At 58.2% G+C, this 110462-nt stretch overlaps 7 protein-coding genes and 1 long non-coding RNA gene across 12 annotated transcripts; 5 read left to right on the forward strand and 3 right to left on the reverse strand.

The window, feature by feature from the left end:
• The first annotated feature begins 2268 nt into the window (after positions 1 to 2268).
• HID1 (HID1 domain containing) lies at positions 2269 to 20623 on the forward strand. Its single transcript, XM_004748973.3, has 19 exons — positions 2269 to 2491; positions 8129 to 8278; positions 8760 to 8930; positions 9457 to 9570; positions 10158 to 10264; positions 10545 to 10661; positions 12306 to 12528; positions 12729 to 12785; positions 13586 to 13726; positions 13893 to 13983; positions 14184 to 14335; positions 14442 to 14520; positions 15941 to 16105; positions 17236 to 17463; positions 17771 to 17877; positions 18387 to 18467; positions 19056 to 19147; positions 19324 to 19482; positions 19731 to 20623. Exons 1-19 carry the CDS (start codon positions 2426 to 2428, stop codon positions 19792 to 19794), a joined length of 2364 nt encoding a protein of 787 aa, XP_004749030.1. The 5' UTR covers positions 2269 to 2425; the 3' UTR covers positions 19795 to 20623.
• A 787-nt stretch (positions 20624 to 21410) lies between these two features.
• Positions 21411 to 32162, reverse strand: OTOP3 (otopetrin 3). 2 transcript variants are annotated; one of them, XM_013054448.2, is made up of 8 exons: positions 30615 to 32162; positions 30286 to 30454; positions 25446 to 25862; positions 25220 to 25356; positions 24523 to 24581; positions 24131 to 24249; positions 23163 to 23977; positions 21411 to 22081 (listed from the first exon to the last, which is right to left on the reverse strand). In XM_013054448.2, the coding sequence occupies exons 3-8, from the start codon at positions 25840 to 25842 to the stop codon at positions 21911 to 21913; spliced, it is 1698 nt and encodes a 565-aa protein (XP_012909902.1). In that variant the 5' UTR covers positions 25843 to 25862; positions 30286 to 30454; positions 30615 to 32162; the 3' UTR covers positions 21411 to 21910. The 2 variants fall into 2 exon arrangements, with proteins under 2 accessions (XP_012909902.1, XP_012909901.1); XM_013054447.2 differs by lacking the exon at positions 30615 to 32162 and having other exon boundaries at positions 30286 to 30492.
• A 147-nt stretch (positions 32163 to 32309) lies between these two features.
• On the reverse strand, positions 32310 to 41388 carry OTOP2 (otopetrin 2). The gene is made up of 6 exons (XM_013054449.2): positions 40842 to 41388; positions 40107 to 40243; positions 38898 to 38956; positions 38311 to 38444; positions 35444 to 36321; positions 32310 to 33329 (listed from the first exon to the last, which is right to left on the reverse strand). Exons 1-6 carry the CDS (start codon positions 41155 to 41157, stop codon positions 33159 to 33161), a joined length of 1695 nt encoding a protein of 564 aa, XP_012909903.1. The 5' UTR covers positions 41158 to 41388; the 3' UTR covers positions 32310 to 33158.
• A 1134-nt stretch (positions 41389 to 42522) lies between these two features.
• USH1G (USH1 protein network component sans) lies at positions 42523 to 49046 on the forward strand. Of its 2 annotated transcripts, XM_004748980.3 has the most exons (3): positions 42523 to 42855; positions 45043 to 46260; positions 47213 to 49046. In XM_004748980.3, exons 1-3 carry the CDS (start codon positions 42692 to 42694, stop codon positions 47214 to 47216), a joined length of 1386 nt encoding a protein of 461 aa, XP_004749037.1. In that variant the 5' UTR covers positions 42523 to 42691; the 3' UTR covers positions 47217 to 49046. The 2 variants fall into 2 exon arrangements, with proteins under 2 accessions (XP_004749037.1, XP_044941876.1); XM_045085941.1 differs by lacking the exon at positions 47213 to 49046 and having other exon boundaries at positions 45043 to 46264.
• Positions 49047 to 64291: 15245 nt separating this feature from the next.
• Positions 64292 to 78717, forward strand: FADS6 (fatty acid desaturase 6). The gene is made up of 6 exons (XM_004748983.3): positions 64292 to 64568; positions 65059 to 65225; positions 74124 to 74304; positions 74804 to 74991; positions 76014 to 76193; positions 76777 to 78717. Exons 1-6 carry the CDS (start codon positions 64406 to 64408, stop codon positions 76924 to 76926), a joined length of 1029 nt encoding a protein of 342 aa, XP_004749040.1. The 5' UTR covers positions 64292 to 64405; the 3' UTR covers positions 76927 to 78717.
• On the reverse strand, positions 71977 to 74128 carry LOC123393536. 2 transcript variants are annotated; one of them, XR_006608359.1, is made up of 4 exons: positions 73701 to 74128; positions 73498 to 73622; positions 72855 to 73306; positions 71977 to 72241 (listed from the first exon to the last, which is right to left on the reverse strand). It is a non-coding gene; the product is annotated as an uncharacterized LOC123393536 (long non-coding RNA). The 2 variants fall into 2 exon arrangements; XR_006608358.1 differs by having other exon boundaries at positions 72855 to 73622.
• Positions 78718 to 81257: 2540 nt separating the features above from the next.
• FDXR (ferredoxin reductase) lies at positions 81258 to 91944 on the forward strand. 2 transcript variants are annotated; one of them, XM_004748984.3, is made up of 13 exons: positions 81258 to 81459; positions 82030 to 82148; positions 82226 to 82297; positions 87595 to 87690; positions 87898 to 88020; positions 88169 to 88282; positions 88665 to 88766; positions 89544 to 89651; positions 89900 to 89984; positions 90121 to 90320; positions 90402 to 90573; positions 91207 to 91377; positions 91511 to 91944. In XM_004748984.3, exons 1-13 carry the CDS (start codon positions 81381 to 81383, stop codon positions 91639 to 91641), a joined length of 1572 nt encoding a protein of 523 aa, XP_004749041.1. In that variant the 5' UTR covers positions 81258 to 81380; the 3' UTR covers positions 91642 to 91944. The 2 variants fall into 2 exon arrangements, with proteins under 2 accessions (XP_004749041.1, XP_004749042.1); XM_004748985.3 differs by lacking the exon at positions 82030 to 82148 and having other exon boundaries at positions 81260 to 81459; positions 82200 to 82297.
• Positions 91945 to 93251: 1307 nt separating this feature from the next.
• On the forward strand, positions 93252 to 109362 carry GRIN2C (glutamate ionotropic receptor NMDA type subunit 2C). Its single transcript, XM_045085942.1, has 12 exons — positions 93252 to 98056; positions 100086 to 100684; positions 101013 to 101127; positions 102043 to 102254; positions 102413 to 102575; positions 102933 to 103086; positions 104361 to 104486; positions 104757 to 104986; positions 105357 to 105517; positions 106049 to 106236; positions 107187 to 107419; positions 107844 to 109362. The coding sequence occupies exons 1-12, from the start codon at positions 97658 to 97660 to the stop codon at positions 108942 to 108944; spliced, it is 3681 nt and encodes a 1226-aa protein (XP_044941877.1). The 5' UTR covers positions 93252 to 97657; the 3' UTR covers positions 108945 to 109362.
• The last annotated feature ends 1100 nt before the right edge of the window (positions 109363 to 110462 follow it).

Below are 110462 nucleotides of genomic sequence, written 5' to 3' on the forward strand. Positions count from 1 at the left end.
CCCAAGAAAGCTGATGGGAAGAGCAAGGTCGGTGAATGATCAGAAATATTTCGGTGCCACTTGGAGTTGCTGGTTGCAAATTCCTGAAATGGCTCTGAGTGCAGCGCAGGCCAAAGGGCTCTCAATTACTCCCTCGAACCAGCCGGTTAGCACCTGCTCTTGGTTTTTGTCTTTTTTAATGTCAAAATTATTGAGGTATAGTTTGCATACCGTAAAATTCACCCCTCTTAAGGTGTATAGTTATAGGAACGTCAATGAACACGATACAGTCAAGAAACTACCATTGCAATCATAGCAGAGATGGGTTTTGTTGACGCCAAAAGTTCCCTCATACCTTTTCATGGTCAATTTCTCATCCTACTCCCAGCCCAAGGCCACTATTCACTTGCTTTCTGTCCCATTGTTTTGTCTCTCCCAGAATGTTGCATAAGTGATATAATACAGTACGCTGCCTTCTGTGTCTGGCACAGTGCTTTGCGATTCATCCACATTGTTGCTGCTTGTATCAGTAGTTTGTTTCTTTTTGTTGCTAAATACTAGTCCCATTGTATGAGTGAACCCCACTCTGTTTATTCACCAGATGATGGACATTTGGGTAGTTTCCACTCTTTGGGGATTATAAATGAAATTGCTATGAGCATTACACAGGCTTTTTGTATGAATAGATGCCTTCATTTTTCCTGGATAGATAGCACGAGTGGGATTACTAATTGTGATAATTGTATATTTAAGTTTATAAGAAAGTATAAGTTCCCCTTATGCTCACCAGTATTTGGTATTGTTGTGTGTGTGTGTGTGTGTGTGTGTGTGTGTGTTTAACCCATCCTAATGGGTATGTAATAATGATCACAGTAAGGTTTCAATTTGCAATACCCTGGTGACTAAGATTCCAAATTTTTCATGTCTCTCTGGCCTGGACTGAGGTTGGGTGATTTGTAGAGTGGACTGGATTTTATTATTTTTTTAATGCCAAATAAAGACATTATTCATTTGTTATCTTGCAGCAACTAGAAAAGCCATGAAGCCTTCCCAGGATTTCATCCAGAGCAGGGGAAACCCACCTCTGGAGCAAGAACAGAGCTGTCTTGTGCAGTCTGCTCATTCAGTGACAAAGCAACATCCCCATCTCCCCTCCTCCCTGTCTCCATGCCTGTCCTACCCTGCCTTTGTACCAACCTTCCACTGGATAGATGGCGCACCCCCTCGCTTTTCACCTGTGGAATTCCTATTTAAGCTAAATGCCACCTTCTTTCTAAGTGTCTAGGATTTCCAGAAGCTTCCAGATACAGCATGCAAGATGATATTGTGAAAGAGCAGCCTCTTTTGGAACCAGAGTTGGACTTGCTTTTTTGGTTTTGTTCTTTAGTTCTTTAGTACTTGGGCAAATAATGTAACTGCCTTGAACTTCAATTTCCCCTGCTGTGAAACGGGGTGAATCTACCTCAGAGGTAGATTTTTGTTGGGTTAGAGATACTGTTAGGTTACTGTTGGGTTAGAGATACTGTCCTCATATCATCATCATTATCAATAATATCATTTATTTGCCTCTATAAAGGCTCACTCGGCTGAGAAACGGTTAATTCTTTCCTTGTTTCTTTCCCAAGCTAATTGCTTGTAAGAGACAGGCCTGTGACTTAAGACCCCTATGTCCCCATCTTTGACGCAGTGTTAGTGAATACCAGTTCCGCAACACATTTGTTGAAATAGATGGACTTAACAGGACTCTCAGGGAATACAGCTGGCCAGAAAGAAGTTGTGGGACTCCGAGGGACCTCCCACTCTCATCCGACCAGGGAGCTGCTCTCCTGGAGCCTGGGGCTTGTGGCTGGGAAAAAACAAAAACAAAAACAGCGAGGCTGTCTGGTGATGTGGGTTTGACAGGTCAGTGAAAGGGAACCAAGAAAGCAGATGCTCCAGGAAAAAAAAAAAAAAGGAGGTGGGGGAGGCGTGGGGGGATGGGGAGGACAGGGGTTGACAAGAAAGAAGCTCTGAGAGGGCTGGCTGAGAAAGTATGGGCCCAGGGTGGCCTGGGGACCAGTGGTGGGGATAGGGGCGGGGAACGCGAGGTTGGGAGGGTTGCGGGCCCCTGAGTGGAAATGGGAGAGATGTAACCGGGACGACGCTCCGAGGGGAGGGCGCGGAGGCACCCGGCGCAGCTGAGAAGGACGCCCGGTGGGCGGCCCTAGTGGATCCCGGGAGCTGACTCCCGGCGCCTGGAGTGGGCGGTGCGGGGCGCGGCAGGTGCGGGGGCGGAGCCACGTGAGGGCGGAGCCCAGCGGGGGCGGGGCCGACGCCGAGCCGGCAGGCGGGGTGCGCCGCTCCTCTTCTGCGAGAGCAGCGGGGGCCGTGGAGCTGGAACCGGAGCCGGAGCCGGGGCCGGGGCGGGAGTCGGGGCCGGGGCCGGGCCGGAGCGGGCTCCAGCGCTATGGGGTCGGCCGACTCTAAGCTGAATTTCCGAAAGGCGGTGATCCAGCTCACCACCAAGACGCAGGTGCGACCGGGGCCCTGGCCTCCCCATCCACCTGCGGGGCTGGGGGGCTGGGCAGGGCCGGGGTAGGGGGGGCGCTGTGCGAACTTGGCTGGTGAGGAGATGGGGGACCGACTGGCCTGCAGGGTGACGCTGAAGCCAGGGCCGGAGCGGGACCCGTTGGCCTGTACCCTAGGGCTTCATCCCCTAACCCTAGCTCCTCACCCTCAGCCTCCTCTCCCGGGAATATCTCTCTGCCCGAAGCCGCTGCTGCCACCTTAGGCTGACGTGTGCCTACTCCCTGAGCCTGCATCGCCGCTGTCCGTCACCTGTCCCGCCGCCTCCCCCCACCTCTCCCCCGCTCTCTCCCCTCCAGCTCCGCATCTTCAGCCTCACCCCCCACTCCCGCCCCCACCCACCCACCCACCCCGCTCCCTGCTCCCCTCCCGGGCCCTCAGTGCCCGCGATTCCTGGACGCACAGACCCGGCTGATTCAATGCAAACAAAGCCGGGCCGGCGCCTACCGGGTCGGGGAAACAGCTGGTGCGCGGAGGCAGCGGCCTCGCTGGGCCCAGGTCGATGGCCACAGCCAGGGAAGGCCGAGGTCTTCCTGAGAACATGCAAAGAGTGGCAAGCGGCGCTGCAGCCTAGCAAAGGGAACTGTTCCCCCGGCTGGCCGGAGGAGTCCAGTTTCCCAGCCGGGGACCACCCTCCAGGGGGCTCCTCCTCTGAGGCCCAGCAGTAGGGATGGCTGTGTTTTCTGGTACCCTCTGTTCTCTGGGTCAGGGCTGAGAACCCTCCAGGTTGTCTTTGACTGACTGGTGTGGGGTCTGGGGGTGTCTTTCAGCCCATACGCTCCCCTGAGTTCAGGAGTGGCACAGAGGCCACCTCTTTGCCCCCAACACACAGCGCCCATCTCCTTCCCTGCCTACCCCTCTGTCCTTAGCCCTTGAACTACACTGCTCTGGCCTCAGACTCGCCCAGCCCTGACTCTCCAGGTCCCCCACTTTCAAGGGAGTCAGGACCTGCTGCCCTCTGGGACTTTCCTCTTACCCTTACCCCCAGGGCTCTCTCTTGCTCTTGGCAGTTAGAGTGGGATGGAGGGGTCCGTCTTCTCACAGCCGGCTGATCGCAGCTCCAGAGGCCAGATCTCTGGTTCTCCTCTCTCTTGTTCCCACGAGAGAAAGGTCAGGCGCCTGGCATTGCCCAGGCCTCTGGAAAGTCCATTCCCCAGTAAGAGGTGTTTGACAGAAACCAGACTTTGCTTCTCGCCACTTTCTTAATGGCTCCTGGTTAGTTCTAGCACTTGGCTCTTTTGGGATGGGGCTTCTAGGTCTGTGGGTGGCAGGTGGGCCAGCCCCTCCATGTGAGGCCACAGGGAGAGGCAGGAGGGAGGCTCCCATGTTTACTTACCTGGGGAAGGAAACATGTTGGAGGCATGAACTACGGGCTGTTGGCTCAGCGGGCAGGGTCCTTTTGGCCAGCCCAGCAGGACTAGCTCAGCCGGGTCCCAAAGGATCTGGGTGGACTAGATTCCTACCTGCACTGGCCTTCTCCCCAAAATGCAGTGTGCCTCCGGCTTCCCTGGCTGCAGGCCTGTTATGGAGGTGACTGAGCTGGTGCTGTCCTGCTTCCCAGCTGAGGACAGGAACCAGATACCAGGCTGGATCTCCCTCCAGAGACCACAGGAGCCCTGCAGGTGGGAAGAGAACCGGGCTGGCTGCAGGGAGAGACCCTCGAGCCTCTGTCCTGTGTAGTGACCTGGCTTGAACCACAGAGGAAGAACAGATCCCAGACGGTCTTTCCAGATCTTGCCACTCAGTGTCTCCAAGGGGATTCAGGCCAGCTGTCCACAGGGTGTCTTCCAGTCTTAGACCCTTAGGGGCTCTGCCATGAATACAGATGTTCTGGGCAGCAGACAAGCAGACCCAGAGCCTTTTCCTGTGGCCTGGGCATGAGCTGCTGCTGCTGGGCCTGCCCTGCCTTCCTGCACTGCATCCTGTTTTCTTCCTGCCTTGGGCTAGACGTGATCCTGGTCCTGAGGCTGAGCTGTTTGGGCTGTTTCCCGGACCTTCCCTGGGGTGGGTGGGACCCTCTCTTAGATCCTGCCTTTTCTGGAGACTCTCTGCTGTAGGCGGGGTGAGACCTGGTGGGTCTGTGTTACATGTGTGCACGTGTGTGTGTGTGTGGGGGGGAATGCTGTGGTGACACGGCCCTCCTGAACGGTTCACCCTCAGCAGGCAAGAGCACTATGGTCCCTTGCTCCCCCTCACCCCCCAGAAAGTTCAAAAGATACAGCTGCACTCCCAAGCTGGTGTGGCTTGAGCAGGTGCTGGCAAAGCTTGGGTAAGAATATCTGTTTTCCCACCTGAGTAGCTCAGTCCCTGTGCCCTGGTTGCCTGGGCCGTCGCATCTGCAGCAGAAATACTCTTTTCAAACAAACTGGCTTGGATTTTAAAAGCTTCTTTGGGTTGTATGGGGTCCAGCACGGGTACCTGGGACAGGAGCTGAGCCATGTTTCTCCCCTCAGAAGCCCAAGGGGCTCTAGTGACCCTGGCCAACACCTGCAGCATCAGGCCAGCCTAGGACAGCCAGGTGACGGGCACCAGGCTGAAGCGTCTGGGCCGTAGTGGGAGCTGGAGAGCTGAGACTGTCCTCTGGCTTCTCAGCTGGGCTAGCCTGGGGCCTCCTAAGTCTCCTTTTAAGTCTCTCTCCTCGTTTGGAATTCGGTCCCTAGGTGACACTTGCCTAATGAACTAGGCCAGAGGTCAAGTCCACTGGTGCTCAGATGAGTTTCTGCCCATTTAAGGGGTAGGGGCTACCAGGAAGGGGGGGGGGATTGTCAGAGATGGGGAGTTTCCCAGAGATGACCCCAGGTTTTCTAGGATGTCCTTCTCCACCCCAGCCCTGGCCCCCCACACTAGGGGATGGTACCCCTTGACCCCAGGGACTGTTAGAGGGCTGCCTTGGCTGAGGCCAGCAAACCCTAGCCCTAGGCCCCTCCTTTGGCCTTTGTTCTTCTCCCCAGCTAACTTGCTCTACCAGTTCTGGGACCCAGCAGGCCATGGTACTAGGTCTGTCCTGCGGGGCCATGGCCACTTGCTATCCTGTAGCTTGAAGTGGGGGCATTGCTTGGAGAGTGGGCGAGGTTACACCTGGACCTTGGTGAAGCTTTCAGAGCCAGTCCTGAGTTTGGACAGCCCCACTGGTGCTCAGGTCTGCCCAGTGACTGGGTTGAAGGCATCTCTGGGACTAAGGACAGCCTTTCCCTGAACAAATATTGGCTGTGCATCTGCCATCGGCCCCAGCTGCAGGGTCAGGGAAGAAGGGCCGGTGGGGGTACTGGGGCCTCAAGGCAAGTGCGTCGAGACCCCTGGAGTCAGGGCCTTGAATGAGTGATGGAGGTTGGGGAGGGGAGCAGGGTTCCAGGGTGGGAACAAGCCTGTCAGTCCAGAGATCGGGGAGAATTCTGGGAAGAAGGGGCTTCAGAGAACATTTATTATTATTATTATTTTTAAGGATTTTATTTATTTCTTTGATAGAGAGAGCACAAGCAGGGGGAGCAGCAGGCAGAGGGAGAGGGAGAAGCAGGCTCCCCACTGAGCAAGGAGCCCAGGATTCTGGGATCATGACCTGAGACGAAGGCAGACACTTAGCCGACAGAGCCACCCAGGCGCCCCAGGACAGAGTTTTTCTTAAACACTATATATATGTATATGTTTTTATGATAGAGTATCCTGTGTGTGGATTTGTGGGAAGCAGTGCCTGTATGACCTTTCCAGAGAAGGGAGGTGGCCAGGTTGATGGAGACCAGGGGTCTTCTGCAGGACTGCTGTTTGGAAGAGTGCCCTGGACACCCTGGCCTCTTAGCAGGTGAACATTCAAAAGGAAAAAATAGTTAATAGGGGCACCTGGGTGGCTTAGGTCGTGATCCCAGGGTCCTGGGATGGAGCCCCGAATCGGGCTCTCTACTCAGCGGGGAGCCTGCTTCCTCCTCTCTCTCTCTGCCTGCTTCTCTGCCTACTTGTGATCTCTGTCAAATAAATGAATAAAATCTTAAAAAAATAGTAATATATGTGTTTGCAGAAAAATACAAGTAAAAAAATAAAACCCACCCAGAGAGATAATCGCTGTGAGCATTCTGTCGTTTTCATTCAGACTTTTATGACTATATAATTTAGCAAAGATCGTGACCATCGTGTAGTTCGTGTTACAGCTCATCTTTTCCACCCAGGGTTGTACCGTGATCGTTCTTCATTCATCAGGAGTCTTTGGCAACATGGCGCTGGTGTTTGCATAATATTCCAGTCTATGAAAGGGCCCTAACTTTTTTTTTTCCAAAGATTTTATTTATTTATTTGACAGACAGAGATCACAAGTAGGCAGAGAGGCAGGCAGAGAGAGAGAGAGGAGGAAGCAGGCTCCCTGCCGAGCAGAGAGCCCGATGCGGGGCTCCATCCCAGGACCCTGGGATCGTGACCTGAGCCGAAGGCAGAGGCTTTTACCAACTGAGCCACTCAGGCGCCCCGGGCCCTAACTTTTTGAGTGTTCCCTGCTTTCTGGTTATTTGGGTTCCTTCCAGCTTCTTGCTCTTATCGACAACAACACATCAGCGAGCCTCCTTCTATGTGCACCTCTCTGGTCATTTCCTTAGGAAGGATGTCTTCAAGTGGGGCTTATGATTCAAACTGGCTCCCTATGCGACTATCCGTATGATTCAAAAGGCACAAGTGTGCATACGGCGTATGGTCTCCATAAACCGGTGGGACTTGGGGATGCATTAGAAGGATGAGCCTGCGGGGAAGAGGGGACAGTCCAAGCAAAGGCAAAGAGAAGTGGCGACAGCGTTGTGTTGCGGGGATAGCAAATATAGCTGTGCGTGTTCACACGTGCAGGGTGTATGTGTGCATATGTGTGTGCATGTGTGCGTGCGTGTAAGCATGTTAGATAAGATCTTGGCCGCCAGTCGGGCCCAATCCTGCAGGCAGCAGGGAGTCCCGAAGGTCTTTGTAAAGGGAACGGTGCCTTTGGTGTGGTGTGGACGCAGGTTTGAGGTAAATTTGGAGGTGGGGCCTTGGCAAGAGTGGCCTGAACAGCAGCACTGGCAGTGGGCTCCGGGGGGAGCAGGTGCAGTCAGAGAGCCACAGGGGTTGGCTCCTTTAGCTCGGGCATCTGTTGGGTGTGCAAGGAGAGGGTGGAAGCTGGGGCGTGGGGGGATGGTGAGGGTGGTCTTAGGTGAAATGAGCACATATCTCCTCGTCTTCTTCCTTTGGGGAGGGGCAAAACCTGGGTCTGGCCCCCAGGCACTTGACCTAGCGGCATGGCCTGTGGGGGGGGGGTCCCCGGGTGGGGAGGCGCGGCCAGAGGAGGATGCTGACTTACCCCATCCCTTGGGGACTGAGTTAGGCTTTGGCTGCCAAACTCAGTGGTTGGCCGACCTCTGACATCTGTGCCAAGTGTCTCCTGCCTGCCTCTACCAGCAGAGGCTCACAAAGGTTGAAGACTGTTGAAGACTGTCCCCTCTCTCCCCGCCATAGGAGGGCCCCTGTGCGCCAGCAGGGATGGAATAGGGGGGCTCCTTCCTCTACAAACTGGGCAAACTGTGGGCCTGTTGGAGAGGGATTATATAACAACTCTGGACACACGGCTCCCCTCCCCCAGCCTGTGGAAGCCACCGATGATGCCTTTTGGGACCAGTTCTGGGCAGACACGGCCACCTCAGTGCAGGACGTCTTCGCGCTGGTGCCGGCGGCAGAGATCCGGGCCGTGCGGGAGGAGTCACCCTCCAATCTGGCCACTCTGTGCTACAAGGTGAGCGCAAGGCACTTGGCCGGGGGCTGCTCCCTGCGGAGCCATTTTCCACCCTCCCCATGACGCTGGCTCAGCCCTGCGGACCCAGAGAGCAGGCTCCCATGACAGCCCACCTGTCCAGGTCTGGGCAGTGCCCTGGCTGTACCCACTTGTCCCCACTGGCTGGGCTCTGCGGGGGAGGAGATCCTGGCAGCCACCCTCTGCGAGGGCTTCCGCACATCAGCTCTTTCGGCTCACCCTGTGCAGTGAGCCAGAGTTCATGCCAGAGACAAGGAACCAGACTCTGACAGGTGGCCACTTAGCGAGGTCGCAGCCAGTGAGCGGCGGGCTGGGCTCTCGGGGGGATGCGCTAGGCCGCTCTCTGACTCACTTCCCGTCCCCCTGGGCTGGCTGACCCTGTCTGCCTCTCCCCCTCTGAAGCCTGGGGCGCCCATCCTGGTTGACAAGCGCAATGTCCCCGCTCCCCACCCTGTCCCCACAGGCCGTGGAGAAGCTGGTGCAGGGAGCCGAGAGCGGCTGCCATTCGGAGAAGGAGAAGCAGATTGTCCTGAACTGCAGCCGGCTTCTCACCCGAGTGCTGCCCTACATCTTCGAGGACCCTGACTGGAGGGGCTTCTTCTGGTCCACAGTGCCCGGGGCAGGACGAGCAGGGGTCTGTGGGCCTGGCTGTGGGGCTCATGGGAAGCATGTGGCGAGACGGAGGGAACCCGTTCAGGGCCCGTCACATTCCTCCAAATCTCTTGTGGGGTTTGGGAAGTACAGGGGAAGGGGAATGCGGGTTGTGGCCGAGGCGTCTCCCACATGGGTGTCTACCCCTTCAGCTGGGCAGACACGGGGGCAGGGCAGCTGGGCACTCTCCCTCTGTTTATCTCCAGGCAACTGGGTGAGGGTAGGACCCCAGTGATTCCCAGCAGGCTCGAGGCTCTAGAGTTTTCAGGACCTGGCCTGGCTCCTTCCAGCCCGTGGGGAGGTTTCTTCCTGGGCCCCAGCCCTCTTCTGCTTTAGGAGGTTTGGGGTGATTGGGAATCTACTTCCTTTTCCTTCTGTGTCTTCCTTCATCCCTCTGCCCATGACTGCCTGCCTGGGCCCAGATCCAACCCCCTTCCAACTCCCAAGTCCTGGGGCCACTTCTCCTTGGCCTGTGACCACTGAGGCGGCCTGTGCTATATCCTGAGCAGGGAGACGATGATGGTGAGAATGCCCGGCCCCTGGCTGAGTCCCTGCTCCTGGCCATCGCCGACCTCCTCTTCTGTCCAGATTTCACTGTCCAGAGCCACCGCAGGAGCACTGTGGTGAGAGCCCCCGATCTCCCACCTTTAGGCTGGGAGGGCTTTGGTCCTGGGTTAGTGGTTGAAGTTCCATTAGGCAGGACCCCATGGGGGCAGGGGCTGCCCCCTAAGAGCAGATCTGGGAAGGGGCGGGTGAATGGCACAGCTGGAGAGGAGCCAGCTGGTGCCTGGCCCTGCCCCCTCTATCCGGGAGTCTGAGCACAAACACCCATTGTCTTTGCCTGGGCAGTGGGGGGGGTGGGGGTGGGGCTTGGACCCAGCAGGTCTGGCCTGCTCACTTCCTATGGGCCCATAGACTTGACCTTCAGTGTTCTCTGCCCTCCCACCCCCACATACCACCAGGTGCACCCGATTCCATTCCTCTCCCTCTCTATCTCTCCCTGCCCAAGCTGGACTGAGCAAATAAAAGAACCAGAGAAGAAAAATTAGCTTTCAAGAGGTTGAGAACATTCATTTCTTCCCTCGTGCATTATCACCAGGGACATTTTGAGGGGCTGTCTGTAGGGGAATATGAGGGTCTCTGCCCCCAGGGATGATGGTGGGGGGACTGGGACACCCCCAGCCTGATCGCCCCCGAACTGTGTCCCCAGGACTCAGCGGAGGACGTCCACTCCCTGGACAGCTGTGAATACATCTGGGAGGCTGGTGTGGGCTTTGCTCACTCACCCCAGCCCAACTACATCCATGACCTGAACCGGTGAGTTTTGCTTGGATCCAGAGCCCACAGTGTAGCTGGACTCCAGGCCTGCCCGCCCCCCCCCCCGCCCCCGCAACTCCCTGGCTCAGAGAGGGAACCATGCGTGGGGTCTTTCGAGGAGACCCAATCCACTCGTGACCCCGCAGCAGCCTGACAGGGAGAAAATGGGGTCATTCTGTTTCATGGACTTGTGCTGGAGCTAGGCAGGGTGGGCACGCCCTCCTAGAGAAGAACGGAGATCTTCAGGTACTGAACCCCCTGCCATACCCTCCCCCCCAAGGATGGAGCTGTTGAAACTGCTGCTGACATGCTTCTCTGAGGCCATGTACCTGCCCCCAGCTCCGGACAGTGGCAGCACCAACCCGTGGGTGCAGTTCTTTTGTTCCACGGAGAACAGGTGAGGGGCCCCTGGCTTTTCTTTCTATTCTTCTCCTTCTCCAGGCAGCCCCAGAGGTCGCTCACCATCCTGGAGTCTTAGTGGAGGGGGAGGTGGTGCCCCCTGGTGGTGATGGCTTGTAACTTAACAGCCCTCCTTATGCCGGCGGGTCCAGTGTCCCCCAGGAGGAAGCCCTAGGTGACCCGCCAGTACCTGGGTCCTCCATCCAGAGCTGTGCTGTCCAGCAGAAATAGAATGGAAACCACATATGCTGGTGTCAACAGAAGTTGAACATTTCTAGCGGTGACATGAGAAAAGTAAAAAAGAAACGAGTGAAATTCATTTTAACATTTCACTTAACCCAATATACAGCAAATACTAGTATTTAACATATACTCGAGATGCAAGATTACAGGGAGGTTTTACATTCCCTTTTCATGCGAAGTTTTCAGAATCCGTTGTGTAGTTTTACAATCACAACCCATCTCGGTTCAGACCAGCCTCCTTGCGAGCTCTCAGGAGCTCCCTGAGGCTTGTCTGGGGCAGGGCTGCGTAGAGAGTGGGTGGGGAGAGGGTGGAAGGACCACCCTGGAGGGTGGGGAAGCCTGGGCCACACGGGGGCGCTCCTGGGCTCTGGGGATGTCACAGGGCGGGACTGAGTGTGTAAAGCACCTACGGGTGCTCCAGCCCCACAACAGCAGCTGTGCCCAAGGTCCTGCGGCAGGCATGGGAATTAGTGCGCACCCCCCCACCCCCGCCCTGCCACAGTCATGGCTCAGCTTCTTCCTGCATGGCATACCATGCCCTTCAGGTTTCGATGGCCCTCTGCCCAACTCCCGTCTCCCCACGCCAAAGAAGAGAAGGGAAGCGCGGAGACTCCCTCCTCCAGCCACAATCCAAATCTGGCCAGGGTTTTGGGTTTTTGTATTTTTTTTTTCCTCTTACCAGTGTTATCAGGCAAACAGCCACGCTTTGCCACTCACTTAACCTCTCCGGGTCTCAGTTTCCTTGCCTGTAAGATAAGGAGCTTGAACCCTGACATCTTACAGATCTCAGAATGATGTCAGTCTCTGGCCTGGGGACTGGGGGATCCAGCACATGCTCCGCTCCCCGAGGGGAAGCCCCCCTCCCTGGGGGACTCCAGCCCCCTGCTTTGAAGCGCCGGGGGAGGGTACCCCTGCCCCTCAGAGACCACAGTGGACTCTAATGTAAATTATGGGTCCGAGTAGGTCCATTGATTATAACACGAGCCACTCCACTGTGGGATGTCAGTAGTGGGGGCGACTGTGCGTGGGAGGGGGTGGGGGGCACAGGGCAGTCTCTGTTCCTTCCTCATGATATTTGCTGTGAACCTAAAACTGCTCTAAACATAGTCTTATAATTTGTTTTTAAGAGGCTTTAGCCCTTGGGGGAAAATCTAAGGGGTGTGCGCATGCTTTCCCCCATAACTGGCTGCCCGGCTCTTGGTATAAATTCCTCTGCCCCTGGCCTAGCCTGGCCTGGGACCCGGAGGCAGGCCAGGATAAGGAGAGGTCTCTTTTCCTCTGGGAGGGATGAGCCTGGTTCTGCTCTGGCCCCCAGCCTGGGGCTAGCACTGAACCCTTTTCGAGGGAGGGGCGGCCCCCTGGGGGGTGGCCTCCAGAGCCTCTTCCTCTTCTACGGCAGACACGCCCTCCCCCTGTTTACCTCCCTCCTCAACACCGTGTGTGCCTATGACCCTGTGGGCTACGGGATCCCCTACAACCACCTACTCTTCTCCGACTACCGGGAACCCCTGGTGGAGGAGGCGGCCCAGGTGCTCATCGTCACCTTGGACCACGACAGTGCCACCAGCGCCAGCCCCACCGTGGACGGCACCACGACAGGCACGGCCATGGATGACGCGGATGTAAGGATGGGAGCGGCGGGGAGGGCAGCTCGCCCCGCCGGGCTCTGGGCGCTCTCCTTAGCAGAGCTGGGCAAGGGCTACCCAGCGGGCACCTCGTGGTAGCCTGGGGATGTCCGAGGGGGCACTGCTGCCACCACCTAGGCCCAAGGTAGGGGCAAGGGGTGAAGCCACCTGCTTATCCCAGGCTCCACCCTCGGCAGCCTCCAGGACCCGAAAACCTGTTTGTAAACTACCTGTCCCGCATCCATCGGGAGGAGGTGAGTGGCACCCCGCTTTTGCCCCAGTGGGTTCTCAGTGCCCACCTGCTACAGTGGGTATGGCCTTGCAGGGGAGCGAGGGGGTGGAGATGAGATGGGGTTGGGGGAGTCTTGGCCCCTATAGGAAGCAACCATGGTCCCCATGGACTTGACCACCCCAAGTGAAATAGTGATGGCAGAATTTTGAAGGTTTTGAGATGCAGAAGAGGGCTAATGGCCTCAATTGGGTGGGGACAACTGGGCAGGCTTCCAGGAGGAGGCGGTGCTGATGTCAGGTTTTGGTGGGGGGAAGGATAGTGCACTTATAGGCCAGGCAGAGCTGAGATTGTGTCTTGTGGCCTTGGGGGAGGTTCTTGGGCTCCCGAACTCTGGCTTCTGCTGCTGTAACATGGGAACACAACTGCTTCCTCGTCTTGTTGTAGGAGGTGCTTAGTAAGTGAAAAGCTCTTTGAGAGTCATAGAGTGTGCCTCTGGTGTGACAGGGGGATGGGGAGGGTGGGGGATGGCATCTGTCCACACACAGTCCGGGTGGGCAGGGGCCGGTTCAGGGTGTGGGTGTGGGGGCGTCCCTAGGAGCAGCCTTGCTAAAGCATGGCGGGGCCTGTGGTCTGGGGAAGGGGCGGGGGTTCCCTCCAGACCTGCCCTGGTCTCAGCTTCCTGAGGGGGCTTCTCAGGACAGCTACCGATGACCGAAGCTGGGCCTTTCAGGCTCTAGAGGTGAGACCAGCCTTGGGGGGGCGGGGTGAGGAGGCGTTTGTGAGGGAGCCAGACCGGACAGATCCCTGCTGTACCCCCCTCAGGACTTCCAGTTCATCCTCAAGGGCATAGCCCGGCTGCTCTCCAACCCCCTGCTCCAGACCTACCTGCCCAACTCCACCAAGAAGATCCAGTTCCACCAGGAGCTGCTAGTCCTCTTTTGGAAGCTCTGCGACTTCAATAAGGTGGGCTGCCAGCCTGGTGGGCTGTGGTGTGCCCTGCGGTGGGGAGCGGCTACTCTGGCTAGCCCGGGAGGGGGACAGCCTCTGGGAAGGCTCCCGGGATGGGGAGAGGGTGGAGCAGAGGGGTCTCCCCTCTGACTCTGCCCACCCGTTCACTCCCTCCCTCCAGAAATTCCTCTTCTTTGTGCTCAAGAGCAGTGATGTGCTGGACATCCTGGTCCCCATCCTCTACTTCCTCAATGATGCCCGAGCGGATCATTGTAAGGCTGGGGTGGGCGTAAGATCCAGGGGGCTTCCCTGTAGAGGGGCGGGTCTGGCCAGTCTGCGCTGCCTCCCAGGAGCTGAGGCTCGGGGCGGGGCTTCTTCCGGTGCTGCTGAGTTGGGTCCCTGCCCCGAAGTCCTTCCTACGGAGCACCCCCCCTCCCCCGCCGTGTGTTGACTTCTGTACCCCATGCTGCAGCCCGGGTAGGCCTGATGCACATCGGAGTCTTCATCCTGTTGCTTCTGAGCGGGGAGCGGAACTTCGGGGTGCGGCTGAACAAGCCCTACTCGGTGCGCGTGCCCATGGACATCCCGGTCTTCACCGGTACCCATGCGGACCTGCTCATTGTGGTGAGGGGGCTCCCTCCGCCAGGACCTGGGGGCATGGGGGGCATCCTTTTGGCTGAGTCTGGAGGTAGAGGGGACCCCACGGCCACCCTTCTGCCTCCTGGCGCAGGTGTTCCACAAGATCATCACCAGCGGTCACCAGCGGCTGCAGCCCCTGTTCGACTGCCTGCTCACCATCGTGGTCAACGGTAGGGGTGCTGGGAGCCCGCCTTCCCCGCGATCACCACCAGGTGGCGCCAGGCCACAGGCCTGCCTGCCGCGGTGCCAACAGCCCAGTCCGGTAGCCAGACCCATAGCGGAGGGATGGCGGCCACGTTGTACTGGTCAATTTTCTAGGAGCCGTATTGGAAGGAAGGAAGGGAGGGAGGAGGGAAGAAAGGGAGAGAAGGAGGAAGGAAGGAGTGACAATAATTTTATAATCTATTTTATGTATTCCACACCATCCAAAATACCTTCATATCAACCTATAACCCCGTAAAAATTACTGGGATATCTCATATTCTTTTGACACCCAGTCTTCAAAATGTTGTGTGTCTCACGTGCGCGGCACATCTCAGTTAGCACTAGCTATGTTTCAAGCGTTGAGTGGCCTCCAGTGGCTCGCGGCTACTGTGTTGGACGTCGCAGGTTTGGACAGCGTGGTCTCTGGGCAGCAGGGGGCACCCTACCCTCCAGCGAGGACCGGGGACAGCTGCCTCCGAGGGGAGGGGCTCAGGCTGGCTGACCTGCTGGGCTCAGCCTGGTGGGGGGCCGTGAGCTGAGGCAGGATGGCTTCCAAGGCGGTCTGTGGTGGGGATGGTTCTGGATAGGAGTGCTTTGGACTCCCGAGTTGGTGGGACAGAGCTCTAGCTGCGCTGTGAGCTCCGGGGCCAGAGCCCTGCCTTCCCTTCCTGCTTCGCTCGCCGGGCCGGTCTCACGCATTCTAACTGAGCACTGGTTGAGTGTACCTGGCACTGAGAACGCATTTGTGAACCAGAAAACCCGAGAAGATGCTTTTTTCTCCCTGTCCCAGCCTGGTGAGGGAGAGAGAGTGAGACAGGAAGCGCCCCGATCTGATGTGACTTCAGGCCGTCGTCCCCACACGTCTCATCTCTCGGATTCCCCCTCCCAGGCTCTGCCAAAAAAATACATTTCTGATGATGCGTGGAGCATTGCAATTCCAGTTTGTTATTCCAGAAAGACTTAAAGATCTGGAGTTTGTCATCCTGCCTGGTCCATTTTATAACTGGGATCTCTGGGCGAGTTTACAAACCCGAGTCTCAGTTTCCTCGTCTATGAAATGGGGCTGGTTCCCCCTGCTCCGGCGCCCCCTTTCAGAAGCATGGGGTGGGGGGAGTGGGCGAGATGCCATGTGTGAGTGTCTCAGGGAACAGTGCGGCTCTCCACATGGTGCAGGGATGCGGGGTGGGGGGTCCACACAGCCTCCTGGAGCTCTGCAGAGTGTGGCCCGTGTGGCCTCAGCCTCCGAGGGCTGGGTTTTCTGGGCTTTGTGGGGGATTTTCTAGGCAAGGGACAGGGAGGGCTTGGCAGCGGGAGCTCTGAGTCGTGCTCAGGCCAAGGGCATGTGGGGATGGCTGGGTCCAGGAGTGAGCTGGCTCGTCCCCGCAGTGTCCCCCTACCTCAAGAGCCTGTCCATGGTGGCCGCCAACAAGCTGTTGCACCTGCTGGAGGCCTTCTCCACCACCTGGTTCCTCTTCTCCGCTGCCCAGAACCACCACCTGGTGTTCTTCCTCCTGGAGGCCTTCAACAACATCATTCAGTACCAGTTCGACGGTGAGGCGGTAGCCCGGGCCCCAGCGGGGCCTCAGCGGCGGGACTTGGGATGAGCCGTGCGCGAGGACACCTTCCCGGTCCATCTGAGGGGAGAACCCTCTGCCTTCCCCTGCCCCTATCGGCCCCTATTCATTCAACATGCGTTTATTGAGCACCAGCCGCATACCAAGCCAGTGCTGGGGGCAGGGGCTACAGGGGAGAGCAAAACGGAGTGCTCCCTGCCCTGTGCAGCTCACGGCTGGGGATGGAGGCCCGGAGGGAGGCTTTAAACAGAGGGTCACCCAGAGAGGTCACCTTACATCAGATGAAAGGGAAGCTCGGGGCAGCGGGACCCCGCTGGGTGTTGTCCGTGTCACACAGCCTGGTGTCACGAGGGCCTTGCCACTCATCACTTTTGCGACTGTGGGCACATAGCCTTTCCAGGCTTTAATGTCTTCGGCTGGAAGATAGTTCTAACAGTTGTCCTGGAGTCCTTATGCCCGAGGTGTTGGGAGGGTAAGGAATCAGCCACAAGAAGCGTTTAGCACATTATCTGGTGACTTAGCAGTTACTATTATTTCCAAAATAATGTTTCCACTGATCTGTGAGGGCTGAATGGAGGTATGGTGGGGTAGAAAAAGCACCGTGGGGTGCGGCTGGGGGCAACCTATGCAAGGGCCCTGGGGTGAGATGGAAGAAGACAGTGTGGTGAGAGGCAGGACCCGATTGCTGGGTGGGGCCTTGGAGGCCCAGAGTCGAGGGAATTCAGGGTGGGTCATGGAGCGCGGGCCCTGTCGTATTTCCTCTCTGATGACCTGGCTCAGGGACACAGACAAAGTACAGGACAGCTGGCCCGGTGGACTCTGACGTGCTGGGCCTGCCCCACTTTCCCGGGGTTACCCCTTAGAGTGCCAGGTTGCGAGGGGTTCTGGAAGGTACTGGGGAGCGGCATGGGGGGAGCTCTGCCCAGAAGCTCTTCTCCAACGAGGTAGTGCAGTGTAGCCACAGCGGCACACACCGCCACGTGCCAGCCCTCCTCCAGCCTGGAGTTAGACACCCTCCTGTCCTCCGCACTCCCCCTTCCCAGAAACCTGGCAGGCGGAGGGAGAGGCAAGGGGCCCCCCCGAATGCGGCGTGCTCCCTCCTTACAGGCAACTCCAACCTGGTCTACGCCATCATCCGAAAGCGCAGCGTCTTCCACCAGCTGGCCAACCTGCCCGCCGACCCCCCTGCCATCCACAAGGCCTTGCAGCGGCGCCGACGGCCACCCGAGTCCTTGTCCCGAAGTGGCTCACAGGAGGGCGCCTCCATGGAGGGCTCCCGCCCTGCGGCCCCCGCTGAGCCTGGCACTCTCAAGACGAGCCTGGTGGCCACCCCAGGTCTGGCCTGGCAGGTGGCAGGAGCGCGTGTGTGTGTGTGTATGTGGATGCCAGCCTGGTTGGCATCCTGGCAGGGTCTCTGGGATGCCCTCCCATCTCTGGTAAAGGGGATGGGGAGGGGATATTGGGAGGCCCAGGAAGGCTAGTTTGGTGCTGGGTATGGGGGGGGGGTTGGGGCCTCAGAACTGCATGGGGGGGGATCAGGCATGGCTAAAGTGCGTGGGGGAAAGAGGGGGCGCTCATGGGGCCCAATGCAGGTGCTTTCTCAGAAGGGCCCTGTGGCAGGTGTCTTCACCCACCCCCCCAGGCATTGACAAGCTGACTGAGAAGTCCCAGGTGTCAGAGGACGGCACCTTGCGATCCCTGGAGCCCATGTCCCAGCAGAGCTCGGCAGAGGGCAGCCCGGCCGCGGAGGTGGGCGACGGGGACTCCTGCAGTGGGGTGACACTGGGACTTCCCTTTTTCCCTGGCCTCTGCCATTGGGCTGGGCCAGGGCATTCCGGGGTCCCCTGCAGCAGAGGGCAGGAACCCTGTGCCCAGGACATGCGTGGGGCTGCTTTCACGGACTTCTCCCTTGTTTACCGGTCCCAGGCTTCCTTGGCCTTCAGACTCCTCATCCATCAGCCTTATCTCCGCGGAGCTGGCCTTTACCCGACCAGCCCAGTCAGCCCCTGGCCCTAAACCTGTCATCGGGCTGGGCTGGGTCGGGCAGGGCTTGGGGCCCAGGGCAAAGGGTGCTGGGCTGGGCTGTCCCCTCTGCTGGGAGCGAGCCCCCCACCGGCAGGAGCCAGTAGGGAGGCTTCGTTGCCTCCTGGATTCCAGGCTGTGGGAGGGACTGGGAAGCAGGGCTGCCCCTCCCGCCTCTGTCCCCACTCTGCACCCGTTCCTTCCACCCCTCACTCCCATCCCTTCCCTGGGACCAGGAGCCCGAGCAGGCGTGGCGGGAGCAGCGGCGGCTATCCAGCGCCTCAGCCAGTGGGCAGTGGAACCCAACATCGGAATGGGTGAGGGTTCGGGCGGATGGCTCTGAGATGGGGCGGACAGGGGCTTCTGGCGCCAGGAACAGCTCCATCCAGGCTCAGATGGGAATGTGTGCAAATTAAAACACCGGCCTGGGAGCCAGGCTCTGGGTTACTCCAGCTGGGTGACCTTGGCCTCTCTGGCCTGGTTGCTCCCCACCCCCACCCCCGGTCTACACTGTCCCAGACTTCTGCTACAGGGGTGAGCTTCAGCGGCCCACGGTGCTCAACTTTTCTTTCCAGCTTCTTTCCCCAAGACACTTGTCCACTTCCTCATGTGTGTCCGTGGTCACTACTGATTGCCCTTCCATGGGCCAGAGGTCCTATTTGGTCACGCCATTGTGAGGCTCCATGGGGACAGTTTTTGGCACAGAGTGTATGCCTCGTGAGAAGCCACAGCTCTTAGTGTGAATAACTTAAGTCACTGTTCGTGGGCACTGCCCTGTGCCAGGCCCTTGCTGCGGGGACACTTGCTGCCGTGGGGAGACTGTGGTTCTGGGTCAGGGGTCAGGCCTCTCCCGCTGTCCCTGGGGGCTGCTTTCCCAGCCCCAGGAGGCCCACTCGCTCCCTCAGGTTCTCTCTTGGAAGTCAAAGCTGCCGCTGCAGACCATCATGAGGCTGCTCCAAGTGCTGGTTCCCCAGGTGGAAAAGATCTGCATCGACAAGTGAGCCCAGGGCGGGGGCTGGGGGTGGCAGACAGGAGCCCCAGGTGGGCTCTGCGGGCGGGGCAAGCCCCGGCTTGGGCAGGGTGGGGCTGGGCGCACGGGGCCCCCCGTGCTTCCCCTTGACTTTCAGCGTGGGTTTTCCCACATCACGGGCAACCGCCTCCTCTTGCCGGCAGGGGCCTGACAGATGAGTCAGAGATCCTGAGGTTCCTGCAGCACGGCACCCTGGTGGGGCTGCTCCCTGTGCCGCACCCCATCCTCATCCGCAAGTACCAGGCCAACTCAGGCACGGCCATGTGGTTCCGCACCTACATGTGGGGTGTCATCTATCTGAGGTGGGTCCGGCGTTCCCCCGAGGGTCTGCTCGGGGGGGCCCTCAGCTCTGGGTCCCTCCATGATAGTGGGGTTCGTGTCAAGAGGATCAGCCAGGGTGGTCTTGTCTAGTTGAGGGTGGGCACCCACTGCCGGGGGGCGGGGGACATCAGGATGGAAGGGGTTTGGGCCGGACAACCCCTACGTCGTCCTTCTCAGTCTTTTCTGCAAGGTCTCCCGGCAGCTCTGTGACAGCCCGCTCCCTCCGCAGGAATGTGGACCCGCCTGTCTGGTACGACACGGATGTGAAGCTGTTTGAGATCCAGCGGGTGTGAGGACGGAAGCCCAGCAGGGGCCGGGACCAGAGGAGTGGGGGGCCCCGGGCCCCTGATGCTCCCCGACCCACTCTTCTAGGCTTTAGGTTGCCACAGTAGGAGCTGGGGCTGGCGGACGGGCTGAGTCCCGGGTGGCAGGCCCTAAAGGCCCCTGGTGGCTGGGTTGGTGGGGACAGGTTCTGATCACCCCACCCCTACCCCCGAGGGCTGGACTCCCAGGAGCCTCCCATCTCCAGGGCTGCAGGCCCTGGCCAGAGCCCCCACCTCCCTCTGGCTCCCCGCTCAAGACCCGTCTCTGTGCTGCCCATCGTCCCCAGAGGCCACCAGGTCACTGAGCCCTCATGGGTCACCCAGCAGGGAGCTGTGGGCTGTCCCTTGAGGCACCCGGGCAGGGGCGCCCTCCCATGCCTCCTACCCTGAAACAACCTCGTCCAGGCCCAGTTTGCTGCCGGGGCCTGGAGGAGGAGAGGAAGAAGGGTGGCCAGGCTGCTTGAGGAAACGGAGGGCTCGGAGACTGCAGAAGCCAGTCTAGGGGACCTCATGCATTTTAGGGGTTTGGAGCAGGGTGTTGAGGGTCTCCTGCTGTGTTCTCCCTGGTCATTGGATATAGCCCGACTCCCTGTTACCCAGTGAGGGGGTAGAGGGTGCGGAGGGAGCCGTTCGATCCTCCCCGCCCCTGCCCCTGCCCGGGTGACTGGGGGCCAGAGGGAACAGGGTACCACCCCTCCATCCCCCAGCTCTGGCCTCTGGGGATCCCTCACCCTACCTGTGTCAGTACAATCTTTGCTCTGTACAATCGGCCTCTTCACACAATAAACCACCCCCTCCACGTCCTGGCTCTCTGTGCTTGTGGGGGAGGGGCTGGCCCTGGCTTTGATCTTCAGGCGAGCTGGGGCTTCTGCTTCCCAGAATCAGACCCCAGAGGGCCCTCCACATCAGCCCAGAAACCAACATTTGTCATTTTCTTGGGTGGAAAAATGGAGGATTGTTCTCTCTTACCCAGCACGTGGCCCCCGGGGCTATGGCCACCCAGAGAAAGAGCCCATGGAGGAGAGGAGAGAGGCTGGCCTCTCAGCCTTCTGAAGGCCCCCACGGGGCTCTGCTGGCCCCAGGAAGGCACGGAAACAGTGCTCAGGGTCCCTGGGGCTGCAGCCGTGTGCTTCCCAGTGCTCAGCTTCATGGGGAGGGGCCCATGCAAAGCCTGGGCTGCCCTGCCTGAGCCTCGCCCTGGGCCCCACCTGGGGCACAGCCCACTGTTTGCCCTGGACTCAGGGAGATGCATGGCCTGTCAGTCCCTGCCCTCTCTACCCGATGGCCCAGAGGATACAGCAGGCACGGGGACCAGACAGCCAGAAGCTGCAGTCCCTGTGGTAAGCCAGTCGCAGTCACCTGGGGCTCTGTGCCAGAGAGAAACCTGCTAGCGAGAGGTGGGGGTGTGTGAGAGCCCCAGCCCCTCTCCTTACCTCCTACCATGAGTCAGACAAGGGAAGGACTGGTTTAAACCCCTCCTGGCTCAGAAACAGACTGTTCCAGTACCGACCAGGAGGACCGTCCCTTTCCACCATATTTGGAGTGGCAGCTCTGTCCCCGGGAACAAATGTCACGAAGCCCGAATGTAATCGATCAAACAAACAGGGTTTATGGCAGCAGGAGAGAGCTGTTGAACCCTGCCTGGTAGCTAATTAATGAGCTCATTAGGAGACAGAGTACATGGGGAAGGAGGGCCAGGGGCGCCTTCGGGGCTGCCAACTTCTGGGATGTCCTGGGCTCAGCTCGGACCTAGTGCCTGTCCCACAGAAGGAGGCCGACCCCAGAGCCCGGCTGGGGCCACACCCCTCCTTGACTCAGGTTGCCCACGGAGCACCCTGGCCTGTACTGGCTGTGGGAGTGAGCAGGGGCAGGCATGTCCCAGGCATGGACATCAGAAGCTCAGGGTCCAGGTCCTGCCCTTGGTCTCGGGCTGCAGACAGTGCCCTCCATCTCAGGGAGGATCTGGGGAGGGGGAGGCTTTGGGGAATCCAGTCTGGTCTGGGTATCCCTTCTCAGAGGCTCTGGGCTACCTTCTCTCCAACATTGGCACTTTGGAGTTCTGCCAGGGGTTGGTCGGTGGGCAGCCTCAGGCCTCCAAGTAGACCTCCACCAGCCCCCCGACAGAGTGCATTCGGTAGAAGACCCCCAGAGGCAGGCCAAAATTGACGATGGTGAACCAGGTCCGATAGCCATAGAATTCTTGTTCGAGCCCGTTCTCGAACTCCGGGTGTATGCCAAACGCGGGCATCATCCACAGCTGGAGGAGAAGAGGGGGTGAGATGGGGAGTGGGCTCTCCGTGCCCCAGGACATTCCACTTGGGGCGGGGGGAAGCAGGCCCCCACCCTAACATCTCCTCAGCCCTGGGCTTTCAAAGCCAGCCTTCCCCACACTACCCCCCACCCCATACCACAGCCACCTCCCTGACTTGCCAGTCTGAACTCCAGGGGGCCCATGAGGCCACACACTGCCACCAGCCATGGCCCCACCTTCTGAGCCAAGCTGGGTTCCCCTGTGCCCCGACCTCAACCCCCTTCTTCCAGTGTTAACTTTCTCTGCTTCCTCCACCCGACCTTGGCTTCTGTCCAAATTCTGCCCCTTTCTCAAGGCCCAGACTCAACCTTCATGAGGCCTTCCTTGGCCCCTCGGGCCTGCACTTCCTGCTCTGAGCTCCTACTGCACTTTCGGGCCAGGTTATGGCATGTGGCGGTGGCTTCACCACCTGAAGAGTTTCCAGCACGACCCACCTGGGACGTGATGTTCGACATGCCCTCAGACCACCCTGGTTGTCTCGGCATTGCCGGGACCACCTAAGCCTCAGTTTCCCCATCTGCCAAACAGGCGCCGGGATGGTGCCTAACGGGGCCTGCTGCTTGGGGTTAGCGAGTGGCATCAGTGAGATGCCCAGCGCAGCATGGAGAGGTGGACAAGGGACCTCAGCGGTTATCCAAGCATTTATCCTTAACTCCTTCCGCTGGAGAGTTTTTAGAAAACCAGGCACTTGATGATCTCTTCCGCTGACCAAATTCAGCGGGTTCCCAGGTGTCTCTCCAACTAGAGAGTAAACTTGCGGAGGATGGAAATCTTACGTTTCTTGGTAAAGAGCACTTAGCGTCATGCCTCGCACGTTCACTCATGCCAGGCACCTTGCAGGACGCTGGGGGGACCCTGCTCTCAAGCAGCACGGGGCTAGGTGGAAAGAGGCAGGTGTCCTCGACAATACAAGGGACAGGCCAATCGCCCTTGCCATAGTCAACGAGCCCTGGAATGCCCCCGGCCAGCTTCGTCCCCACGCGGCACGCCCCGCCCCCAGCCCCGCCCCCAGCCCCTTCCCACTCACTGTGATGTTGCAGAGGATGAGGAAGAGCGAGATCTCCTTGAGCGCCCGCCGCTTCCAGTTGAGGTGGCTGTAGGAGTGGATGTAGGCCAGCGAGGCCCGCCGCAGGTCCTGGCCCAGCTCTAGCAGGGACCCCCGGCGGGGAGGCTCAGCCTCTCGCTTCCCTGCCGGGTCCTCGGATGCCGTCTCCCAGAGCGGGCGCCGGTGCAGGCCCTCGATGATGAAGAGGTTCTGCGCGATGTGCTGCAGAATAAGCAGCAGCGAGTAGGCCAGGATGAGGCGGTTGAGCAGCTCATGGGGGCGAGTGGCCACGATGGCCACGATGGAAAAGTAGGCGATGCCCATCTGGCCCAGCGCCGCGCCCATGAGCAGCACCACGTCCAGGCTGCGGGTGGGGTTCTTGAGCGTGTCCAGCTCGCGCTCCTCCAGCCCGTGGATGGCCGTGCCCGCCAGGCATGCCAGGCTCATGGCGGGCAGCACGGCTATGTAGAAGGCATAGTAGAGGGTGAAGTACTGGCGCGCAATGGCGGGGCCACTGGCTTCGATCTGGAAGAGCACGAAGACGCACACGCCCGCCACCAGGGCCAGCAGGCCCAGCAGCGGCCCAAAGATGGCCCCGCGCAGGCGGAAGGGAGGGGTGCCGGGGTGAGCGCCTGTGTGGGGCGCCAGGCGGCGGCCGACGTTCTTCCACATGACAAAGAGCACAGCGCAGCAGATGAGGCAGTACTCGGTGCTGAAGGGGTAGAGCATCAGGTAGCCCTTCTGGAAGACCTCACACACGGTGGCATTGAGACAGAGGCAGGTGCTGGTGTCGTTGCCTGGGAGGGGGCAGGGTGCGAAGGTATGACAGTTACTCTGATGGGCCTTGCTCCAAGGAAACCAGCTGCACCGGGAGGGAGTGTAGCGTGTGTGTGTGTGTGTGTGTGTGTGTGTGTTTGCGTTTGAGGCTGGGAATCACATCTCCTCCGTACCAAAGAAGTTTTCCATGAGGGCGTTGAGCTCAGCCTCGATCTCACGGTGCATAGAGTCGTTGGTGACAGCCAGAACCCACAGCAGCAGGTCTGTGGCCAGGGTCAGCATTAGGCCACACCTGGAGGAGGTGCCACACTCTGGCCACACAGCCTGGCCAGCTCCCCAGGTGCCCCGCCCTCATCGCCACTGCCTTTGGGGTGACCTCTCTTTCCCAAAGCCAGATCCCATTTGACATAAGGACTACAGGGGAGGCAACCCTAGGAGTCGCTTGGGACCCCTTCGACTAACCCACGGCCCCAGGGACACCATGTCCAAGGACGTTGTAGGAGAAGGTGCTAGCAGGGGGCTGGGGGAACCCAGGATTGGAGGGAGAGAAAGGATCCCATCTTACCTAGTGAAATTGGTCTGGACCTGAACACAGTCCTTACAGTGTTTCCAAAGCACCCAGGTCTGAAAGAGATGGGGCCTTGAGCCCAGAGCTGGTGGTAGTGGTGGTGGGACTGTGGGGCACGTGTCCCAATTCCTTGTGTGTATTTACAATGGAAGTGACAGTGAGGAAGTCTGGATTGGAATCCTGGCTCTGCTATTTCCTTGCTGTGTCATCTTGGGCCAGCGGCAAAGTATTTCAGAACCTTGGTCTCCTTAGCTCTAAAATGAGGCTACATAAAATGCCTACCTCTCCAGGGAATGCCTACTCACTGGGGAGATGGAAAGGATGATGCAAAGCAATGCCTAGCACAATGGCCGGCCCGGGACAGGGACTCAGGAGCGCGAGTAGTACTAGTAAGTACCCCTCGCTAAGAGTAGCTCTGTGTACCTGGTTGGGGGTGTGGGGGGTGTAGATTTCATTATATGCAAATATGCACGGGCAGGTGTATTTGTAGGGGTCTGCATTTCAGTGACACGTTGGGTGTGCAGGTACACGTAGGTGTGCGTGGTTGTGGGTACGTGGAGGCAGACATTCATGGGGGGCTGTGGTATGTGTGTACCCCAACCCCCGGGCCATGTATATATTTGCCTGTGTAGCGATTTCTAGGTACAGGTGGGGCCTGTGGGCACGAGGTGCGGGGACGGGAGCGGAATGTCACCTGGACGCCGATGAAGATCATCTCGATGACAGGGAAGATGAGCTCCAGCTGCGACTTGCAATGGATGTGGCTCACGTCGTAGCCCACCCGGAAGATGTTGAGGCAGATGCTACAGCTGCCAAAGAGCACCAGGGAGCCTGGCCGGGCCAGGGGGCTGTTGAAATCTCCCCGAGACCTGGCTCTCCCACCCCACCCCTCCCCACCCACCCAGTGGCCCCACACTCACCCCGCACCCAGATGGGTCCCGCGTGAGGGTCATGGTAGAGCACGGCGCACGGGTGGCGGGTGGTCCGGGCGGCAAAGTAGAGGAGCCAGAGGAGGGACAGGGCCTTCAGCGCGGCCAGCAGGATCCACACATCACCCAGCGTGATGGCCACGTTGTTGAAGATCATACTGCAGATGAAGGCTCCACCCAGGAACACCACATTGAGGGCCAGGAGCCCTGAGAAGAGCTGCCCCGCCTTCTGGGCCTGCCTGTCCCTCCGCAGCAGCAGCGAGAAATGCCGCACCAGCCAGGACTGCTGGTGGGGCGAGGCGGGAGCTCCGGTTTTCTCAGCCCCCGTGTCCACTTGGCTCCCCTCGGCCGGGGCTGCTCCGGTCTCCTGTGCTTCCGGGGAGGCCATGGATGGAGCCTGAGAAGTGGCTGGGGAGAAAGGGTCCTGGTGGGCTGCCAGGCTGTCCTGGCTTCATGGAGGGGACTGCTGTGTGACCTAGGGCAAGATACGCAACCTCCCTGGTCGGACAGGGAAAAGGACAGCAGCTGCCCTGTTTACTTTACAGGACCCGAGGAGGTTCAAACAGACCCGGGCATCTGGAAATTCTTTGTGCTCTAAAGAAACATGGGGGTTATTTTGATTGGCTTGAGGAACACCTCTCTCCCAACGCCCTGCAGGGCTGTCCCACTCTCTGCCTCAGTGCCCGATCTTGAGATGGAAAATAACGTCTGTTATGGGAGCCACGGGGACGTCGGCATCATGTCTGGAAACTGGCCATTTTCCAGGGTTGTGACTTTGCGTCACGAGAAGGCAGCTTGTGTTCCGCTGACGTCTGGGAGGAATCTCCCTTCTTTTTTTAAAATATTTGGGAGATTTTATTTATTTATTTGAAAGAGAGAGCATGAGGGCGGGGAGTGTCTGAAGGAGAAGCAGACTCCCCGCTGAGCAGGGAGCCGGATGCGGGACTCCATCCTGAGACTCCAGGATCATGACCTGAGCTGAAGGCTCTGAGCCACCCAGGCGCCCCAATCCTTCTGAAGGCAGGGAGCGCAAGTAGGTGTCCTCTCTTGTTCTGACTCTGGTTAGTTGGGTAGTGGTTGCCTAGCATGCTGTGTTGAGAAGGATCCTGAGGCTGAGTGTGGCTGTCATTTGATACCCTATTATGGTTACATATGGGTATAGATAAAATTACTCCTTTTATTTATTTTTTTAAGTTTTTTTTTTTTTTAAAGATTTTATTTATTTGACAGAGAGAGATCACAAGTCGGCAGAGAGGCAGGCAGAGAGAGAGAGGGGAGGAACAGGCTGCCCACGGAGCAGAGAGTCAGACGCGGAACTTGATCCCAGGACCCGGAGATCATGACCTGAGCCGAAGGCAGAGGCTTAAACCCACTGAGCCACCCAGGTGCCCTAAAATTACTCCTTTTAAAAGGTCTAGAAAGGGGCACCAGGGTGGCTCAGTGGGTTAAAGCCTCTGCCTTCGGCTCAGGTCATGATCTCAGGGTCCTGGGATTGAGCCCCACATCAGGCTCCCTGCTTGGCGGGGAGCCTGCTTCCCCCCACCCCTGCCCGCCTCTCTGCCTATTTGTGATCTCTGTCTGTCAAATAAATAAATAAAATATTAAAAAAAAAAAAAAAGGTCTAGAAGACACCCACCAGATTGACAATAGGAATTTCTTCTGGGAAAGGGAGGAGGGTATTAGGTTTGGGGACGGTTTAATGTTCTAGTTTTTAAAAGCATGTTATTCATCTAATTAAAATTAATTTTAAAGCACATTAAGGTTTAGGGGGAAAAGTTCTGGGATAGATTTGCAATGTCTGCCATGAACAAGGGACTTGGAAACAGCATGCATGCTATGCCCCAGACTTGGACAGAATTGACTTCTGTATGCACCATCCCCCCCACCCTGACTCCCAGACAACCTACGAATGCTCAGCACAACATGGGGAACACCACTCTTGACTCTTCTCTTTCCCTGGATGTCTCCTGCTACTTCCTCACCTTCCTCATGCTTCCACTCAGGCCAACTCTTTGCCAGGCCTTTCTTGAACCCAAATATCAGGTCGCAGCATTCCTGCAGTTCAGGGCCCCAGCCTGGAGCCCAGCACCCTCCCCTGTGGGCCCTTCAGGTGCCCATTCCTTGTGGGACTGAAGCCACACTAGAGAGTGGGGATGTCCTGGGTGCTGTCCTTGTGGGAGGCTTCTCCTCAGCTGACCTGGGAGGCTCTCTCAATATCCCCAGCCACCTCTGGTGCTTTCCTTGGGGGCTGCCACTGCCCTTGGTGCTCTGGGCCCATGGATCCAAGTGCTCTCTGTCCCTATCCTCCAGGCTATAGGAGGCCTACACTATCTCAGCGAGTGGCGTCTTTGTCCCCACCTTTCCTAGAGTAGCTGGGCACCCTCCTTACCTCTCCCCTTGCCCCTCCACCTCTAAGGTCCAAACCTGTTCATTCTAGCCCACAAGTCTCCCTTGGATTTTTCTTTTCTTTTCTTTTCTTTTTAAGATTTTATTTATTTATTAGATAGTGAGAGAGGGAACACAAGTAGAGGGAGTGGGAAAGGAATAAGCAGGCTCCCCGCTGAGCACGGAGCCCAATGGGGTTGGATCCCACGATCCCTGGGATTGTGACCTGAGCCAAAGGCAGACACTTAATAATGACTGAGTCACCCAGGTGTCCCTCCCTTAGATTTTTCTTGACCTCAACCTCTACCCTAGTCCAGGGCCCCCTCCTCTCTCTCCTGGACTGGGTCTCCTTATCCACTGTGCCTCTCCCCTACTTCAAGCCCAACAAAGGCAACCAATTGCTGTGACTTATTCCAATAAGTCACGCAGAGAAAGACAAATACCGCAAGAATTCACTCATATATGAAATTTAAGAAACAAAACAAATGGACAAAGAGAAAACAGGAGACATGAGAAATCAGACTCTTAGAGAGCAAACTGGTGGTTATGGAGGGGAGGTGGGTGGGTTAAGTAGGTGATGGGAATTAAGAGCACACTTACCGTGTTGAGCACTGACGAATGTATAGAGTTGTTGAATCACTATAGGGGACTATAGGGGACTGTATGTTAATTATACTTGGGTTAAAATAATAAATTTTTTAAAAGGCAAACAACTGCCCTCAGGATAAAGTCCAAACTACCTTGCATGGCCTGCACAGCCTTTCATAAGGACACCAGGCAGTGCATGTTTTGTCTGGGCTTGGAGGCTAGCTTCTGTTGGTTGCTTCCTGGTCTTGCCTTGACTTACCTCTCTAGCACTGTCCTCGGACCCCACTCCCTGCTGTGGGCTGTGTCATCTTGCTGCAGCTCCCACAATGTGCTGGCTTTGGCTCACCTCCCTGTCCACGCTCACTCCACCCTTTGCCCATGATGCCCGCCCCCTTGCCCTCTGGCTGACTGCAACTTAGAGCAGAATCCCACCTCCTCTAAGCGGCCTTCCCTGAACCCCATGCCGAGGCTGCACTAGGAACCCCCACTGCACCCCGAACTTGTGGCTGCAGCATCACTTATCATGCTTGCTCCTTTTAACTCACTGTGTTTTGCTCTGTCTTTGCCTATGGACTCTGAGCTTCAGAAGCATTAGCCTTCTCCTCTCTGTAACCACCAAAAGACCCTCACCACATCTATCTTTAAAATACAGCCTCTCTAGCCCCCACACTCCCACATGAACTTGCTCAATATTTATACCTTCTTTGGTTCTCTAATGGCAAATAGAATAAGAACACTCGGCCCTTTCTTTAAGTTTCTACAGGTGATTTTGTCCCCCTTTCCCAGGTGTCTCTGTCATCTTTGCTACAGTTTCCCCCTCCCTGTCCAAACTCTCTGTCACACTTGAGAACCGGCCCCCATATTAATCCAGCCCCAGCCAGAGGGCTTCAGGGCTCCACACTTCTTGTGCCTTCCTGATTCACTCCTGGAGCCTGCTGTTCCTCTGCCTTGTCTGCCACCCTCCACCAATGGCTCTCACCCATCCTCATCACCTACCTTAAGTACCTCTCCCGGGAAGCATTCTCTCCCTGTTCAAGCATCTGCTGAGAGTGGGTGTGCACTGTCTGGGGAGGGGCTGTGATCATGGCTGGCTCCCCTCAAGGCCAGGAGCTCCTCCGGGTAGAAACCAGGTCCTGCTTAACTTGAACCCTCCAAACCTAGCACAGGCAAGACGCTCTCGCTGACAGACTCTGCCATATTCTGGGGGAGATTTCAGCACCCAAGACATGGACAGAGACCCTTCTCGTTCTGTGCTTTCCATCCCTGCCCAGCCCGGGAGACTTTAGAGATGATCTTCATCTTTCCTCCCAGGCTCCCCCGCCTAAATTGAGCAAGCGTAAGGCTCCTAAGGACACCTCCCTGCCCCGTTTCTCCCAACTCTGACTGCTCGTTTTCAGCCTTCCCCAGAATCTCTCTCGTCTTCCCAGGGCAGTGTCTCCTAATGATTAGGAGCCCAGTCTCGGGGGGCTCCTGAGTGGCTCAGCCAGTTAAACATCTGCTTTTGGCTCCGGTAACTAGCACAGGATCGTGGGATCTAGCCTCAGGTTGGGCTGCCTTCTTGGCAGGGAGTCTGCTTCTCCCTCTCTCTCTGCCCCTTGACTCCCCCCTCCCCTCACTCGTGGGCTCTCTTTCTGCTTTCTCTATCAAATAAATAAGTAAGTCGTCTTTTTAAAAAAAGAGTCCAGATTCTGTCGCTTACTACCTCTGTGATCGTGGATAAACTACTTAGACTCTCCGTACCTCGGTTTCCCCATATATAAAATGGATGTACAACTATGGAATAGTATCTGGTACATAGAAGTTGCTCAGTAAAGATTTCTTGAATGAATAAACGAGGGACTTAAGACATAATACTTACCTCATAGGGGTTTTCTCAAAATTAAGTGATTTAATGCATGTAAATGCACTTAGAGCCTCTTATACATTTCCTTCCAGTTTTGCCGAGGTCCTGGAGACGCTGGTAGGGTCGGGATTACTGGTGAATTTTAGGGGCGGTTTTTGCTTGGACTGCAGGCCTAGAGGGGACACTGGAGAACAAGATTCCGGGTCCTCTCTCTCCAGGGTCCTCGCCCTATCTTCCCTGTCCCCCCCCCCCCCCCCATCCAACCCTCCGACAGTCGCTAGAGGGAGTCCTGAAAGGGGCGAATTCCTTCCGCGGCGGGGAGTGTGTCAGGGTAGGGCACGTACGGGTCTCGGGGAAGAGCGGGAGGGCACCCAGGACTGACAAGGAGGAATCCGCCGCCCTCTGGCACTTCCCTCGGCGCGACGCCAGTCCAAGGGAGGGCCGGAACACCAAACTGGTTTGTGGGTCTTGATTAGAGACAGGTGATGAAAGCGGCGCAGCCGTCGGGGCGCGGCGCCTGGCTAGGAGCGCAGGGCCAGCTCCGGAGGAGGAGGCTGAGCGCGGACTGGGAGCTTGGGTCTTTCTCTACGAGCCACTCGAGGGACTGCGGGGCCTGGGGCAGCCGCTACGCCTATGCCTCAGACTGGGCGTCCAGGCAGTCCCAACTCCACACCCCTTTACCCAGCCGTCCCGGTTTTTGCTTCTTTCTGGCCTCGGCACCCACCTTTGGCTGTGCGCGCGCAGACCCGCTGGGGTGGGGCGCGCCCTGCTGACTTTTGTGTGCGCCCCATCCGCGGAAAGGAGGTGGGGCGCGGAGCTAGAGTTGGGGTAGGGGGCAGAAAAGGGCGGGTTCCGTGGTCGCCAGGGGTTAGTCTCCGCCCACTCATCTCGCCCTCCGTCTCCTATCCCTGTAGCCCCTAGTCTTTGAACCTGGTACTGGGGGCGGAATAGGTGTCACTGCCAAGGTGGGCTCCCCGGGAATGTCCCGCCAGCAGTCCAAGGGCGCTCCCTGTGCCTAGCCGGGCCGCCGGGAGCCTTACCTGAGGCCTGGCCGGGCATCGCGGCCGGCTGACCACCGACTGCGAGCACAGCGCGGATCTTCAGTCCTGGTGAGGCCCCCGCGCCCGCACCGATACCCCCGACGCCCTCCCCTCGCGGGACTGCGCAGCCGCTGCTCGGGCTCCTTGCCCCATCGATTTTTCTGTTGACTTAGGGGATCTCATTAATCCTTCGTTAATTACCCCGCCAGGGGCTCCAGCCCGGACCGTGCAGCCAATAGCGAGGCGGCTAGACGGGAGGGCGGGGCAGGAGGCGGGGCAGGCTCGCGGCGTCTGGGTCAGAGGACCGGCGACCGCCCGCCTCCCGGGTGGGGTGGGGTGCAACGTCCTTAAACCGCAGCAAAGGGGTTCCGGCCGCACTTTCCTTTGGTGGCCAAGCAGGGAGCAGCCCGAGCCCCTCTTCCCCCAGGTCTGGCGTCGTCTTTTTTTCTACCCCACCCAGTACTCGGGAGGGGTGCGGTCTCGCAGCAATCCACTCTCTCTCCCTAAATCGAACGTGAACTTGGGGCGGAAAATAACCTCATTCTGACGAGCCAGGAGGCGGGTGGGGGAGGGAAGTCGCCCCCTCTGGCCCTCCTCACTCTTCCCGCAGCCTCGGAGACCTGCCCACCTCATTCTGCAGGCCGGGTCCAGGTGCGTTCGTCCTCTCAAGGCCCCAGTGCTCGAGGTGCCGCTGCTCCCATCTCCCCCGCCCCCATCCCAGTCCCCACTCTGGCCTGCTTCCCTTCACCTGACTGTGGCTGGGCACCAATTCTTCCTCCTCTTCTAGTTGGCAAGTCTCCTCTTCAGTCTCTGCCTGGCCTTCTCAGGTTCTCTCCCTGCTAAGTTCATCTCGTGCCTTTCCTGGATTAGAAGCCCCAGGTCTTTGCCTCGGGGCCCCCCAGGGAGTAGGGGTGGTAGGTAAGAGGAAGCCCCATGTAGTGAGGTTCTGTGCCCCCCCAACACCTCTTCAACTAGAACAGCTCTATTTGTGTTACAAACTTGGGTTCCTGAAATATTTTATTTAAAGAAAAAGAAGTTCTGCTGTTTGAAAATTATTATTCTTAGTAGAAAGGCTCTGGCTCTCTTTAGCTCTGTGACCTTGGGCAAGTCACTTTACCTCTCTGGGCCTCAGTTTCCTTTGTAAAAAGAGAGGTAACGTGACCTAGTTGGGCTAGGTCAGTCTTTCCTAAGCTTTCTTGCTTCATGGAACACATAAACAAATGTATCTGGCCTTTGAGGATCAGGGGAAGAGGAAGATGGCCGCCTGCGTACTCTGTCCGGCCCCTCCCAGCCACCCAGGTACTTACTAGTCTGTAACCACCTGTAACTCTGATTTGCCTCACTGAAAAGCTTGAGACCTAAAAATCTCCAGGGTTCCTTCCAGCTCTGAGCCCCAAGATCCTCTCCTGCAATTGTCTCAGACGGGGAGGCTGAAACAAGAAGTGGGGGGTAGGGGGCGAGCTGGAGGCGGTTCCAGTTCCAGACAGCAGTCCTGGCCAAGCCACGTGGCTGGCATCAGGGGTGGGGCCAGAACCGCAGACACTTGCTGATCTTGCCTGGTCCTGGCTGCTCTAGGGAGAGATCTCTCCTCCCCACCCACTCCATGCTGCAGAATCTGCTGGGGTGGGTGGGTATGTCTGATTGTGATGTAAAAACTCATCCTGGAAAAATAACTTTGGTGCAAATTCTACCCTGGGTCCCCTGGGGCAGGGTTGGGGGGGGTAAGGGGGCTGGGGGTGGTAATGTGGCACAGTGACTGCCAGCCTGGGGTTCTTTCCTGTGGGGCGGGGGGGTGTCTCTGAGTGGGCACATGAACTGAGCCCCACCCCTACGTGTCTCTCAGGGGCTTCAGGATAACACGTAGACCTCCAGCAGGCTGGAGACAGCGTGCATACGGTAGAAGATGCCGAAGGGCAGACAGATGTTGACGATGGCCGCCCAAAGGGAGTAGCCATAGAAGTCGACCTCCACGGTGTTGCTGAAGTGAGGGCGGGCTCCGAAGGCAGGCATGATCCACAGCTGTGGTGAGAGAGGGGGGCGTCAGGACCTGGCCTGGACCGGCCACTTGCAGGTCATTGCTGTGGACTTAGCTGGGGGAGGGGGTGACAGGATGGGGGTCCCAGCCGTCTAGTTTGTTGGACAGCAAGGGCTGGGGGCTGGTGAATGGGGAACCTCAGGATCTTGGGCAGGGTTTGGCACTCACTAAGGAGCTCAGAAAATGGGCCCAACTGAACTTGTCCACCCCCAGCCAGGCTTGGGGCTCCCTCTGTGATCCCTTCTCTACCCTGTTATTAGTGGCTCATTTGTCAGATGGGGAGGAGGAGAAGATAGATGATGTGAGAATTGGGCACAGATGCCCAAATCAGCGACTCGCTCCTGGACAGATGTGTGCAGGGCGGTGGGAGAATCAGACCGGCCCAGGGCAGGGGTGTCAGGGTCCAGCCGGAAGTGAACTCCACCCCCACCCTCCATAAGCTCCGTTCTGCAGCTCCGCAACTTTCCCAGGTCTGGTTGGAGGTTAACGAAGGAAGCCTGCTTCATCTTTCGCTGGAGCTCAGACGGTCCAGGTGTGGGGTATGAGGCAAGCAACAATGGCTTCTAGGGCAGCCCCACGCTCCCCAACCCCAGCTGACGGTCCTTGAACACGTGCGGCTCCTTTCGGGGACTGTTTCTGTCCTCTGAAATGGAGTCAGAGATGATGCTCCTAGATTGACCCCAGAGCAGATACCCTGAGCAAAACATCCAGAAGGTGGCTCCCAGCCTGCTGGAGAGGGCCCTGCATGGGGGTGGGGGAGGTGAGGGCGGGGCCAGGCGGGGGGTGGGGAGATGGGGGGAGCTGGGTGGGGGGGCAGGGATGGCTCCCAGGCTGGCCCAAGATTTAAGGAGGTTTTGAGCTTTACTGCTTCTACTGGAGGGTCAGAGACTGGTGATCACCTTTTTAATTTTTTTTTTTTTTCTTTTTAAAACCGATTACCTGCAGGCTGGGCAATATTCGCAGTGGGAACACACTAAACACACACCCAGGTCAGGGTCATTTGTGTAGTTTATACCCTGGCTGGAATCCTTCTGCAGACATGCTCTTTGACCCACATTAAGGGTGTTTGTTTGGGGGAGCCTGGGTGGCTCAGTAGGTTAAAGCCTCTGCCTTCGGCTCAGGTCATGATCCTGGGGTCCTGAGATAGAGCTCCACATCGGGCTCTCTGCTCAGTGGGGAGCCTGCTTACCTTCCCCTCTCTCTCTGCCTGCCTCTCTACCTACTTGTGATCTCTGTCTGTCAAATAAATAAATAAAATCTCTAAAAAAAGGGGGGGGTGTTTGTTTGTATATTGGGGATTTTTCTGTTGGACATTGTAGCTGAAAGGGCCATTTTTATACTGAGTGAAACTTCAGTAGAGCTGCTCTTTATTTGGGATGTACTCACAAACATGGGTACATGTTTGCATATTAGAAATTTCTCCCCTGAGGACTTTATCCACACTGGACTGTTTCTCTATTGGGCTGTAGCCGCAGGAGGGGTATTCTTTTACTGGGGTGTGTGTCTTCATGGGGGGTGTTTCTGCCCTGGGGTGAAGTCTGTTCCTAACACACTGGGTTTCTCTTAGGAAGCGGTTCTGCTGAATTAGCCGGGAGGGGCCGCTGTCGCGAATGCCCCCTTTCCAGGCCAGCCCTCTGCCGCCCTCCAAGAGAGCACTCACACTTAGGCTGGTCTCTGCTACTTCCTGCTGCTGCTCCAATTATTCTGAGAAGTGGGCTGGTCACAAGTTCCCAGGAGCAGTCACACCTTCCACCTAGGGGTGAGGGCACCCTCCCTCTACATCACTTCACAGCTCCCTCTCACTTCCGCCCAGCCCCCATGTCAGCATTTCCTGGGACCCCTCCACTTCCATCTGCAACCTAGAAGCCAGAAGGCTGGGATTTCATTCTCTCTCTGTGCCCTGGGATGCTGTTTGCCCAGGGACTTCATCTGACCCTCTCCGAACCTGCTTCTCTCCTAGCTGTAGGCTTCTCTAGTGGGCTGGGGGCAAGACAGAAAAAGGCACGTGAATGAGCCTGAAAGAGAACCCTTCCTTGGCCTTCTCTTCCCCCCCAGCCCCATCCCATCTCCCCCTGCCCCACGACCGCCAGTTACTCACGATGACATTGCAGAGCAGGAGAAACAGAGAAATGTCCTTCAGGCACCGGCGTCTCCAGTGGCCCCTGGGGGCCAAGATGATGGCCACTGCTTCATGAGGGCCCACTGGGTTGGTGCCGACCAGCCTAGGAGTGGGTGGGCAGCCAGGCAAGGTGTGGAGGGCATCCAGGTTGGCAAAGGTAAGACCATGGCAGGGTTCCTTGGGGGTGGTATCATGGGGCTCAGCCCCGGGCGGTCCCCGGTGGAGGCTTTCGATGATGAACACATTCTGGAAGGTGTGCTGGGCAATCATGAGTAGAGCATGGGCTAGGTTGAGCGCCCCCAGCAGGTCCCTGGGTGTGCCCACCACCACGGCTACGATAGAGTAGTAGGAGATCGCGTACTGGCCCAGGGCCGCGCCCATCAGCAATGCCACATCCAGGGTCCGAGTGGGGTTCTTATGGTGATCCATGGCCCGGCGATCAAAGCGGTAGATGACTGAGCCGCTCAGGCTGACCAAGGTCATGAGCCCCAGACAGATGATGTTGAAGCTGTAGTAGATGACCAGGGCCTGCTGGAGGCGGCCCCCCTCCGCACTCACTTGGACCTCGTAGATGATGAAGACGGCTAGCCCCACCACGAAGAGCATCAGGCCCAGGATCGGGCCAGCGAAAAGGGTCTCCCGGAAGAGGCTGACCCGGGAAGGGGTGTGGCCGTGGCCGTGGGTGGAGGAGGCCAGCAGCCTGCCTACATTCTTCCACATGACGTACAGCATGGTGGACGCAAACAGGCTGTACTCAATGTTGAAGGGATACAGGTAGAAGTAGCCCTGCTGGAAGATCTGGCAGATGGCCGTGTTGCAGGAACAGTCTCCTCCCACCGAGCTGCCTGCACGCTCCGCTGTGGGGAGAGAGGCACGGAGTTGGACTGCCCTCCCACCTTCCTGGGGGAGCGCTGCTCCTCTCCACGGTGACCTTCGTCCCTGGGGGATCACCATCTGCCCTGTTCACCTCCATATCCCGAAATGCCTGCACAGGGCCTGGCACGTGCATTCATTCCATGAACATTTACTAAGCAACTACTATGCGCCAGAGACTGGGACGCATCAGTAAACAGTCGGTGCTCAATTAACAAAAATCGGAACTGCAGATTCTGCCTGCTGCATCCCATTCTCTTCCTGCAGGTAGACATTTCCAATCTTTCCCAACCAGTAATCACCCCTGGCTCTCCACGATAGGCGAGGTTCTGTTCCTGATAGATGGTGGCCCTCTTGGGAACCCCAAGCGTTCAGTCTTCCTCGCAGCTCTCCCCGGCATCTGACTCAGCCCAGAGTGTGAGCTGCTTTGGGCAGGTGTCTCCCGTGACCTCCCATCATTTTGATTTGTAGCACACGCACAGGAATCTTGTCCTGTGCCCAGAGTGTGCTCGATAGAATGCCTTGGATCTTGGCAAACATCCCTTTGGATTCTGAGAACTATTCCCACTGGTTTTGCCGAGGCAGAAACTGAGGCTTACCGAGGTAAGGTGGCTTGTAATGGCAGAGTTATCGACCCGACTCCTAACGCCGGGGCAGCTACCTTCCTAGGAGGCCTCTTGGCAGCCCAGGGCCCCAGCATGTTAAGTTGGCCACCTCTCTGGGTTATTTTTTTTGTTTTGCTTTGTTTTAGAAAGAGAGAGAGAGGGAGTATGCACGTGTGCAGGGAGAGGAGCAGAGGGAGAGGGTGAGGGAGAATCTTAAGCCGACTCCACACCTACCCAACTCAGAGCCCCATGCGGGGCTCAGTCTCATGACCCTGAGATCATGACCTGAGCCAAAATCAAGAGTCTGACACTTAACCAACTGAGCCACCCAGGCACCCCCTCTGGGTTGGTTTTAACCATCCTTAGGAACCCTCTGTATGTGCAAGGTGATCCTTTATCAGCCCCGCTGGGCTGGGGTCTTCTGCTCTATGCTTTCTGTGCCTGGACCCTTCCATACCGGGAGTGTGTGTGTATTCAGGCAAAATCCAGATGGATTTAGACATCTGGTCTGGTTGGTGGGGGCAGGGGGCCCTACAGAAGTCCAGAGATTAGGACTGGGGGGCCTGTGGGTCCTATTCTTTCTCAGTATATCATATTGGTTCAAAGCAAAGATGGATCTCTACACTAGTTCTCCCATTTTCAAGCTCTATTTAACATTTTATGCCTTAGTTTCTGTATCTATAAAATGGAAATACTAACAGTACTTATCTCAAGGCTCAGTTGGTTAAGCCTCTGACTCTTGATCTTAGCTCAGGTCATGATCTCAGGGTTGTGAGACTGAGCCCTGCACCAAGCTCTGGGCTCAGTGCAGAGTCTGCTTACGATTCTCTTCCTCCCTCTGCCCCCTTCCCCCACCCCCTCCTGCTCTCTATCTCTTTCTCTTAAAAACAAAACAAAACAAAACAAAAAAACACAAACCTAGTACCCATCTCATGGGGAAGTTGTGAGGGTTAAGTACGGTAGAGTGTTTAGGACACTTAGCACAGCACCTGACATATCAGTAAAGTGTCACTGTTGTCATTGTGATTATTATTTCTACCTCCTCCTTGACACACTCTGTCCCATGCGTCCACTATCAAGCTCTTCTGCCTCCCCCCCCCCATTTTGATACCCTCATCCTTTTATTCTGGAGCCAAATCCGTTCTTCGGTAGGATGGAGACCTGAACAGTGGGGCCAAGGCTGCATCCTCCAGAAAGAGAAGATGTCCCTTGACACCCTCCCTCCGGTGTCACCTACACCTACCCTTCTTCAGAGGTGGAGCTTGGAGCAGGGGGAGGCTCTCCTCTCTCGTGGGGGCAAGGGAGTCGAGCACCCAGCCAAAAGCCTGGAAGTCCCTGGACCGGGTTTAATCTGGGATGGATACTCACGGTCAAGGGCGAGGCGAAGGTGGCTGGTGTTGCTGTGGGAACTATCATAGGAGTGGGTCTGGTGCACGGACTCGTCCACCACAGCTGCCATCCAGATGGCCAGGTTTGTGGTGAGGGTGAACATGAGACCGCACCTGTTTGGGAAGGGGGAGCAGAGAGGCCAGTGAGAGGCTGGCCCGGCTGCCCCAGGGAGATGGAAAGCTGGGGAGCTATACTGGAAGCTGACGTTGGGAAGCAAGAAAGCAGGGTGAACAGAGAGGCTGAGTTTGGAAGGAACACTTAGTCTGGCCAGGATGCCACCCAGGAGAGGGCCAGGAGATGTCCAGGGGCTCAGGCCACTGCCGCTCCCTCTCCTAGAGGAAAGCACATACAGTGCACTGTATAACCCATGTCACCAAAACACACAGGTGTGAGTGTGTAGGCACACACCCATACACACAACACAGCACAGCCTGGTGAAATCGGCTGATAGAGCAAGGGGGCCTTGGCTGAAACCCCACCCGGGGTGCAGAAAGAGGACCCGGGCCCCAGGTTGGAAAGCTCATCCCCAGGTGAGCACGATGTTGAGCTGTGGGGCCAGCACTCACCGGGTCAGATCCAGATGGACGTGAATACAGTCTTTCGAGGAGACCCAGAGAAAGTAAGTCTGTGTTGAGAGAGAGTGGGGGAGGTCATTGACTCTGGAGTGCCCGTGTCCAAACCCAACAGTATGTTCCCTCTTCCTCAAGAGCCCCCATACTAACCTACCAAGTTTATCTTAGCTTTACAAAACGAATAAGGAACTTTCTCTCTTTCTATGGAACAATTTGTATAAAATAGTTGTGTTCTTTCAGAATTTGCAAAATGTTACCTGTAAACTCTTGGTGTTTGTTTGTTGTTACTGTTGTTTTCAGGTAGAGTTTGACCATCTAGTTACTTATTCCTGGGAGCGAGGCCAGTCTGAGGCTGGGTCTTGTCCAAGGTAGAGAGAGTCTCTGGTGGCTTCTCACCTCCCCTTGGCAACATCCCCTGCCCCATTCCCATCCTTTGTTGTCCTGCAACACTCCCCTAGTTACCAATAAATCCTTGTCATGGTATGTGTTGATGTGGGAGCATCTGTATTTTCGCTTTACCTGAGTATTCTCAAACCCATGAACTGAAAAAGTATAACACTAGTGTAAGTACCAAAGTCATAAACGTGTTGAATTGTGGAAATCGGCACAGCAGGGCTGATGTTTCAGGAGAGGGAACCCTACATGTGGTATTCTGGTCGTGGTGCAGGGATGAGATCCGTTCTGGTCCCATGTAAGACCAGTCCTGCCTCAGCTCCATCAGGAGATCTTTCAGGATGTTGTGTGTGCAACAAATAAAAATATATATTCTTGAACTTGTTTGAAAAATCCCAGGTACAGGGTACCCTATTTCCTGAACAGATATAGAACATATGGGCCGTAGCTGAGGCCAAACCGGCCATGCCCACCCCAGGACCCTGGGCTGAGACGGATGCCCTCTACAGGCACCCAGGGAGGACGAGCCAGGTTCGAGGAGATATGGCAGCTACCCCAGCTCAGACATCCTAGATGTTAATACCGGCACTGCTTGGGTTGAAATGAAAATCACAGGGCCCCTAAGTAGGAGCTCACATCTGGATATGACTTCATTACCAAGTGCTTCCAGATTTATGGACTCATGTGATCCACTCTACAGTCCTACCCCCACCTTACTTGATTGCTCAGGGTAGAAGAGTAGAGATCTCCAGACCTCATGCCAGATGTTGGTTCCTTTCCACCACACTCAAGAACACTGCTCCCACCCACCTGGACGATGACAAACACAGCCTGGGTGAGAGGGTGCAGGATCTTGATGGCCGACTGGCACTCAAAGAAACTGGAGTAGTAGCCAGTCTTGAAGACATCCATGACAAGAGTGCAGATCCCAAACAGCACCAGCCCACCTGGGAATGAGGGGTGGGGTGGGGGGTCAGAGAGGGTGGTTTGTAGACCTGAGGATGAATGACTAGATGGGCAGCTGATGGCTGGGTGGGTGGAGGGATGGACGGAGAGGTGGAGAGTTGGATGATGAATGGACAGTTCGGTGGGTGGTGAATGGATGTACTGGAAGTGAATGGATGGGTGGAGAATGAGTACAGGACTAAGTGGGTGGGTGGGTGGATGCACGGATGGATGGAAGCCCTGTCTCTTTGGGGCTGCTTGGGTTGGGGGCAGAACGGCCCTCAGTGGGCTCTTCAGTTGCAACGTCACCTGTCCTCAGCTCTCCCTCTAAGGCTGTCCCATGACCACCCCTTTTCAGTCTTAGGAAGAGCAAAGAAGTCCCCTCCATCCCTCACGTCATTCTTCTTCCAAGGCTGTTTCCCTTCCTCTTCTCCTTGAGCCACAGCTTTTCTCATCTTCAGCCACCCCTGGCCCCCTGGGAATTTCTCAGCCCCCTACCTTGACGCGCGCTCCACAGTTCCTCTGAGAGTCCCAGCCTCTGGCTCCTCTCCTGACCCCCCCCCCCACCTCCCTCCGCCCCCGCCCCACCTCCCCTGGCACCTCGGAGCCAGATGGGGCCGGCGTGCGCGTCCCGGTAGGGGACGGCGTTGGGGCAGCGCACGGTCCGCAGGAGGTAGAAGAGGATCCAGAGGGAGGCGAGCAGCATCATGGTGGTGAGCAGCGCGAACACGTCGGTGTCATACACCGCCACCTTGTTGAAGGCGCCGCCACTGATGAGCGTGCAGGCGAGCAGCAGCACGTTCACGGCCAGCAGCACCGACAGGAGGCGGCCGCCCTTCTTCCACACCTCGCGGGAGCCTGCCCGTGGCTGGGCCGGCGGGCTCTCCTTGGGGCCCGGGGTCGACTCCTCGGACATGGCAGGGGCGACTGAGGGAGGCTGGACGGGTCACTGTGGAGGAAGAGCGGACAGGACCCCAGGTCAACCCTGAGGGCTCTCCTTCCCCCACCTTATCCCTAGATTTAGGAACCGAGAAGTTCCTCACCCGGAGGGTGGGGGTTGCGGGTGGTGGAGGAAGCGCTGGGGAAAGGGAAGAGAAAAGCCGACCCCTCGGGTCTCTCGCTCGACGACGGAGGGAAGGAGAAGCGGCGGCAGCCCCGTCGGACCCCGACCAACGTCCCCACTCCCCCGTCCGTCCACCGTCTTGTCCGGCCACCCACCTGGCTGGGCCGGGAGACGGCGCTGAGCTGGGGGTCAGGGGGCAGCGAGCGTCTCCTCTCTCCCACACCGGCCTGGACGGGCGCTTTATACCGGGGAGGGCAGGGTGATTTACAGCGGCGGGAGCTCAGCTCCATAAATCTCTCAGTCCCGCTCACATGATCCATCTTTTCTCCGAGCTGAATTTAGGGAACAGAGAGCGGGAGCAAGATAAGGTAAGATTTATATTTACCCGTTAACGGGCGCCCCCACCCGCGCCGTCCCGTCACCTTGGCGCGGCCAGGCTGGGGCGCAGCCCTGCACTGCGGCACCCAGAGGGCACCCCGCCCCCGGCGCCCACCGCGCCCTCGCGCCCTGCAGTCCCCGCCGTCTAGAGCCCCGAGGGCTGCTGCTCGATAGACTCTCTAGGGGCCCGCGGGCACCCCGACACCCTCCCAGACCCGGCGCACCCTATACCTTCGTGCTCCTCTGTTGCTGCCCCAAGATCGGGACCCCAGTGCCCCTTTCCCCGACACCCTGACAGAGACCGAAGTTCCTTCTCCCTCTATCCGTCCCCGCAGCCTTCTGCTCCGCTGGAAGCTGCGAAGTCGGGCTTGGGTAGAAGTTCTCCGGCCGCGCGCCGAGTCCGCGTCCAGTCTTCGAGCGCCACCTCCTGGGCCGCGGCTTGCCAACCCCGTGCGCGCGAGGGGCAGCCGGGACTGCGGGGGGGTGGGGGGAGCTACTCGCTGTCTGGGCGTCAGTCCTCCTACCCGTCCCAAGCCTCTGTCCTAGGGATCCTGACTGCCCGCAGACACCCCTCCTCAGCCCTGGGCCCCTTCCTTCGACGGTGAAGACATCGGGAGCCGCAGGGACAGACCCCCCCCCCCAACTGTCCCCAGACCGGGCCTCATGGAGCGGGGCGCTGGGGTCACCACTTTTGGAGCGAGGGCAGGGCCTCGCGTGGGTCACCCCTGTGCGCTCGGGAGCAGGTGTTTAGGACCCAGGGGCAACCCGGGGGCGGCTCCCTGGGCAGCGGGAGTTCCTTCCCCCCTCCCACCCGGGGCGAGCGGCTCAGATGTCGGAGTAGCGGCGGCTCTGGCGCTCCGCAACCTCCGTCTGCGGCAGCGGGGGCTGGCGGCCCCGGCCCCTGCTCGGCCCCCTCCCCCAACCCCATGCCTCAGCCCTAACCCCGCCGCCCTCCCCCGCGGGGGGCATTTCCCCGCGCCCCCTGCCCACCCTGTCCAAGCCAGGCGCCATGAACGACCAGTACCACCGGGCGGCCCGGGACGGCTACCTGGAGCTCCTCAAAGAGGCCACCAGGAAGGAGCTGAACGCCCCCGATGAGGATGGCATGACTCCCACTCTCTGGGCTGCCTACCATGGCAACCTGGAGTCGCTGCGTGTCATCGTGAGCCGAGGGTGAGTACCCACCCTGCCCCTGCCTAAGCCCCCCAGTGGAGGGGGAAGAGAGCCTTCAGGTCCCTCCGGTCCCCTGAGACACACTTCCCAAGACTCTAATGTGTCTTCCCCCTCCCTCCTCTGACCTACCCTCTTCTCTACCCCGCTGACCCTCAGGTGGGACCCTGGAGCCTGGCACTGGTGGGAGGGGGCACAACTTGAGGTATGCGACACTTGTGACCCGGATGTGGGGCTAGGACGGCAGAGACTGGGTTGGGGGGGGGCATGATTATGGGAGGGGCTGAAGAGTGAGGGGAAGGTGGAAGAGGTCTCCTGGGTGGGTAGCGCTTGGAAGCAAGGTGGGGGTGGAGAGAAGGGGCACAGGCGGTGCGAGGAGAGGCTCTTTAGTGTCCACTCCCCAGCCTGCGGTCCAAGGGGCTCTCCGACCCAGAGCTGCACCGCCCGGAAGGCTGGGGCTCACACAGCTCTCTCCCAGCTCATTCTTGGGATTTATGGGCGCTGACCGCAGCACCAAATGTCAGTGGGTACAGCCGCCCCATTAACTCCCTCTATGCCCCTCCCTTGATAGCAGGCTCCCTCTCCCTCCTTCAGGAGTTGTCTAGGAGGAACAGTGGTCCTAGAGTCCAGGGGTCAGGGCCAGGAAAGGGGTTTGAAGGTAGCAATGAAAGAATTCAGGGTCCAGGGCCACTGACGTGGGCTCCTGGGTCTGAATGAAACTTCGCCAGCCTCCGCAGTTTCACCTGGTTGAACCGGACACCTGGGCAGCCTGGGCAGGGAAAAGGAGTGGAAGACATTCCCCAAGAAGACATGCCCCAGGAGGGTTCACAGGAACATCTTAGGCCCTGGGAAATCACGGTGGAGGGAAAGGGGTCCAGCTGATCTCAGTGCCGGATGCTGGCCTGTGGCCTGAGCATGTGGTGGGTGGGGAACTCCTTCACCCTCCCTCTGCTGCCACTTCCCAGTCCAGCAGCAGGTGGGAGCAGCCCTTAAGACCAGGCTGCTGGCTTTGAGAAGCCCAGACTAGCCAGACTAGCCTCTTCCCACACCAAGAGAGCACACAGCGGTCCTCCCATACCGCCCCCCATCAGAGAGGTCCACGGGAGGGGGGAAAGAGTGCCTTCCTGGTGCACTAAGTCCCCCAGCTCCTACAGAGAGCAAAGGCTGGTACTGGATGGGGTGTGGGCCAAATGCCAAGCAGCTCCTTGCCACATTGTCCTGTAGGACTTGGCGACCAGTAGGGGAAGTGAGGAGGGGTTTGTGGGGGAGCTGTTGAGACAAGGGGGTGATTCTTCCTCCAGCTCTGCGGGGGTGGGCTCGTGGCCTCATTAGTGAGCAGAGGTGCTGAGCCAGGCCTCTGTGGGAGGGGAGAGCTTGGAGGAGCCCGCTGGAGCATGCCCAAGGGGCACAATCTGGTGTGGAGGGTGTTGGAGGATGCTGGGTGGGTCCCCTGGGCAGGCACAAGCCAGGCTGCCTGACAAGGCTCCCAAAGATGGGGCTGCTCCGGGGAAGGAAAGGCCCCTGGGCCTGGGTTGCAGACTTGCCTCCTCCTCCCCTTTGGTCCTGGCTGCCCCCAGGCTCTCCTCCCAGCCCAGGCCAAGACCCGACACCTGCTCTCACACGCAGCCTTGCCAGGCCTGGCCCTGCTCCCTGCAGACATGGCCGTGCCCGCCGACACGCAGGCACACACCCTTACACACACTCACCCAGGGCTCAGGCTCTGCACCCACCACTCTCTTGTGCCCTCTCTTAGGGTCACCCCTACACCCGCAGCCACACTGACCACCACGCCTGCCTAGAGACCCAGACTCGGCCCTGGCCCACCACCTCTCTGGGACAGCTCCCCGCTGGGCTCCATGAATAATTCACTCCTTTCTCTCTGGGCATCAAATATTTATCCCCTGAGATTCCCAGCCATCAGTTCTCTTGGGGAAGGCCCCGCCCTGGCCCCGCCTTTTCTGTCGCCCCGCCCCCTGCAGGTCTGGGGCCATTTCCGCCTTCATCGCCCGCCACCCCCGGCCCCGCTCCCAGGTCCGTCCGACGTCTCCTGGAGTCCGAGGAGGCATCTCAGGCCCTGGGGGTCCCGCTGGGGTGCCCATGGGGCGGCTCAGGCCGGGAGCTCCCCGCTCCTGCTGCCAGAGCCCGAAACTGTGTTGGCTCATCACCCCTCCCTGCGTGTCCCCTCTGCAGGGGTGACCCAGACAAGTGCGACATCTGGGGCAACACGCCCCTGCACCTGGCAGCTTCCAACGGCCACCTGCACTGCCTCTCCTTCCTGGTGTCCTTCGGGGCCAACATCTGGTGCCTGGACAACGACTACCACACGCCGCTGGACATGGCCGCCATGAAGGGCCACATGGAGTGCGTGCGCTACCTGGACTCCATCGCGGCCAAGCAGAGCAGCCTCAACCCCAAGCTGGTGGGCAAGCTGAAGGACAAGGCCTTCCGCGAGGCCGAGCGGCGCATCCGCGAGTGCGCCAAGATGCAGCGCAAGCACCACGAGCGCATGGAGCGGCGCTACCGGCGCGAGCTGGCCGAGCGCTCGGACGCGCTCAGCTTCTCCAGCCTCACGTCCAGCACCCTGAGCCGCCGGCTGCAGCACCTGGCGCTGGGCAGCCAGCTGCCCTACTCGCAGGCCACGCTGCACGGCACGGCCAGGGGCAAGGCCAAGATCCAGCGGAAGCTGGAGCGGCGCAAGCAGGGCGGCGAGGGCACCTTCAAGATCTCCGAGGACGGCCGCAAGAGCGTGCGCTCGCTCTCGGGCCTGCAGCTGGGCAGCGACGTGATGTTCGTGCGCCAGGGCACCTACGCCAACCCCAAGGAGTGGGGCCGCGCCCCGCTCCGGGACATGTTCCTCTCCGACGAGGACAGCGTCTCCCGTGCCACGCTGGCGGCCGAGCCGGCCCACTCGGAGGTCAGCACCGACTCAGGCCACGACTCCCTGTTTACCCGGCCCGGCCTGGGCACCATGGTGTTCCGCAGGAACTACTTGAGCAGCGGGCTGCACGGGCTGGGCCGCGAGGACGCGGCGCCGGACGGCGGGGGCGCCCCGCGAGGGCGGCTGCAGAGCTCCCCCAGCCTGGACGACGACAGCCTGGGCAGTGCCAACAGCCTGCAGGACCGCAGCTGCGGGGAGGAGCTGCCCTGGGACGAGCTGGACTTGGGCCTGGATGAGGACCTGGAGCCCGAGACGAGCCCGCTGGAGACCTTCTTGGCTTCCCTGCACATGGAGGACTTCGCCTCCCTCCTGCGGCAGGAGAAGATTGACCTTGAGGCCTTGATGCTCTGCTCCGACCTTGACCTCCGCAGCATCAGCGTCCCCCTGGGGCCCCGCAAGAAGATTCTGGGGGCCGTGAGGAGGAGGAGGCAGGCGCTGGAACGCCCGCCGGCCCTGGAGGACACGGAGTTGTGAGTGCCCCAGCCTGGGGGACCTGGGGAGATAGGCCCCCGAAGGCCTGAGGGAGTTGTGGGGCAGGGTGGGGTAGGGGTGGGGAGGATCTGCCTTTTCAGGAGTGTGAGTGTGTGTAATACCCTATTTCCTAAAATCTAAGCCCTCATCAAAGACAAGAGGTTCCACTTAATTTGTTTGCCCCTAATTCTGAAAAAGAAGCTGCCAGTTTAATGAGCACTGGAGGCCTTCTTATCCCAGCTAATGTAAAAGGCTCCTTGATTTGGGGGATATCAGAATGCCCCCAACATGGATGTCTTTGTGGATGCCAAACAGTAAGTAGTCAGAGTAATCACAGCCAGGACGCTTTGAGCCCTCCCATCCACCGGGTGCTAGAGATGGCCCTCCACATGCCTCTCACTGAGTCCTCCCCAGACCCCTGTGCGGGGGCTGCATCACCCCATTTTCCAGGAGAGCAGGTGGAGGCTCAGAGGGTTCCAGCAGCTCACCCCAAGGTCCTGCTGCTGCCTGGTGCAGAGCCTGGGCTTGATCCCTGGTCTGTGCGGCTCCAGAGCCTGGTGACTCCCACGGGAGGAGAGCCGTCACGTCAAAAGCAATCGGGGAGCTCAGGTCTGCTACCGCACTGGTGGTCTGCTTCTCCCCTAGCCCCTTTCTCGTGGCATCCCACAAGCCCAGCAAATGTGCCACCTCCTTTTGGTGTCTTTGGCCTTTACCCTGCACAGCTGGGTGAGCTGCACAGCTGCAGTGAGCTGCGGTATTAGGGCAGGGGTGGGTGTGGGGAGGTAGGCTGGTTTAGAGTTTGGGGGATGGGGAAGACACCCCCTGGCCAAGGGCCCCATCCCAGACCATTAGCCTGTCCGGAGAGGACTGCTTGACCAAAAAGGCTGGTGTTGGTTTAAACTGGTCTTGAAGGCCCTTACCTGAAGTCTGTTTCTGTATCTTTCTCTGCAGGTAACAGGAGGCTCCTCTCCAGACCAAAATGAATTAATTGCAAGTTGCCACAACCCATCGTGGGGCCATGAGGGCCTCACAGTCGCCAGCCCTGAAGCCATCCCCTCCTTTCAGGAGCAAAGACCATGTGGTCTTCTCCTTTGAAAGCCTGTCCACACTCCACAGCAGAGGCATAGCCTGGAGGTACCAGCAAGGGGTCCCAGAGCCCTTGAGCCTCCCCCATCTGAATGGCCCCAAGGGTGTGTGGATTAGTGGGAGGCCTGCCCCAGAGGAAGAGGGGTGCTGGAGCCCCAGGGAATAGATGACAGGCTCAATGGAGCTGAATGGGAGTGTGAGGGGGTGGGCATGGCCTGTCCCACGGGGCCGGGCTGTTGTCTCTCCCCACCCCTCCTCCAAAGGTCCTGTTGCTGTGTTCAGGCTGGAGACTTGCTCACTTCCTCTGTTTTTGTGAAGGGAAGAGTTTGGGCTGCCTCCCCCTCTCCCCACCCTAGAGGGGAGGTTCCTGGCTAGACTCTTCAGCCAAATGCCCTGACTTTAGTCCCCACCCCTGTCCCAATCACAGCCAGCCCCCTTCTCCTTCTCCTGCTGGCCATGCTGGGGAGCTGGAGTGCCAGGCGGGGGTGGGGGGGCGGGGCTGCCTAGCATCCTTACCAGCTCACCTTGTGGCGGGGCCCAGCCTGACTCTGCCCTCCTCACACTGCCCTCCTCCCCCCGCCTCCAGCCTAGTCCCTCCAGAGACCCCAGAGGATCAGGGCAGTAGATACAAGGTGCTAGAGCAGTGAGCTGCGGTATTAGGGCCCGTAGGCCTGGTGGGCGAGCTCTGGGTTGGAGGGAGGCAGCTGCCAACTGCTTCCAAATCTCCCAGGCCAGAGACAGGCGGAGACTGGGCACGTCTGGGTGTCTGGCCTCTTGGGGGCCAGTCGCACGATATGGACAGTGTAAGAGCCTGAGGATGTGGCTGATCTAAGCTGCTGGCTGTCCCTGGGTCCCCAGGACTCTGTGCATGTGTGACTGTGTTGAGGGCTGGTTGGTCGATTTGCCTCCCGGTGGGGAGGCAGCCAGGCGGCTGCGAGTTCTGCATGGGCAGTGTGTCAGTGGGAGCTCAGCATGTGTCCCTCCTCTGCGACAGCAGTGAGACCAGGGGAAAAGGCCAGCCCCAGGGGGTCCTCAGACAGGTGTCCTTGGTTTTCCAATCAGACTGAGGTCATGGCTATGGGAGAGGTACTCGGGGGACCCCCGGTGTGCCCCTCATCCTTTCAGCAGCGGACCCCTGTTCCTGACCCTCAGCTTAGGAAGCAGCTCCCACTGGGAGCACTGCCACAGTCCCCATCTCTTTCCTGGGCCCCCTTGGCTGGGCCAGGGGACTAGAGAACCACAAAATGCCACAGGCCTCCCTCTGGTGGGTCTGGTCTGCCCAGAGCGGGGGCCATGGTGGAAGTGGTTTCAGTTCCCACGCTGCAGGCTTGGCCGCCTGCCACTGCCACCCCGAGCCCACCCCAGTCCTTTTCCCTGTTCTCTTGGCCTGGGCCTGGGGCCACCCCCAAGTGCCGACTCGACTTCCCCAGAGCCCCAGGTGCTGCCCTTTCTCTCCTGTCCCCTGTCTGTGTCCTGGCCTCAGCCTCCTCCCGGTTCTCCCAGTGCTGGGGTGGGGCAGGCTCAGCGATTCCCACTGCCCTACAAAGTACGCCTCCCGCAAGCTCATTACAACTTTTGTAGAAAATGTTCTGTGTCATTGTCACGCCTATGTCTTATTCTTTAATCACTTGGGGGTGGGAGCGGGAGAAGGTCTTTTTGTACCTGAGAAGATTTGGTCCTCGTGGCCCCCCGGGAGAGGGGAGTCTAGGGATGGGTGGTTGGGCGTACTCCCCTCACGCACCCCTGCAGGGCCTTCCCTCATCCCTGGATCCTTCATCCTGCTCTCTCTGGCCCGGAGTTTGGAGCTTTGCTAGAGAGAGTGTTCAGAAGAACCAGTCCTGCTCCCAGATCTTGCAGCTGCCGAAGGCCAGAGGACCCCTTCTCCCTCCCCGCTGGAGTCTGCGTGGCCTTCTCCGGACATGGGCAGAGGCCGTACCCAAGGAGGCCGCCACCCACCTCCCAAGCCCCATAAGGCCTCACCTCAAGGCCCCTGCCCAGCGTGGGAGGCCACAACTGTGGTCCCCATTTCCCTCACCAGCGCCAGACACGTCTTGGGGCAGCCCTGTTTAGAACCCTCCTTTCTCCCCAGGGAGTAAGGCTTCCCCCTTAAGCTGGAGGCCAGTGGCCTCTGTTTGCTCAATCAGGTCTGGGAAAGGGGTCCCTGAGTCATTTTATTTCATTCCCTAAGGCTGCTGGGTCAAGTGCTTCTGCCAAAGGGAGTTCAAGATACCTCCCTCCCTCCAGCATCAATCAGAAAGGTCCAGACGATGTCCCAGCAGAAAGGTTGCTTAGCAACCAACCCTCTGGGATTCTAGGGTTCCACTAGACTGGGGTTCCACTTTACAGATGGGAAAACTGAGGCCTACTGAGGGGAAGATTCGGACCCAGAACACGGGCCTCCTGCCTTTGGGTACACTTTCCTCACCCCCAGGCTAAGAAGGGGGCAGAATTCTGTCCTCCGAGGCTCCACAGGGTCGCCCCTGCGACCCCTACCGGCCATTCTGGTCACTGCACCTACCTCAGGAGAGACCCACCAGTCCTGGCGCCGGGTTTCCTGGGGAAGGACATGGGGGTGAGAACCGAGTAACAAGACCGCGGATAGGAGCTTCAGCGTGGAGACAGAGGCTAATCCGAAGCACAGGGGGCTGGGTCTCCAGGGGTCAGTGTGGCCGGAGGGTGGAGTCCGGGGCACAGGAGCAGGTGCAGGTGCAGGTGACTTTAAACACAGGGAGGGGAAAGAAAGAATTTTACATGGTAGGGATTCAGCCTTCTCAACCCATTCCCCTTAAAATTGACATCGAGGTTAGGGCAATTCTAAAAGTGGAGAGTGATCAGTGGCTTTTCGCCTATAGGGATGAGAATCTGGTCATAATATGGACACTTCCCCTGGAAAAATACACGATCAGACACACACAGGCTTTTGCAATTCTGCTCGTCATTCTAGGCGGCTTCTGGAGCTCCGAGGGGTCCAGGGACCCCAAGCTAAGAAGTTCAACTGCTTAGTTCAACTGCTCTGAAGTTTCATCATAAGCGGGATCACTAATTTGAAGGAGATGGGGGTGTCCGAACGAATCAGAGGCGAGAAGGGCCTCTGGGTATGTGGGGCAACCTCAGTTTGCAGATGAGGTGACTAAGGCCCAGAGGACGAGGGGCTGGCTGGAGTGACGGAGCAGCCAAGTGGGCAAAGTGGCCCTGGGGTCTCCTGATGCCTTCCATGGTGCCATCTGCCTCCTGTCCCTGTGTTGACCAGTCCCGGTACAGTGTGACAGCCCGGTGCTCCCAGGGCTTGCTTGCGTCACCTTCTCTGAGATAAGCCTGGGTTGTACAGGCCGTGGCAGGACTCAGGAGACAGCCAACCAGATCTGGGCAGCAAAACTGGCTCTGGCCCTTTCCAGCTGGGTGGCCTTGGGTAAGATGCCCAGCCTCTCTGAGTCCATTTCCTCAAATAAAATAGGTGATTATAACTCCTTATAATAAGAGTGTTAACCCTGTGGATCATCAGGAGGTGAAACGATCATGGCATGATAACAAAGATAAGGCTCTTAGCAAACGGCCCGATACTCAGTACACATCAGTGAGTAACGATCACGCTTGTCGGTGGCCTCAGGCCCATGAGCTACTCACTGCTTTGTGTCCCCCCTGCTGCCCAGCAGGTGAATCCTACGTCCCTCCAGGGAGCACTTCTGCTTTTCTGACCCCCCTATGTCAACCCCACCAATCACACTAGCTCCTGGAGACAGCACTGAAAGCGTCCTCATCCCGGCAGCTGGCTAAGGAATGCTAGCCAAGGATGGGCCACTGTCCAGTGAGGGGGGCAGTCTCCCTGAGGAATCCTGGGGTACCCCGGGAGCTGGGCATCTTTCCTGGAGGGGCAATCGCAGGCCCACTGGCCTGCTACTGTCGGCACAGGGGAGTTTATCAAAAACTTTCCCCTAATCCTGTAAGGTAAGTAGGTGAGGAGTTTTAGCCCCATTCCACAGATGAACAGACTGGCCACCAGAGAGGTTTTGGGACATTTCTTAGGTCCCAATAAATTCAGGAAAGTTCAGCCTCCCTGACCTGGGTCCCTTCAGCACCCCCATCCCCAGAGGGAAGCTTTCATGTTTTTACTATTAATGTTGAGAGATTATAAGGTGTCAGCGCGTCATAGGTATATTTAACCCTTACACTAAAGCCACAACACTGTAAGGCACGGACTGTGTTACGATGATTATCTCTATGTCACGGGTGGGAGAACAGAGGATCAGAGCAACAGTGCAAATTGCACAAGGTCAGGAGGACAAAGCAGTCCTCAGAGACAAATTTCTGTGCCTACCCATGGCATATTGGCTTCCCAAGAAATGGAGCCCTTTGGTGGGGGCAGTCTTTGGTCTTGGGTCCCCTTGTCTTGGGCATGCGTGGTCCTGGGCAGATGGACTCAGCCGTGCTGGCAACTTCAGTGGCTCCAGCAGCTGGGCTGACCCACCTGCCCAGAGGGGCTGGGCTGAGAGAGGACAGGTTGGTTTATGGGGCCACTGGGAAAGATACTGGGGGGTTGTTTGGGAAGGCAAAAGCCAACTGAGATGGGGGAACAAGACTGAGAAACATTTCATCGTGACCAGAGAGTCTGCCTGCCTCTCTGTCTCTCGGTGTCTCTGCCCCATCTCTCCCTGTAACACTGGGGTCCCGCTCACTCTCTCCTCCCCTCTCTCCCCTTTCCATTGCCTCGTCTCTCTAGACCTCAGACTCCTTTGCTGTTGGTCCCATAATAAGAAATATATATTTGGTCATGGCTCCTGGTTCCTGACCCAGAGCTCCCGAGTCCCTTGGAAGTTCCTGGGTAAGAGGAGCATCTTTTGCTCAAAAGAGGGGACTCTGTATGGGCTCCCGGACAGCTTCAGGTGGGGACTGGTCACCGGGGCTAGAAGTTTGGAGCTTTCAGCCCCCATCTCTTAGGAAGGTGGAGGGGCTGGAGATTGGGTTAATGATAGATCATGCCTTCACAATGAAGCTTCCAGAAGCACCCTGCTCTATGGGGTTCAGAGAGCTGAGTCAGATTTGATGGATACATCCATGTTCTGAGAGGGTGGTGTCCCCGACTCCATGGGACAGAAGTTCCTGCACACGGGACCCTTCCTGACCCCACGCATCTCCTCATCTGGCTGTTTAAAAGGACCCATTGTAATATGCTTTACAATAAACCGGTAAATGTAAGAAAGTGCTTTTCTCAGCTCTGTGAAAAGCTGAGGCAGCGGGTTCAGGGAGCCCCCCCATTTTTAGCCAAGTTGGACAGAAGTGCGGGTAGCCTGGGGACCTGGAATGTCAGAAGTGAGGGTGTGTTTGTGGGACTGAGCCCTGGGACCTTTGGAGCCTCACACTCACCCCTGTTGTCAGCTTCAGAACTGAATGCAATGACAGGACAGTTGATGTCCAGACTTAGAGACTTGGTTGTTGGCGTGGGAAGAACCCCCATATGGAGTCAGAAGTGTTGTGAGGAGAGGAACAACTTTCCTTTGCTGTCTTTCGATCTGTCTCCCCATGAGTCCAGGCTCCCTGTCCCTGTCCCCAATGTAGTCCAGTCCATGTCTTAGGTTGAACCAGAACCCTGTAGACCCTCCTCTCCGCACCCTACACCTGGGGGTGGTTACTGTGTGAGATAACTCTGGCACCCAGCAGACATGTAGCACAAGTCCCACCTCCACAGGTCTCACCTCCCATCCATAGTCCCTACAGCAACACTTGGTGTGGCCCAAACCTGTCCAGTCTCGGACACTTTGTTATTCCTGGTTTTCAAAAGAGGAAACCAAGGCACAGAGATGTTTGTAAAACGTGCCCAAGCTCACACTGCTGGAGGTGGTGGAGCCAGGACTCCAACCCAGACAGGCTGGCTCCCAGCTGTGGGCATGTCTCATCATGATGCTGAGCATTTATTGAGCACCTGCTGTATGTCAGCAATTTACATCTGTGATTTCTGTGCGTTCGCATGACGGCCTCATTTAATAATTACAGGGGGTCAATGAACCCATTTGACAGAGGAGAAAACTGAGACTCGAGAAAACACTGGGTTGTTGCTTAGGTCACACAGCCTGTAAGAGCTCACATGGGCCCTGACTCCTTGTCCGTCTGGCCTGGATCAGCTGCTCCCTGGGTTTCTATAGCCGAATGACTGAGTCTGATGGGCTTGAAGCCTGAGGTGGGGAAACTTCTGGCAAGTCCATTCAGTGCCATCAATCTGGTCTTGAGAGAAAAGCCCTTGGGGCTTGCCACTGTGGTGAGCCCTGGAAATCCTTTAAGGCTATAAATCCCATTTTATACTCTCTTTCTCAGGCTTTCTTATTCCGTGGGCTTGTAGGCTGGGGAGGGGGGCTCCTACATGGGCAAGCCTTCTGTGGGACCCTTTCCCCGCTCTGGATATACACACTCCTGGGAAGTTGCTCCACGGGACCCTGGACTGAAGTGGGTGGGGCCCTAATGGATGGAGGAAGGGGCTTTCTCTGGGAGAAGAGGGGGCGGGGCCAACACCAGCTGGGCCCTGACCCCCACCATCTCTGCCCCTGGGGGCTTTCCCTTTCCCACAAAGTCACAGCACATGGCAGCCTCGCGGCATTGTCTCTTCAAGTGGCAAGGGCGGGAAGGGATTCTGGACTAGCCCCATTTCACAGATGGGGCAACTGAGGTTCATTTAGGACAAATGACCTGCTAGGAAGTGCCTAAACCAGGGTGGATTCTGGCGTATTTGCTCTGCTGCTCACTGCCAGCCGCCTGCTCAGAGCATAAATCTAGCACTTTCACGCACTGGGCACAGCAAAGTCTTGAGAACGGTATCACCGCCGGCCTCACAGGGAAGGAAACTGGGTCTCGGGTGAGACTTAGGTCACTTCTCCAGGCGGGTGAGGGTACAAGTGTCAGGGCCGTGGGCTTCGAACCCCGATCTCTGGCTCTTTCTATCCCACTCACTGAGCCACCTCCTCAGGTTCTCACCTGGCACAGGGGCGGCTCAGGGGCTCCCCAGGTCAGAACAGGGGCTCCGCGGGCAGAACACGGGGAGTAGGATGTGACACAGGCAGGACTTGCTGCCTCCGCCTTGTGCTTCACTCCTGTTTACTCCCTGCTCCGCTCTGTCTCTAAATCTGCTGCCGACTGCTCTCCTTTGTGCGCACCTCTGTGTGTGTGTGTGCGTGTGTGTGTGTGTGCGTGTGTGTAATGCGGGTGACGTCACTGGTGTGGACCTCTGCCCGGACACGGTAAGTGTCATGGACCAAAGCGCTCCTGGAAGGTTGTGTTTATCTGTGAGCTGAGCTGAGTGTACTTGTGTGTCTCCGTGGTTTTGTTCATTTTTCTTTGCTTCAGGACCTCCAAGTTTCCCAGAAGGGAGGATACACACGTGTGTGCGCGTGTGCGTGTGTGTGCATACACACTCACAGAGGGCTCCACGATATCGTGTACTGTCTATCTTTGGACTCCTTCTCCCATCTATTATTTTTAAGGCCTCAGCTCCTTTAGACTGGAAGGTTGAAGCTCTAGCCACCCACGTCACCGCCCCTCACCCCATCCCTTGCCCTGAATTTGGGGTTCCCACAATGCTTTCTCCAAACTCTCTTTGGGTGACTGGTTTGGTGGGGTCAGAACTCCAGGGGATGAGCGGTAGGGGGAGAAGGACCAATGGCCCAGAAGGAAGGCGAGCAGGTAGAGGCAAATCTACATTTTGGAGCCGCCAGGTTACCAAGGAGCCTGGGTGGGCAACTTCCTCCAGGCCAGTGTGTCTGACTGGGGTGCACGGCTCTGCCGCCTGCTGGGAAGGCTAGCTTGCTTTCCCAAGCCTCTGAGTTTCCACCTGTGAGTGGAGATAATTAAACCCCACATAGTAGGCCAGTTGGGGGATAAACTATGATAAGCGCTTAGCTCTGGTCTTGACCCCCAGTAGGTGGAGCTCCAGCGAGGGGCCTGACAGACAGGAATCTGGGGGTGAGGAGGGCCCAGTGGGCTTGAGCCAGGCCTGGGCATCCCTGAGCTGGAGGCCCCAAGAACCAACATGTTGGATTGTCCCAAACTCCCATTTCCATGTTCCCACACTTCCTGCACAGCCTGTTCGGTATTTGCAGAGCAGAAGTGGGAAGAGCCATCATGACCCTGAACCCCAGCCTTCCTCTGTGCGTGTGTGCAAGCCTGTGCACATATACACACACGCATGTGCACACACACACACACACAAAAACAAGGCAAGGAGGAGAGTGAAACAGAGGGAGTGACCATGTTTCGGCCCTTTGCTCGCTAGAAATGGAAACCATTTTTAGTATCATTATTGATACCAATACATATTTGATTTAAATCATATCGATATTCAGCATAACGATAATGCTATCGTTATAGTAGCCCAAGGAATGGCTTAGTACAGAAATGATCTTATTACTCTCTCCAGCAACCCAGTAAGGTAGGGAGTATCACCCTCATCCACTCCAAGTCACCTTGTCAGAAACCTGAGGCTCAGAGAGGTCAAGCAACTAACCTAAGGTCACACAGCAAGAATGGGACCGTGGGTGTGTCTGAGTCTGGAGCCCTGCTCTATGTACTGTTCTCAGTTGCCTCCCCACCATGCAAGAATCGTGGCCCTCACTCCCCTTCCAGCCATGGCACTGGGCCTACCAGGTCCAACACACACCCTTCAAGCTAATGTATATCCCAGAGCTACTTGAACACACTGGACTGTGGTGCTGGACTGATGCGGTGGGAGGGGGACCAAGTGTCCCTTGGAAAACCTCACTGGTCAGGAGTCTGGGTTGCTGACAGTTCCAGCCTTGGGTCTGCAAGGACCTTCCTTGCTCTATAACTTGGAAAGGTGGCCTGGGCCTCAGTGTCCTTTTTGCCAGGTGGAGATGGGCTGACAGCAGCATCCCCACCAGCTCAAAGCCGGTCCCTTTTCCCTTCCCTGTCTCTCTCCCTGACCTGTCCCTCGGGGCCATCACCAACCTGGCTTCGTCCCTGCAGATCAGCTGGCGGCCTAGAAGGTGGGAGGCGCACGGCAGGTCGCTGTGGCGGGCCAGGGTCCTTGAAGGTGAGGCGGACGCTCGGACGGCCCGAAGATGCGGTCCTGCCCTGCTGGAGCCCGGGGAGCTTGGGATGCCGGTCCCACTCTCAGCTGATCAAGATCTGAGCCACGGGGCCGGCCACTTTTCCCCAGAGCGCTCAGCCCCACCCCTGTGAATAATGCTGCTTGCCTCCTCGAGAAGGCCCTCACCCGGCTTTGATGATCTGGGGGGTAGCACGAATGGGTGAAAGACAAGGAAGTCTTACAGACCCGGCCACTTGGGCGTGGAGCCTAAAAATGGTTAACCTGCTGGTGGGAGGGACCTTTCTAACCTACCCCATGTCCCCCAACCTCCCAGGACCCTCCTTCCAGATCTCCAAACTTAGCCCTGACTCTCATGATCCTTCCAGGGCCTGGGGCTGGGGCAAGGCTCCTTCCTACCCCACCCCAACCACAATGATAATTAACCCCAATGAACCCCAGCAAACAAAGACGGGGATTGCAGAAGGGAGAATCACCGCTGCCCCGGGGTGGGGGGGGTACTCCAGAGGTCCCAGGAAGGCCAAACCCAGCATCAGCTAACATCGCCCCTTCACACACACAACACATTTTTGCCTAAGTAGGTCCACGGGTTCCCCGTCCACTGGGGCTTGGGAGGAGCTCACCTGTCTCAAGTTTGGACCAGAGTCGTCTTCATCATCTAATGTCTTAAAAGAAAAAAAAAAAACAAACTTTAATCTCCTTTGTCCATTCTCCTGAGTGTGTTTTCCTAATCTTCCCATTCATACACCTATTCATTCATTCAACGAATGTTTACTGAACACCTACTACGTGCCACACATAGTGTGAGGCCCCAGGGACTGGATGTTGCCCGAAGAACAGGAAGGACCCGTGTGCCTGCCAAGCCCTGTCCCCTTCTCCTTCAGGCAGCCTGGTTTGACTCACGCGGTCTGTGGTCTGTCCGTCATCTGGTAAACAAGGTGCTGTGCTGGGCAGGAGGGGGTGTGAGTGTGTGTTGGGTGGCAGGCTGGAGATTTCGGAGGTAGCTCAGGAAAACATAAGGAAGGTGTGTGTGTGATGCGCGCCCTCATTGGCTGTGGTCAGAGCTGCTATACTCTCTCTCCCCGGGCACAGGAAGGCAGGGACCCCGAGTCGGCCTGTGCTGAGGTTGGGGCTGCATGTCCCAATTCTGGCCAGTGGGACGTGGACGGAAGTGATGTGTACCACCCCCAGACTTGGAGCTAAAACGGTCTTCTCATGTTTTCTCTTCCACCGTTCCCCCACCCCTCACCACCCCCAGACATCATTATGGTCCGTGTTGGAGGCAGGGGCATCACCAGATGGAAGGAACCTGAACCCCTGAGTCACCCCTTGGAACAGGGCCAGCTGACCTGGACCGGACGGACGGTGATGTGAGCAGGGAATGAAGCTGCATCGTAGTTACCGCTGAGATGTTTGGGGCAGTTTGTTACAACAGCTGCTGCTGCTTATCTTGACTAATGCAGGCGGGTAACCCGGGAACATGCGGAATCCTATGATTAGGTCACGGGGCATGAGAGGGATCACCGTCAGGCAGTGCGGGACAACCAGTGTCTAGCGCTAGCTGGCAGGTGATGAAGTCAGAGCAGGGGACAGACACCGTGAGTGGGAGCACCTGGCAAAAAGTAGGGGCTCAGGAAAACTGGGGGCAACAGTGAAATACACGGCAACACTGGGAAGGCTTTGTAGGGGTGGCGGAAGTCACCAGCACCCTGGAGGATGGGTGGGTTTAGATAGTTCCCCTGGGAATGAAGATGGTGGTGAGAAGGAGCAACAGCTTCTCAGGCTTTCGGAGCTCAGTGACAGCCAGTCTGGCCGGAAGCAGAAGAGTTGTCAGAGAAGGAGCTAGAACTTGGAGGCTCTCAAAGGCCAAGCTGAGCAATTTGGACCTCAGGCTGTGGGTCAGTGGTCTCCAAAGCGGGGTGTGCACAACTACTGGGGCACAGGAAAAAATATTAAAATGCTCATTGATATTTATCTCACTCTTTTACATGCCTGTGTTTTATATATGAAGCTACTAAGCTCAGAGAGGTTGAGTAACTCACCCAAAGCCACACAGCTGGCAAGCGTGTCTGACTCCAGAGCCATGCTCTTCACATATGCTAAGTCTTATGTGGAAAGGTGAGAGGCTGGACAGGGCTGGAGGCAGGTCTAGGGGAGGCTGGCTGGGAGGAGTAGACAGGCCCCAGCCCTGGCTGTCTCTGCTTTGGCAGCAGGACAGCAGTCCACTGTGGGCTGAGGTGAAGGAGCCTGCCCGAGCCTGCTCACTGGGGCACCAGGGGCCTGTTGTGAGAAGCCTTTCAGGGAGCCTCAAAGCTGCGGACTTGGCTGGCCCATCACCCAGAGTGTTTTCTCATAATTCATTCTCACTCCCGTGAGCAGGATCCTGGGAGCCGGGAGAGGCAGGACGCTGGGCTGAGAGGTCAGGCCAGGCTGACAGAGAGGAGTGGGGGAGAGTCGGGCAGACCAGTGCTCCTCCCACCCCTACATGCTCAGCTGCCAAACCCTGAGGCCAAGGAAATAGAGACTCCAGCCCTAATCTGGTTTCCCACACTTAAGTCTTTTTTTTTTTTTTAACCTTTTTATTATTATTATTTTTTAAAGTTTTTTTTTTTTTTTTTTGACAAAGAGAGAAAGATCACAAGTACAGAGAGAAGGAGGCAGGGTGGGGGCGGGGGAGCAGGCCCCTTTCTGAGCAGAGAGCCTGATGTGGGACTCGATCCCAGGACTCTGGAATCATGACCTGAGCAAAGGCAGAGGCTTAACTCACTCAGCCACCCAGGCACCCCTCCCACGCTTAACTCTTGCTGGGTTTCTGGGTGACATCTACCTTCCAATTTTTACTTCTTAAACAAACCAACAAGCAAGCAAGCAAGCAAGCAAAACTCTTACCAATTAGAAAAATAAAGCAAATGTTTTATTTTAAGTTTTTATTTTTTTTTAAGATTTTATTTATTTGTGAGAGAGAGAGCACAAGCAGGCAGAGTGTCAGGCAGAGGCAAGGAGAGAGAAGCAGGCTCCCTGCTGGACCAGGAGCCCGATGCGGGACTCAATCCCAGGACTCTGGGATCATGACCTGAGCTGAAGGCAGCAGCTTAAGTGACTGAGCCACCCAGGCCCCCCATTATTTTATTTTTTAAGATTTTAATTTTTTAAAAAATTTTATTTATTTGATAGAGATCACAAGTAGACAGAGTGGCATGCAGAGAGAGACGGTTGGGGGAAGCAGGCTCCCTGCTGAGCAGAGAGCCTGATGTGGGGCTTGATCCCAGAACCCTGGGATCACGACCTAAGCCGAAGACAGAGGCTTTAATCCACTGAGCTACCCAGGTGCCAGCTATTTTTTAAAGATTTTATTCAATTATTTGACAGAGAGAGAGAGAAAGAGGGATCACAAGCAGGCAGAACAACAGGCAGAGAGAGAGGGAGAAGCAGGCTCCTTGCTGAGCAGAGAGCCTGGTGCAGGGCTCCATCCCAGGACTTTGAGATCATGACCTGAGCCAAAGGCTTAACCCACTGAGCCACCCAGGCGCCCCACCAAAGCAAATGTTTAAATTAAAATGAAATCTACGTATAGAAAACAGCAGTATAGCATCATGAATCTTTACAAATCATGCACAATCTTTACATCATGATCTGGGTGTTAGTTACCACCCAGGTCAAGAAACAAAACATTTGCCAGCCCCCAGAAACCCTTATAGGACCCCTTGTGGGGTCAAGAGCCATCCTAAGGGCGCCTGGGTGGCTCAGTGGGTTAGGCTGCTGCCTTCGGCTCGGGTCATGATCTCAGGGTCCTGGGATCGAGTCCCGCATCGGGCTCTCTGCTCAGCAGGGAGCCTGCTTCCTCCTCTCTCTCTCTGCCTGCCTCTCTGCCTACTTGTAATCTCTCTCTGTCAAATAAATAAATAAAATCTTTAAAAAAAAAAAAAAGAGCCATCCTAAGCCTGGTTGTGAATTTTATATGAATGGAATTCAGTGGGGTCTGTGCTCTGCTGTGTCTGGCTCAGTTCAGCGTTCGGTCTGGACTGTGTGATACACCCCGGCTTGCATACAGTCCACATTTTATTTACCACCATACTGGTGGGGGATATTTGACTTGTCCCAGGGGCTTGCCTATTTGGAGTTCTGTGGCTCTGAATGTTCCTGCATGTTTCTTTGCATTTCTGTTGAGGGTATACTTAGGACATGCCTGTGTTGAGAGCTCTAATAGCGCTCTTTCCATTTAAAAAGAGAATCTGCCTTCCTGTTTTGTTTTGCTTTTTTTTTTTAAAGGTGTCATTTAAAAAAATATATTTTATTTATTTATTTGACAGACAGAGATCACAAGTAGGCACGGAGGCAGGCAGAGAGAGAGAGAGGGGGAAGCAGGCTCCCCACTGAGCAGAGAGCCCGATGCGGGGCTCGATTCCAGGACCCTGAGATCATGACCTGAGCCGTTTTTGTTTTGTCAACTCTACTGAAGTATAGTGAACTCTAATAAAACACACTCATTTTTAGGGTCCAGGTGGATGACTTTAGAGCAACATATGCACCCAAGTGAACACGACCACGATCAAGATACAGAACATTTCCATCCTCCCCGAAAGTTTCCTCACGTCCCTTTGCAATTACTGTTCCCCACACCATTCCCCACCCACCCCTCCCTGGGCAACTGCTGATTTAACTTCTATCGCCATGTCCTGCTGTTCTTGAACTTCCTAGAAAGGCGATCACACAGTCAGTACTGTCTTGTCTGGCTTCCCTCCCTTGGCATTCGTTCTGTGGGATTCGTGTCAGTCCATCCACACTTTCGTTTCCGGGGTTTGCCTGTTTCAGGTGCTCCTTTGTATCCAGTGTGTTGTTTCAATGTATCCATTTGTTAACCCTCCTGTGGATGGAGGTTCCAGCTGTTTCCAGTTCGGCTAGAATGAACAAACGCGGCTAGGATCATTGGGATACACGTTTTTATGCGGATACCTGTTTTTATTTCTGTTGGTTTAGTAGCTGGGAGCTGCATTGTTGGGCCATAGTGCAAGTGTGTATTCAACCTTACAGGAAACTGCCAAATTATTATCCAAAGGGTTGTACCACCTTGACCTCTCATCAACACGAATGAGAGGTCAGCTGCTCCGCATCTCCTTGCCCACATGTAGTGGCCATACAGTAAGTCTGAAGGGTTACCTCATTGGGAGTTTTAATCTGCATTTCCCTAAAGACTAATGATGTTGAACATCTCTTCTCGTGCTCATTAGCCACTTGTACATTTCCCTTGGCGAACTATTTCAGTCCTCCTGATTTTGTGGGGTTTTTAAAAAAGATTTTATTTATTTGATGGAGAGAGAGTGTGAGAGGGCACATGCAGGGGGAGTGGCAGAGGGAGAGGGAGAAGCAGGCTCCCCGCTGAGCAGAGAGCCCGATGCAGCACCCTGATATCATGACCTAAGCTGAAGGTAGAGACTTCACCGACTAAACCACCCAGGTCCCCTCAGTCTTCCTGATTTTGATTTCCCTCTCTCCCTTCCTACAGCGCCCCTCCCCTGCCATCCACATTCTCAGTACCCTCTTATTTCAGGGTACAGAAGCGGTCTCCAAATTAGTCTCTTGCACTTCAGTGGGCTACTCCACGGTGCCCAGTGACCCTTCCCAAACACACTACACAAGTCACTCCCTTGCTCTAAAGGCTGCTATGGCTCCCCAGTCCTGCAGGAACCAGCCCCCATCTCTCAGTCTGCCATTCTCTGTGCCTCCAGCACCTGGTCCCAGCCTTTCTCTCCTGCCTTCCCTAACACTCTCCCAACCCTCTCTATGTCTTGAAGACCCAGAATGCTTTGCGCTCTTCCTTCTCGGGCAGGTGCGAGTCTGTTCCAAACGAAGTCTGCCTCTCTCCTGGGAGGCCGCCAGCCAGCCCTACCTATGGGGATTCCTGGCTCCTGGAGCTCTTCTAACACACGTTGGCCTCTGTTCCTGTTTGACACTCAGCATCACTTAGATGGCCAGAAAGAAGCGGGGGGCTTCTTGGTACTTTCTTCCTACCTTGGTAGGAAGTTTCCTAGTTTATATGATAAAAGCCATGGAATTCCATCTTTACAAAATAGTATTGTCATACTGCATATTAATGTCAAATAAGCTTTTAAAAACTGTACATGTCTTTTTCCTGAAAATTCTAATATCTGGGAGGGAGGAACTTGGAGATAGGGTAAGGTGGGGGAGAGACACCTCCTCCTTCTCTGTCTTAAGAATCTGATATAAAGGGACTCCTGGCTGGCTCAGTCAGTTAAGCATCTGACCTCAGTTCATGTCATGATCCCAGGGTCCTGGGATGGAGCCCCGTGTCGGGCTTCCTGCTCAGTGGAGAGCCTGCTTCCCCCTCTTCCTCTGCCCCTCCCCTCCTCCCCCGCTCCCCTACTCATGCATGTGCTCTCTCTCCCTCTCTCACTCTCCCTCTATCTTAAATAAACAATAAATAAATCTTAAAAAATAATCTGATATAAACAAAAGATAATTGAATTTGGAGGAGACACCCTGGATTTGAGTTCTAGGTCTGCCATTTAGCGACTTTGGGGTGGATACTGGGCAGATCAGTTCATCTCTCGGGGCCTCCATGGATTAGGCGGGGATGATGTCATCCTTGCGGAGTTGTGGGAAAACATAAAACTTAATAAGGACGTGGAGGCCAATGGTGAAACACACACATGTGTGTGTCTGTGTGTGCGCACCTGAAAATTGGTCTATTAGATGCTAGGCCCTTGGAACACTGACCTGGTCAAGAAATCTTACCCTTTTACGCAGAATTGGAGGGAGAAACTCATAGGAATTCGTGAAAGGAGATGTCACCGTAGACATTAGGAGTCGGTCATCAGGGTCCCTACCCTCCGCCCAGCTCTCTCCTCCACTTCTCTCCTCCTCCTGCTCTTCTTTCTCCTTCCCAAAGATCGCCTCTGAAATGCTGCTGCCCTTGCCATGCCAGACCTCATTTTGAAAGGGACCCAGTATGAAACCAGGGGGAACGTAAACCCAAAAAAGAGAAAGGCAAACAGAGCTCCCCAGATGCTGGGAAGGGAGTCTGCAGAGCACAGAGGCTTGTGCCCACAGGACCTCCAGCACCTCTGGGTGGGGCTGCCGGGATGCCAAGGGGCTAGGACAGGTGCTGCTCCCAAGGCAGGGGTGTGGGTGCTGTTTGCATGACCCTGAGCGCGCCTGAGCTAGTGGAATTGCAGAGGGATCCACCTGGAATGATGACCTCTGAGTGTCTTTTGTCTAGAGTTATGCCTTCCTCTGTGGTTATTCCTTTTAGAGTGTCTCACTCCGCTAGACCGGAGAGCCAGTTCTCCAGGGGTCACATTTGCTAAAGTCAAGGACCAGAGGGACCCCACACCCCATCTGTTTGGAAAGAGTGAGTCCTCGAACTTTCTGCCCCACAAATTCAAGAACGTTTCTGTGCCAAGAACCGCTTTAGTTACTAAAGACCCAGCCCGAGCGAGAGCGGCAGAAGTAAGGGTCGGCAGACAGCAGCCGGCTGGTGGGGACAGGCCCGGATCATATGTGGGAATCCGCTAAGCGCTGCTAAGAAAATACACGGCTGGGGGATAAAAATGCTACAGCGGACTCGAGAGGGTGCAGGTACGGGGACCGGAGAAGCGAGGAAGGTGTCTGAAGTCAGGCGGTCAGAGAAGGCCCTGGGGGGGGGGGCTTTCCATGGGGGTCTCCGCGCCAGCCTCCTCCGCGGGGGTCGCCGCGTTGCCTCCAGCCCCGGCTGCTTCTCGCTCCTCGCCAGCGCGCATCCGCCCGCTCCTCCTGCGGCGTTTCTGGTCTCTCCAGCGGGGAAGGCGACCCTGGGTCGGGCCGGGTGGCCGCCGCGCGCCGCAGGAGGCGCTCGGGTGCCCAGCACGCACCGTGACACCGAGGGCGGGTGTCCCCAGCTGGCGCGTGACTCCGCCCCGGCCCGCCCTTGCTGGCGCCGTGCGCTTCGCGGGGCGCCGCAGACGGTCCCCGAGTCCTCCTGGGTCGCTCTGGTGGCCGCCGGCCGCTCGGAGCCTATGGAGGCGGCTCGGGACGCCCCCCTGGGGAACGGCGGGGGCGAGGCGCTGCTGGGTGAGCTGGAGGCGCTGGTCCGGGACGTGGAGAGGGCGAGCTCGTGGTGGGAGCGCCACGGCGTGGACTGCGCCATCCTCGCGCTCAGCCTTCTCGCCTTGCCGGCCGGTGAGGAACACGGGACAGGGTGACAGCGGGCCGGGCTGCGGCCGCGGAGCGGGGTGGTGGAGAGGCTGGGGATTGGGGCATGGAGGAGATGGTGCGTGCCGGGAACCCCAGGAAGGAGGGGTCCACCCCAAATCTGAAAATCTGGTGGCAGTGTCCTGCCCTGGTCCCCAGAGGAAGGGGACACTGGAGAAGGGAGGAGGCCGGAGGGCCTGAAGGGCGGTTGGGTTTGAGGGGAGGAGGAGTTGGGAGGGATGAGAGGGACTGGGGGAGGGGAGGATGTTCCATGGGGACACCAGGGATGGGGTTTCCCCTGGAACTTTCCTGGTTGGGACCTGGCTCACTCTGCCTCTGGCAGCCCCCAAGCCCCTGGCCCACTTTGGCCTGGGTTGTAGGGGTGGGGGCCAGGATATTTGGTCCCAGATCTCCAAGAGCTGAAGGAAAACCCTGCCTACCCCCATGCCCCCATCCCCATTCTCCATCTTCCCTACAGGGTTCTTATGCCTGCGGTCTGAGAATGTCCTGGCCCTGGGGCTGGGCATTACCATCCTGGGGATGAGCCACTACACACTCACAGTCAAGGGCAGCCACCTGGCCACGCACGGGGCGCTCACAGAGTCCAAAGGCTGGAGCAAGATCTGGGAGCTGTTCTTTGTGGAGGTGAGCCTAGCTAAGAGGGCAGAGGGCGTCCACGCTTGGGGGCAGAGAGCTGCATGAGGAACGGGTGCACGTCCCCCTACGGCAGGGGACCTGGCCTGAGCACCCCTGTTTCTCCAGGGGGCATCTCCTTGCCTCTCTGTGGCACAGGACCCAGTGGACCCGGCTACAACCTTTGAGGTTTCCTGGTTCCACAGTCAGGGAGTAAATTGTGAACCCCTGACAGAGAGGGAGGGGTAACAGGGGCCTGACGGTGTCCCAGCTCTGGACCGTGCACCCCTCTGACGCCTGGCAATGCAGAGCCAGCCTGAGGAGGGAGCCTCCTGTTCTCCTGACCTTTGCTTCCCCTGAGCTGTACCCTCCACTTTCTGCTTCACCTTTTTCCCCTCCGGACATAGCCAGAGGCTTCTGGCCAGGCTGTCCTTTTCTCTGGACTCGAGTCAGGACTTTCTGGTTCCTTTGTGCAACTTGCCTCCTCCCCGCCCCTCCCAGGTACATCTTCACCTGGCCGCCCAGGTCCCTTAGGAGCAAACATGAGAGCGGGCACCAGAAGCAGTCCTTTCCTGCCGTGGCTTACTGTGACCAACGAACTCAAAGAGTAACTTGACACAATTTTTAAAAAGATTTGATTTATTTGTTTGTCAGAGAGATAGAGAAAGAGCGAGCACAAGCAGGGTGAGCAGCAGAGGCAGAGGGAGAAGCAGACTCCCTGCAGAGCAGGGAACCCGATGTGGGGCTTGATCCCAAGACCCCGGGTGAGATCATGACCTGAGCTGAAAGCAAACGCTTAATAGACGGAGACACCCAGGCTCCCCAGACTTTATATAACTTTATTAAGGCCTCTACGTGCACGTGCAGACCCACAGATGACATTTCATAAAGCTACACATTTCCTACCTAGGCTTCTCCATTCCCCCTTTCTCCCCTCCCCTCCTCTTCCACAGGCACACATTTCTAGCTGCCAACAACAAGAGAAGCCCAACAGGTTCCCTGTCTTCAGGGTCTATTTCAAGTGGTTTCCCTTCCCAGGGAAGCCCTGGGCGCTGATGCTCCCTAGTCTCTGAGGTCTGGAGCTGGGGTCAGATGTCCCGTAGCTTGTAGTCAGGGGCAGGGGAGAAGCTGGGGACACAATGGGTAGAATGAGCTCTCTGTGGCCCTTTCAAAGCTGTCCTGTGTGCCAGGAGCCCTGGCGGCAGCGATGGTGAGTAGGTGTTGTGGATTTTGGACTAAGTTACGACAGGGGATTTGGCGGTACAGAGAGATGACTGTGTCCTCCAAGTTCCCAGCGCAGCTGAATGCCCTGGAGGCCCGGGCTTGTTGGAGGAGAGTGCCTCCCCCCACCCCCCCCGCACTGCCCAGGCTCCCCAGCAGAAGAGCTGGTGTGTAGTCAGTGTCTGACCCAAGCAGCTTGGTGGCTGTAGGCTCTCTTGTCCCTACGAGCCCCAGGGCGGTGACCTCATCTTTACCTCTTTGTAGGTTCAGCTCTTGGCATGGAGCTGAGCTCTCAGTGGGCATTTCATCAGTATTGGTTGATGATGACTCTGCAGGGGAAGTGGGGGCAAGGGAAAGCCGGATGATGAAGGGTCACCATCTAGAGGCCTAGGAGTCTTTTGTGGTGGGGGAGGCTTGGTTCTTACCTCCTGTGGAGACTGAAGCAGAATGTGTTGTTCTGTCCCACACTGTGTGGTTCGGGCTACGTCCCTGGGGAGGGTCTACTTTCCATTGTGGGGCGCGGGACTCCCCCTACCGCTGGCATTAGTGGGGCAAATGGGGTTCTCAGGCAGGGTGCTGGGCTTGGCAGCCAGGCAGGGGCTGGCTTTAGGGCACGGCTGCAGGGGAAGCCACATGTGCAGCCCTACCGGCCACCTGACCGGGGGCAAGTTACTTAATTCACGGTTGGCTTCCTCATCTGATAAACAGGAATCATGATATCCCTGGCTGGCGGAGCCCGTGCGAGGCTTAAATGGGACCACGGAGATCTGGATTTAAGGCCTGGGCCTGACTCTTGGATTCTCACCAAATGTTGGGGTTGCTCTTTTTTTAATGGAGGGAGCGTGAGGTCCGCTGCAAGGAGAGGGTTAGCAGTTTTGTTGTTCCTGTGCATTAGTGCTGTTTGTGTTGAACAGAAAGCTTCATGCATTATGCAAAGCTGGACAGACCAAGTGTGTGAGTGTGTGAGTATGTGGGCCTGTATGTGTGTGTGTGTGTGTGTGCGCGCTGAGGGCACTGTTTGCTGAGGCTCTGGCCCACCCCCTGTTCTCTGCATGGCACAAAGGTCAAGTTCTCGCTCTCCGGGACCCTCCCCCTGACTCCCCACTTCTGCCGCGGTTATCTTCACACTTTGGTCTTTCTCTCATTGGCTGCCGGCACTCTGCCCAAACCTTGACCCTCAGGAGCCATCATCACTACAGAATGATCTAGTTCTCTAGTCTGGAGCCCCAGGAGTCAGCGAGTGTTACTGGTGTCCCTGGGCACCCAGCTTTGAGCAGGTTTCTCGAAGGGTCTGCTGGCTTGAGCCAGGGGTGGGACAAGGGCCAGGCCCTTTCTGACCGCTTGGATCTGGGGGGAGGGGCAGGCAGGATGGACAGGGCGGTGACATTCTAGTTGCTGTTTCGTTGAGGTAACCTCGGTCATACACAGCTGCCCACACTGGAGTGAACTTCCCTCCGAAGACCCACTTCTGGTCTGCAGGAGAAAGTTCTATTTCTCTTGCTAGTGAGCCTCTGAACCTCTCCCCTGTCCACTGATGGCCATGGCCTACCCTGCAGAAGCACCTGCCCCTCTTTGTTCTAAGTTTCCCAGGAAGGCGGGGGCAGGGTGAAGGTGGGCAGGGCCATCCTTGGTTTAAATCCCGCAGCTTGGGAAGGATTGACGCCCCCAAATCAGAGGTTTTAAGAACTTCCCTGTATTTCACTCGCAATCAAGATGCTTCCTGAGTGGGGAGGAACAGGTCAAGCCAGTCACTAAATTCTTTAGTGTGTCTCAACCTCAAACCCTCCTTCTAAAGTCGCCTTTGTGCTGCAGGGCTGGAGTCACAGCGTCCAGGGGAAGCCCAGGGAGCCCAGTTCTGCCCTGGGGGAGGGGGTATCACACAGGGGACTTCATTGGGGTCCCGTGTAGTGGTGGAAACAGAGCTCAGAAACCCCAGCCTGGTCCTGATTCTTGAATGTTCTCAAGTTCAGTGTGGCCATTTTCTTCTGGGCTCCCTAACCTTTCCTCTGTCTGCACCTGAACCCTGAGGGGTGTTCGTCTGAGTATGCCCGGCTATGAATTTTTAATTTTTTTAATTAAAAAATTTATGTGGAGGGCAAAACTAGATCTGTAGTACAAAATATACTTTTGTGAAAAAAACCCCCACAAACTTTACTTTCTAAATAATTATAGATTCATAGGACTTTGCAAGAATAGGACAGAGAGGTCCAGGGCACCCTTCATCCAGCATCCCCCATTAGCTACATTTATAATCTTTTTTTAAAAAAAAAATTATCTATCTATTTATTTATTTAAGGATTTTCTTTATTTAGTTGGCAGAGGGAGGCAGTGAGAGAGAGAGCACAAGCAGAAGAAGGAGAAGCAGGCTTCCTGCTGCTGAACAGGGAGACTGATGTGGGGCTCGATCCCAGGACTCTGGAATCGTAACCTGAGCCGGCCGCTTAACGACTGAGCCACCCAGGTGCCCCCCACTTTTTTTTTTTAAAGATTTTATGTATTTCTTTTTTTGTTGTTTATTTTAGAGCGAGGTCAAGCAAGTGGGGGGTGGAGCAGAGGGAGAGGAACAAGCAGATTCCACGCTGAGCATGGAGCCCGACTGGGGACTCGATCCCATGACCGTCACATTGTGACCTGAGCCCAAATCAAGAGTTGGATGCTTAACCCACTGAGCCACCCAGGCACCCCTTTTTATATAACATTTATATTTATATAAGTGACACTAGTGTAAGTGTCTTTCAATAGCCAAACAGGAAATTGACATTCGTACCGTGTGTGTGTGTATGTGTGTGTGTGTGTGTCTGTCTGTCTCCGCCATTTTATCATGTGTAGATCTGCCAAATGGAGTTTCAAGAAGCCCCCCACCCCATTGACCCCAGCTTTGGTGTGGCTTCCTCAAGGATGAGCCCGAGGTCTCTAAGAAGGGGGTTCTCATGGCAATTCCAACTCTTGTGGGTCTGTAAAGCCCGGCTCCTGGTGGTGGGGACCGCGGTGGGCTCCCATATGGCCCCTCAGAGGCAGAGGACCCTGGAGCAGGTCCAGGCGAGTGTGGATGGCAGCCCGAGGGGGAGGACCGCAGCCTTGAGGGAAGGGCTCAGGGAGAGGAAGGCCCGGCAGCGGCTGCCCAGCTGTGAGGATGCCGGTTTGAGGAGGGACTTCGGGCTGGGACAGCGTCTGTCCAGGCTGAGTGCCAGTGGCCGATCAGTGCTCCCCACGTCACTGAGCTTCTCCTCCCTGCCAAGCCCTCCACTGGGTGCTGGGGACACAACGGTGACCCAGACCTGCTTCTCATTCCCCAGGGGCTCTGAGTCAGGTGGGGAAACAGATACACATGAATGACACGGAAGTAATAAAAATCCTGATTCTATCAGCGGACACCTACTGGGCGCCTCCTGGGAACTTCACACGGATTACTGCATGCAGTGGGCACGCCTCCCTGTACGGTGGAAGCTGTTATTACCTCCACTTCGTAGATGCGGAAACACGGGTCTGGGAGGATCAGCCGCTTGGCCAAGGCTGCTCAGCTCGTGGTTCGCGGTGCAGCCCGGGACGGGGCAGGTGGGACATGACCGGGAGCAGGTGGTGGGAGCCCGTGAGCACAGAGAGAGCGTGACAGGGACACGACATCTTTGCTGTTGTGACTGGTGTGTGTGTGTGTGTGTGTGTGTGTGTGCCGGGCACCTCATGCGTAGAGGTCAGGGGTGCATTTGGGATGTGCCTCTACAAGAAAAGAACTGGTTGTTTCTCTGAAATTTGAATTTATCTGAGTGTCCTGTACATGACCTGACACTCTATTGCCGAGCCGCGGGGAGCCCCAGAGGCCCTCCTCCACTGAAGCCAACATGAAAGGGCTCCTCAGCTCCTGGGAAGCAGTGAGAGAGGTGCCAGAGGTCCTGGGGCCTGTCCTCCCTGAGAGCAGCTGGCCCAGGGACAGCCAGGTGCCTTTCTTTCCCATCTGGTCCATGCTTGTTGCCCCCTTGTCCCTGTGTCCCTCTCTGGAGTGATGCCACCAGCCGCCACACCCTAGCTGTCTGCCCCCGCCCCCCCCCCACCCGACCTGGTCATAGTCCTTGATCCCTCCTGCTCCTCCCGCCCCTCCTCCTTCCCAGATCCTGTCCGTCATGCCCCGCCTGTCCTGTTCCCTTTCCAGCAGCCGGCAGCCCATCCCCTGTCTTGTCCTGCCCCTCCCTTCCAAACCAGACCTATTTATAACCCAACTTTGACTGCACCATAATTTTATCAGGATGCATTTTAATCCTGCAGAGTATTGTCTGTTTAAAAAAAATTAATTAAAATATTCAAGGACACATAAGAGATCACGGGCTTCCCTTGGGTTCCGGGAGGCAAATGGGGAGCTGGGGGTGAGGTAGGAGGGAGACCTGTCCCTGTGGGCTTTTTGAATTCCGAATTATGTAAGCATATTACCTATCCAGAAAATAGGTTTTCTCGAACTGCTACCTTAGCTATTCATTATCTCTGGGCACCGGCAGAGGTCTGAGGAGGCTTCAGTGCACAGACCAGTAAATGAAGGAAGTCACTGATGAGAGACTTGGAGTCCCTGATGTTTAGCAAGAGGATTTACAATGGCCCTTGCCCCACGCACACTCTGGCCACTTGCCTCACCTGAGTGCTGCTAAGAGCTTGGGGCCCGTAAGTCTTCCTGAGGGGCACAGAGTACGGCCACCTCAAGAAGCAACACCAGCCTTGAGGCCCCTGGCTGGTCCCGTCGGTGGAGTGTGTGCCTCTTGATCTCAGGTTGGGTAGAGAGATTACTTTATTTATTTTTTTAAAAGATTTTATTTATTTATTTGACAGAGAGAGAGAGATCACAAGCCAGCAGAGAGGCAGGCAGAGAGAGAAGGAGGGGAAGCAGGCTCCCTGCTGAGCAGAGAGCCCGATTCCGGTCTTGATCCCAGGACTCTGAGACCATGACCGGAGCCAAAGGCAGAGGCTTAACCCACTGAGCCACCCAGGTGCCCTGAGAGATCACTTTAAAAAAAAAAAAAAAGAAAAGAAAAAGGAAGAAAGAAAGAAAGAAGCAGCACCAGACTTGTGGCTTCTGGAACCTTCCCCGGGTGTCCGTATGGAATCCTCTCGGGCAAGACCTCTGCCTAACCCTGGAGAGCAGGCCAGTCTGTTTTGCAGTTCCCCAGGCAGCACTGAGCCTCTCCTGTGCCCTTCGGTGTCCGGTGTCCGGTGTCCGGGCACGGGGGCCACGCTGCGGTCTGCCTGACGTCCTCTCTCCCAGCCCAGATCCGCCCCCTCCTTTCCTTCAGGGAATGAACATCCAGATGGGAGTAAGAATTTCAGTGTTATGGAAAGAGCCCCAAATCTGTTCTTATTCACATAAAAAGGCCCACCACACACAGACTCTGGAAGTGCGAGTTGAGTCCCATGTAGCTTACTTGTCCGCCCAGCCCCCACCTCCATCCTGGGGTCTGGCCATGTAGCTGAGTGGCTGACAGAGGACCCCACCAGGTCCCTGGGGGCCAAGTTCTTTTTTTTTTTTTTTTTTTTTTACGATTTTATTTATTTATTTGCCAGAGAGAGAGGGAGAGGGCACAAGGAGGCAGAGAGGCAGGCAGAGGGAGAGGGAGAAGCAGGCTCCCCACTGAGCAGGGAGCCTGATGTGGGACCTGATCCCAATCAAGTCCCCTAGCCGAAGGCGGGCGCTTAACCGACTGAGCCACCCGGGTGTCTCCTGGGGGCCAAGTTCTTAACACGCTCAGTCCTGCTTAGGTGCGGGGTCGTTGGTGGCAACGCTACTCTGAATGCCGTGGGCTGCCGGTTTCTGCGCGCAGAGGGGGAGCCTGTTGTGCCAGAAGGAAAGGCAACTTTGTCCCCCCGCAGCCTGCAGGTGCCATGGGCCCTTGAAGCAGAAAAGCTTGGAAGGAGCAATTCAAAACAGTTGCTTCTTGGGGTACCTGCGTGGCTCGGTTTGTCAAGTATCTGCTGTTGGCTCAGGTCACGATCTCCAGGTCCTGGAACCCGGGACCAAGCCCTGTGTCAGTCCCCTGCTCAGCGTGGACTCTGTTTTTCCCTCTGCCTCTCCCCCCAACTTGTGCTCACGCTCTCAAATAAGTAAATAAAATATTTTTAAAAATATGATTTCTTTAAAAGAATAAATAAAAATAGTTGTTTCCTCCGATTACATGGGATAGAACCTTGAGGTTCAAAACACACACTGCAGGCCTTGGACCGAGGCAGGCTGGCCTCGGAAGATGTCCTTCCTGCCAGATCCCAGCTGCAGCCCCCGAGCCCACCGCTGAAGCCTCTGGCGGTAACTCGGACCCCCCCATGTGGCCCCCGTGGGCGCGTGCCCTGGAGACCAGCAGGCCTGGGCCAGCTACCTCGTGGGAGGGCAGAGCGCTTCCTCCTGCTCCCGGGGACTGCACAGCGAGGCTTTGAGGGGTCGACACTTACCTTCCCAGCCTCCGCCTCCCGAGGGGCCCCGGGCAGAGCTGGTCTGGCGGATGGGTCTCTTGTAAAACCGTGGCAGTCACGTCACTAGCTGTGGCCCTTGGTGTCCTTCAGAGGGAGTGTCCGGCTACATTTTGGCGCCATTTCAGTCCAAGGGAGAAAAGTCCCTGCAGGCGGGGCCTGGAGACAATGTTGTCCCTGATTTGTCTTCTTCTGGCTTTGCCTCTGCTGCCTGGACCCAGAAGCCCGGGTTTCTGTTCTCTTGTAGTCAGTGCCTCGTCTCGGGGGTCTTGTGGCTTATCTTGGGTGGATTCTGGGTTCCACTCCTCCCTCTGCCACCTTCTTGAGGGACCGGGGGTGGTCAATGGCCTCTCTCTGCGTCCGTTTCTGCTTCTGTCAACTGTGGATCATAAGGCGGCTGACTCGCTAGGCTTGGAAGATGGAATGGTTCGCCCCTGCAAAGCGCAGGACACGGGGCGTGAGGCTCACTGCGATCCGGACTAGGAAACGCTTTATGTTTTTCTGGAAACAGTTGGGCAGCCTCTTCCATGACATCAGCCAAATCTTACGGCCTGGATAAAATATGGGAGGAGGCTGACATCTGCATTTTAATTTGCATATATCTGCATAAGAAACACCTTTGTACCTCTTTTGCCCTCAGAATGATGGCCCTTGTTGGAGTCCTAGAGCTGGAGCCGCTGTCCAGTGGCTGCTCCCGGGCAGTTTGGAAGAATCCCACAAGGGCAAGGGTGTGTGCCAGACGAGTCACTCCTGGGGAGACGTTCACACTTAGCCCCCACTGGGGCACCTTGCCCTGGGTCCCACCCTCACCGACAGACCACTCCTCACCCTTCCCCTTGCTGCTCGGGGGCTTCGAATGCACAGCAGCCCTGTGACGACACGATGTTTCCAAGAGCATCAGGCATGACGTCACTGCAGTTGGAGCTGTACCTGCGTCATGCCTGATCCTGCCGATAGCCCCCCGAGGCTTGCAGGCTTGCCTGGGCAGTCGGGGGCAGAGTGGCAGCTGGGGCTGGCCTCCCACCTCCAAACACTTAGCATCGCCACGCCAAGTGGACGCTGCCACTCCGCTGTCGTGGACACCCGAGCGCTGATGGTCCGATTGGCTCGGGGAAAGATGGGGATGTAGGGCAGGAAGGCTCTGGAAACGCAGGATCCCAGGGCGGGTGGGTGTTCTTGAGGCTCGCGGGGTCCGCTCTGCTTGACCGTGCATGCCGCGGACCCCGGTGCCCTCTCTGAGCCCTCCTCCAGGTCTGCTCGGCCTTCAGCGCAGAGTATGCCAAGTACGGACACGTCAAGATGCACCACGGTTACACCAACGTGCTGGGCCTGGGGGACTCGAGCACATGGCGGCTGCCTTTCCTCAACCGCTTTGTGTACATGTTCCTTGCTCCTCTCTTGATCCCCATCATAACCCCGCTGGTGGCAGTCGGTGAGTACGCCGGGGCCGCGCCCTGCCTAGAGCGGGTTCCTTACTTCCCTTCCTGCCCTTCTGGAGGCTGCTCGTGGGGCAAGGGCTGGGAGCCCCGAGTTAAGACCAGACACTTTCTGAGATAGCCAGGCAGGGCGGAAGGAGCCTTGCACCCAGGGCCAGGTCTGGCTCTGCCGCTGATGGCCATAGGCAGGTCACATGACTGCTCTATGGGTCGTAATCTTATGGGAGCGATACCATCTGGTGGCAGGAGGGGCTGGAGGGCAGCCAGTGCCCCGGGTGGCGCTGACCGCTTCTTAGCACAGTGGCCTTCGTCAACTTGCTTAACTTCCTTATTCATAAGAGGGGCAAATGGACTTTTCGGGGCTACGAGGGCGAACAGATCGCCCTAGTCAGCCCACTAGCTAGCACCCACGGGCCAGCAGGGAGCCGGCTTTGTGGGATCTGAACGTCACCTCCCCCCCCACCCCCACACTCCATTTCTTGCTCCCTCTGGCAGAGCGGCTGAGGAAGGTGGAGCTCAGGTCCGCTGTGTGCACGCTGGGCCTGATTTCCCTGGGCCTCTACGCTCACTACTGGCTGCTTCGGAACGTGTCTGGCTTCAGGAGCCCCAGCTCGGCCCTGCTGTGTATGTTCGTCAGCAGATCGCTGCTGGCTCACCCCTACCTTCACGTCAACATCTTCCAGGTGAGGCCTCCCCGACTGGGACCGCGGGCTAGACTCGGGGTTCTGGGGAAAGAGAGAGAGGCATCGGCCCCCCACCTCCCGCCCCCACCTCTCTGTGGGTTATCAGAGTCTGGGTTTCAGGTAGAGAGTTTGCTTCTCTTCACCGCTGGCTGCCATTCGCCATTCACTTGTGGATCGGGGATGGAAGATTTAAGAAACTTCTCTGCCTAGGGCACTTGACGAGGTCCTGTGGAGACACAAGTGATTAGGACCCCATCTCCCGCCCTCCGGACACTTACTGTGATAGGCCCAAGTGACATGAGCTGTGGGCCATCACTGAGGCCTCGGTGCAGGCCACGAGGCTGGAGGAGCCGGAGATGGGAGGTCTTCATGGGAGGCTGGGGGCTCAGCGCTCAGACCCAGGGCCATTTCCATGGGGACGCGTCTCTGCTCCCTGGACATGAAGACGAGATGCGTGAAGGTGAGAGCGTCCTTCACGCCCCCGTCCCGGTACTGGCCACGCTGCCCGTGGTGACTTCACCTCTGCCCGGCCGCCTGCCCCCGCCCTGTCCTGCTGCAGCGGGCACTCCTGATCACTTCCGAATCCCTTAGAGGAGGCGCTTATCCATACTTGTTGAATGCAAAATTTGCACAAACTTGATCTTGAACCCTGAGCAGGATTTTGATTAGTGAAAAGAGAGAGAGAAGGTCTCTCCAGGATGAGACAAAGGCATAGAGGCATGAGAACGAGCCGTGGGCAGTCACGGGCATCTCAGGACCATGGGGTCCAAAGGGGTGTCCAAGCCAAGCCCCTCCTTGTAGAGATGCAGACAGAGGCCTAGAGATGGGTGAGATGGAGCTTGGAGCACAGACAGGAGAGTCCCCAGTTCCTCTCGCCTCCCCAGGTCCTGCCAGAGTGGGAGTGAGGGAGACAGAGGGACCCACTGCGTCCCCAGGTGGTAGGCGAGGATGTCCGGGGCAGGGCGGGGAGGCCCAGGGCTGCCTGGCCTCGGCCGAGGGTGTGACCCACGTGTCTGTTGCAGCACATCGGGCTGCCCATGTTTTCCCGGGACAGGAAGCCCCGGCGGATTCACATGATGAGCCTGGGCGTGCTGAACCTGCCCCGGCTGCCGGTGCTGGACTGGGCGTTCGGCCACTCCCTCATCAGCTGCCACGTGGAGCACCACCTCTTCCCCTGGCTCTCTGACAACATGTGCCTGAAGGTCGGTGGTGGTCGGGCTGGCGGACTTGTGATGAAGGGGCTATCTGAGGGCAGAGGGCAGTGCAGCCCGGGTCCCCCAGCTGGCCTGGTCAGAGGTCCCCTGAAGGCCATCCCTATGCACCAGCAGCGGTGTACCTTTCCCATCACAGACTTGTGGGTTCCTTACTCACACTGCGACTCTGGGCAAGTTAACTGAATGTCCAGGAGCCTTTGCTTCCTTGCCTGGGTGATGAGAGTAAGCAGTGCTTGTTGGCAGGCTTTCAGGGTGAAATGAGATGGATCTGAAATGCTGGGCACGCAGGCCGTGCTTGGCAAAGGGAACTACAGCTTTTATCCCCTCTGCCAAGGAGGACTGTCATCCAGTTGGGCACCCTGGTGGGGAGGAGGTAGGGGAGAAGCCCCCCCTTTCCCTTGCCTCCCGGGAGGGGAGAGGCAGGAATTCCCCCTGCCCCAGGCTCCTCCAGAGCCTCCTGGGACACTGCGGTCACAGGAGCTTGGGCTGGGAGGAGGAAGAGCCCTGCAGGAGAAGGGGGCTGCCCCCAGTCCTGGCTCAGCGGCTCCTCCTCTTGTCTGTCTCCTGGCAGGTGAAGCCTGTGGTGTCCGGGTTCCTCCGTGAAAAGCAGCTGCCGTACAACGAGGACTCTTACCTGGCTCGATTCAGGCTGTTTCTCAACCGCTACGAGGAGTTCATGGTGCAGACCCCTCCCATCACCGAACTGGTGGGGTTGCAGTGAGGGGTGGGCCGCACAGTCACCCCGCACCCCCTCCCTGGCCCGACCCTAGCTCTCTTGCTTCTGCTAGCCTGCCTTCACTCCAGGAGGGCCTGGGCCCTCCCCCAGTGCGGTGGCTGGGCTGCTGGTGGTGGTGGAGTGGGGAGGCACTGGGGCCAGTGAGGCGGAGTGCTCCAGCTGGGATTTCTGGGGGTAACCTGCCTTGCTTGCTTTTCTGGGGTTTGAGGGATATCCGGGGGAAAGGAGGAACAGCGGCTGGGCGTTCTGGTCAGTTTGGACCTCAGCCGGCCTTATCTCAGGGCTAAACAGCTGGATTCCTCTCCTGCTGTGTCTGAGCCTCTGTAGGGTTAAGGGAAGGTGATGGGCCGGGTGGGCCCTGTGCAGGGGGAGCCGAGGAGAGAGAAGGCTCAGTCCCCCAGTTAGGGCCTCCCATGTGCCAGGAGAGCCCATGATTGGCTGGCCACTGCTTCTTCCTGTGTCCTTTGAGGCTCTGGCTGCTAAGGAGCCCTCTCCCCGGGGACCACAGGGGGAGGTTACTTTTGGCAGACTTCCTGGGTGTCTCAGCCAGAGAAGCCTCCTCAAGCCACAGGCTCGGCAGCTCCCAACACCTGCAACGTCAGGAAATCAAAGTGTATGTGTTTTGTGGGGAGAGCACGCCAGGGACAATGAGGGCATAAATAAGAGTGTAAATAGCTTTGAGCTTGACCTTGGCTAGTTGGAGCACAAGTCTGCTTTGTTCCATGATGTTTAGAAGGGGCGGACCTGAAAGAAGTATCCACTGCAAAGAGAGTAGCCGAGGCCGGAGGGGGCGATGGGCTCAGGGCCTGGAGTACAGACAGGCTTAGAGCGGAGAGGAAGGAAGGCAGGGCGCAGGCACAAGGGCTTGGAGTCAAGAGCAGCGCTTGGCTGTGAACAGGTGCCTGCCGCCTGGGAGGGAGGCAGAGATCCAGGGCGGCACCGATGCCAGCCAGAGGAGGGAGGCAGCGGGCTAGAGACACCCCTGAGAGTCAGCCGGAAGTGGGCAGCCTAGAGTGAGGGCTGGGGGCCGCCCTAAAGAGTGGCTGAACGACAGGACGCAAGGATGGGCCCAGCTGGAGACTGAGGGAGGGACAGCGGAGGCCAGGCCTATGACAGGAGCCCAGAGCAGTTCATTCAAAGCAGGGTTTCTTACGTGGGTAGTACTGACATGGCCGGATTGTTTTGTCCCTGGGCCCCGTCCTGGGCATCCCAGGATGTTGAACAGCCAGGGAGCTTCTGCCCACAGGGATGCCAGGAGCACATGTTGTGACAATCAAACATGTCTCCAGATATTGCCAACGACCTGTCCCCTAGGGGGCAAAATCATCTCTGGCTGAGACCAGGCGAGTCATGTTCTGAGCACACAACTGCCTTGTTTCCCAGTGAAGCCTTTGGACGGGGTGGAGGGCAGGCCAGCGCTGCTGATGGGGCGGCTAAATGCGGCAAATGGGATGGACAGAGGGGAGAGACAGCAGGCCGCGCCATCCTCTAAGCCTGGTCCCAGACGCCAACCCATCTCCGGTGTGGCTCCGCTGTCCCCCCAGATCTATGCCCTACCCCCCTCTTCTTCTCCAGCCTGCCTCCCTCTACAAAAGACCGCGGCTTCTGCCGGGTGCCCTTTCCGACAGCGAGGGGCTCTCACTACTTCTGAAACTGCTCCCTCTTTCTGCTTCTTCGGGGCCTGGGGTCAGCGTTGGTAACCAAGGGTGCTTCCCCATTCCCTTGATCCTGCCCACGCCTCAGTTCAAAGTTCCTTCATTAAACTCTTTTCAGTCAGCCCTTCTGAGCGTGCCATCTGTTTCCTGCCGGGAGGTGGACCTATAGAGCCGAGTTTTGGATCCAAGCAGTCCTCTTGGAACAGCAAAAGGTTGGCAGCCTCCGCAGCCCGCTGCTTTGCTATACGTTATTACCGCTCTTTTGAAATCCATTAGCAGCTCAGAAATGGCCCTCAGGTCTGGGTATGGGATTAATCAAACTGCTAATTCTCCACATGAAAAAATGCAATGTCAGAAAAGCTCCATGGCACAGTCCTGGCTAATGATCAAAAGCACCTAATCCATACCGATGACTCATTGTTATTGATCTGGGCCTGAGTGCGGAGTGGGCAGCCCCGGTACCAGACCTGACAGCACCACAGGAGCCCGAGAACAATGCACTAAGGATATGGGCTGGGAATGCATGGGGCTTGAGGGGGAAGGCGGAGGTGACAGGAGAGAATGAAGCCCTCCCTGGACTCTACAGAGACCTAAGGTCTAATTTACAGAGGTATATGGGAGGTGATAATATTGATGTTGATGATAGCTAACGTTTTCAGAACTTACAGCAAAGATTATTTTTGAGACGGGGGAGGGAGGGACAGAGGGAGAGGAAGAAAGAGAATTCTAAGCAGGCTCCACACCCAGCTTGGAGCCCCATGCAGGGCTTGATCCCATGACCCTGAGATCATGACCTGAGTTGAAACCAAGAGTCGGACACTTAACCGACTGAGCCACCCAGGTGCCCCCAGATAGTATTTTGGGCTTTGTGGACCATATGGCCTCAGTCACAACTACTGAAACACAACTAATTAAAGAACATTGAGCCACAGAAAATATGGAAAGAAGTGAGCATGACTGTGTGCCCATAAAACTTCTTTTGAAGTTTAAGTAATTTTCACATGCCACAAGATATTATTCTTCACAATTCCATTTAAGAATGGAAAAACCATTAGCTTGCACTAGTAGGAAAACAGGTGGTAGGCAGCATTTTGGCCTGCAAGCCATAGTTTGCTTTCTCCTGGTCTAGTGGGACAGACACAAAATACAATGACTTAGTAAAAGCCAGAAGAGTATTTACTTCTCAGTAGGAGAGACGGGAAGTGACAAGGAAGCACATGTCCCATTTCTTGATTTCTTGAACCAGATGCTGGTTTATATGTTTACACCTTGTCAGTATATGTCTGTGATTTGTGCACTTTTCTGTTTGTTAGACTTCAATAAAAGACAATTAAAAAATGGGGGCGCCTGGGTGGCTCAGTGGGTTAAACCTCTGCCTTCTACTCAGGTCATGATCTCAGGGTCCTGGGATAGAGCCCCGCATCAGGCTCTCTGCTCAGCAGGGAGTCTGCTCCCCCCCCACCACTACCTCTCCGCCTGCTTGTGATCTCTGCCTGTCAAATAAATAAATAAATCATCTTTAAAAAAAAAAAATGATAAGGCTGGTGCCTGGGTGGCTCAGTCGGTTAAGCGTCTACCTTCAGCTCAGGTCACGATCTCAGGGTCCTGGGATGGGCCCGGCGATGGGCTCCCTGCTCAGCCGGGAGCCTGCGTCTCCCTCTCCCACTCCCCCTGCTTGTGTTCCCTCTCTCGCTGTCTCTCTGTCAAATAAATAAAAATCTTTCAAAAAATGATAAGGCAGGGAGGCCTGGGTGGCTCAGTCGGTCACGCGTCTGCCTTCGGCTCAGGTCATGATCCCAGCGTCCTGGAACCCGGTTCCGCATCTGGCAGCCTGCACAGCGGGGAAGTCTGTGGTCTTTAATTTTGATCTCTCAATATATTTTGTATTAAAATCTCTTTTACCGTAATTACTGGGGTTTGGGGGGCCCCCTGAAATTCTGCACCCGAAACCCGTGCCTTAGCGGCCTCACCCTTAGTACCAGTCCAGTTGGGACAGGAGCGGAGGATCAGCTCGCTCCTTAGCACCGAGGGCAAGCCGCGTCTCCTCCCGTTTCTTCACCTACGTGAAGGGGAGGGGAGTGAGGCGGAACTTGAACTTGAAGGCTGAAAATGCTGCCTGAAAAAAAGAAAAAAAAAAAAAAAGGCTGCCTGGCAGAACTGGACAGCATGTGGCCGGGGTCACACCCGCACTCGGGCCACGTGCTGCCAAGGCCCCAAAGGAGCCCTTTTTTCCCCCCGACTTCCGGGCTCTCTGGTTTTTACGCTAAGGGCAGGGAGGCGCCTTTGGAACTCGACTCGTGATTGGCTGGGAAAAAACCAGGCCCAGGCAGGGTGGTTACGCTATCAAAAGAGACCGGGGTTGCGTCATCAGAGAGCGACGAGCGCCTTCGAGGGGGAGAGGCTAAGTAAAGTAAGCTCCTTCTTTATTGGCTCTCTCCATCAGACGGCATTGAAACAGCGATGGAGATTCGCTCTCGTTAAACGCTAGCCCTCCAGATGATTGGATGGGGGAGAAATTTAAGCCCCTAAACCTTGGACGTCCTGGGGGCGGGCCCTAAGCGATAGTGGGTGGATCCGCGGGCGGGCTTTTCCTTTGGGGGCTGGATTCTTTCGGGGATTGGGGCGTGGCCTCTACGCTGTGCGTTCCCAGAGCGTGGGAGGGCGGGGCTTGGGGGCGTGGGCCGGTTGGGGGCGGGGCCGGAGGCGCGCGGGGCACCAATACCCCCGCACTGAGCACTGGGCGTCTCCGGGATCCTATCCTCTGGCTGGTTGCTCTTCCCAGCCATGGCTCCGCGTTGCTGGCGCTGGTGGCACTGGTCGGCGTGGCGTCGGACCCGGCCGCCTCCCGCCGGGAGCACTCCGAGTAGGAGCAGGAACCTACCTGTAGGGCTAAACGGCAGCGCGGGGAGGCCGGCGAGGGTCAAGTGTGGGGGCTGGAGCGGAGCTGGGGCAGGGCTGGAGAAGGGCGAGAGGGGGCCAGGGGCGAAACCGGAGGGGCCACTCCCACGGACGAGATTGACGTGGTGTACGGGGGCAGGGGGGAGCCTGTGCGGTCAGATGTGTGTCAACAAAAAGGTAAGGAGAGACCGTGAGGTGCCCAGGTGTGAGACCGGGTGAATGGGGGTTATATGGCGGTCTGGGAGCCGAGAGCGAAGTCTGAGGTAGAACAGGGGTCTGTAGGAAAGACAGGGGTCTATATGAGCACTGCAGCTTTCTGTGGGGAGAGAGAGTGGGCAGAAGAGGTACAATCGGGCATGTGGGAGGTCCACAATTGGGATCGTTTAGAGGCTGTTGGAAGGACCGGGTATTCTGGCTGGGTAGGAACCCTGGAAGAAAAGTGAAGTACTGTGTAGGGCAGCTTGAGGAGTGATGGGGGTTGTTGAGTGGACATAGGAAATTCATGGGTGAAATCCCGGGCTCTGGATGAAGACAGTCTTTGGGGGTTCAGATGAAGTAAGGGATCCTGCAAACGCCAGAGCTTTGGGGAAAAAGAGGAGGAGGGTGCAAATTAGGGTGAAGCCTGGGAAGCTCCAGCTTCTGCCTGAGGCTGCTGTTGGTTTGGGAAGTGCTGATCTCACCTGCATCCCTTCCCTCCCCCACCAGGCGTTTGGCAGCAGTTCTCTACACAGGAGCAGGGACCCCAGATCTGTGTGGTGGGCAGCGGCCCAGCTGGCTTCTATACCACCCAACACCTGCTGAAGGTAAGCTACATTTTCCTGGTTCCCTCTCCCATGATTCACCTGCTGCTCCAATCCTGAGGGCAAGCCCCACCCCCTTCGAGTTTTAAAAGGACTCTTGGATCCTGGATGTGCTGGAAAGGGGCTCCCAGCACATCTAGACTGGACACTCCCTATATGCTTCGTCACCTGCATCCGGGGCTCCCCACTCTGGGTCCTCAGCTGTGGAACCAGCGGTCAGTGGGAGATGGCCTGCTCTGCCACCTTGGTCAAGCCCTTCAGAGTTTATGCAGACCTGCAGATGACTTTGTCCTGCCCCTCATCTTCCCTTCTTCTCTCTTTCCCCTCTGTCCTCAACATCCTGTGTCTTGAGGCTGTCCCCTCTTCTCACGGTTTCCTGTCCCTGGAGCCACCTTGTTGCGCCTTGGCCTCCCCATGCTATGTTGTTCTTTTAGCCTGCCCTCAACCTGCCATTCCTCCCACCCCAAGGCCGGAACCTCAAGGCTTACAGTGTTGGCCTTGCTGGGCAGGGCCCCAAGGCTGCTGGTTACCCTTGAGACTTGGCAGATCTGGGTGGGAGGGAGGAGGGAGGGGGAACCATGGATGAGAGGGGAAGAGGGAGACCCAGGCTTACTAAGACATGACACAGTGCCCTTGCTTTGGGGGGGACTTGGAGTATCTGTGGAGAGACAGGAGGAAGAATGAATATATTAATTGTACACACATATATGCAGAAACTGAAAAGGGGGGGGTAACCAATCGTCCTAATTTGCCTAGGACATGGAGCCAGTGTTAAAGCTGGGAGGGCCTTGGGGAGCCCAGCATGAGGTGGACACTCTGCTGAAAAGTGACACGGCTTCCCAGCAACATGGGTGATAGAGCTCATTCCTGAGATGTGACCAGCATGAGCTGGGTTAGGCACAGTGGGTCAAGAAAGGGTTCCCTGGAGCAGGTGCATTTGAGCTTCGTTGAAGGAGGCCGTGAACTCTGGAGAGGACCTGCCACATGTAGGAGGTCATGCGTGGACAAAAAGATTTGTGATAGAACAGCCCTGGGCCCTGGGATGGAGACCAGGAATCCCACGGGGTCTGGGGAGATCCTGGAGGGCTTTGTATAAGGTACACTTGCGAGCTGAGCCTGAAATTTGGGGAGTGGGGAGAGTGGGCCTCCCACGCAGGCTTCTCGGTGCCCCCGGTGGGAGGGATGGCCCTGGCCTGCACTCGCTGGCACGCACTTGCACGCACTTTCCTTGCACGCGCTGGGGGATGGATAGAGGGGCCCGTCACAGCCCATCCTTGCCCACTGCGAATTCCACGCTACTGGCTGTGCTCCCGAGATAGAAATGTGCACAGCGCACATGGGACAGTGGCATTTAGCTGAGCCGGGCGTTGTATGGCATCTCGTCTCCCCATGCCAACCTTTGAAGCAGGTGTCATGACTCTGACTTTGCCAGTGAGGACACTGAGGCTGAGTAACATTGCCCAGGGTCCCCATATGGACAGGGAAGACGCTAAGATCTGAGTGCAGGCAGTTTGATGGCAGAGCTGCTCTTTCTTTCTTTCTTTCTTTTTTTTTAAGATTTTATTTATTTGGGCGCCTGGGTGGCTCAGTGGGTTAAGCCCCTGCCTTCAGCTCAGGATATGGACTCAGGGTCCTGGGATCGAGTCCTGCATCGGGCTCTCTGCTCGGCAGGGAGCCTGCTTCCTCCTCTCTCTCTCTCTGCCTGCCTCTCTGCCTACTTGTGATCTCTCTCTGTCAAATAAATAAATAAAATCTTTTAAAAAAAAAAGATTTTATTTATTTATTTGACAGACAGAGGTCACAAGTAGGCAGAGAGAGAGAGGAGGAAGCAGGCTCCCCGCTGAGCAGAGAGCCCGATGCGGGGCTCCATCCCAGGACCCTGAGTCCATATCCTGAGCTGAAGGCAGGGGCTTAACCCATTGAGCCACCCAGGCGCCCTCTTTCTTTCTTTCTTTTTTAAATTAAAAAATTTTATTTTGGGGCACCTGGCTGACTCAGAAGACCGTGCGACTCTTGATCTTGGGGTCATGAGGTCAAGCCCCACATTGGGTATAGAGAGACTTACATAAGTAATACGTTTAAAATGTATTTTCTTTTTTTTTTTTTAAGATTTTATTTTTTTATTTATTTGATAGAGAGAGGGAGATGACAAGTAGGCAGAGAGGCAGGCAGAGAGAGAGGGGGAAGCAGGCTCCCCGCCGAGCAGAGAGCCCGATGCGGGACTTGATCCCAGGACCCTGAGATCGTGACCTGAGCCGAAGGCAGAGGCCTAACCCACTGAGCCACCCAGGCACCCTAAAATGTATTTTCATTGAACTATGGTTGATACACAATGTTACATCAGTTTCAGGTGTTTAATGTAGCGATTCTCCAGGATTCTGTATGCGAGGCACTTCGGCTCCCCACTAGTGTGGCCCCGTCTGGCACCATACAGCACTTTTACCATGCCATCGACTATATTCCCTCTGCTGTGCCTTTCATCCCTGTGCCTTACCTGTTCCATAACTGGAAGCCTGTACCTCCTCCTCCCCCTCCCCCATTTTGCCCAACCCCCACCCCCTCCTTGCTGGCACCCACCACTCCGTTCTCTGTATTTATGGGTCAGAGCTGCTCTTCAGTACCAGGCGAGGCTCTCCATTCAGCAGTGAGCTATTGGACACTGACATGCTCCAGGCATAGCCTCAACCCTAGGAACGTGGGTACGAGCAGGACAGACATAGCCCCTATGCCCGAGGACATACATGACAGCCTCATGGGGCGTGGCTTGTGGTGTGGAGGGGAAGAGGGTTTATCCAGGTACTGAGGCTCTGATAGTGCAAGGTGTAGGCCGTGGTGTACAGGGAGCTGAGCCCAGCTCAGCCTGGAGGAAGAGATGTCCACATTGCTTTCCGAAGGACAGAAGCTGCCAGGTGGACGAGGGGTGGGTGACAGGCAAGAGAGTCCCAGACACAGAGAGCTGCATGGACAAAGGCCCAGAGGGAGGAGAGGGCTCCTTCCGGGACACGTGACGTGGGGAAGAAAGGCTTGTGGGTAAGGGTGGAGGGCTGATGGAGGAGACAAGTGGGCCGATGGAGGAGGCAGGTGGGCCCAGATCCAGGGTTCCTTGGAAGCCGCTAACCAGGCTTAGAGGCAGGCAGCGTCCTGTGGTGCTGTCCACTCCTGTCTTTCCAGCAGAGTCCTCTTGGGAGAGTTACCAACGTGCTCAGACCTAATCAAACTGTTGACTCCAAGGCTGGAACCTGGGAATTAACAGTTTTAAATGAGCACTCAGGGGGTCCTGAAGCCTGCTGCTCTGGGTATAGTTGGCTTCACTGAAAGGTTTTAGGCAAGCACCCCATTTTAGACACGGAGCTCTCTCTGCTTCTAGGGCCGACGGTGGGGTGTGGAGGCAGGCCGGTGGCTAGGACAGCAACGGAGAGCTGCTGAGGGGGCGGTGGGGAGTGGGAGATAGGTGATTGACTGAGGGGAGTCGGGGGTGAACCCCAGGTTCTGGCTCTGGCCCCGGATGGATGGGTTGGGAAGGGAACCCCAGAGCAGGAGGAAAGAGTTTTGGGGCAGGGGGAGTTGACTTGCATCTGGGTGGGTTTGAGGAGTCTGCAGTGTCGTCCAGGGCTGACAGGTTTGGAGGGGGCAGCCCAGCAGGGGAGAGAGTGAAACATCGCATGTGTGCAGGCATCCGAGGTCCCAGGAGGGAGCAGACGGAGCTTCCCCAGGGAAGGCGTCCAGGGGTGCGAGGGGCCCACACTGAAAGAACCTCAGAGAGTGTTTTCATTAGAAGGGGGCAGAAGAAAAGAAGCCCGAGGAAGAAGAGCCAGAGAGGGAGGGAGCTGAGTTAGGAAAGAACGGGTTCCCTGGAGACAAGGTCAGCCGGGAGAGAGGTCCAGTAAACACGCTAGCAGGCCTAGCATTGCGGAGGTGGCCTTGGACAGGGCAGCGTGACCCGGAGCCATAGCAGGAAACGATGGAAGATCAAGGCGAAAAGCCACGCTGTGTGTGGCAGGGGCTGCCAGGCCGAGCAGTTTGAACTTTCTCCCTTGGTCGGGAACGTTCACGGGCAAGGCGGTGACGTCCAACAGTAGTAGGAAAGGGTGGTGCTCGGACTGAGCACCCGCAGTGGGTCAGGTGCTGGGCTAAGTGCTTCAGGCCTTGCTCTTTAACGACAAGTTCAGAAACATTCCCTGGGTTAGTCCCTGATGTGTGGGTGCAGCGCCAGTGGCTGTGAAGGAGGGGTTCGGGCGCTACCTGGGGCTGGCAGGGGTGGGGAGTGGAGGAGGCCCGGAAGGGCGGATGGGTGGTGGGGCCCTGGACTTAGGTGCGGGTAGCGGAGCGGAGCACAAGAGGGGATTTAAACAAAAGTGAGTGTGAGCCTTTGTAGGGGTGACTGTAGGGGCGACTGGGGGGCCGGCGTGCATTTGGCCTGAGTCCCACAGAGCTGGGGTGTCACCGCAAGAGCCCAGGATGGGGTGAAGGCAGGGCAGTGTCCTATCCATAGAAACCCCAAATCTTGACTCCAGATCTGCGTCTCTCACTGTCTTGACCTTTTGGATGCTTCCTGACGACCCAGAGCAGGGGCTCTTATCTGTCCCAGTGTGCAGAGCAAGAGTCTGAGACCCAGGCAGGTCTTGGGACAGGCCAGGGCCATGTGGCTGGTTGGTGGCAGAGCCAGACCCGACCTCTCTGCCCAGCCTCAACCCCTTGCCTCCCCTGTGACCCCTCTAGGTGCTCCAGAGGGTGGGCGAGGCAGGACCACTGTGTAAGTGAGCTCGTTTTTCCTAAGAGGGAGACTGAGCCATTTCCATACCCCTCAGACCCCCAGGAGCCCTGGCTGTGTGCCCCACCAACGTCCTGGTGGTCCCTTTCCCAACAGGATGATTCTGAAGACTAGAGCTAGGGGCAGTATGCATTTCAAAGGGCAGTTATCTGCTCGTCAGACTGGCTGGGCATTTCTAGAACTATCAGAGGGTTCTAGGGCAGGGCTTTGTGTCAGGCCTGACCCAAGCAGATGAAGACGTTCCCCTCAAACGACTCCAGGGGCGGGGGAGCTGCCTCCTCCTCCTCAGTGGGCCAGAGTCCTTGCCGACTCGATGGGCCGGCAGTCCCAAGGTCAGGCCTCAGTTACCCGGGCTTCTCTGCCGCCCCACTCCTCAGATGGGCTCTCCAGGCGAATGGGGAGTCGGGGGCCTCTCTTTCTCCTTGTGTCCTCAGCGCCCTGAGCCAGGCTCTCCTGCCATGTCGGGAAAGGGGGGACCCATAGGGCCCCGCCTCTTCCTTCGCCCCACCAGCTGCCACCCTCTCCCCAGCACCATCCCCGGGCCCACGTGGACATCTACGAGAAGCAGCTGGTGCCCTTCGGTCTGGTGCGCTTTGGCGTGGCACCCGACCACCCCGAGGTGAAGGTGGGTCTCTCTGGGCCAGAGGAGGGGTTTGGGGATTTCGGTCAAGGTAAGGACGGAAGGGAGCCTCCTGGCTGCATGGAGTGACCGCAGGCCCTCTGTGTGCATGCCATGCAGGTTCCCTTCCTGGGGACTCTGGGAGGTGGGGTTGGCACAGGCGAGATCCCCCGAGTGCCCCACCCTTAACCCCTTCCCTTCGGGGCCCGGCAGAATGTCATCAACACCTTCACCCAGACGGCTCGCTCGGACCGCTGTGCCTTCCGTGGCAACGTGGTGGTCGGCAGGGACGTGGCCGTGTCGGAGCTGCAGGCGGCCTACCATGCTGTGGTGCTGGTGAGTGCCAACGGCCGGAGGAAGGAGGCGGGGCAGAGGCCCAAACCTCGGCTGGGGCCCGGGGTGGCGGCTCGGGAGGACTTGGAAGGGGGCCTCCAGGGTCTGCCAGGCCCTTAGCTGGTGCCAAGCCCTTGGGGTCTCTCTTCAGAGCTATGGAGCAGAGGACCATCAGGCCCTGGAAATTCCTGGGGAGGAGCTGCCTGGAGTATTCTCGGCCCGGGCCTTTGTGGGCTGGTACAATGGGCTTCCTGAGAACCGGGAGGTGAGTTCCGGGAGCACTCCCGCTACCTCTTCCTCCCCGCTCCTCAGCCAGGGCCAGGGGCCGATCTTGAGTGCCACGGCTGGGGGGCTGGGGGACTGGGGGACTGGGGGACGAGGGAGCCACTGTCCCACCCTGGGAGGCTCGGCTCCTAGGGAAATGCGATGTGAGACGCCCGGAGGCCTGAGGGGAGGGTCAAGCAGGGGAGGCTTCTGGGAGAAGGTGGGGCTGGGTAGGACAGCAGGGGCATCAGCTGAGGCTCAGGTGGGGTGGGCTTTCTGGGTGTGGGGAAGCCTGGGGGCTCAGCTGGTGACTGGGCCGGAGCCGAGATCAGCCTGACTAGGGCCCAGGCTAGGGGAGCCCTACCCAGCCGTCTCCCTACTAGCTGGCACCAGACCTGAGCTGTGACACAGCCGTGATCCTGGGGCAAGGGAACGTGGCTCTGGATGTGGCCCGGATCCTGCTGACCCCCCCTGGGCACCTGGAGGTGAGTGGGCAGGTCGGGGGCTGGAGGGGTGGAGCTGGGGTCACAGCGGGGAGAGGGCACCGCTGCCTGCAGGGTCCACACCTCACCCTCCAAGCTGAGCTCAGTGCCTCTATTTCCCTCTGGTGCCAGGCAGAGGTCTCCTGAAGGGCTGCCCTTGAGCTTGCTTCATACTGTTTCCGCTTTGCTTTCTGCACTCCAGCTACATGGATGGACCTTTGAAAACAACAGCAATTCAGTGTGTACACATCACTCCCTCCGCCCGTTAACCTGTGTTCATCTTTCAGTTCTTGGCTCAGTTGTCGCTTCCTCCAGGAAGCCCTCCAGTACCACCTAAAGAGGTCCATTTCCCTGTAATACCTTCTTCTCATAGATTTGTTTACTTCTCTTCCAAAGCGTGGTGTCACCACTACAATTTTATACTTGTTAATGAATGGTTGATGAGTATCACCATCTCCACCAGATCAGAAGCTCTTTGAGGGCGTCACCATGTCTCTTCCGCTTACCGTTGACACCCCACCCCACCCCCACGCCCCTTGCCTAGGGCCTGGTTCTTGCTAAGCACTGAAGAAACACCTGTTGAATGAGGCCCCTGAGCCTGGTTTGCTCCTAGCTGGAGCCCTTTGCAGAACTGGAGGCAGTGCTCCATCTGGCCGCCAGGAGGCGCCGTGGTGCCGTTCCAGGCTGCAGACCTCCCCGCTGAGGGTAGAAACACTGCAGAATGCAAAGGCCCCTTGCCTTGTCAGCGGCTGATGACTTCACGGCCTCCTTTTGTGCCAGAAAACGGACATCACAGAGGCTGCCCTGGGGGTACTGAGGCAGAGTCGGGTGAAGACGGTGTGGATAGTGGGCCGCCGTGGACCCCTGCAAGTGGCCTTCACCATTAAGGTGCTGGGGCCAGAGGGGGGTCCGTGTGTGTCCAAATAGATGGTTTGCCCTGGGGAGGTGTGGCAGGACCGAGCCCCCGGGATGGCTGCTGCCTGGAGAGGAAGAGGCGGGAGCCAGGCAGGGCCCCGGGGCCTGGTGCCTTCTGTGGCAGGTGGCGGTGGTGTCTCCCATCCAGGCTGGGCTCTGGGGTGGGCTTAGAGGGGACCGTGCTCTGGCCCTGAACTCCTCCCCTACCTCCCACCCCCAAGGAGCTTCGGGAGATGATTCAGTTACCGGGAACCCGGCCCATGTTGGATCCTGCGGATTTCTTGGGCCTTCAGGACAGAATCAAGGGTGAGGGGCCCTGACCTGGCCCCCTAGGTCACCGGGGAGGGGATGGTCTAGGTCAGAGAGGGCATGGGGGAGCGCTTTGGGGGAGAGGGCTGTAATCTGGGGACAGGCCTGCCTGAGCCCTTCTCACTGCTGACAGAGCTCCCCCGCCAGAGGAAGCGGCTGACAGAACTTCTGCTTCGAACAGCCACGGAGAAGCCAGGGGCGGAGGAGGCTGCCCGCCAGGCATCGGCCGCCCGCACCTGGGGCCTCCGCTTCTTCCGAAGCCCCCAGCAGGTGCTGCCCTCACCAAATGGGCGACGGGTAGCTGGCATCCGCCTGGCGGTCACCAGACTGGAGGTGAGTCTCGCGTGCTCCAGTGACACCCCCTTCTCAAGTCTCCCGACCCCAGCCTGGTGTGGCCTACACTCTCCTCAACAGGGTGTTGGTGAGGCTGCCCGCGCAGCGCCCACGGGAGACACGGAGGACCTCCCTTGTGGGCTGGTACTGAGCAGTGTTGGGTACAAGAGCCGTCCCATCGACCCCAACGTGCCCTTTGACCCCAAACTTGGGGTCATCCCCAATATGGAAGGCCGGGTTCTAGGCGTGCCAGGTGAGAGGGTGCAGGGAGACTGGGCAGCAAACTGTCATCGGGGATGGAGGGGCTGGCGTCTCCTCTTTGTTCATTTGGCCGGTGACACACACTAGGAAGCTGCTTGGAGCCAGGCCCTGTACCCGGGCCCCGTTCTGGGGCCCAGCTACCCTCCCTGTGGCTGGAGCTGGGAGGGATGGTCCCCAGACGGGCCGACAGGCCCACGTGTGCCGGCTCACCTCGTCGTGCAGTTGAGGGGTCTGCTCGGAGTGTGCGGGGCTGGGGTTGGAGATCACACGGCAGCCCCTGTCCTCAGGGATGCTCCGGTCTGATTAGACACCCACATGCCTGCCTCCTTGTTCATCCTGTTCGCGGGTCGAAGGGCCTGCTGAGACTGCAGGCGGGGCAGGACCCATCCCCCACCCTCGGGGAGCCCCTAGGCGACAGCAAGACAGAAGGGGAAGGGGTGTTATGGTAGGAACAGGCTGAGAGGGGTCTGGGACGCTGGGCCGGGAGCCACAATGGGCCCAGGTGACTCAGGGCTGCCGGGAGGACTTGGAATGTGCGGATGCGTGTGCATGTGTGCATATGCACGTGTGTGTAAACTGGGGGACTCGGGCTGGCCTTTCCTGACCCTGCGCTGTCCCCTGCCAGGACTCTACTGCAGCGGCTGGGTGAAGCGGGGGCCCACAGGGGTCATTGCCACTACCATGACTGACAGCTTCCTCACCGGCCAGATGCTGCTGCAGGACCTGAAGGCGGGGCTGCTGCCATCTGGTCCCCGGCCTGGCTATGCGGCCATCGAGGCCCTGCTCAGCAGCCGAGGTCTGGGCACTGTGTGATCTCTTGGGAGGCGTGGTGGGCAGACCTAGGCCTTTGCACTGTTGGGAGGGGGTGCTCTGGGCTGGGGGCGGAAGAGGAGGAGGGGAGGCAGTGACTCATCTTTCCTGTGCCACAGGGGTCCAGCCTGTCTCTTTCTCGGACTGGGAGAAGCTGGATGCTGAGGAGGTGTCCCGGGGCAAGGGTGCTGGGAAGCCCAGGGAGAAGCTGCTGGATCCTCAGGAGATGCTGCGGCTGCTGGGGCGCTGAGCCTATATCCCAGCCTGGCTGGCAGGGAGAGAAGGCACGCTGTGCCCGGGCGAGGGCCTGGGTCAGTCAGCGGGACTCTGTGCCATGGCTGTGTCACCTGCCCACCCTGGCACCTGATCTTGGCTGCCTCTTTTCCAGGGGCCTCTCAGCACTTGCTCCTGGTGGAGGATTGCCCTTGGCAGAGATAACCTTAGGGATGGGTGGAGGTGCGGGCTGACTCTCCCCCCTCCCACCTCTTTCGTCTCAGACTGCAGAGGGTCTCCAGGTCAGGAACAGGCTGGAAATAAAACAGCTATAATGGAAGGCCAGTGGTTGATGTGCGGCTTCTTTTGGGGCTCGGGGTCACCTTCCAGCCACAGCTCCCCTCCGGTCACCAGGTGGCGCTGCAGAGCCAGCTCCCTGCTCGGGGGCCTCTTGGGGGCTTCAGCGGGGTTGGCAGCCAGGCCTGGAACCCACTGTCCCTCTCTGGGCTTGGCTCTCCTGCTGCCGCCTGCCTGCCTGCCTTCTGTTCCCACGGCAGGCATCCTGGGACCCCTGCCCGCCTGCTCTGCTGGCTTTTCGGCCCAGTTCCCTTTCTGGTTAGCCCTCAGTAGAAGCAAAACTAGAAGAGAAAAGCAGGAGTGAGGAGTCTGGGCAGTGGCTTGCCTGGGACCCCAGGCCTCTGGTATGGGTCTTCCCTACCTCTGTCCACTCCCAGGGCCTTCCCATCTCTTGGTTTCCAGCCACATGGACAAGCCTTTAAAAAACAGTACCTCGGTCTTTAGTGCTTTGCAGTTTACAAGGCGACTACACGGTCTTTTAGGCCAGTGTCAAGAGGCTGGTGTCACTTTAGAGACTGAGGGATCCTCGGAATTAACTGGCCCAAGGTCACACAGCTCGTGAGCTGTGGGCTCGAACCCAGGGCTCCAGCCAGGCTGCGGGTTTCCCCCAGGCAGCTCTTGGCCCCGAGTGTCGGGTCTGGAGACACAGTCCTGGAGAAGGGAGATGGGACCCCGGGCGTCCCGCGCGCGGGCAGGCGAGGAGGGGCCTGGAGCGGCGGGGAGCGGGCGGCGGGGCGGGCCGGGGCGGGGCGGAGGCGGCGGGCCCCGGTGGGGCGGGCCCGCGCGGGCGGCGGCGAGCGCTCCGCCACAGCCGGCAGCCGAGCCCTGGGAGCCGGAGGCGCGCAGTGCAGCCCAGCCTGGGACGGAGCCCGGCGACGAGCGGACCCCGGGAGGGCGCGGGGGACGGGGCCGGGCCAGCCCGCCAGGCCGCGCCACGGACCCGGGCCCCGCGTTGCCCGGGCTCCGGTGCCCGCCGAGCTAGGACGAAGCGCGCCAGCGCGCGGGCGCCGAGGCGCCGGGACATGCAGCGCGCGGGAGGCGGCCGGCGCGGGCTCTCGGCGCGGGCGCAGCGCCCCTTCCCCCCGGTGAGTGGCGGGTGGCGAGCGGGGGACGCCAACTTCGCCGCCAACTTGGGGCTGGGCTCGGGCGCCGCGCGGGCAAGGACGGCGGAGACAGACGCGGGACTCCCGGGGACAGTCTGGCTGGCGCGCGGAGCCTGAGGAGGGGGCGGCCCGGGACCCGGGACCCTCGGGGACCGGGCCTGGGGTTCGGACCCGGGCGGGCGGAGGGGAGGGGAGGCGGGGAGGCCGAGGTGACAGGCGCGCGGCGGACGCGAGGGAAGGACGCGGGGTGAGGCGCCCAAGACGTTTGTCTCCCGGGTCGCCGAGCCCTCCAGCTCCTCCTTCTCGGGGCGTCGCGGCGCCGCGGGGGAAGGGGCGGTGCGGGGACGCGGGAGTCTGGGCCGCCGGCCCCCGCAACTGTTGCTGCTGGAAGCCGCCGAGGCGGGGAGCTGGGTCGGGGGCCGGGGGCCGCCACTGCGCGAAGGGGGCTGGAGAGGGCCTGGGCAGAGAGGACGAAAGGGGGCTGTCGGCGGCTCCGGGAGCGCGGCCCCCCGCTTTCCCGAGGTCTGCGGGGCACCTGCCGCGCGCCTCTCCCTTGACACCCCCGCCCCTTCCCGCGCGGCGAGTCCCCTCGATCTTTCTCCGCCACCCCCACCCCCAGCTCTCCTTCTCCCGCTCCTCTGCGCGGCAAAACGCTCCGTCCTCTGACCTCAGGGAATCAGCGCGGGCTTCACGGGGTGGTGGGGTCTGGCCGAGTACCGACCCAGCGCCCGGCGGACCCGGGCTCCGAGGGCGCAAAGGGACGGTTGGACGAAGAGGACCGTGGGGGAAGCGTGAGCCCCGGAGCGCTGGGCCCTGGCTGTCGCGCCAGCGGGTGCTCAGGTCTCCCGGGGCTTCGACGAGGATCCCCGACGGCGGGGAAGGGAAAGCCGGAGCCTCCTGCTGCGGAAAGCGTTTCGTGCCCAGGCCTAGGAGGGCAGGGCCAGGGACTTGTGAAGGCAAGGCACCAGGCAGCCAGAAAACCCCCAAGGGTGTGCCCCAGGACGCATAGGAAGGTCCTTCTGGGTGAGCGAAGCGGGGATCCCAGCTTTTTTGGGCGGAGTTTTTTGACACTCTCACCACCCTGGGTCCCAGCCTTGCTCACCCGGCGGGACTTCTGGCTCAGTCCCCCAGCCCTCCCGTGGTGGTACCGCCTTGGCTCAGTCTCCGACCCCGGGCCTCAGGGAAATCAAGGAAGGCTCATGTGCTCTATCTTGCTGCTCGTCTAGTTTCTGGCTGCGCCAGTCCGTTTCAAGTCTGCTCCTAAACTCCGAACTAAGAATTTGGATAGGAGCGTGAAGGGGACTCGATGGACTGGAAACCAGATTTCTGGGTTCGCCCCAAGGTCTGGTACCCCGCCCACAGACCGGCCGGCCTGGCAAGCTCCGTCCTCCACCGCCAACAACCTGCGCGGCTTGCGATGAGTGGTTTGAGGGGCCTAGGATCCCGCGACACCTGCGGGGAGGGGGTGGGGTGTAGCAGCGCGGTTGGGGGCGCGAACGTGGTGCCCAGTTTGGCCGCCAGGAGGCGTGGCACGGGTCCGGGAGCCCGGAGTCGCCGCCGCCGCCGCATCGCGAGTGTCCTTGAGCCGCGGGTGACGGTGGCTCTCGCCGCTCGCGCCCCGTCCTCCCGCGGGGGGAGCCTGATGCCACGTTCCCTATGAATTATTTATCGCCGGCCTAAAAATACCCCGAACTTCACAGCCCTAGTGTAAGAGATTCCTGCCAAGGGGAGGGGGCGGGGCGCCCCCCCGGGGGGCCGGGGTGGAATCAGCGGGGAGGGGGTGAGTTAATCTTGGAGGGAGACTTTGGTGCCGGCGCCAGTGGGAGCGAGATGCAGTGGCGGTCTACTTCCCTGACGCTTGGGTTCGGAATTTAGCTCAGCAAAAGTCGGAGGGAAGGAAACCCGACGGCAGAGTAGAGGCTGCTTGCCAAAGGGCAGTGGGCCCAACCGGCAGAGCAGCCCAGGTCCCCCTGCTCCCCTGAAGCAGAGCAGCTGGTGGGCGGGGCCCCTTCCTGGGGCCAAAGCTCCTGGCCTGGGAGAGGGGGGAGCCACTAGTGTCTGGGGTGTGAGTGCGCATGTGCGCACATGGGGGGTGGGGAGCCTGCCTGGGAATGGGGGTGAGGGGCTGAGTGTCGGCTAGAAGAGCCCTAAGCACATGCCGGTGCTCACTGAGCTCAAGGTGATGCCAGAGGTTTCAGAGGAATGACCGTTGCGACTGTCCCAGTGTTCATTTACTTAGCCCATTAGTGAAAGGTGGGAGACCGCGAGAGAGTGGGGACATAGATGCCCAACACTGAAGCGGCATAGCGGGGTGCTTCCCTGCCCAGGAGAGGTAAGGGAGACAATGGGTTGGTGTCCAGGTGTTTATGGGGGGCCTTAGTTATGGGATCAAGGTGTCTGGACTTACTCTGCGGGCACCCTGGAGCAGCTGTGCTGTGTGGGGAGGGGTGGAGAGGCCAGGACAATGTTTCAGACCAGGGGGGTGGGAGGGGGAGTGAGGTGGATGGGAGGTGGAACAGGTTGGAGCGCCAAGGCTGGGGGTAGGACCTTCCTGCCTTGTGGGGGAGGCTAGATGTCCTGTGGTGATAAGACTTTGGGCTCTGAATCTCTTTGAACCTGCCCTTTGCCCTCTGAAGCTCAGAGAGCCTTGCCGGATGGGGCCCCTCCCTCCAAGGTATTGTGTGATCACTCCTGGTGAGAGGCACAACCCGCCTTCTCAGCCCGAAGCCCAGACGACACCTTCCCATCAAGGGAATCTCTGGGGTGGTGCCCCCTTGGAGCCAGGGGTGGGCATGGCTCCTACCTCTGGAGTCATGTTGTCTAAAAGAAGCAACATGAGGGGCGCCTGGGTGGCTCAGTGGGTGAAAGAAGCAACATGAGAGCTGCAGGCGTCATTGTAAATTTTCCAGTGGCAACATTAGAAAGGGTAAAAAATAACACAGGTGAAATTAGTTCTAGTGGTATATTTTGTTTAACTCAGTGTATGTAAACTGTTATTCAACATGTCACCAATATAAAGAATATACATGAAATGCTTTATATTCTTTTTTTCACACTCAGTCTTCCATATCCACCATGTATTTGACACTGACCTCGAACCTTTGCTCAGATGAACCGCATTTCCGGTGCCCACAGTCACCTGTGACTGGCAGCTGCTGTTCTGGATGGCACAGACATGGAGCTGAGAGCTGGGAGGCAGAGATGAGGCAGACTTGGGGCTGTCCCCAGAGGCAGGGAACCTACCGGGAGTGGGCTGTGGGCAGCGATGGGCACAGAAAGTTCTGGGAGAGGGAGAAGAAAGCACAGCAGTGCCCTTTGCAGGTGTAACTTGAGGTCCCTGATTGGTAGAAGCTGAGGTGTCCTGTGGCCTGGCATGGTTTAGGTTCCAGTCCCAGACTCACACATGTCTCTGGGCTTATAGTCTAGGTCGGCGTACTAGGAAACCGTACATGGTGAGGTGGGGACAGGGGGAGATTTCAAGGCCCCCCGAAGTGAGCATTCATTCCCTCCCCTGCCAAAAATGCTGTCTTCTCAGCCCAGATTAAACCAGGTTCACCCTGGTCACCCTTTGGCTCTCTCCCGTTCAGAGGTTTCGCTGGGGCTGTGATGAAGATGGAGAAGGTGGCGTAGCTGTGGCCGGTGGCCAGCTGGGAGGGAGCGCTGCATCAGTGGGCAGCGCTCACCGGCTTGGCTGTTGGTTCCAATCCAAAGCCATGATGTTTATTTAGCGGGGATACATGTCACGCCCTTGGGTTAGGTCAAAAAAATCTTGCCCAGTGGCGATGGCCTGGGGAGGCAGCTCATGTGGGTTTCAGGGTTTCAGGAGACCCTGAACCCCGACCAAGTCCGTGGTATTGCACTCCTGTGGAATGGTTGCTCCTAGTTGAGGCCACAGAGGAAAGGTGGTCTGGTGGCCGGGAAGAGGGGTCTCTGTGCCACGCAGGGTCACACAGAGCAGGGTCCTCTGGATGTTAGGTTTGGTTTAGGATGGAGAATATGGAAGTAGGGCATGGAGCGTCACAGAAGCTGCCTTCCTTCCCCTGGATGTGGGGCTGTCGCCGCTAAGACGAGGACGCTGACAGCAGTGGGCAGCCTCTTTGCCGCTGTGAGGTACGTCTCGTGATTATTGCAAGAAAACCTACTTAAGTGACGTCGTCAGGATCACACAGCTAATAAGTGACACAGCTGGGACTTGAACTCAGGTCTGACTCAAATCTACGGACTTGGACACCAGACTAACCTTTTCAGGGTAACTTCCCGGGGCAGAACCCAGACAAGGTCTGGCCAAAGGTCTGGCCTTTCCAGTCAAGCATGTTGTTCAGCAGCAGAAGGGAAGTAATAAGCACCGGTGGGGGCGCAACATCCTTCCAGCCCCTACCCCTCCAGGCTGCGCTGGGGACACTCAGCTAACCTGTCTCTTCCTCTTTCTCTGTGTCTGGCTGTCCCTCCCTCTCTGGGCTTCTTTGTGGAGGGAGATTTTCCCCTCTTTTCTTTCCCTCCGGGTGTGTGTCTCTGACTCTGGCTTCCACCTCCTGTCTGCGCGCTCATCTTTTCTTTGTGGTCCCGCTCTCCCTGCAGGACGCCGCAGTGGACATGGGTGGCGCTCTGGGGCCGGCCCTGCTGCTCACCTCACTCCTTGGGGCCTGGGCAGGGCTGGGCCCGGGGCAGGGTGAGCAAGCCGTGACAGTGGCCGTGGTGTTCGGCAGCTCGGGGCCACCACACGCCCAAGTTCGCACCCGCCTCACCTCCCAGAGCTTCATGGACCTGCCTCTGGAGATCCAGCCGCTCACCGTGGGCGTCAACAACACCAACCCCAGCAGCCTCCTCACCCAGATCTGCGGGCTCCTCGGGGCGGCGCGCGTCCACGGCATTGTCTTTGAGGACAACGTGGGCACCGAGGCCGTGGCGCAGATCCTGGACTTCATCTCCTCCCAGACCCATGTGCCTATCCTCAGCATCAGTGGGGGCTCGGCTGTGGTCCTCACCCCCAAGGTGCCTGTCCAAACTCATGTCCTCTCACCCCTTGGGCCGGGAGCCAGGCTGGGGCTGCGGGAGTGGGGCTGAGGCTGGTGCAGGGAAAGACTTAGGTTCTGGGCCGCTGGGAAAGGGAGGTGGGGGCTGAGGGTGTGACATGGGCGAGCTGTGGGAATGCTGTTCCCATGTTCTAGAAGATAAACGTTCTGGGCTGCCTTCACATTGTGTCTGGATGAGGGGGTGTGGGTGGAGAGCTCATCTCTGGCTTTGGTGGGCAACCCTGGTCCCACTTCTCCGGTCTCTGCTTCTCCGGCCTTCCTTGGTCAAGCTCCAGACCCAGCAGCAGAGGGGCAGGCTGGGCAGAGAAGCTGATGCAGTTGACCAGCAGGGAGACCATCCCGTGGCAGGTCACCGTCCCAGGCACGGCGAAGGCGCGCCCTCACAGAGTTTGCATCCTGTGGGGAGAAAGTTCCAAACCCACATTGGTCTTCAGTCTCAGCTATCACCAGTGATCTAAAAGGAAAAACAGGATGCCGGGAGGGTCGAAGAGGGCCCCCATTTGGGTAGGGGGCTGGTCAGAGAAGGTTTCTTTAGAAATCATATTGAAGGCGTGGAGGATGAGAGAGAGTTGGCATGTTGTGTGGGGGTTGGGGAAGGGGGGACAGTGTTCCGGCCCGAGTCATCTGGTGGTGTGATGGCAGCCAGGTGGAAGGAGCTGGAGTTCTTGAGAGGAGGTTGGAGAGGAAGGTGAGATCCTGAGCACACAGGAAGATACTTGGTTTTTATCCTAAGTAATGGGGTGAGGGGTGCAAGATGATGTCGAGGGGAGAGACTGATCTGGTTTGCCTTTCTTTTATGATTACTTTTTATTATGGAGATATTTGAGCCTACATAGGAGAGTATAATGACCTCAGGAACCATCCAGCCTCTGCCAACCCCGCCCCACCCTTGCGTCACCGACTCCCCCCTCTTCTGTGTCATTGTGAGGCAAAACCTTATTGTCCCATCCGGAAGTACTTCTCTGTATATCTCTGATAAGAGCTTAAAAACGAAACCACCATCTATGATCTCATCTAAAAAACAAAATTCCTTAACGCCATCAACTACCCAGGCAGTGTTCAAATTTCCCCCACTGTTTCACAAACATCTGAATGCTTATTCTGAAATGCATTTGCTTGAAATCAAGAAACAAATCCGGTTTCCACTAGTGATTGGCTGATGCCGCTTCGGAGCCTCCATCTGTAGGCTCCTCCTGCATCTCTCTTTCTCTTGCAATTTGTTTGTTGGAGGAACTGGGTTACTTGTCCTGTAGGGTTGTCCTGGACTTGCTTTTTAAAAAGATTGGGACAGTCGTAGTGTGGTGAAATCCTGGGAGCCTGCAGGGTCAGCAGGGAGACCACAGTTGGGGGCGGGGGGGCATGGATTGTGTTAGCCCAGGCTCCAGCCGGCAGTGCCCTCTGCATTTGTGATGGTGGAGATGGTGGAGAGGAGGAACTTTCTCATCCCCAGGGCTCCGTGGAGGATGCTGTTTCCCCAGTTACCTTTGGACCAGACAGTAACTCTCAGCATGGTGGTTCTCTGCCTTAACAGGGTTTTAGAAAAACACAGACGCGCAGGGGCCCATCTCTGAGGTTCTGATTCAGCGGGTCTGAGGCAGCGCTTCCCAAACTGGCGGGCTCAAGAATCGCCTGAAAAGCTTGTTAAAATACAGATTCTTGGGCTCCATCCCCAGATTCTGATCCCAGGTGTGCGATGCGCCTGAGAATTTGCATTTCCAACAAGCTCCGCGGGGGCAGCGGACGCCGCGGGTCTTGGGTCCAGCATTGCTCGGGTGGGGGGCCGCTCGAGAGGCTTTAAAAGCCCTTCAGGTGATTCTAACGGGCAGCAGGGGTTAGGAACCACGTCGGGGGCGGGAGGCAGGTGTTGCGGCACAGGGGCTCGCGGGACGAGCCGAGTCTCGGTCAGGGGACGGAGGGCGGGAACGGCAGTTGGGGCGGGGCGCACCGCCCCCGCCCCGACTCAGGCCCCGCCCCCGCCCCGCCCCCAGGACCCGGGCTCCGCCTTCCTGCAGCTGGGCGTGTCCCTGGAGCAGCAGCTGCAGGTGCTGTTCAAGGTGCTGGAGGAGTACGACTGGAGCGCGTTCGCGGTGATCACCAGCCTGCACCCGGGGCACGCGCTCTTCCTGGAGGGGGTGCGCGCCGTGGCCGACGCCAGCTACCTGAGCTGGCGGCTGCTGGACGTGCTCACGCTGGAGCTGGGCCCGGGCGGGCAGCGCGCGCACATCCAGCGCCTGCTGCGCCAGATCGACGCCCCGGTGCTGGTGGCCTACTGCTCGCGCGAGGAGGCCGAGGTGCTCTTCGCCGAGGCGGCGCAGGCCGGTCTGGTGGGGCCCGGACACGTGTGGCTGGTGCCCAGCCTGGCGCTGGGCAGCACCGACGCGCCCCCCGCCGCCTTCCCCGTGGGCCTCATCAGCGTCGTCACCGAGAGCTGGCGCCTCAGCCTCCGCCAGAAGGTCCGCGACGGCGTGGCCATCCTGGCCCTGGGCGCCCACAGCTACCAGCGGCAGCATGGTGCCCTGCCCTCCCCGGCTGGGGACTGCCGTGGCCACCCTGGGCCTGTCAGCCCTGCCCGGGAGGCCTTCTACAGGTGGGCACCTGCCGAGGGCATGGGAGGGGGCACGGTGCTTCCAGGGACCTGGGCTGCACTGAGCTTGGGTTGGCTGGCCACACCTCCCACTAGCTGTGTGCCCCGGGGCCAAGTTACCTCACCTCTCTGAGCTTAGTTTCCACAACTGAAAAAGAAAGCCAGGTGTGAGGATGTGTCGGGGATGGGGAGGTTGTGTGTCAATACAGGAATAAGGTCACAGTCAGTGACACCTGGTGGTGGTGATGGCGGTGAGGTAGAAGGTGGGGGAGGGGGCCTCTGGTCCTAGGCAGGGCTGCAGGGACACCCTGGTTTCTCTCCCCCACCGCAGGCACCTACTGAATGTCACCTGGGAGGGCCGAGACTTCTCCTTCAGCCCGGGTGGGTACCTGGTACAGCCCACCATGGTTGTGATCGCCCTCAACCGCCACCGCCTCTGGGAGATGGTGAGAAGGGGGTGAGCCTGGGGTTCCTTGGTATCCTCTCACTTTGTCCCCAGCCCCTCTTGTCCCACAGCTGAGCAGAGGGTCCCTTCTGTCCTTCAGGCTGAGGCATCTGCACTGCATCAGGGTGGGTGAGGACCCTTGGCTCAGGGCTCCGACGGACCCTCACCTCCCTCCACCGTAGAACCTGTCAAGGGCTCAGCACCTAGTCCTGCCCCTGAGGGACTCACCCACAGCTGTGCTGGCCAGACAGACATGTGAACAAATAGAATTCGGGGAGATCAGTGCTTGAGGACAGATAAGTGCAAAGCGTTATGAGGGTACAGAGAAGGGCCAAAAATCAGTTCTACCTTCCAAGCAGAGAGCTGGGGAAGGATTTGAAGAATTTGGGACATTTGGGCTGTGCCCTGGAGGGTTGAGTGGCAGCCCATCAGGAAGGGAGACTAGCCTGGTGTATGTAGACAGAGGGGCAGAAGGGTTTGAGGCATTTTTAAGTGATGGTTTTGGGGTGTGGCGGCTGAAGAGGAAGAGTGGGGTGAAAGTGGTCAGGTGGACATGAGTGGGGAAGGCCTTGAGTACTGGGGGGAAGGACTTTATACTGAGGTCAGGGTTGGGGGAGTGGGGAGAGACAGGCTTGGGTCTGGGCTCCAGGATGTTGCTGCAGACCAGCAGCATTTTGGAGTCTAGATCGTAAAAGCGCAAGGACCGGAGGCTGGGAGGGGCTGCAGGGAGCCCTCCCTTCTGGTTCATGACCAGCGCCTTGACCCAACTCTCCTGCTCCCCCAGTGCTCCTGCCCCGGATGTCCCTAGATTAGGGAGGGGGATTCTTGGCCCTGGCAGGGCTCATCAGAGGCCCCACCTAGAGGGTGGGGAGATTTGGGCTGGAGGTCCCTGGCTGAAGCTGGTCACCCTTTGCAGGTGGGGCGCTGGGACCATGGCGTCCTCCACATGAAGTACCCGGTGTGGCCTCGCTATAGCGCGTCTCTCCAGCCTGTTGTGGACAGCCGGCACCTGACAGTGGCCACGCTGGAAGAGCGGCCCTTTGTCATTGTGGAGAGCCCTGACCCCGGCACGGGCGGCTGTGTGCCCAACACCGTGCCTTGCCGCAGGCAGAACAACCAAACCTTCAGGTCCGCGAGAATGTGCGGGAAGGCCCCGTGTGAGCTGTGTGCTGCCGCGCGATGGCAGCCGTGTGTGGTTTGTGCTTGGGTGAGGGGGGTTGGGGGCCATCTGCCAAACCGGGAGGAGCTGCGGGCTCTGACTTCTGGTGGTCTCTTGGTGGCAGCAGCGGTGACACAGCCCCCTACACCAAGCTTTGCTGTAAGGGTTTCTGCATTGACATCCTCAAGAAGCTGGCCAAGGTGGTCAAGTTCTCCTATGACCTGTACCTGGTGACCAATGGCAAGCATGGCAAGAGGGTTCGGGGCGTGTGGAACGGCATGATCGGGGAGGTAGGCCCGCCCCGAGGTCTACCTGAGCCCACCCCCCTGCTGGCTCGCCACCCCAGGCCCCACATTTTGCTCAGCCACTGCCTTGTTCCTGTGCTGGGGGTCAGTCAGGGCGGGGCCTGGGCCCAGCTCCCGAGGCTCCCTGGGCCCAGCTCCCTGGTCCCAGCTCGCAGGGAAGACGGGGTGTCACCAGTAATGTTCCCTGGGCTGGCCAGTACTTCTAGCGGAGCTCTGAGGACCCCAGATGGGACCAGCCGACTCAAGCCTGGGGGTGCTGGCAGGGTGGCTGGGGGAGGCTGGGGAGGGTGCTCCAGCTGGTGAGCCACGTCCTTCAACCCGGTCCGGCGCCCGTGGCCCCAGGTGTACTACAAGCGGGCAGACATGGCCATCGGCTCCCTCACCATCAACGAGGAGCGCTCCGAGATCGTGGACTTCTCTGTGCCCTTCGTGGAGACGGGCATCAGCGTGATGGTGGCCCGCAGCAACGGCACCGTCTCCCCGTCGGCCTTCCTGGGTGCGGCTCGGGGTGGGCAGGGAGGGCTCCGGGCTCTGAGGGGGATGCCTGGGAACAGGAAGATTGGGGCGGGCCTCAGGGGGTCAGCGTAGCGGTGGGTGCCTGAGGCTGCAGGAGCATAGGGCGCAGAGGGAAGAGGTGAAGCCCGTGTTCCATTCTGAGCCCGAGTGTCCGGTGAGGAGGGTGGGGGGGCCATTGTGAGGGGCAGGAAAGCTGGGAAGGCAGGCTGGCTTCGGGAGGCGCCTCCTGGGTAGGACACACTGGGGAGAAGCTCCACAGGGAGCAGGAGGAGCCGACCCAGAGAGTGGGAAGTGGTGCTAGTTTGTGGCTTAGTGGGAATTCAGCCTTTGTACCAAGACTCACACGAGCTGCTGGGGATGCGGCCATGGTCCTGGCTCACCAAGGGCCCTGTCAGAGGTAGTGGGACTTGCAGTGTGAGGTTTGCAGAGAGCCACGAGGACAGGCAAGCCAGGAGTAGAGAGAATCCCTGTCCTGATGCATGATTTTGAGCAAGTCACCGAAGCTCTCTGAGCAGGGTTCCTCAGCCACACACAGAGGATAACAGACCCCACCCTGCAGGACGGGCATTGCATCAGGGCACCTGCTTACGGCAGTGACGCCTCCTTGCCCAGGGAGACTGAACCCATCGAGCAGACTTGTCGGAGCAGCTCAGCTGGGCTGGGGCTCAACTGGGGCTCCCCGGCCCTGTCAGTAGGATCAAGAGTGAGATTTGATCTCAAAGACCCTGATTCCAGGCAGAACCAGCAGCTCGTCCACGCTGGGCCAGGCAGGGCACGTCCAGACCAGGAGTGTAGTTAGCAGTGCTGGCAGGCGAGGGCAGAGAGGGAATGAGAAAATGCCTTGGGCAAGCAGCCCGTGGTGGCTCTGCTCTGTGGCATCGGGCCAGGTGGGGAGGAGGAGGGGGAGGAGAATGGGGGATGGAGCAGGTTACAGGCCTCGCAGGCTGGGGAATGGGAAGGGAGGGGAGAGCACGCGGGGTGTAAAGTCTCTTTTTGTAAAGGAAGTTGTGGATGGGAGTGGGAGGCAGGGGTGATGGGATCCTGTCCCAGGGAAGAGAGGAGAGGAGAGCCTGACCTCCCTCTGTGCGGGTGTTCTCTCCTGGGCTCTGCTGCTCTGAGAGTCAGAGACCCCTTGGCTCAGTCCTCGGGGCTGATGGCCCTCCACTCTGATGGGCACCTGCCTGCACCCGGTGCTCTGGCTTTGGGTGGGAGGGATGGTAGCGAGGCCTCTGAGCCGCCTCGCTCTGTTCCCAGAGCCCTACAGCCCTTCCGTGTGGGTGATGATGTTCGTTATGTGTCTCACTGTGGTGGCCATCACGGTCTTCATGTTTGAGTACTTCAGCCCGGTCAGCTACAACCAGAACCTCACCAGTGGCAAGAGTAAGCTCTCAGCCGGACCTGGGAGGGGGGCGCCCGCCATGGGGTTGGGATGGAGGGGTGGGGCTCAGGGCTGCAGGGGCCCCCTGCAGAGAAGGCTGGATCTTGGGGGAGGTCTCTGGCTTGTGGTCAACCAGCAGGGGCCAATCAGATACATGAAAAAGAGAAACAAGGTGGGTTGGGTCGCCCTGGAGTGGGGATGGCTGGGGTTGGGGCCCCCCCCAGGACAGAGTGAAGACCCGAGTCCCTCTGTGCTCACCCTCTCACTCCCAGAGTCGGGGGGCCCGTCCTTCACCATCGGCAAGTCTGTGTGGCTGCTGTGGGCGCTGGTCTTCAACAACTCGGTGCCCATCGAGAACCCCCGAGGCACCACCAGCAAGATCATGGTCCTAGTCTGGGCCTTCTTTGCTGTCATCTTCCTCGCCAGCTACACCGCCAACCTTGCTGCCTTCATGATCCAGGAGCAATACATTGACACTGTGTCCGGCCTCAGTGATAAGAAGGTCCTGGGGCCACCACTAGCAGAGGGCAGGGGCTGCCGGGAAAGGGGGGTGTCTGGGACCCAGGAGGGGAACCTGAAATGGAGCAGGGAGCAGGAAGGAGTTGGGAGCCTGGTGAGGAGAGGCTGGGGCGTGCGGTGTGTGGGTGGAGAGCTCAGGTCCACTGAGTGACTTTGGGTAAGTTTCTTTTTGACCTGGCCTCAGTGTCGCCCTGTGTAAAACACAGGGGTGGCCTGGACAGTTTCTTGGGCTCTTGTGCCCTCATTAAGCAGGTGCAAAACCCAGGGCTAGGCCTAGGGGACAGGGTCGGGGAGGGTTGATGCCTGCAAGGCTGGACGGAGGGTGATGAATGGCGCCTGCCCTCTGCCCACAGTTTCAGCGGCCTCAAGATCAGTACCCACCCTTCCGCTTTGGCACGGTGCCCAATGGCAGCACGGAGCGGAACATCCGCAGCAACTACCGAGACATGCACACCCACATGGTCAAGTTCAACCAGCGGTCCGTGGAAGACGCCCTCACCAGCCTCAAGATGGGGTGGGTCCTCCGCTCTGCACCCACCCTCTGACTTCTCTACCCATATGTCTCCCTGTTGGCCAGCCTCAGCTCTGGTCCTTCCTAAGAGATGCAAGGTGGGGACATTGAGGCTGGGGTGTCCTGAAGGATTCCTGGGGAAGGGGGTAGGGAGGTCTTGGGACAGAGTAAACTTTCAAGCAAAACTGGATGCCCACTGTGTGGCCGAGAGATGCAGCTGAGGTCTTGACCAGGGTTCAGCCTTGGCCTGAGGTGGTGGTTGTGACCTTCTTACGGTCCTAAGGGCATGGAGGGGCCGGGAAGAGAGGGCCTGTCCTCTGGGGGTAGAGTTCCCTGGTCTCTCTGAGAGGAGCGTAGGTGGGGTCCCTGAGCTATGGAGAGGGCTCTTTTCTGTATCCAGGACCCAGGAGAACCAGAGAAGGCTCTTCCCACCCATCCCTCCTGGTCAGTGCCCAACAGGCTCCTATGGCCCAGCTCATTGTCAGGCCCCAGGTTTGGTGTCCCCACCTCACATGACCCCTGACCTGTCCCCAGGAAGCTGGACGCCTTCATCTATGATGCTGCTGTCCTCAACTACATGGCGGGCAAGGATGAGGGCTGCAAGCTGGTCACCATTGGCTCTGGCAAGGTCTTTGCTACCACTGGCTATGGCATCGCCATGCAGAAGGACTCCCACTGGAAACGGGCCATAGACTTGGCGCTCCTGCAGTTCTTGGGGGATGGTGGGTGCTGCTGCTGGGGGCTTGGGGCCCTGGGTGGGCCATGGAAGCTGAGGCGGGGACAGCTGCCTGATGGCTGGTCAGCATCTCCATTACTGGTCTCTGAGTTCCAGGGCCTGTGGGCAGGAAGAGGTCTCTGGGAGTGAGAGCTGGGCCTGTGGGTGGAGGTATCTGGAGGGACTGCCTGAAGACCTGGGGAAGGGGTGGGCTTGCCAGGAGGGCGTGGACGAGAGGACTACACGAGAGTCTCTCGGAAGGGCAGGAAGACAGGAGGAAGCTCAGGCCACACGCTGGGGCTATGGGAGGAGGCTCAGATCCTTTCATTTTTCTCTAGATCCCTCTCAACCATTTCCATCTTGAGATCACCTAGGGTAGTGCCAAGGGCCTGCCCAGTCCCAGAGCCGGGGCCCAGGCTTGCCTTGGTACCAGCGGCTCACACGTGTAAGCAGTCCACAACCTGTGGACCTGTTCAGTCCACTGTTCAGTCCAGCTGAAACTGCCCCCAAACCCAGAGGCTTCAGTGCCATAAGATAAAGTTTTCCATCAGTATCACAGAATGAGAATGATGGGAATGAAGGTGCTGTGGTGTCCTCAGGAACCTAGGCCTTTCGTCTCTGTGCGCCCAGCTCTGTGCCTGGCATGGAGATACCCAATAAGTTTCACCTGGAAGTGAATGATAACATCGACCCAGTCAGCAAACTCTTCCTGGGTCTGTGGCAGGGCGGGGGAGTGGGGGTGGGCATGGCAAAGGCAAATCTCACCTACCCCAGCCCCCCACTGTGCTTTCCTTTCTTCCTGCTCATTGACAACCCCCAACCCCCACCCCCCCTCCTTCTGCCCCCCGCTGGGCTAGATCCCTGGTTGGTCCTGCAAGGGGGGGGGGCACCCTGGTGAGCCCCGGGAGGGTCTTTCCTGAGCCGGGCGTGTCCCCCTGCCATCCCCACCCTTGCCAGGGGAGACCCAGAAGCTGGAGACAGTGTGGCTCTCAGGGATCTGCCAGAACGAGAAGAACGAGGTGATGAGCAGTAAGCTGGACATCGACAACATGGCGGGCGTCTTCTACATGCTGCTGGTGGCCATGGGGCTGGCCCTGCTGGTCTTTGCCTGGGAGCACCTGGTCTACTGGAAACTGCGCCACTCAGTGCCCAGCACACCTCGGCTGGACTTCCTGCTGGCCTTCAGCAGGGTGGGTGGCGCCACCCCGCCCCAGGCAGGCCCCTGCTTTAGGGGCACCCACCCAGTTAAGGCAGAGCTGGCCACAGCCCCACTTACCGATGTAAAAACCGAGGGTCTGCCAGCATCACACAGCAGATGAGAAGCAGAACCGCTCTGCCGCAGGCGGGGCAGGATCTCGGAGCCCGGCTGACCGGGTCCGAACCCTCACTGCTATTGACAAGCTGTGTGCCTTTCGGAGGAGAACCTCTTGGAGCCTCAAGCTGCTCCTGGGCAATTGCGCTCACAGTGGCCCAGTGCCAGGCGCATAGGAGGCGCTGAACAAATGTTAGTTGCTTCCTAGAACTTAGGGACGACTGGGCTGGTGCTTGGACCGGAAGGTGGGCGGTCCCCGAGCGGGGCTGGCCGCTCACGGCTGTCTCTTCCCGGCTACCCAGGGCATCTACAGCTGCTTCAGCGGGGTGCAGAGCCTGGCCAGCCCCGCGCGGCCCCCCAGCCCGGACCTGACCGCCGGCTCGGCCCAGGCCAGCGTGCTCAAAATGCTGCAGGCGGCACGCGACATGGTGACCACGGCGGGCGTGAGCAGCTCCCTGGACCGCGCCGCGCGCACCATCGAGAGTTGGGGAAGCGGCCGCCGCGCGCCCCCGCCGCCCGCTTGCCCCGGCCCGCGGCCGCCCACCCCCGGCCCGTCCCCCGAGCCCAGCCCCACGGGCTGGGGACCAGCAGGCGGGGGCCGCGCCGCGCCGGGGCGCAGAGCCCCGCAGCCCCCGGGCCGCCCCCCGACGCCCAGGCCGTCGCTGCCCGACGTCTCCTGGGTGTCGGGCTGGGCCGCTCGGGAGGCGCGGCGGCAGTTGCCGGCCGGGCGCGGCGGGCGGCTCCTTTCGGGCTCCGAGCGGCGCGCGCTCCCAGAGCGCCCCCTGTCTCCGCAGCGCTGCCACTACAGCTCCTTCCCTCGAGCCGACCGGTCTGGGCGCCCCTTCCTCCCGCTCTTCCCGGAGCCCCCCGAGCCGGAGGACCTGCCGCTACTCGGGCCGGAGCAGCTGGCTCGGCGGGAGGCCCTGCTACGCGCGGCCTGGGCCCGGGGCTACCGCCCGCGCCACGCTTCCCTGCCCAGCTCGGTGGCGGAGGCCTTCGCCTGGCCCAGGTCTCTGCCCTCGGGGTGCGGCCACCCGGCCTGCGCGCACTTGGTGCAGGCGCCGGCGATGCGGCTGCCGTCCTACCGGGAGGCCTGCCAGGAGGGCGTGTGGGCCAGGGTGCCCGCCTGGTCGCACAGACAGCACGCCTGCCTGCACGCCCACGCCCACCTGCCGCTTTGCTGGGGGGCCGTGTGCCCCCCTCTGCCCCCCTGTGCCAGCCACAGCCCCTGGCTCACTGGGGCCTGGGGGCCTCCGGGGCACAGGGGCAGGACCCTGGGGCTGAGCACAGGCTACAGGGACAGTGCGGGGCTGGAAGAGGTCAGCAGGGTGGCCTGTGGGACACACGGCTTCCCTGGACCTTGTACCTGGAGGCGGATCTCCAGCTTAGAGTCAGAAGTGTGAGGCATCAACCACGGTGGTTCCTGGTCAGCTGGATTGTCTGCCTGGCGCTGTCAGGGTTAATGGGGCAGGTGTCGTGGACTTTTCTGGCTTCTGCCTTGAAATCCTGGCTGTGGGCCCCCAGCGACAGATGTCTTCCACGGTCGGTTCGGTGACCTCGGCAGTCTCAGGTCCTGGCGTGGGCGGGGGGACTCTTGCTGTCCTCACATGCAAAGCCCTTCCCACCTGTCCTGGAATCACCAGGAGCAGTGGGCTCTCCCTGACCCGCTCGTAGCTGTTCTTGGTCCTGATTGCTGGGGGCCTGCTGTTGGGGAGCATGGAGACTGGAACCCCAGGGTTGGGGCAGGGCTGTCCCATTCCTTGCTCTCCCTGTCCGGAGTTTCTTCTCAGAGCATCTGGGGGCATTAAACAAATCTTTTACAACCCACTGGTCCTGGCTGCCTCATTCGGCCTCCCTGCGGGGGCGCACCACAGCCCGCAGGCAATAGGAGCACACTGGGGGTGTCCCAGGGGTGTCTGCCTAGGGAAGGTGAGCAGCTCCCTCTGGAGGAGTATCTGGGAGAGGAGGCCGTGGGTGGGCTCCGCGCAGCAGAAGCCACTTGGTATTCAGTGGCAGCTCCGAACGGCCCTGGAGCTGGATGTGACAAATGTGCTCAGCGTGGGGGCTCAGGTGGCAATGGACACAGTTCATCCTTCAATCTCCTTGAAGAGAGGCTCATGCCAGGGGCTGTGGGTGTCCTGCCTTGCCAGGGGTCCACATGGGAGCCTGACGGCTAGCGGTGGGAACGGGAGGTCTGCTGTGGGGAGCCTCCTGGGCTCTCCTGGGCCCTGACTGACCTGCCGGCCCTGCAAGTCCGGCACAGGCAGCTTCTGCGATCAGACATGGCTCGGCTCTGCTGGTGCTGGGGCTCCTCGTGGGGGGTCAGAGCCCCAGGTCAGAGAATCTGCCCGATGTCTCAGTCCTTCATCCTCCCTCTGGGCTCCCCGCCCTGCTCCCTGCCCCCACGTCCTTGCTCTGTCACTTGTCATCATTTCGGGACCATGTAGAAGGATGGCTCTTGCTTACAATTTCCAATGCTTTCCCACCTCTCGTGTCGTTCATCTCCCACAACGACCCTGTGCTGCAAACGAGCCTGCATTCTCCCACTCATTCCACAAACACGGTGTGACTGGTGCCGTCACACCTCGGCTCGTGTGAACAGGGAAAGCCTGAGGCCTTGCTGTCCTTGACAAGTAGGGGGAGGCAGCGCAGAAACTACCTCCATGTAACAGGGAGGGGCCAGGGAGGGGCAGTGCTCAAGGCCAACACCACGAGCAGCCACTGCCCCTGCCCTGTGCCCTTCCCCACACAGCTCTTGTGTTTCCTGGGCTCCAAGTAGTCCATGACTGCAGATGAGGCCACGAAACTGGTTTTTTTTTGTTTGGTTTTAGGCACGAGAACAGCTGAAACGGTGGAGTGAGAGAAACGTTTTCTTAAGATTTATTTATTTACGAGAGAGAGAAACTTTAGCAAACCCTGCA

This window comes from Mustela putorius, unplaced genomic scaffold (assembly GCF_011764305.1).
Source record: "Mustela putorius furo isolate JIRA1106 unplaced genomic scaffold, ASM1176430v1.1 tig00000873_pilon_pilon_pilon, whole genome shotgun sequence".
Taxonomy (NCBI): domain Eukaryota; kingdom Metazoa; phylum Chordata; class Mammalia; order Carnivora; family Mustelidae; genus Mustela; species Mustela putorius.

Excerpts from the sequence above, each read along its gene's own strand:
- FDXR (XM_004748984.3), top strand. The coding sequence starts at position 81,381 with ATGGCTCCGCGTTGCTGGCGCTGGTGGCACTGGTCGGCGTGGCGTCGG. Across the intron at positions 81,460-82,029 it reads TCCCGCCGGGAGCACTCCGA|TCTTTGGGGGTTCAGATGAA; the intron begins GTAGGAGCAGGA and ends GGATGAAGACAG. Across the intron at positions 88,767-89,543 it reads CCCCCCCTGGGCACCTGGAG|AAAACGGACATCACAGAGGC; the intron begins GTGAGTGGGCAG and ends CTTTTGTGCCAG.
- OTOP2 (XM_013054449.2), bottom strand. The coding sequence starts at position 41,157 with ATGTCCGAGGAGTCGACCCCGGGCCCCAAGGAGAGCCCGCCGGCCCAG. Across the intron at positions 40,244-40,841 it reads CGGCCCCATCTGGCTCCGAG|GTGGGCTGGTGCTGTTTGGG; the intron begins GTGCCAGGGGAG and ends CCTCATTCCCAG. Across the intron at positions 36,322-38,310 it reads CCTTCGCCTCGCCCTTGACC|CGGAGCGTGCAGGCAGCTCG; the intron begins GTGAGTATCCAT and ends CTCTCCCCACAG.
- FADS6 (XM_004748983.3), top strand. The coding sequence starts at position 64,406 with ATGGAGGCGGCTCGGGACGCCCCCCTGGGGAACGGCGGGGGCGAGGCG. Across the intron at positions 64,569-65,058 it reads CCTTCTCGCCTTGCCGGCCG|GGTTCTTATGCCTGCGGTCT; the intron begins GTGAGGAACACG and ends TCTTCCCTACAG. Across the intron at positions 65,226-74,123 it reads GGGAGCTGTTCTTTGTGGAG|GTCTGCTCGGCCTTCAGCGC; the intron begins GTGAGCCTAGCT and ends GCCCTCCTCCAG.
- GRIN2C (XM_045085942.1), top strand. The coding sequence starts at position 97,658 with ATGGGTGGCGCTCTGGGGCCGGCCCTGCTGCTCACCTCACTCCTTGGG. Across the intron at positions 102,255-102,412 it reads CAGAACAACCAAACCTTCAG|CGGTGACACAGCCCCCTACA; the intron begins GTCCGCGAGAAT and ends TGGTGGCAGCAG. Across the intron at positions 106,237-107,186 it reads CCTGCAGTTCTTGGGGGATG|GGGAGACCCAGAAGCTGGAG; the intron begins GTGGGTGCTGCT and ends CACCCTTGCCAG.
- HID1 (XM_004748973.3), top strand. The coding sequence starts at position 2,426 with ATGGGGTCGGCCGACTCTAAGCTGAATTTCCGAAAGGCGGTGATCCAG. Across the intron at positions 12,529-12,728 it reads CGGCCATGGATGACGCGGAT|CCTCCAGGACCCGAAAACCT; the intron begins GTAAGGATGGGA and ends CACCCTCGGCAG. Across the intron at positions 13,984-14,183 it reads TGATGCCCGAGCGGATCATT|CCCGGGTAGGCCTGATGCAC; the intron begins GTAAGGCTGGGG and ends CCCATGCTGCAG.
- OTOP3 (XM_013054448.2), bottom strand. The coding sequence starts at position 25,842 with ATGGCCTCCCCGGAAGCACAGGAGACCGGAGCAGCCCCGGCCGAGGGG. Across the intron at positions 25,357-25,445 it reads GGGACCCATCTGGGTGCGGG|GCTCCCTGGTGCTCTTTGGC; the intron begins GTGAGTGTGGGG and ends TGGCCCGGCCAG. Across the intron at positions 23,978-24,130 it reads CCTCATGGAAAACTTCTTTG|GCAACGACACCAGCACCTGC; the intron begins GTACGGAGGAGA and ends GCCCCCTCCCAG.
- USH1G (XM_004748980.3), top strand. The coding sequence starts at position 42,692 with ATGAACGACCAGTACCACCGGGCGGCCCGGGACGGCTACCTGGAGCTC. Across the intron at positions 42,856-45,042 it reads CGTGTCATCGTGAGCCGAGG|GGGTGACCCAGACAAGTGCG; the intron begins GTGAGTACCCAC and ends TCCCCTCTGCAG.